General features: G+C 37.4%; 1 pseudogene; it reads left to right on the forward strand.

Moving 5' to 3' along the window:
- Positions 1 to 74,350: 74,350 nt before the first annotated feature.
- Positions 74,351 to 74,835, forward strand: LOC102186196 (annotated as a pseudogene).
- The last annotated feature ends 69,344 nt before the right edge of the window (positions 74,836 to 144,179 follow it).

Genomic DNA, 144,179 nt, shown 5'->3' on the forward strand with positions numbered 1-144,179 from the left:
AAATTCATATATATAGAACATAGTAAATTAATTAGTCTAATATGATAATATACTAACTGGAATATATGACTAACGAATACCCACTACTCCACATTGTGCCAGAAACAGTTATTTCTCTCAATGGAGAGATTGAGGTATTTGTGGATCTACCATAGGCAGCATTTTAGGCTGGATAGAAGAGTTCTGTGTGAACGTCTTAATGATATAATTTTCCTATATATGAAATAAACTCAAAATGGATGATGATTTTAAAAGTGAAAACATCAATACTGTCTTCTTTCTCAGTATCTCATTGTCTTCTTTTGAACCAAGGATGAAACCCTTGTGATTACTGAAAGCATGAAATCTAGATTTATCCCATGCATAGAAAGTAGGCAAAACATGAATTGACTACTTTTTACTGTAATGTTTTGTTAAGAATTTTCATTGCCTAATGTAGAAGTTACATAATGATATAAATTGCTTTGTGAAGATTTAGAAAAATTAATAGATATCTCTTACAGAATGATTGAAGGAAGTAGGAGTCTGTAAAACATAATCCAACTTTTTCAAATCAATGTCATAGAGGCAACTATGAGTCTCTCTTTCCTAGTATGACCATCCCTACAAATGTTTTAGCCACAGAAAAGCTATTAATGAGCTTTGTTATAGTAGCCCAAATATTTTCAAATTACAGTGACATTAATGAACTAATATTTTAGAAATCACAGTATAGTAGCCCAAATATTTTCAAATTACAGTGACATTAATGAACTAATATTTTAGAAATCACAGTATGTGAAAAGTTGCTTAGAATAAAATTCAAAATGTCTATGTAATAGTGATAATAATAATAAAAATAATAAATATTAAATAAGTAGCATAGCTCATATTCAGTCACAGCCACCATTTTAGTTATGGGCAGGGAGCAATTGTCCTGCATTTTACCATCACACTAAAAAAAAAATGAAGTGTTGCAGCTACAGTTAGCTAAGCTACATCATTAGATTAACTTTCAAGTGCTGATTACTGTAAAATGTTTTCAAGAACATTGAATGGGGATGTAGTTGTTAAACTAAAAATGAAAAATTGACAAAATTAAATCTTTTGATCTTTGAAGTTTCTAAAATCTCTCAAGATTCTTGTACATGTGAAAGAAAAAATGAAAAGCCTGAGCAACAGAATAGCCTTTATGCAAGAATTCTTTAAAAACTATCATGTTGATATACACACTACTACATATAAAGTAGATAACCAACAAGGACCTAACTATATGGCACAGGGAACTATACTCAATATTTTATAATAACCTATTATGGAAAAGAATCTGAAAAACAATATAACTGAGTCACTGTGCTGTACACTTGAAACTAACATGAAAATGTAAGTCAAATATATTTCAATAAATAAACAGAAATTCAATTCAGTTCAGTTCAGTTGCTCAGTCATGTCAGACTCTTTGCTACCCCATGGACTGCAGCATGCCAGGCTTCTCTGTCCATCACCAACTCCCAGAGCTTGCTCAAATTCATGTCCACTGAGTCAGTGATGCCATCCAACTATCTCATCCACTGTTGTTCCCTTCTCCTGCCTTCAATCTTTCCCAGCATCAGGGTCTTTTCCAATGAATCAGTTTTTTGCATCAGGTGGCCAAAATATTGGAGTTTCAGCTTCAACATTAGTCCTTCCAATGAATATTCAGAACTGATTTCTTTTACGATTAACTGGTTTGATCTCCTTACAGTCCAAGGGACTCTCAAGAGTATTCTCCAATACCACAGTTCAAAAGCATCAATTCTTCAGTGCTCAGCTTTCTTTATAGTCCAATTCTCATATCCATACATGACTACAGGAAAAACCACAGCTTTGATTGGACTGACCTTTGTCAGCAAAGTAATGTCTCTGCTTTTTAACATGCTGTCTAGTTTGGTCATAGCTTTTCTTCCAAGGAGCAAGCATCTTTTAATTTCATGGCTGTAGTCACCATCTGCAGTGATTTGGAGCCCAAGAAAATAAAGTCTGTCACTGTTTCCATTGTTTTCCCATCTATGTGCCATGAAGTTATGGGACTGTATGCCAAGATCTTAATTTTTTGAATGTTGAATTTTAAGCTAGCTTTTTTACTCTCCTCTTTTACTTTCAAATTACCTAGCCAAAAAAAAAATATGCTGAAATGTTTCTTATGTTAGTAAAATTTGATTTTTAAAAAAATATGCTTTAATATTTTATGCAATTTGAAAGTGGATACTGTTGGTCCTAGATCAAGCATATACTTAATAAAAGAATTGTACTGTTTAAATCAGAAGAGGCTTTTGTGCTTACTTTTGCTCTCTTGTTATCTATTTAGTTTAGGAACCAGGAAGCACAATTTTCTCTCTAGAGGCTATAATTTTTTGTAGAGATATTTCACCTACATAGTTCCTTTATGTTAACAGGATCCATGCATTGTTGAAGTTATAGATGTGCATAATGAGAGAGCATGACCTATGCAGTCTATTTCTTCTGCTAAATGTCTATGATATTGTATCTGCCATGAATATAATGGAAAAAATATACAACTCTGTGTGGGCTGAAGCAGATCTTTAAGTATGTACCATGGATTTAATTTACCTTCAGTTTCCAATTTGCAAAGATATAAAAGCAGCTCTTAGTGGCATAGATAGTATTTTAAAAAACCACATATTTGTTGTACTATCCAGATTGTTAAAATTACACTTGGTCAAACCTTAAATACAGTACAAAATTTTAACTCCAAATGGAGGAGAATAGCAAGCCTGTGTATCTTAGGAAATAATCTGCCTCTCTTTTGTTTCTTTAAAAGTCAGAGAAGTTTGAGGACTAGAGAATATTTAACTTAACTGTGGTTTTTAGCACATTTTCCTCAGACCTTTTCTCAGAAAAACAAATGATCTCAATATGTTAAAATTACAGAATTCCAGAATGATTTTCATATTTAATTCCCAATTTAAATTTATCTCATGATCTATAAATCTTTGTAAAGGCACACCTTTCTCTTTCAATATACTATTTAGGAAAGAATATGAAAGACGAAGTGCAAAATTTTCTCATCTGTTGTATATTTTTGTCAAACAGTAATTTACAAGAATAGCCAAACTAACTATAATGTATAGGAATAATAAACATATAATTCACATATAAATAAATAAGATTTTAACATCAGGCCTATTCATAGGATAGACTTTTAAAAATTTTATTTTTAATTGAAGGATAATTGCTTTACAATATTGCATTGATTTCTGCCATACATCAACATGAATAGAATTTTTAAGGAGGCTCTCTTCTGTCATAAAAATGCTATTCTAATTTTGAAACTTGAAACTCCACATGTCTTTGCATCATAGGTCTGTCTTCATCTTCCTATCTAGATTAATTATGTACATGTTTTCTATGCCTTTGTCACACTGGTCTTTTTTCAGACTCTTTATTGCTTGCTCTTGCCAGAGGGCATAGGGCATTATTCTGTCCCTTTTTCACTTGGTTAACTCCTATTCACTCTTCAGATCATAGCTCAATTATCCTTCTATCAATGAAGCCTTTCCTGAGCTTCCTGTCCAGATACAATTCTCTTGTCAACTAATTTCCATGGCACTTGTTCACAGTTGAAATTTTTCTATTTTTAAAATACTTCTCTTTGTGTCTATATCTTCCCCACTATTTTCATATATATCATCACACTGGAATTGCAAGGGATTATGTGAATCATTTAATCCCCAGTTCCAAGCATAGTGCATCACATATAGCAGGTGCTTAGTATGTATTGTTGAATTAGTGGATTGAACTTGAAAATGGATGTGTCAATACTAAGCTCACTTCCCTGCCAATTCTCATGGACATTTTTGTATTATCCAGCAGAGGCCAGAAATCTCTAAGAGCTAGAATTGTGTAGTATTTAGTTTTTTTAAACTCTCACAGTGCAAAACACAGTACATTGAACATAGATGCTATCTGGTAAATGTTTATTACCTGTCTAGATGGTGTAAATAAGTAAAAATTGTGTGGCTTAACATTTATTTAACTCACTTCATGACACTTAAAGATGAAGATCAAGAAAAATAAAAATCTTTATACAAATTCTTACCCTTTATTTTGATTTCAAGTGTCCCCTTGTTTAAAAAAAAATGATAACTATCATTGGAGTGCCTAGTAAGGGTAAGTGAAAATAAATTCTCATTGTTTCATACTTATTGGAGCGAGTAGTATATCAACATATCTGTGTATGTGTACCCATAGCTTACTCTTGAAGAAGGCAGACAGTCTGTAGCTATCTAGGAACATGTGTGCAAAGGGCCTCCAAAAATGCCTAAATACATTATTATGCTCCCTCTCTAGTATGGGCCCAGTATCAAAGATTGTCAAAGTGATTTCTCATTTTATTAGGTAGCCAAAGATTCCTGTTAACACGATGTCAATTTTGTTATGTAAAGTCACCACACTAAGCTGTAGTAGTCATTTACCCTTGATTTTGGTTAGTAGAGCAATAAGCCAATAATGGGATAAGTTTTGATGAAGGTGAAGAGGCTGGCTATAGTGTGACTAATAGCTCACTTCTCAGGATGTGACATGGTTTAGAGAATGAAAGATGGAATAGACAGAGGCAATATCTAGGAAACATGTGGCTGGAGAAGAAACAATGAAAGGAGGAAGTACAGCACAGAATTTGGAACAATAAGTGAAAGAATTAGAATTCTAGTTCTGTAATATCCTAGATCTATAACTTTAGGAGAGTTACTTAAATCTGAAAAGCAATTTATCTAATATTAAATGTTATACAAAAACACTTAAAAATTCTTTGTGTTATATAGCAAGCACAGTAAGTATTAGCTGAAGCAGAAAAATAATAAACAAGTTTATCTATTTTACAATTTATCAAATGCATTAGTTATTCCTGTAACATCAATTCAAGATAATGTTCAGTTCAGTTCAGTTCACTCAGTTGTGTCCAACACTTTGCGACCCCATGAATCACAGCATGCCAGGCCTACCTGTCCATCACCATCTCCTGGAGTTCACTCAAACTCATGTCCATCGAGTCGGTGATGCCTTCCAGCCATCTCATCCTCTGTCATCCCCTTCTCCTCCTGCCCCCAATCCCTCCCAGCATCAGAGTCTTTTCCAATGAGTCAACTCTTCACATGAAGTGGCCAAAGTACTGGAGTTTCACCTTTAGCGTCATTCCTTCCAAAGAAATCCCAGGGCTGATCTCCTTTAGAATGGGCATGTTGGATCTCCTTGCAGTCTAAGGGACTCTCAAGAGTCTTCTCCAACACCGCAGTTCAAAAGCATCAATTCTTCAGTGCTTACCTTTCTTTACAGTCCAGCTCTCACATCCATACATGACCACTGGAAAAACCAAAGCCTTGACTAGACGGATCTTTGTTGGCGAAGTAATGTCTCTGCTTTTGAATATGCTGTCTAGGTTGGTCATAACTTTCCTTCCAAGGAGTAAGCGTCTTTTAATTTCATGGCTGCAGTCACCATCTGCAGTGATTTTGGAGCCCAATAAAATAAAGTCTGACACTGTTTCCACTGTTTCCCCATCTATTTGCCATGAAGTGATGGGACCAGATGCCATGATCTTCGTTTTCTGAATGTTGAGCTTTAAACCAACTTTTTCACTCTCCTCTTTTACTTTCATCTAGAGGCTTTTTAGATCCTCTTCACTTTCTGCCATAAGGGTGGTGTCATCTGCATATCTGAGGTTATGGATATTTCTCCCAGCAATCTTGATTCCAGCTTGTGTTTCTTCCAGCCCAACTTTTCTCATGAAGTACTCTGCATATAAGTTAAATAAGCAGGGTGACAATATAGAACCTTGTCATACTCCTTTTCTTTTTTATTTATTTATTTTTATTTTATTTTTATTTTATTTTTTAAATTTTAAAATCTTTAATTCTTACATGCGTTCCCAAACATGAACCCCCCTCCCACCTCCCTCCCCACAACATCTCTCTGGGTCATCCCCATGCACCAGCCCCAAGCATGCTGCACCCTGCGTCAGACATAGACTGGCGATTCAATTCTTACATGATAGTATACATGTTAGAATGCCATTCTCCCAAATCATCCCACCCTCTCCCTCTCCCTCTGAGTCCAAAAGTCTGTTTTACACATCTGTGTCCTTTTTCCTGTCTTGCATACAGGGTCGTCATTGCCATCTTCCTAAATTCCATATATATGTGTTAGTATACTGTATTGGTGTTTTTCTTTCTGGCTTACTTCACTCTGTATAATTGGTATTTGGAACCAGTCTGTTGTTCCATGTCCAGTTCTAACTGTTGCTTCTTGACCTGCATACAGATTCCTCAAGAGGCAGGTCGGGTTGTCTGGTATTCCCATCTCTTTCAGAATTTTCCACAGTTTATTGTGGTCCACACAGTCAAAGGCTTTGGCATAGTCAATAAAGCAGAAATAGATGTTTCTCTGGAACTCTCTTGGTTTTCCCATGATCCAGCGGATGTTGGCAATTTGATCTCTGGTTCCTCTCCCTTTTCTAAAACCAGCTTGAACATCAGGAAGTTCACGGTTCACGTATTGCTGAAGCCTGGCTTGGAGAATTTTGAGCATTACTTTACTAGCATTTGAGATGAGTGCAATTGTGTGGTAGTTTGAGCATTCTTTGGCATTGCCTTTCCTTGGGATTGGAATGAAAACTGATCTTTTCCAGTCCTGTGGCCACTGCTGAGTTTTCCAGATTTGCTGGCATATTGAGTGCAGCACTTTCACAGCATCATCTTTCAAGATTTGAAACAGCTCAACTGGAATTCCATCACCTCCACTAACTTTGTTCGTAGTGATGCTTTCTAAGGCCCACTTGACTTCACATTCCAGGATGTCTGGCTCTAGGTGATTGATCATACCATCATGATTATCTTGGTCTTGAAGATCTTTTTTGTACAGTTCTTCCATGTATTCTTGCCAACTCTTCTTAATATCTTCTGCTTCTGTTAGGTCCATAATATTTCTGTCCTTTTGAGCCCATCTTTGCCTGAAATTTTCCCTTGGTATCTCTAATTCTCTTGAAGAGATCTCTAGTCTTTCCCATTCTGTTCTTTTCCTCTTTTGCTTTGCATTGATCACTGAAGAAGGCTTTGTTATCCCTCCTTGCTATTCTTTGGAACTCTGCATTCAGATGCTTATATCTTTCCTTTTCTCCTTTGCTTTTCACTTCTTTGCATTGATCGCTGAAGAAGGCTTTCTTATCTCTCCTTCCTATTCTTTGGAACTCTGCATTCAGATGCTTATATCTTTCCTTTTATCCTTTGCTTTTCACCTCTCTTCTTTTCACAGCTCTTCGTAAGGCCTCCCCAGACAGGCATTTTGCTTTCTTGCATTTCTTTTCCATGGGGACAGTCTTGACCCCTGTTTCCTGTACAATGTCCTGAACCTCCGTCCATAGTTTTTCAAGCACTCTATCAGATCTAGTCCCTTAAGTCTATTTCTCACTTCAACTGTATAATCATAAGGGATGATTTAGGTCATACCTGAATGGTCTAGTGGTTTTCCCTACTTTCTTCAATTTAAGTCTGAGTTTGGCAACAAGGAGCCCATGATCTGAGCCACAATCAGCTCCCAGTCTTGGTTTTGCTGACTGTATAGAGCCTCTCCATCTTTGGCTGCAAAGAATATAATCAATTTGATTTCGGTGCTGACCATCTGGTGATGTCCATGTGTAGAGACAGAATGATCTCTGTTCATTTCCAAGGCAAACTGTTCAATATCACAGTAATCCAAGTCTATGCCCCAACCAGTAATGCTGGAGAAGCTGAAGTTGAATGGTTCTATGAAGACCTACAAGAGATTTTAGAACTAACACCCCCAAAAGATGTCCTTTTCATTATAGGGGACTGGAATGGAAAATTAGGAAGTCAAGAAACACCTGGAGTAACAGGCAAATTTGGTCTTGGAATACGGAATTAAGCAGGGCAAAGGCTAATAGAATTTTGCCAAGAGAACACAATGGTCATAGCAAACACCCTGTCCCATCAACATAAGAGAAGATAATGTTAGACATGAACATTTCCTAGCTAATTTTAATCCTAACTAGGCTTGTTGGTCAGTATTTCAAGTATGCAAAAACCAATCAAGAATCTTTTCATGTTTAGTATTTACCTCATATAAGGTACTATGGAAAGAATAAGGTAAGATTCCTCCCTATGGAGAACTTAAAATGTGATCCAAGAGGTGGACTTGGTTGGCATGGAAGAATAATTCACGTTTATTCATTCAACAAGGATTTATATAGTTCTCATTATACCAAGCATAATTTGAGCTGTAGGGATATCAGTAGGAGAAAATCAGACACTATTGAAGAGTGAATGTTATGGAGAAGGCAGGCAATGAATTAAAAAATAAATATTTAACAGCCAAGTGGAGGTATGTAGTATGAATAAAAATGAGATAGGAAAAGGGGAATAGCGAGTGATGGGAGTGACTTTATATAAGATGGTCAAAGACTGTGCGTGTGTGCTCAGTCATGTTCGACTCTTTGCAACCCCATGGACTACAGCTCAACAAGCTCCTCTCTCCATTGGATTTCCCAGGCAAGAATACTGGAGTGGGTTGCCATTTTCTACTCCAGGGGATCTTCCTGACCTAGGGATCAAACTCACGTCTCCTGCATCTCCTGCATTGGCAGGCGGGTTCTTTACCACTGAGCCACCTGGGAAGCCATGTAGCCAGACTACCTCAATGTTAAGAAAGCATTTGAGCTGAGATCTGAAGAAGTGAGCAAGCAAGCCCCATGGATATCTATGGTGAAAAAAAGAAATCAGGCAGAGGAAATAACAATGCAGATGTCCTAAAGGCAGGTGCATACTTGATATGTTCAGGGAACAACAAAGATGTCTCTGTGGGTGAAATGAAGTAAAACAAGGGTGAGTGGTAGGAAATAAGGTCAGAATGGTAGCAAAGGGGCAAGATCAAATAGTGTCTTATACCAGTTATTTTATAGGCCTGGCGCCATCAGGTTTCATTAGGTACTGAATATATGATATGACATATATTTTACAAGCATCAAGTTGGCTGTCGTGTGGAGAATAAAGCTAACGGTTGAGCAAGAGTGGAAGCAGAGAAACCAGATGATAAGCTATTGACTACTACAGGCAAAAGAATGATGGTGGCCTGGATTGGGATACTTATGAAAGTAGTGAGCAGAGTAAGTTTATAAGTATATTAAAATATAGGGCAAATTTAATTTGTTACTGGACTTCCTGAGGGATGTGACAGAGCCAAAGATGATTTCAAGGTTCATGGGGATGAGAGACAGCATCACATATTTGGATTTACATATGCTGTTTTTGATGCTTATCAAGCACCTAAAAGACATGTGGATGGCAAGTAAGGACTTGAAAAATTCTCAGCATTATTATCAAGGGAAATGTAGACAAAAACCACAAGCTTTTACTACATAACCACTAGAATAGCTAAAATTAGAAATACTGATAAAAAATTTATAGCAAATATGTGCAACAATTAGGACACATATATTGTTTGTAGGAATGTAAAATAGTACTACTTTGGAAAGTAGTTTGCCAGTTTTCTCTAAACTTAAACACATATTTATCTTATGACCTACAGAATTACTGCAATTTACCAAAAAGAAATTGAAACATATGTTCACAAAAATATCTGTGTGTCAATTTGCATAACAGTATTTTTCACAACTAAAAATGAGATCCACCCAAACATCCGTCAATAGGTAAATGAATGAACAAATTGTGGTATACCCAGAGAATATACTATTCAGTATATTTTTAATGAATTGCTATTGCATGCAACCACAAGGATAAAACTTAAATTATTATGCTGAGATGTGAAAGCATACATATTGAATGATTCCATTTGTATGAAACTCTAAAACGGGCAATACTAATATATAATGTCAGAAAGCAGATGAGTGGTCCACCATCTTGCTTTATCTGCTACTGAGAAGTTTTCCCAGGATGCAGGAATTTTAGTGCAAATGCTAGGACAGTCCCTGGTCAACCAGAAGAGGTAATCAATGTTTAGGGGTGATTTGACTTAAATAATTGTCTGAGAAGGAGCACAAGGGAAAATTTTGGGGATGAAAAAATATTTTATGTTCATTGTGGTGGTGGTAACATGAGTGGATAGGTGACTGCAGCCATGAAATTAAAAGACATTTGCTCCTTGGAAGAAAAGCCATGACAAATCTAGAAAGCATATTAAAAAGAAGATACATCACGTTACCAACCAAGATCCATATAGTCAAAGCTATGGTTTTTCCAGTAGTCATGTACATATGTGAGAGTTGGACCATAAAGAAGGTTGAATGCCAAAGAGTTGATGTTTTTGTACTGTGGTGCTGGAGAAGAGACTCTCAAGAGTCGCGTGAACAGCAAGGAGATCAAACCAGTCAATCCAAAAGGAAATCAACTATGAATATTTCATTGGAAGGACTGATGCTGAAGCTGAAGCACCAATACTTTGGCCACCTGATAAGAAGAGCTAAAAAATTGGGAAAAAACCCTGATGCTGGTAAAGACTGAGGGTAGGAGGAGGAGGGGATGACAGAGGACACAGTGGTTGGATGGCATCACTGATTCAAGGGACATGAGTTTAAGCAAACTATGGGAGATACTGAAGGACAGGGAAGCCTGGTGTGCTGCAGTCCATGGAGTTGCAAGAGATGGACAAACCTTAGCGAATGAACAACAACAAAATGGGTGTATTCATTTCTCAAAATTCAACAAAATATGTACTTAACTGTGAGCATTTTATTAGACATAAGGCATATATCAATGAAGCTTATTAAAAATAAAAACATTTGGTCAAAGTTATATGAAGTGTAACTTTTAAAACACATGCACTAGTATTTTCACTGTTATTTGTCTCAAAAGAAGTGGTTAAATAGATAGTGTTGTAACAGAATGTTACTGAAGTGATGCTGATGCTTGGTACTTATAAAATCAGAGTACAGTTCAGTTCAGTCCCTCAGTAGTGTCCGACTCGTAGCGACCCCATGAATTGCAGCACACCAGGCCTCCCTGTCCATCACCAACTCCCAGAGTTCACTCAGATTCACGTCCATTGAGTCAGTGATTCCATCCAGCCATCTCATCCTCTGTCGTCCCCTTCTCCTCCTGCCCCCAATCCCTCCCAGCATCACAGTCTTTTCCAGTGAGTCAACTCTTTGCATGAGGTGGCCAAAGTACTGGAGTTTCAGCTTTAGCATCAGTCTTTCCAAAGAAATCCCAGGGCTGATCTCCTTCAGAATGGACTGGTTGGATCTCCTTGCAGTCCAAGGGAATCTCAAGAGTCTTCTCCAACACCACAGTTCAAACGCATCAATTCTTCGGTGCTCAACTTTCTTCACAGTCCAACTCTCACATCCATACATGACCACAGGAAAAACCATAGCCTTGACTAGATGGACGTTAGTCGGCAAAGTAATGTCTCTGCTTTTGAATATACTATCTAGATTGGTCATAACTTTTCTTCCAAAGAGTAAGCGTCTTTTAATTTCATGGCTGCAGTCACCATCTGCAGTGATTTTGGAGCTTAAAAACATAAACTCTGACATTGTTTCCACTGTTTCCCCATTTATTTCCCATGAAGTGATGGGACTGGATGCCATGACTTAATTTCCTGAATATAGAGCTTTAAGCCAACTTTTTCTCTCTCCTCTTTCACTTACATCAAAAGGCTTTTTAGTTCCTCTTGAATTTCTGCCATAAGGATGATGTCATCTGCATATCTGAGGTTATTGATATTTCTCCTGGAAATCTTGATTCCAGCTTGCGTTTCTTCCAGTCCAGCATTTCTCATGAAGTACTCTGCATGTAAGTTAAATAAGCAGGGTGACAATACACTGCCTTGACGTATTCCTTTTTCTATTTGGAACCAGTCTGTTGTTCCATGTCCAGTTCTAACTGTTGCTACCTGACTTGCATATAGATTTCTCAAGAGGCAGGTCAGGTGGTCTGGTATTCCCATCTCTCTCAGAATTTTCCACAGTTGATTGTGATCCACACAGTCAAAGGCTTGGCATAGTCAATAAAGCAGAAACAGATGTTTCTCTGGAACTCTCTTGCTTTTTCCATGATCCAGCGGATGTTGGCAATTTGGTCTCTATTTCCTCTCCCTTTTCTAAAACCAGCTTGAACATCAGGAAGTTCATGGTTCACGTATTGCTAAAGCCTGGCTTGGAGAATTTTGAGCATTCCTTTACTAGCATGTGAGATGAGTGCAATTGTGTGGTAGTTTGAGCATTCTTTGGCATTGCCTTTCTTTGGGATTGGAATGAAAACTGACCTTTTCCAGTCCTGTGGCCACTGCTGAGTTTTCCAGATTTGCTGGCATATTGAGTGCAGCACTTTCACAGCATCATCTTTCAGGATTTGAAATAGCTCAACTGGAATTCCATCACCTCCACTAGCTTTGTTCATAGTGATGCTTTCTAAGGCCCACATGACTTCACATTCCAGGATGTTTGGCTCTAGATGAGTGGTCACACCATCGTGTTTATCCAGTTCATGAAGATCATTTTTTGCACAGGAGACAGGGATCAAGACCATCCCTATAGAAAAGAAATGCAAAAAATCAAAATGGCTCTCTGGGGAGGCCTTACAAATAGCTGTGTAAAGAAGAGAGGCGAAAAGCAAAGGAGAAAAGCAAAGATATAAGCATCTGAATGCAGAGTTCCAAAGAACAGCAAGAAGAGATAAGAAAGCCTTCTTCAGTGATCAATGCAAAGAAATAGAGGAAAACAACAGAATGGGAAAGACTAGAGGTCTCTTCAAGAAAATTAGGGATACCAAGGAAACATTTCATGCAAAGATGGGCTCGATAAAGGACAGAAATGTTATAGACCTAACAGAAGCAGAATATTAAGAAGAGATGGCAGGAATACATGGAAGAACTATATAAAAAAGATCTTCATGACCCGGATAATCACAATGGTGTGATCACTCACCTAGAGCCAGACATCCTGGAATGTGAAGTCAAGTGGGCCTTAGAAAGCATGACTATGAACAAAGCTAGTAGAGGTGATGGAATTCCAGTTGAGCTATTTCAAATCCTGAAAAATGATGCTGTGAAAGTGCTGCACTCAATATGCCAGCAAATTTGGAAAACTCAGCAGTGGCCACAGGACTGGAAAAGGTCAGTTTTCATTCCAATCCCAAAGAAAGGCAATGCCAAAGAATGCTCAAACTACCGCACAATTGCACTCATCTCACGTGCTAGTAAAGTAATGCTCAAAATTCTCCAAGCCAGGCTTCAGCAATACGTGAACCGTGAACTTCCTGATGTTCAAGCTGGTTTTAGAAAAGGGAGAGGAAATAGAGACCAAATTGCCAACATCTGCTGGATCATGGAAAAAGCAAGAGAGTTCCAGAGAAACATCTGTTTCTGCTTTATTGACTGTGCCAAAGCCTTTGACTGTGTGGATCACGATCAACTGTGGAAAAATCTGAGAGAGATGGGAATACCAGACCACCTGACCTGCCTCTTGAGAAATCTATATGCAAGTCAGGTAGCAACAGGTAGAACTGGACATGGAACAACAGACTGGTTCCAAATAGGGAAAGGAGTACGTCAAGGCAGTATATTGTCACCCTGCTTATTTAACTTATATGGAGAGTACTTCATGAGAAATACTGGACTGGAAGAAACACAAGCTAGAATCAAGATTTCCAGGAGAAATATCAATAACCTCAGATATGCAGATGACATCACCCTTATGGCAGAAATTTAAGAGGAACTAAAAAGCCTCTTGATGACAGTGAAAAAGGAGAGTGAAAAAGTTGGCTTGAAGCTCAGCATTCAGGAAATGAAGATCATGGCAACCAGTCCCATCACTTCATGGGAAATAAATGGGGAAAGAGTGGAAACAATGTCAGACTTTATTTTGGGAGGCTCCAAAATCACTGCAGATGGTGACTGCAGCCATGAAATTAAAAGACGCTTACCCCTTGGAAGAAAAGTTATAACCAACCTAGATAGTATATTCAAAAGCAGAGGCATTACTTTGCCAACTAACGTCTGTCTAGTCAAGGCTATGGTTTTTCCAGTAGTCATGTATGGTGTGAGAGTTGGAATGTGAAGAAATCTGAGTTTGAAGAATTGATGCGTTTGAACTGTGGTGTTGGAGAAGACCCTTTAGATTCCCTTGGACTGCAAGGAGATCCAACCAGTCCATTCTGAAGGAGATCAGCCCTGGGATTTCTTTGGAAGGAATGATGCTAAAGCTGAAACTCCAGTACTTTGGCCACCTCATGCGAAGTGTTGACTCATTGGAAAAGACTCTGATGGTTGGAGGGATTGGGGGCAGGAGGAGAAGGGGACGACAGAGGATGAGATGGCTAGATGGCATCACTGACTCAATGGACATGAATCTGAGTGAACTCTGGGAGTTGGTCATGTACAGGGAGGCCTGGCATGCTGCAGTTTATGGGGTCGCAAATAGTCGGACACGACTGAGCCACTGAACTGAACTGAACTGAAGATATTTTTTTGTACAGTTCTTCTGTGGTTTTTTGCCACCACTTCTTAATATCTTCTGCTTTTGTTAGGTCCATACCATTTCTGTCCCTTATCAAGCCCATCTTTGCCTGAGATGTTCCCTTGGTATCTCTAATTTTCTTGAAGAGATCCCTAGTCTTTCCCATTCTGTTGTTTTCCTCTATTTCTTTGCATTGATCACTGAAGAAGTCTTTCTTATCTCTTCTTGCTATTCTTTGGAACTCTACATTCAGATGCTGATATCTTTCCTTTTCTCCTTTGCTTTTCACTTCTCTTGTTTTCACAGCTATTTGTAAGGCCTCCCCAGACAGCCATTTTGCTTTTTTGCATTTCTTTTCCATGGGGATGATCTTGATCCCTGTCTCCTGTACAATGTCACGAACCTCATTCCATAGTTCATCAGGCACTCTATCTATCAGATCTAGGCCCTTAAATCTATTTCTCACTTCCACTGTATAATCATAAGGAATTTGATTTAGGCCATACCTGCATGATCTAGCAGTTTTCCCTACTTTCTTCAATTTCAGTCTGAATTTGGTAATAAGGAGTTCATGATCTGAGCCACAGTCAGTTCACCGTCTTGTTTTTGTTGACTGTATAGAGCTTCTCCATCTTTGGCTGCAAAAAATGTAATCAATCTGATTTTGATGTTGACCATCTGATGATGTTCATGTGTAGAGTCTTCTCTTGTGTTGTTGGAAGAGGGTGTTTGCTATGACCAGTGCATTTTTTTGGCAGAACTCTATTAGTCTTTGCCCTGCTTCATTCTGCATTCCAGGGCCAAATTTGCCTGTTACTCCAGGTGTGTCTTGACTTCCTACTTTGGCATTCCAGTCCCCTATAATGAAAAGGACATCTTTTGGGGGTGTTAGTTCTAAAAGGTCTTGTAGGTCCTCATAGAATCGTTCAACCTCAGCTGCTTCAGCGTTACTGGTTGGGGCGTAGATTTGGATTATCGTGATATTGAATGTTTTGCCTTGGAAACAAACAGAGATCATTCTGCCATTTTTGAGAATGCATCCAAGTACTGCATTTTGGACTCTTTTCTTGACCATGATGGCTACTCCATTTCTTCTGAGGGATTCCTGCCCACAGTAGTAGATATAATGGTCACCTGAGTTAAATTCACCCATTCCAGTCCATTTTAGTTCGCTGATTCCTAGAATGTCAACATTCACTCTTGCCATCTCCTGTTTGACCACTTCCAATTTTCCTTGATTCATGGACCTGACATTCCAGGTTCCTATGCAATATTGCTTTTTATAGCATCGGACCTTGCTTCTATCACCTGTCACATCCACAGCTGAGTATTGTTTTTGCTTTGGCTTGATTCCTTCATTCTTTCTGGAGTTATTTCTCTACTGATCTCCCGTAGCATATTGGGCACCTACTGACCTGGGTATTCCTCTTTCAGTATCCTATCTTTTTGCTTTTTCATACTGTTCATGGGGTTCTCAAGGCAAGAATACTGAAGTGGTTTGCCATTCCCTTCTCCAGTGGACCACATTCCGTCATACCTCTCCACCATGACCCGCCCGTCTTGGGTTGCCCCGTGGGCATGGCTTAGTTTCACTGAGTTAGACAAGGCTGTGGTCCTAGTGTGATTAGATTGACTAGTTTTCTGTGAGTATGGTTTCAGTGTGTCTGCTCTCTGATGTCCTCTTGCATCATCTACCATCTTACTTGGGTTTCTCTTACCTTCGGCATGGTGTATCTCTTCACGGCTGCACCAGCAAAGCACAGCCGCTGCTCCTTACCTTGGATGAAGGGTATCTCTTCACAGCCGCCCTTCCTGACCTTCAAGTGAGATAGCTCCTCTAGGCCCTCCTGCGCCCGGGCAGCCAAGGCTCCTTGGACGTGGGGTGGCTCCTCCTGGCCACCGCTCCTGGCCTCTGGTACAGGGTTGCTCCTCTTGGCCATTCCTGTGCCTTCGCAGTCTGGCAATCTTGGCCGCTGCCCCTGACCTCGGATGTGGGGTAACTCCTCTTGGCCGCACTTAGTGAGCTGGTCGCAGCCGCCTGCACTTAGTGTGCACAAGATATATGTTAATTTAAATACCTGAATGATTGTTGGAAGTCCCATTGGAACTTAGACTGACTGGAGATCATTAATTTATTTTATCATGTTGATGATAAAATCATATTTAATCCATATTTTCCAATTTGGATATATTAAAATTGCCTATAGCGTATAGAAAAGACTAGTCTAGTGTGCATGTGCTCAGTTATGTCTGAGTCTTTGTGACCCCATGGACTGTAGCCCACCAAGTTCTTCCATCCATGGGATTTTCCAGGCAAGAATACTGGAGTGGGTTGCCTTTTCCTTCTTCAAGCGATCTTCCTGACTCAGGAATCAAACCCTGATCTCTTGCATTGCAGGCAGACTTTTTAACCATCTGAGGCACTAGGGAAAATCTTATAGTAACTCGTGTATTTTTCATTTTGTCTCACACAAAACATGTCAATGCTAGTGTTCTGAGAATAGAAACACTGGGATATAAGTGTGAACAAAATATCTCCCTAGTAGCCCCTCATTTCTTCATCAAGAGAGGTGCAATTTTGAGTTGTTAGATTCAGCCATTAAATATGTAACCTAATTATTTGCAGTTTCTTTAAATTTGAAGAAAGATGGACACTTAAAAGAATGAAAATAGATCCATGGACATTTGAGGGGAAAATCCCTTTCTTATCTTTTTTCCTCCCTTTTTTCCTTTCTCCTTTCCTTCCCTCTTTCCTCCCTCCCTTCTTCTCTTCTCTCACTTTTTCGTCTTTCTTTCCCTTTTACTTTAAAACTATACCCAACTATTGGGTTTTATCCTGAAGCAAGATATTTGGATATTTTAAAGGTCTTAACTTTAAAATTAATTTTTTAAAGCCAATATACTTTTATAATTTGCTACCATATCCTTATAAAATCTCATTAATTCAAAGATATAAGCCACTACCTTTAATTATCAAAGCATGGATAATACATAAGATCATTGTAAAGCAACAGATAAAGATGTGTATTCCTTTTTAGCAAGCTATTAATGAGTAGATGTTTAGTAATAAATTGCTCCTTAGAATCACATGGTATTATTATGATCTTGCTGATATGAAAATGGAAGCATCCCAAGAAGAAAGATTTTTCTGTATTTACTTACATCCATGGACTTATTTCTGCACATACCGTTATGGTGCAAGTTAAAAATAACAGAAGTACAAAGGGTGGAATGCTGAAGCTTCTTGTGTGGCCATGCCACACACTAGCTATTTGCCTACAGGCCCATCACACTCCCATTCTGGCCTAAATCCTAAGCAAGACAGCATAGCTACTAAATGATCTATAAAATCCTCTTCACAATCTGCTCCATGAGAGACTGGCTGATGCTTTAGGCACAGGTAACAATATGTCACAATTTGGATGTGTGCTGGAGAAGACTCTTGAGAGTCCCTTGGACTGCAAGGAGATCCAACCTGTCCATTCTAAAGGAGATCAGCCCTGAATGTTCTTTGGAAGGAATGATGCTAAAGCTGAAACTCCAGTACTTTGGCCACCTCACGTGAAGAGTTGACTCATTGGAAAAAAACTCTGATGCTGGGAGGGATTGGGGGCAGGAGGAGAAGGGACGACAGAGGATGAGATGGCTGGATGGCATCACCAACTCAATGGACGTGAGTTTGAGTGAACTCCGGGAGATACTGATGGACAGGGAGGCCTGGCGTGCTGTGATTCATGGGGTTGCAAAGAGTCGGACATGACTGAACGACTGAACTGAACTGAAACTTAACGTTATGCCCTTTTGGTCACATCATTTTGAAGTATATGTACTTACTCTGCATAAACTGTTGTCGTTTACTTTAGAGTTAGGGCTATAACCCTAAGATATAAGGGCGTCTTTTCATATCCTGCAAACAAATCTCTGCCCAAAGCCATTACTTGTTTGTCTTCTGTGTGGAAATGAGAATCATATAATCTAGCATTTAGTGTTGTCATGGGGACCGAACAAATATGCTAATTTGAAAGCACCTGCTGCATAATTTCCTGTGAGTTTCTTTATCATTCCTCCCTTTCTAGACATATGATATATCCCTCTGTCACAAAAAACTACATCTCAAAATTTATATGCCTTCACATTTATCTATATATTAATTATTTCTCTTTTTAAATTTAATTTTTAATATATTTTTATTTTTTTAATATAAATTTATTTTAATTGGAGGTTACTAACTTTATAATATTGTAGTGGTTTTGCCATACATTGACATGGATCTGCCACAGGTGTACATGTGTTCCTCATTGTGTACCCCCTTCCCACTTCCATCCCCATCCCATCCCTCTGGGGCATCCCAGTGCACCAGCCCTGAGCACCCTGTCTCATGCATCGAACCTGGACTGGGGATCTGTTTCACATATGATAATATACATGTTTCAATGCTATTCTCCCCAATCATCCCACCCTTGCCCTCTCCCACAGAGTCCAAAAGAATGTTCTATACATCTATGCCTCTTTTGCTATCTTGCATATAGGGTTATCGTTACCATTTTCTAGATTCCGTATATATGAGTTAGTATACTGTATTGGTGTTCTCCTTTCTGACTTACTTCACTCTGTATAATAGGCTCCAGTTTCATCCACCTCATTAGAATTGATTCAAATGTATTCTTTTTAATGGCTGAGTAATATTCCATTGTGTATATGTACACAACTTTCTTATCCATTTGTCTGCTGATGGGCTTCTAGATTATTTCCATGTCCTGGGTATTATAAACAGTGCTGTGATGAACATTGGGGTACATGTGTCTCTTTCAATTCTGGTTTCCTCAGTGTGTATGCCCAGAGGTGGGATTGCTAGGTCATATGGCAGTCCTATTTCCAGTTTTTTAAGGCTTCCCTGGTGGCTCAGATGGTAAAGTATCTGCCTGCAGTGCAGGAGACCTGAGTTCAATCCCTGGGTTGGGAAGATCCCCTGGAGAAGGAAATGGCAATCCACTCCAATACTCTTGCCTGGAAAATCCCATGGACTGAGGAGCCTGGTGGGTTACAGTCCATGGGGTCACAAAGAGTCGGACACGACTGAGCGACTTCACTTTCACTTTCAAGGAATCTCCACACTGTTCTCCATAGTGGCTGTACTAGTTTGCATTCCCACCAACAGTGTCAGAGGGTTCCCTTTTCTCCACACCCTCTCCAGCATTTATTGCTTGTAGACATTTGGATAGCAGCCATTCTGACTGGTGTGAAATGGTACCTCATTGTGGTTTTGATTTGCATTGCTCTGCTAAGGAGTGATGTTGAGCATCTTTTCATGTGTTTGTTAGCCATCTGTATGTCTTCTTTGGAGAAATGTCTGTTTAGTTCTTTGGCCCATTTTTTGATTGGTTCATTTATTTTTCCGGAATTGAGCTGCAGGACCTGCTTGTATTTATTGAGATTAATTCTTTGTCCATTGCTTTGTTTGCTATTATTTGCTCCCGTTCTAAAGGCTGTCTTTTCACCTTGCCCTTAGTTTCCTTTGTTGTGCAGAAGCTTTTAATTTTAATTAGGTCCCATTTGTTTATTTTTGCTTTTATTTCCAATACTCTGGGAGGTGGGTCATAGAGGATCCTGCTGTGATTTATGTCGGAGAATATTTTGCCTATGTTTTCCTCTAAGAGTTTAATAGTTTCTGGTCTTACGTTTAGATCTTTAATTCATTTTGAGTTTATTTTTGTGTATGGTGTTAGAAAGTGTTCTAGTTTCATTCTTTTACAAGTGGTTGATCAGTTTTTTCAGCACCACTTGTTAAAGAGATTGTCTTTTCTGCATTGTATATTCTTGCCTCCTTTGTGAAAGATAAGGTGTCCATAGGTGTGTGGATTTATCTCTGGGCTTTCTATTTTGTTCCATTGATCTATATTTCTGTTCTTGTGCCAGTATTATACTGTCTTGACTGTAGCTTTGTAGTAGAGCCTGAAGTCAGGCAGGTTGATTCCTCCAGTTACATTCTACTTTCTCAAGATTGCTTTGGCTATTCGAGGTTTTTTGTATCTCCATACAAATTGTGAAATTATTTGTTCTAGCTCTGTGAAAAATACCATTGGTAGCTTGATAGGGATTGCATTGAATCTATAAATTGCTTTGGGTAGTATACTCATTTTCATTATATTGATTCTTCCAATCCATGAACATGGTATATTTCTTCATCTATTTGTGTCTTCTTTGATTTCTTTCATCAGTGTTTTATAGTTTTCTATATATAGGTCTTTTGTTTGTTTAGGTAGATTTATTCCTTAGTATTTTAGTCTTTTCATTGCAGTGGTGAATGGGCTTGTTTCCTTAATTTCTCTTTCTGTTTTCTGATTGTTAGTGTATAGGAATGCAAGGGATTTCTGTGTGTTAATTTTATATTCTGCAACTTTATTATATTCATTGATTAGCTCTAGTAATTTTCTGGTGGAGTCTTTAGGGTTTTCTATGTAGAGGATCATGTCATCTGCAAACAGTGACAGTTTTACTTCTTCTTTTCCAATCTGAATTCATTTTATTTCTTTTTCTGCTGATTGCTTTGGCCAAAACTTCAAACACTATGTTGGAATAGTAGTGATGAAAGTGGACACACTTGTCTTGTTCCTGACTTTAGGGGAAAATCTTTCAATTTTTCACCATTGAGGATAATGTTTGTTATGGGTTTGTCATATATAGCTTTTATTATTTTGAGGTATATTCTTTCTATTCCTGCTTTTTGGAGTTTTTTTTTTTTTCTCATAAATGGATGTTGAACTTTGTCAAAGGCTTTCTCTGCATCTATTGAGATAATCATATGGTTTTTACCTTTCAATTTGCTAATGTGGTGTATTACTTTGATTGATTTGTGGATATTGAAAAACCCTTGCATCACTGGGATAAAGCCTACTTGGTCATGATGTATGATATTTTTTGTATGGTGTTGAATTCTGTTTGCTAGAATTTTGTTAAGGATTTTTGCATCAATGTTCATCAGTGATATTGGCCTGTAGTTTTCTTTATTTGTGGCATCTTTGTCAGGTTTTGGTATTAGTGTGATGGTGGCCTCATAGAATGAGTTTGGAGGTTTACCTTCTTTTGCAATTTTCTGGAAGAGTTTGAGTAGGATAGGTGTTAGCTCTTCTCTAAATTTTTGGTAGAATTCAGCTGTGAAGCCATCTGGACCTGGGCTTTTGTTTGCTGGAAGATTTCTGGTTACAGTTTCAATTTCTGTGGTTGTGATGGGCCTGTTAAGATTTTCTATTTCTTCCTGGTTCGGTTTTGGAAAGTTATACTCTTATAAGAATTTGTCCATTTCTTCCACATTGTCCATTTTATTGGCATATAATTGCTGATAGTAGTCTCTTATGATCCTTTGTATATCTGTGTTGTCTGTTGTGATCTCTCCATTTTAATTTCTAATTTTGTTGATTTGATTCTTCTGTCTTTGTTTCTTGATGAGTCTGGCTAATTGTTTGTCGATTTTATTTATCTTCTCAAAGAACCAGCTTTTTGCTTTGTTGAGTTTTGCTATGGTCTCTTTTCTTTGTTTGTTTTGCAGTTATTTTTTCCCTAATTTTTAAGATTTCTTTCTTTCTACTAACCCTGGGGTTCTTCATTTCTTCCTTTTCTAGTTGTTTTAGGTGTAGAGTTAGGTTATTTAGTTGACTTTTTTTTTATTTCTTGAGGTGAGCCTGTATTGCTGTCAACCTTCCCCTTAGCACCCCTTTTACAGTGTCCCATAGGTTTTGGGTTGTTGTGTTTTCATTTTCATTCATTTCTATGCATATTTTGATTTCTTTTTTGATTTCTTCTGTAATTTGTTATTCAGCAGCATGTTGTTCAGCCTCCATATGCTGGAATTTTTAATAGTTTGTCTCCTGTAATTGACATCTAATCTTACTGCATTGTGGTCGGAAAAGATGCTTGGAATGATTTCAGTTATGGCCCAGGATGTGATCTATCCTGGAGAAGGTTCCATGTGCACATGAGAAAAAGGTGAAATTCATTGTTTTGGGGGTGAAATGTCCTATAGATATCAATTGGGTCTAACTGATCCATAGAATCATTTAAAGTTTGTGTTTCCTTGTTAGTTTTCTGTTTAGTTCATCTATCCATTGGTGTGTGAGGTATTAAAGTCCCACTATTACTGTGTTACTGTTAATTTCCCCTTTCATACTTGTTAGCATTTGCCTTACATATTATGGTGCTCTTATGTTGGGTGCATATATATTTATGATTGTTATATCTTCTTCTTGGATTGATCCTTTGATCATTATGTAGTGTCCTTCTTTGTCTCTTTTCACTGCGTTTATTTTAAAGTCTGTTTTACCTGATATGAGTATTGCTCCTCCTGCTTTCTTTTGGTCTCTATTTGTGTGGAATATGTTTTTCCAGCCCTTCACTTTCAGTCTGTATGTGTCCCTTGTTTTGAGGTGGGTCTCTTGTAGATAACATATGTAAGGGTCGTGTTTTTATATCCATTCAGCCAGTCTTTGTCTTTTGGCTGGGGTGTTCAACCCATTTACATTTAAGTTAATTATTGATAAGTATGATCCCTTTGCCATTTACTTTGTTGTTTTGGGCTTGAGTTTATACACCCTTTCTGTGTTTCCTGTCTAGAGAAGATCCTTTAGCATTTGCTGGAGAGCTGGTTTATTGGTGCTAAATTCTCTCAGCTTTTGCTTGTCTGTAAAGCTTTTGATTTCTCCTTCATATTTGAATGAGATCCTTGCTGGGTACAGTAATCTGGGTTGTAGGTTTTTCTCTTTCATGACATTAAGTATGTCCTGCCATTCCCTTCTGGCCTGAAGAGTTTCTATTAAAAGATCAGCTGTTACTCTTATGGGAATCCCCTTGAGTGTTATTTGTTGTTTTTCCCTTTCTGGTTTTAACATTTGTTCTTTGTGTTTGATCTTTGTTAATTTGATTAATATGTGTCTTGCGATGTTTTACCTTGGGTTTATCCTGTTTGGGCCGCTCCAGGTTTCTTGGACTTGCATGACTATTTCCTTCCCTATTTTAGGGAAGTTTTCAACTATTATCTCCTCAAGTATTTTCTCGTGGTCTTTCTTTTTGTCTTCTTCTTCTGCGACTCCTATGATTCGAATGTTGGGGCATTTCACATTGTCCCAGAGGTCTCTGAGGCTGTCCTCATTTCTTTTCATTACCTGCTGAGTATTTCTCTGCCTTTTCATCTTGTTTAAATTGCTGTATTTAGGGTGGCCTTTCCGTATTCTGGCAGTTTGTGCTTCCTCTTTGTTGTAGAGGTTCCTCTCCATGGGTGGGGTTGGACAAGTGGCTTTTCAAGTTTTCCTGTTAGGGAAGCTTGTGCCAGTGTTCTGGTGGGTCGAGCTGAATTTCTTCTCTCTGGAGTGCAATCAAATATCCAGTAGTGAGTTTTGAAATGTCAGTGGGCTTGGCGTGACTTTGGGCAGCTTGTATATTGAAGCTCAGGGCTATGTTCCTGTGTTGCTGGAGAATTTGCGTGGTATGTCTTGCTCTGGAACTTGTTGGCTCTTGGGTGGTGCTTGGTTTCAGTGTAGGTATGGAGGCTTTAGATGAGCTCTCATCAATTAATGTTCCCTGGGTCAGGAGTCTCTGGTGTTCTCAGGTTTTGGACTTAAACCTCCTGCTTCTGGTTTTCAGTCTTATTCTTACAGTAGCCTTAAGACTTCACCATCTATACAGCACCGATGATAAAACATCTAGGTTAATGATGAAAAGTTTCTCCTCAGTGAGGGACTCTTGGAGAGGTTCACAGAGTTACATGGAGAAGAGAAGAGGGAGGAGGGAGATAGAGGTGACCAGGTGGAGAAGAGGGGTAATCAAAAGGGGAGAGAGCAAGCTAGCCAGTAATCACTTCCCCATGTGCTCTCCACAGTATGAACCCCTCAGAGATGTTCATGGAATTACACAGAGAAGAAAAGAAGGAGGAAGGAGACAGAAGTGGCCAGGAGGAGAAAAGGGGAAATCAGAAGGAGAGAGACAGATCCAGCCAGTATTCTGTTCCCTAAGTGTTCTCCACAGCCTGGAACACACAAAGAGATTCACAGAGTTGGGTAGAGAAGAGAAGAGGGAGGGAGGAAATAGAGGCAACCTGGTGGAGAATAAAGAGAGTCAAAAGTTGGAGAGAGTGATCAAGCCAGTAATCTCACTCCCAAGTAAAAATGGGTACTGAAGATTGGGTCTTAAAGGTACAAAGTTGATAAGAAATACCAAAAAGCAAAGATTAAAAATCTAGAGTAGAGGTTAGATTCTCAAAATTACAATACTAAAAGAACAAAACAAAGTCACAAAAATTATAAAATGTATATATGAAGTATGCTTTAAAAATAGGGCCTTTTTTGGCAAGGTAATAGTATGTTATAAAAATGAAAATTAAAGGAGTAATAGAGGACTTAAAAATAAAAAAATTAAAAATTAAGAAAAAATGATAATAGTAAAAATATATCCAGGAATTTCTTTGGAGCTGTTGTGGACAGTGTGGGGTCAGTTCATTTTCAGATTGTTCCTTGATCCAGCTTATACTTCTCAGGATCTATAGGCCCCTTCCTATGTAGTTGGTGCTAACTACAGGGTTTTAATCTATTGCACCTGTCACTTCCAAAGTGGTTCCCTCTGTTCATTTTAGCTTCTTCTGTTTGCTGGTCTCTTCAGTGTCTAATTTCCACCCCGACATGAGGGGGCGATGGTGGTCACTTTTTTACACTCACTTGTTCAGTCATGCTATGGGGAGGGAGGAACACTGCAAGCAAACATCTCTGGCATATGTGGGGAGTGCTCACAGTGTTTCAGCCACACTGGGTTTGCACCTGCTCACAGTGTTTGTGCTTTCATGGTCTACACTTCTCAGGCTCTAGATTGCTCTGCTGGGAACTGTCTGAGGTATGCCCTGGGTTGCATGCACTTAAGGTCTAAGCCACTCAGGTTCAGGTTCTCGGGTACTCCACAAAGGTGCAGACTCGGTGGGCCTGCGTTTTGTGCCCTTCCCAGGTCTGAGCAGCTCAGGTGACCAGGTGCTTGGCGAATGCAGTCACCCCCATGTGGGGGTTGCATCTTGTCACCTCCCCTGACCCAGCCATTCAGTTTTTGGGGGTGTACAATGGGCATGATTTCTCAGGTGTGCCCTGTGTCTCTTCTGTGGAGCTGATCTCTGGATGAGACGCTCCCGGTGGATGTCAACCATCCAGAATCCCAAGAAGTCTTGGTTAGCAATGAAGTCTGGCTCTGGCTGTCCCCGCCTGCCTGTCTCTAGCAGGGGATGGGCTGGTCTGCAGCTGGCTAGCCTTGCTCAGTCCGTTGTTCTGTGAGCGGGCTTGGCAGTGTCTTAGGTTAGGGCTTTTCATAGGATAGTTCTCTCTCTCTCTCTCTCTCTCCTCTCTCTCTCTCTCTCTCTCTCTCTCTCTCTCTCTCTCTCTCTCTCTCTTTTCTCTCTCTCTCTGGCTATCCCACAGTCTGGGTTGCTATCTCAAGTTAGTTCCCTCAGACTGCCCTCGGGGCATTCAGGCCTGGGCCTTACCCTAAGCAATGCAGCCTGCGCCTCCCTGTCCAGCCCCTGCTTGCTAGTGGCAGATGTGAGTGTCTGGGTTGCTTCTCAGCTGGGAGTTGCCATTAGGCACATAATTTGTGGGGTTTATTTATTTATTTATTTATTTTTCCTCCTGGTTATGTTGCCCTCTGATATTTCAAGATTTGCCACAGACCCACTGGTGAGAGTGTTTCCTGGTATTTGGAATCTTCTCTCTGTTTTAAGACTCCCTTCCTGGGAGGGATCTCCATCCCTACCTCTTTTGCCTCTCTCTTTATCTTTTATACCTTGTCCTACCTCCTTTTGAAGACAATGGGCTGCCTTTCTTTGTGCCTGATTTCCTCTGCCAGTATTCAGAAGTTGTTTTGTGGAATTTGCTCAGCATTCAAATGTTCTTTCAATGCATTTGTGGGGGAAAAAGTGGTCTCCCCATCCTATTCCTCCGTCATCTTAGGACCACCCCCGAATTATTTTTCTTTTGAATGAGACATAATATGATAGCTAAGAACACAGACTCCAGGACTGGACTCAGTTCAAATTTCACTATCATCTATTAGCAATATGGCCTTTGGTAAGTCTCTTACCTTTACTTTTTCTTAATTTCCTCATTTCAAAAATGAATATAGTAGTAACACCTATCACATAGGATTTTGTGCATATTATATGTTATTTTAAGTGAAGTACTTAGAATAATATGTAGCACATGCATGTATGCTGTCACTTCAGCTGTGTTTAGCTCTTGTGACACTATGGACCATAGCCTACAAGGCTCCTCTGTCCATGGGATTCTCCAAGCAAGAATACTGGAGTGGGTTGTCATCCCCTCCTCCAGGGGATCTTCCCAACCCAGGGATTGAACCTGGATCTCTTATATCTCTTGCATTGGCAGGCAGGTTCTTTACCACAAGCACCACCTCGGAAGCCCCAATATGTAGCACATAATGAGCTAAATTAAAGAAGCATTGGCTATTGTCACTAGAGTATAAGCTTTATGAGGGTTAGATTTTTGTCTCTTTTGTTCATTGCTCTATCATTCTGTTCCTCTTCTATGGATGGACTATATTTTTTTCCTGATTTCTGCCATGAAATTCTCTTCCAAAATTATCCCAAGTGCCTACTCAATATCTTTCATTCCACATCTGATAGGCATTTCATACTTATCATGGCCAAAACATCACTCTTGATTGTCCTCCAACCCATTCCTGCTTTGATGTTTCATGTTTTAGGAAATAGCACCACAGTTCACTGAGTTGCCAGAACTAGTGGTTATATTTGATTTCTTTCTTTCTTTTATATGTCATATTTATCAAGAAGTCATGTCAGCTGTAACTTTAAAATGTATCCCAAACCCAATTAATTATGAATCCAATTAATTGCCTTATCCTTGTCTAAGCCACCATTATCTCTCTTCCTTGGACTGTATGAATGATTCTTCATCCTTCCTTGTTCCCTAACAATCAGAGTAATATTTTCTTTAGAGTAAAATCAGACCACATCACACCTTTGCTCAATTTTTCCAATGATTTCTAACCACATTTGAAATAAAATCTACTCTCTCCTTTTTTATTTTATTTTTGATCATGCAGCATGTGGGATCTTAGTTACTTGACCAGGGATTGAATCTCAGCCTCCTGCATTGGAAGCATAGAGTCTTAACCACTGGACTACCAGAGAAATATGAAAATCTACTCTTGTTGTCACAGCCTTTAAAGGCTTAACCAGATCTCATTGGCCACAGTGCTCTTCTTGCTTTTCCTCAAACAACAGAGTTCATTTATATCTAATGACTTGCATTTGCTATTTCATACACCTGGAATACTGTTCCCCAAGATCATCATATAGTTCAGTTCATTCCTTCATTTAGGTCTCTCCTTAAAATGTAGAGAGGCCTCATAGAGACTTTCTTTTCATCCTATGTACAGTAACCCCCTCTAAACAGATATGGTATATGGTAGAAGTGAAAACATGGGTTTCAAATGTATTAGTAATTTTCTATTATTCAAACTTAGTGGTGCATATGCAAATATAAATTTTTATATATACAAGCATGCTTGTATATATTTATAATTATATATTTATAACTTTGCATGCAAGAAATATTTCATAATAAAAGTTAAAATAGCCCTATAACTATTTCCACTTGTCATATTTCAATTTTATTAAAAAACATGATTGCTGCTTAAAATGATAAATTTGTGTACTTTATCATGATCTGTCTCTCACACCAGAATGTGATCTTCATGAAGGCAGGGATGTTGTTTTGCTATTATTGCTATATCTTAGAGTCTATCATATTGCTTGACAAATGAGCAGGAGACCCAAAAATATTTGTTGACCTGATCAAAATATATAGCTTTTGAGAGGGATTTGATGAGAAATTCTGAGATTTAAAATATCCTCAATCATTTAAAATCTGTAAGTTACTTTTTTTTGTGGTCTCCCTAGAATTTATTACTCTCTTCTCCAATCTTAACAGCCCAGAATTTCCAACCATATGGTTTAGAACTTCATTTCATGCTCTAGGGTTAGGTTTTAATTGTTATAAGCCATATATACTATTCACAAAATAGTGTGATTTGTTCAAGAATAAGAACAAGATATTAGCCATGCCCATCAGGGCAAGTAAGTCTAAATTCTGAGATGTATATTCAAGCTATATGAGAAGCAGACTCTCTTTTCTACTAATTAAGAAAGAGGCAGCATGTGCCTGAACCTTCTGGCATGAAAGGAAATGCACATATTTACAGCATACAATTAAAGAAGTTTTGACATATGTATATACTTATGAAACCATCACAACAATAAAGAGATCTATATCCATATAAACTATTCATCACCGACAAAAGTTCTCTCATACATGTTGGTAATTCCATCCTCATGTCCTCAATCATCCTCAGATTTACTTTCTGTCACTGTAGAGTACTTTACATTTTTAGAATTTTGTATAAATGAACTCATATGGTATGGTCCCTTTCTATCTGGCTTTTTCCAATCAACATAATTATTTTGAGACTAATTAATGTAGCTGTGTGCATCAATAGCTCATCCCTTTCATTTCTGAGTAACATTCCTTTGTACAAATATATGACTGTTTCTTTATCTTCTTTCTTGTTAATTAATAATTTGGTTTGTTCCAAGTTTGAAGTTACTACAAATAAATCTGCTAGTAACACTGATGTACAAGTCTTTGTATGAATGTATGTTGTAATTTCTCTTGAGTAAATACCTAGGAGTGGAATGGATGGATCATATGGTAGACATATGTTTAACTTTAAGAAAAAAACTGTCAAACTGTTTTCCAGAGTTTCCATGATATTTTACATTCCTACCAGCAGTGTATGAGAATTCCAGTGCTCTCCTTCTAATGATGTTTAGCAAATTTTCATGTCCTTATGTACTATACAGATATCTTCTTTATTGAAGTATCTGTTCAAATATTTTTGCACTTTTTTTTCATTAGGTTGTTTTCTTAGTATTGAGCTCTGAGGGGTATTTATATATTCTAGACATAAGTCCTTTATCAGATATGTGCTTTGCAAATATTTTTTTCCAGTCTATGGCTTGTCATTACATTCTCTTAACATAATATCTAAAAGCACATTAAAGTTTTAAATTTTCATGAAGTCCACAATTTATAATTTTTCTTTTGTGAATGGTTTTAGGATTCATATCACAAAACATTTTCTAATCTGAGAATACAAAGATTTTGGTTGTTTTATTCTAGAAATTATATTTTGTGGTTGTACATTTGGTCTATGATACATTTTCAAGTAATTATTGTATATGGTATAATGTATGCATCAAAATTTAGTTTTGTCATGGTGGGTGTCCAGTTGTTGAAAGAACTATCCTTTCTCCATGAATTGACTTTGCACCGTTGTCAAAAATCATTAGTCCATGTATGTATGGATACTTTGCTGGATTATATTCTGTCACACTTATCTATTATGAAGCCAACACTGCTGCTGCTGCTGCTAAGTCACTTTAGTCGTGTCTGACTCTGTGCGACCCCATAGACGGCAGCCCACCAGGCTCCCCCGTCCCTGGGATTCTCCAGCCAAGAACACTGGAGTAGGTTTACCATTTCCTTCTCCAATGCATGAAAGTGAAAAGTGAAAGTGAAGTCACTCAGTCATGTCCGACTCTTAGCGACCACATGGACTGCAGCCTACCAGGCTCCTCCGTCCATGGGATTTTCCAGGCAAGAGTACTGGAGTGGGGTGCCATTGCCTTCTCTGGAAGCCAACACTACAACATTTTAATTGCAATAGACTTTGTAAGTTTTAAATTTAAAAAGTGTGAGCCCTCCAGCTTTGTTCTTTTTCAAAATTGTTTTGACTGTTTTAGATTATTTGCATTTCCATATAAATGCTTAGAATCAGCTTGTCAGTTCCTACAAATAATTCCTACTGGTATTTTGATAGATACTTGAACTTAAAGATTAATTTGATGAAATTTAAATTATAATATTGAACCTTCTGTCCCATGAGCAACGTGTATATATAATTTATTTAGATCTTTTAAAATTCCTTTCAGCAATATTTTGTAGTTTTTCACTTGAGGTATCCTGCATACCCCTTTATTCCCCAGAGATATTGCTAAGTATTTATTATTTTTTGACACTCTTGTAAGTAGTACTTTTTGAATTTTATGTTTGTTGCTAGTATATATAAATGCAATTGCTTTCTGCTTACTGGTAGTATATTCTGCTAAATTGGTAAACTCATATATTAGTTCTAGTAGCTTTTTGTAGAGTTCATAAAAATTTCTACACACATAGTCATGTTGACAGCAAATACAAACAGGTTTCTTTCTTTCCAAACTGATGTCTTCAATTTTTTTTCTCAACTGCCCTAACTAGAACTTCTAGTATAATTTTGAGAAGTAGTGAGAGTAGACATGTGTGTCTTGATCCTGATAGTATAGCGAAAATATTCCATCATTTCCAATTAAGGATCATATTAACTCAAAAGTTTTCATAGACATTCTTTATCAACCTGAAGAAATTCCCTTTTCTTGCTAATTTTCTGAGAATTTATAACAGAAATGGATAGTGAATTTTACCAAATCTTTTTACGGCACTTATTGTAATGATAATATGGCTAGGAGCCACCCCTTGCCCGAGGCCAGAGGCAGCGGCCAGGAGGAGCAACCCCACCTCCAAGGAGCAGTGGCTGCGTGGGCACAGGAGGGCCTAGAGGAGCCATCCCACGTTGAAAGTCAGGAAGGGCGGCGGTGAGGAGATACCCTTCATCCAAGGTAAGGAGCAGCGGCTGTGCTTTGCTGGAGCAGCCGTGAAGAGACACCCCACGCCCAAGGTAAGAGAAACCCAAGTAAGATGGTAGGTGTTGCAAGAGAGCATCAGAGGGCAGATACACTGAAACCATACTCACAGAAAACTAGTCAATCTAATCACACTAGGACCACAGCCTTGTTGAACTCAATGAAACTAAGCCATGCCCATGGGGCAACCTAAGACAGGCAGGTCATGGTGGAGAAGTCTGAAAGAATGTGGTCCACTGGAGAAGGGAATGGCAAACCACTTCAGTATTCTTGCCTTGAGAACCCCATGAACAGTATGAAAAGGCAAAAAGATAGGATACTGAAAGAGGAATACTCAGGTCAGTAGGTGCCCAATATGCTACAGGAGATCAGTGGAGAAATAACTCCAGAAAGAATGAAGGGATGGAGCCAAAGCAAAAGCAATACCCAGCTGTGGATGTGACAGGTGATAGAAGCAAGGTCCAATGCTGTAAAGAGCAATTGCATAGGAACCTGGAATGTCAGATCTATGAATCAAGGCAAATTGGAAGTGGTCAAACAAGAGATGGCAAGAGTGAACATTGACATTCTAGGAATCAGCGAACTAAAATGGACTGGAATGGGTGAATTTAACTCAGATGACCATTATATCTACTACTGTGGGCAGGAATCCCTCAGAAGAAATGGAGTAGCCATCATGGCTAACAAAAGAGTCTGAAATGCAGTACTTGGATGTAGTCTCAAAAACGACAGAATTTTCTCTGTTCGTCTCCAAGGCAAACCATTCAATATCATGATAATCCAAGTCCATGCCCCAACCAGTAACGCTGAAGAAGCTGAAGTTGAATGGTTTTATGAAGACGTACAAGACCTTTTAGAACTAACACTCAAAAAAAGATGCCTTTTTCATTATAGGGGACTGGAATGCAAAAGTAGGAAGTCAAGAAACACCTGGAGTAACAGGCAAATTTGGCCTTGGAATGCAGAATGAAGCAGGGCAAAGTCTAATAGAGTTTTGCCAAGAAAATGCACTGGTCATAGTAAACACCCTCTTCCAACAACACAAGAGAAGACTCTACACATGGACATCACCAAATAGTCAACACCGAAATAAGATTGATTATATTCTTTGTAGCCAAAGATGGAGAAGCTCTATACAGTCGGCAAAAACAAGACCAGGAGCTGACTGTGGCTCAGATCATGAACTCCTTATTACCAAATTCAGACTGAAATTGAAGAAAGTAGGGAAAACCACTAGACCATTCAGGTATGACCTAAATCAAATCCCTTATGATTATACAGTGGAAGTGAGAAATAGATTTAAGGGCCTAGATCTGATAGAAAGAGTGCCTGATGAACTATGGAATGAGGTTCGTGACATTGTACAGGAGACAAGGATCGAGACCATTCCCATGGAAAATAAATGCAAAAAAGCCTAATGGCTGTCTGAGGAGGCCTTACAAATAGCTGTGAAAAGAAGAGAGGCGAAAAGCAAAGGAGAAAAGCAAAGATATAAGCATCTGAATGCAGAGTTCCAAAGAATAGCAAGAAGAGATAAGAAAGCCTTCTTCAGCAATCAATGCAAAGAAACAGAGGAAAACAACAGAATGGGAAGTCTAGAGATCTCTTCAAGAAAATGAGAGATACCAAGGAAATATTTCATGAAAAGATGGGCTCGATAAGGACAGAAATGGTATGGACCTAACAAAAGCAGAAGGTATTAAGAAGCGATGGCAAGAATACACGGAAGAACTGTACAAAAAAGGTCTTCATGACCCAGATAATCACGATGGTGTGATTACTCATCTAGAGCCAGACGTCTTGGAATGTGAAGTCAAGTGGGCCTTAGAAAGCATCACTATGAACAAAGCTAGTGGAGATGATGGAATTCCAGTTGAGCTGTTTCAAATCCTGAAAGATGATGCTGTGAAAGTGCTGCACTCAATATGCCAGCAAATCTGGAAAACTCAGCAATGGCCACAAGACTGGAAAAGGTCAGTTTTCATTCCAATCCCAAAGAAAGGCAATGCAAAAGAATGCTCAAACTACCACACAGTTGCACTCATCTTACATGCTAGTAAAGGAATGCTCAAAATTCTCCAAGCCAGGCTTCAGCAATACGTGAACCGTGAACTTCCTGATGTTCAAGCTGGTTTTAGAAAAGGGAGAGGAACCAGAGATCAAATTGCCAACATCTGCTGGATCATGGAAATAGCAAGAGAGTTCCAGAGAAACATCTATTTCTGCTTTATTGACTATGCCAAAGCCTTTGACTGTGTGGATCACAATCAACTGTGGAAAATTCTGAGAGAGATGGGAATAGCAGACCACCTGACTTGCCTCTTGAGAAATCTGTATGCCTGCCAGGAAGTAACAGTTAGAACTGGACATGGAACAACAGACTGGTTCCAAGTAGGAAAAGGAGTATGTCAAAGCAGTATATTGTCACCCTGCTTATTTAACTTATATGCAGAGTACATCATGAGAAATGCTGGACTGGAAGAAACACAAGCTGGAATCAAGATTGCCGGGAGAAATATCAATAACCTCAGATATGCAGATGACACCACCCTTATGGCAGAAAGTGAAGAGGAGCTAAAAAGCCTCTTGATGAAAGTGAAATTGGAGAGTAAAAATTTGGCTTAAAGCTCAACATTCAGAAAACAAAGATTATGGCATCTGGTTCCATCACTTCATGGGAAATAGATGGGGAAATAGTGGAAACAGTGTCAGACTTTATTTTGGGGGGCTCCAAAATCACTGCCGATGGTGACTGCAGCCATGAAATTAAAAGAGGCTTACTCCTTGGAAGAAAAGTTATGACCAACCTAGATAGCATATTGAAAAGCAGAGACATTACCTTGCCAACTAAGATCTGTCTAGTCAAGGCTATGATTTTTCCAGCAGTCATGTATGGATGTGAGAGTTGGACTGTGAAGAAGGCTGAGCGCCAAAGAATTGATGCTTTTGAACTGTGGTGTTGGAAAAGACTCTTGAGAGTCCCTTGGACTGCAAGGAGATCCAACCAGTCCATTCTAGAGGAGATCAGTCCTGGGTGTTCTTTGGAAGGACTGATGTTAAAGCTGAAACTCCAGTACTTTGACCACCTCATGTGAAGAGTTGACTCATTGGAAAAGATTTTGATGCTGGGAGGGATTTGGGGCAGGATAACAAGGGGATGACAGAGGATGAGATGGCTGGATGGCATCACCGACTCAATGGACTTGAGTCTGAGTGAACTCCGGGAGTTGATGATGGACAGGGAGGCCTGGCGTTCTGTGATTCATGGGGTTGCAAAGAGTTGGACAAGACTGAGCGGCTGAACTGAACTGAATTGAACTGATATTATGTTAATTAATTTTTGAATGTTAAATTAGCCTAAGCCCCATTTTTTATAAACTATCATCATTTTTTAAATATTGTTGATTTGATTTGCTAAAATTTGTTTAAAATTTTTGCAACTATCTTCCTGAAGAATATTGGTTGGTAGTTTTCTTATAATCTATCTGGTTTGAATAGCAAGGTAACGTTGGCTAAATGGAATTATTGGGCAAGCATTTCCTACTTTTCAAATTTTTGGAAGAATTTTTATAAAATCAATTTTATTTCTTCCTTAAGTTTTTAATAGAACTCATCAGTAAAATGATCTAATCCTAGTGTTTTCTTCTCATTAAGGTTTTTAGTTATAAATTCAATTTTAAAAATTGATTAGACTACTTAGGTTATCTATTCTTGAGTGGGTTTTGGTGGTTTCCATTTTTCAATGAATTTGCACATCTAATTTAAATTTTCCAATTTTCTGGCATATTTTCCCTTACCATTCTTTTGTGCTGTGCTCAGTCACTCGGTCTTCTCTGACTTTTTGCAACCCCTTGGCTTTAGTCTGCTAGGCTCCTCTGTCCACGGAATTTTCCAGGCTAGAATTCTGGAGTAGGTTGCCATTTCCTACTCCAAGTACCCGTTTAATACAGCTAGAATTTTTACTGATGCTCCTTTTATTATTTCTGATCATAAAAGTTGCTGTCTTCTTCTTTTTTCTTCATGTAAATCTGGCTATAAGTTCGCGTGTCAATTTTATTTCTTATAAAACAAAACTTTTACTTTGCTTTTTTCATCTTTCATTATTTTTGATCTGTTCTTTATTTCCTTTCTTCTGTTTACTCTAACTAGCTCTTACTTTTCTTGTTTATTTTAGTGGAAGCTAAAATTAATTATTTTGAGACTTCCTTTCTTATATAGGTACTTAGTACTACAGATGTTTGCCTAAGTACTGCTTTGATACCATTCCAAAGTTTTTTATGTGTTTTCATGCTCATTCATTCATTTTATTCATGAATTATTTTAGCTTATCACTTTTAATAACTGCATTTCCTTAACCGGGAAAGTTGTTTTTGAGGATATTATTTCCTATAAAATTAATAACACTGGTTATTTGCCTCTAAACTTTTATTCTATTTTCCCAATTAATTTTAAAATTTGATGATTTCTTCATACATAGAATTGAGACTCTAAATAGAAATTTCAACTTAGCCTAAATGTGAACCCTGGATCAGCTGTTGAAGAATATAGGATTTGATTAAGATGTCTGTCTCAGGTGATTGAGAGAGATGACTTGAACATTTAGTTGTATGCAGTGTATCCATAGATTGTCTGAGTATAGATATTTCCTTTTCCTTCCTAGAGAAATCCCTTGCTTCACCGGGCCCATCATCCATCCTGGCAATCTCTTGAGTCAGAACTGTAATTTCACACTTTCTTAAACTGGGCTTTATCCTGAGGGAAAATCCTAGAATCAGGTATTCCTTTTGCTTTTTTTTCAGATTATGTCAGTCTCCATTCTGCATCTCCATGAGATTAATTACTCATATCAGAAGCTCTTTGTTTAAAATGTAGTTCTAAGATTTCTTTGTAAATATAACTATGAATATGTCTTTATCTTTTCTCCCCTTCTGAGGTCTAACTCAATAATAGTGAAGAAAAAATTTTTTAAATTTAAATTTATTTAAATTGGAGGCTAATTACTTTACAATATTGTATTGGTTTTGCCATACATCAACATGAATATGCCACGAGTATACACATGTTCCCCATCCTGAACCCCCCTCCCACTTCCCTCCCTGAATCATCCCTCTGGGTCATCCTGTATCCTGTATACAGCCCCAAGCATCCTGTATCCTGCATCGAACCCGGACTGGCAATTCATTCCTTATATGATATTATACATGTTTAAATGCCATTCTCCCAAATCATCCCATCCGCTCCCTCTCCCACAGAGTCCAAAAGACTGTTCTATACACCTGTGTCTCTTTTGCTGTCTCACATACAGGGTTATCGTTACCATCTTTCTAAATTCCATATACATGCATTAGTATACTGTATTGGTGTTTTTCTTTCTGGCTTACTTCACTGTGTATAATTGGCTCCAGTTTCATCCACCTCATTAGAACTGATTCAAATGCATTCTTTTTAATGGCTGAGTAATACTCCATTGTGTATATGTACCATAGGTTTCTTATCCATTCGTCTCCTGATGGACATCTGTGTCTCTTTTAGTTAAAGTCACGGGGACAAAAGGGGAAATGATGAAAGCAGACAAAATTGCCAAAATAGTTTTAGAAGGTGGAAAGTGGATTGAGAATTGGTAATTAACTTATGTTCCTATTTTCTCTACTCTGAGTGCCTGCAAAGTTGGGAGTGTTGGGGGTACACAACATGAAAGAATCAAATTACACTCTGTAACTTCAGGAAATCCAAGAATTGGAGGCATCAGATAACTTTGAAGGCAGGAGGAAAATGGGGCTAAAAACAGAAGTAGTTAAAATCTACAAAAGGAATGCTTAAACTCAAGATTCCCCTCCAATACTAGCACTTAAGGGTGAATATCAGACCATTACTTCTTGTAGAAAATGAGAATTTTAGTGTCAGGTAAAATTGAACAATTGAGACTTTGTCCTGGAAAACACCAGGCACAGCAGAGGACAGGAATGGCACCTTAGTCAAGAGAGACCAAGTGACTAGACTCTACATAATTAATTCTAACACCCCCTCCAACTTATTCCCTAAATATTGGAAGTCCAATGAATATAACTCACCCCTATCAGAGTAGCTTTCCTTTGGAAAGCAAGATCAAACCAGCCAGTCTTAAAGGAAATCAACTCTGAATATTCATTGGAAGGACAGATGTTGAAGCTGAAGAAGCTCCAATACTTTGGCCACCTGATGTGAAAAACTGACTCATTAGAAAATACCCTGATGCTGAAAAAGCTTGAAGGCAGGAGGAGAAGGGGATGACGGAGGACAAGATCATTGGATAGCATCACTGACTCAATGGACATGAGTTTGAGCAAGCTCTGGATTTGGTGACTGACAAGGAAGCCTGGTGTGATGCAGTTCATGGGGTCACAAAAAGTCAGACATGACTTGAGCGACTGAACAACAACAATCATAGTAGCTGGTTAGACTATTCCTTTGAGAAATCTGACTAGCCTTCAAGAAACTTTCAAATACTGAAACTTTAGAGTAAACGTAAGTCCCCACTCAATCACTCATTGGAAGATCCACCAATCACAAAGCCCACCCTCATATACTGAGTTTCCAATCAGATTTTTCATACCTATTTTGTTCTTACATATGACTGAGCACACATTAAATTTTGGAATAACGTTTTCATCTGTTAAAAAAAAAAACAAATTTAAACTGAGTAAACTTGAAAATCTAATTGGCTTTATTCACCAATTCTTGAGTTAGGCAGCATCCCATGTAGTAAGTAGAAAGCAGCTCTAAGGAGCTACACAAAATGGATGGTCTGTATGGGTAGAGGGGATGGAAAAAGGAGGTTCCTACAAAGAGTGGATTATTTCAGGCAAGGTCACATTTCTTTAAGGGAAAAGGAGGGGGTGGGGTGAGGGGTGGGTATATCTTGCAGATTACCTCATTAGTGCTGATCAGACAATCCCAGATTGATTAAAGATCACATTTCTGGGAGAGGCTGAAGCTGAAGTTATGTGAGATATAAAGTCTTAATTTGCTGTCAATAGGGCAAGTGATTCCATTTTGGGCCTATTGGTCCTTTTAAAAATGTGTCTTAAAAGTTCAGAGGGCAAAATAAATTACAATAGAGAAATTTCTACTTTGCTTATTGTATATATATTCTCTTTCTTCCTATGGTGCTATAGATAATTCTCTTTAAGTACTTTTCAGTAATTTTAATTGAATTTTTAAGGAGAATCAGGATTAGACATGCTCATGGTACTATTTTGATCAAGCTATCCATATATTAATTTTTGAAAATCTCATCATCTATTTCTTATGTTAAAATTTAAGGTTAAATATACTTTGTGATACTTTAATCAAATACATATTAGCAATTAATTCCATTAAACTTACCTTTGAGAGTTTTTAAAATATTACTATAGTTTCCCTGTAAATCATTTTATTTATTCCCTTTTCTTCTTTACTTTCTCTGTTCTTTTTCTTCTTAACACTGTAACTCTTTGATTTTATTTGATAACACTAAACAAAAGTTACCAGACAGAGCTTTTATTCTTTTTCTTTCTTTCTGATATTTTATTATTTTTTAAATATAAATTTATTTATTTTAATTGTAGGCTAGTTACTTTACAATATTGTATTGGTTTTGCCATACATCAACATGAATCCACCACGTGTTCTCCATCCTGAACCTCCCTCCCACCTTCCTCCCCATACCATCCCTCTGGGTCATCCCAGTGCCCCAGCCCCGAGCATCCTGTATCATGCATCAAACCTGGACTGGCGATTCATTTCACATATGATATTATACATGTTTCAATGCCATTCTTCCAAATCATCCCACCCTCGTCCTCTCCCACAGAGTCTGAAAGACTGTTTTATACATCTGTGTCTCTTTTGCTGTCTCACATACAGGGTTATCGTTACCATCTTTCTAAATTCCATATATATGCATTAGTATACTGTATTGGTGTTTTTCTTTCTGGCTTACTTCACTCTGTATAATAGGCTCCAGTTTCATTCACCTCATTAGAAATGATTCAAATGTATTCTTTTTAATGGCTGAGTAATACTCCATCATGTATATGTACCACAGCTTTCTTATTAAACACACTCTACCACTAATTGCTTTTTGAACTTGATTACATTTGGAGGATTCGTTTTGCAGTCTTACTAAATTATACTGACCCATTTTAACTATTCATATTCAAATTTCACAGCAGGCATTGTTTCAAGTTTCTTGTTAAGTTTTTCTTCTATTTTCAAAACAGAATTTTAAGGTCTGAGGTAAGAAAACCTAAACAGTGTGTTTTCTTAAAATGTGAATTCCGAGACTTCCTGTGGTATAACCCTTAAAAGTTTTTACTAATGGAAAGTAGAAGAAGGGGGGAAGAGGATAAATAAAAAACAGTAAATTTAAGCAATCAGAGATAAAATGGCTATTTATTCATCATGCACATAAAAGAGAATGAAAATGAAAAGATAAACAAGGTATATTTCCTGCCTTCATTTTGAAGGGAGGATATATTTTTACATATGTGAAAGTACTTTGGAAATGTATAAAAATGAATATGGTGAGTATGGCAGCATTTTACCTATGCCCTCAAAAAATTGAGTGGACTATGTTACAGTCAAAGGCAGAAGAGAAACCTAGGAGTAACTAGTCAATTGATTTCTAGGACAAAAAATTACTCAGGTGACACAGATTGCTTAAGTAAATAAAATTGGTATACCACCTTAGATTTTTTTACTACATGATTTTATGTTAGCTTCCTCTAAATAGCAGTAGCATATGTGATCCCAAAGCAAAATCTGTAATTATGAAGTTCAATAACAGTTTGGGTGCCTCATCATGGTGTTAGCTGAAGAGAGGGGTGATAATGCCTATGGATAGATCAACTAAACAGAAAATTAGCAAGAAAACACAAACTTTAAATGATACAATGGACCAGTTAGACCCAATTGATATCTATAGGACATTTCACCCCAAAACAATAAATTTCACCCTTTTTTCAATTGCACACAGAACCTTCTCCAGGATAGATCACATCCTGGGCCATAAATCTAGCCTTGGGTAAATTCAAAAAAAATGAAATCCAAACATCTTTTCTGATCACGATGTGGTAAGATTAGATGTCAACTACAGAAACAAAAAAAACTATTAAAAATACAAACATATGGAGGCTAAACACGCTTCTGAATAACTAACAAGTCACGGAAGAAATAAAAAAAGAAATTAAAATATGCATAGAAACAAATGAAAATGAAAACATGACAACCCAAAACCTATGGGATTCAGTAAAAGCAGTGCTAAGGGGAAGTTCATAGCAATACAAGCTTATCTCAAGAAACAAGAGAAAAATCAAACAAATAATCTAACTCTATACCTAAAGCAACTAGAAAAAGAAATGAAGATCTGCAGGGTTAGTAGAAGGAAATGAATCACAAAAATTAGGGCAAAAATAAATGAAAAAGAAACAAAGGAAACCATAGCCAGAATCAACAAAGCTAAAAGCTGGTTCTTTGAGGAGATAAATAAAATTGACAAACCATTAGCCAGACTCATCAAGAAACAAAGGGGGAAAATCAAATAAACAAAATTAGAAATGAAAATGGAGAAATCACAACAGACAACACATAAATAAAAAGGATCATAAGAGACCAATATCAGCAACTATATGCCAATAAAATGGACAACTTAGAAGAAACGGACAAATTCCTAGAAAAGTATAACTTTCCAAACTGAACCAGGAAGAAATAGAAAATCTTAACAGACCCATCACAAGCACGAAATTAAAACTGTAATCAGAAATTTTCCAACCAACAAACAAAAGCCCAAGACCAGACGGCTTCACACCTGAATTCTACCAAAAATTTAGAGAAGAGCTAACACGTATCCCACTCAAATTCTTCCAGGAAGTTGCAGAGGAAGGTAAACTTCCAAACTTATTCTATAAGGCCACCATCACACTAATACCAAAACAAGACAAAGATGCCACCAAAACAGAAAACTACAGGTAAACATCACTGATGAACATAGATGCAAAAATCCTTAACAAAATTCTAGCAAACAGAAACCAACAACATATTAAAAAGATCATACATCATGACCAAGTGGGCTTTATTCCAGGGAGGCAAGGATTCTTTAATCGCAAATCAATCAATGTGATACATCACATTAACAAATTGAAAGATAGAAGCCTAATGATTATCTCAATGGATGCAGAGAAAGCCTTTGACAAAATTCAACATCCATTTATGATTAAAACTATCCAGAAAGCAGGCATAGAGGGAACATACCTCAACATAATAAAAGCCATATGTGATAAACACACAGCAAACATTATCCTCAATGGTGAAAAATTGAAAAAATTTCCCCTAAAGTCAGGAACAAGACAAGGGTGCCCACTCTCACTACTACTATTCAACATAGTTTTGGAAGTTTTAACCACAGCAATCAGAAAAGAAAAAGAAATTAAAGGAATCCAGATTGGAAAGAAAAAGCCAAACTCTCGCTGTTTGCAGATGGCATGATCCTCTACATTGAAAACCCTAAAGACTCCACCAGAAAATTACTAAAGCTAATCAATGAATATAACAAAGTTGCAGAATATAAAATTAACACACAGAAATCCCCTGCATTCCTATACACTAACAATGAGAAAACAGAGAAATTAAGGAAACAATTCCATTCACCATTGCAATGAAAAGAATAAAATACTTAGGAATAAATCTACCTAAAGAAACAAAAGACCTATGTATAGAAAACTATAAAACAGTGATGAGAGAAATAAAAGAGAACACAGACAGATGAAAAATATGTTCATGGATTGGAAGAATCAATATAGTGAAAAAGAATATACTACTCAAAGCAATCTATAGATTCAATGAAATCCCTATCAAGCTACCAATGGTATTTTTCAGAGAACTAGAAGAAATAATTTCACAATTTGTATGGAAATATAAAATACCTTGAATAGCCAAAGCAATCTTGAGAAAGTAGAATGGAACTGGAGGAATAAACTTGCCTGACTTCAGGCTCTGCTACAAAGCTACAGTCATCAAGACAGTATGGTACTGGCACAAAGACAGAAATATAGATCAATGGAACAAAATAGAAAGCCCAGAGATAAATCTGCACACCTGTGGACACCTTATCTTTCACAAAGGAGGCAAGAATATACAATGGAGAAAAGTCCATCTCTTTAACTGGGTGGTGCTGGGAAACTGGTCAACCACTTGTAAAAGACTGAAATTAGAACACTTTCTAACATCATACACAAAAATAAACTCAAAATGGATTAAATATCTAAATGTAAGACCAGAAACTATAAAACTCCTAGAGGAAAACATAGGCAAAACTCTCTTTGACATAAATCACAGCAGGATCCTCTATGACCCACTTCCCAGAGTAATGGGAATAAAAGCAAAAATAAACAAATGGGACCTAATTAAAATTTTTTTTTTAATTTTTTTTATTTTTAAATTTTATTTATTTATTTATTTTTTAAATTTTAAAATCTTTAATTCTTACATGCGTTCCCAAACATGAACCCCCCTCCCACCTCCCTCCCCATAACATCTCTCTGGGTCATCCCCATGCAAATTAAAAGCTTTTGCACAACAAAGGAAACTAAGAGCAAGGTGAAAAGACAGCCTTCAGAATGGAAGAAAGTAATAGCAAACGAAGCAATGGACAAAGAATTAATCTCAAAAATATACAAGCAACTTATGCAGCTCAATTCCAGAAAAATAAACGACCCAATCAAAAAATGGGCCAAAGAACTAAATAGACATTTCTCCAAAGAAGACATACAGATGGCTAACAAACATATGAAAAGATGTTCAACATCACTCCTTAGCAGAGAAATGCAAATCTAAACCACAATGAGATATCATCCAATGCCAATCAGAATGGCTGCTTTCAAAAAGTCTACAAACAGTAAATGCTGGAGAGGGAGCGAAGAAAAGGGAAGCCTCTTACACTGTTGGTGGGAATGCAAACTAGCACAGCCACTATAGACAACAGTGTGGAGATTCCTTAAAAAACTGGAAATAGGACTGTCATATGACCCAGCAATCCCAGTGCTGGGCATACACACCAAAGAAACCAGAATTGAAAGAGATCCATGTACCCCAATAATCATCGCAGCACTATTTACAATTGCCAGGACATGGAAGCAGATGAATGGATAAGAAAGTCATGGTACACATACACAATGGAATATTACTCAACTATTAAAAATAATGCATTTGAATCAGTTCTAATGTGGTGGATGAAACTGGAGCCTATTATACAGAATGAAGTAAGTCAGAAAGAAAAACACCAATACAGTATATTAACGCATATATATGAAATTTAGAAAGATGGTAATGATGACCCTATATGCGAGATAGCAAAAGAGACACAGATGTAAAGAACAGACTTTTGGACTCTGTGGGAGAAGGTGAGGGTGGGATGATTTGAGAGAATAACATTGAAGCATGTATATTATCATATGTGAAACAGATCACCAGTCCAGGTTTAATGCATGAGACAGGGTGTTGAGGGCTGGCACACTGGGATGACCCTGAAAGATGGGATGGGGAGGGAAGTGGGAGCAGAGTTCAGGATGGGGAACACATGTACACGCATGGCTGATTCATGTCAATGTATGGCAAAATCCACTACAATATTATAAAGTAATTAGCCTCCAATTAGAATAAATTAATTCATAAAAAGAAAGTGGTGATAAAAGATGATATGGTATTTTAAAGTTTTCATTATATTAAAAGAATTATGAAGTCATTTAAATAGCTAATCACATATTTTACTCTTGGATATGGATACATTAACTAAAATTTACCCCTTTAAGTTCGTTAGAAACCTTCTATTGTAATTTTGCTCTTGTTTTCAAAAATGGGTCAAAAAACTGCCTAAACTATAAATCCCAGGTGACATGCTGTGTAAAACTGTTATATTTTTAAAGCTTTAACCATAGGTAATAGCCAAGGAATTTTTTTTTTAATCTCCCTCCAGTACATCTACCTATTCCATTTAGAATGGAAAGGATTTGAAGCAAAATCTTAATACCGATTAAATTTGCTCTTCTTATCTTTGGTTTTCCCAGCCTCTTCCCATTCCACTCCATTAATATATCATCTCATCTGTTCTACCAGAGAAGTACCTACATTTCATCTATATCTGACCAAAATACAAATTTAGCTTCTAGCTAAAAGTTTGTATTATCATTCTCTTCATATATTGATAACAGATTTCAAAGCAGGATATAAGTTGAATTCAACAGTGGAGGTCAATATTTCATACCATCTCTTAAGCATTTATGTCATACAATAAAAGTAACTAAGTGTTGCTGTATAATTTTGGGAGTATGAGCACAGAGAATAGCTTTTAGACAATATGTCAGCAAATAAAAGAAAAACTAATTTTAACAGGTTCATATTTTTCACTGTTACTGATAACATATGTAAAATATGTAAAAGGTAATTTTTCAAATAAATCCACACCATGAATTCTCTGTCATCAGTGGTTTCCCTTACACTGGATGACCAGTTTGTGATCTGGTACTGCATTGCTTTCTGTGGTCAATTTAAAATACGTGGCTATTTAAACTTAAGAAAAATCCAGGAGACATTGACACCAAAGTGTCAACTGAGAGTAGATCTTTACTTTTATTTTCATCTAATCAAAAAGTATTAGATAGTAACTCAGTTTTAGCCCCTCTCAGCTACAGTCTCAGACCAACCAGCAGACCCACCCAATGACCTGTCAAGAGGACTCTCAGGAATCCAGGGGAAACCGTACCCATCCGTGTACCTGATAAAAAAAAGGCCCACCATCTGTGGACCCTGAAGCAGACCCCTGTTCCAATGGCAGCCCTGTAGATTCTGAAGGGAATCTATATCTGTCCAGAAACCAAACAGAATCTACAAGTGATTGAGCCCTTAGTAACAGGCCTGCCACAGACCTACTCGAGACCCAGCAGTAGCCATTTGACCCAGCTCCAAAGCTACTAGACTGTATTTCCAGATACAAGGCTATTAGCCTGGGGACCTGACAGAATAAGGTCTTTACTTGCCTATAATTGTCTATGAAATCCCAAAGAGAAATTTGCTTCTTAAAATGCGTAGACATCAACAGAAGGCTACACAGATCATACAGGTACAAATAAATGTGACACTGCCAGAGAAAACTAATACAACTTTAGTAACTGATACCAAAGAAAAGGAGATTCAAGAGCCTGGCAAAGAATTCAAAACAATCTTCTTAAAGAGACTCACTGAGATGTGAGAGAACACAGATACACAATCAAGCAATCAACAAAATCAGTCAAGCAGTGCATGAACAAAATGAGAAATTTAATAAAGAAGTAGAAACTGTAAAAACCCAAACAAAAATCCTAGAGCTGAAGAATACAATGATAAAATTGAAAAATGCAATGGAAAACTTCAAAAGAAGACTCAACCATAAAGAAAACTCAAAACCTTTCACATTAGCTAGTTAGGGGAACAAAAAGCTAAAAGAATAAAAAAAGAGTGAAGAAACTTGGGACTTGTGGTACACCATCAAGAAAATGAATATATGCATTATGAAATCCCCAAAGGAGCAGAGAGAGAAAGGGGCAGAAAGCCTGTTAAAGAAATGATTCCTGAAAACTTCCTAAGTCTTAGGAGGGATATGGAACTCCAGATATATGAAGCAAAAGCACCCCTAAGCAAGATCAACACAAAGAAAGTTACCCTGAGGCACATTTAAATCAAATTATCAAAAGTCAAAGCCTGAATTTTGAAAGCAGTAAGAGAAAGGAAACTCATTACATACAAATAACCCTTCATCCTTGCTACATAAGGCTATTGGCAGATTTCTCGGGCAGGATCTTGAAAGCCAGAAGACAGTGGGATGGTGTATTAAAAGTGCTCAAAGGAAACAAACAAACAAACTGCCAACTAAGAGTTCTGTACTATTTGGTAAAGCTGACTTTCAAAAATGGAGAGACAAAGACATTCTCAAAGAAAAGGTGGAGTTCTTTCGACTGGACCTGTTTTATAAGAAGTGCTAAAGGGAGTCCTTCAGATTGAATTAAAAGGATACTAAGTAACAGCATAAAAATATATGGAAGTATAAAACTCATTGGAAAAGCTAAATATATAGTCAAATTCAGAATACTGTAATATTGTAATGGCAATGTATAAATCACTTTTATCTATATTAAATCATCACCATGTATACCTAAAAACAATCACAGTGTATACCTAAATATATATAATTTTTATTTGTCAATAATTCCTCAAAGCTGAAAAAAGACTACTAGATAAAACTAGTCTTACTGTCATGAGAAAAAAAAAAAAAAGCATTGGAGGTATTAAGTGTGCTTTTTACATGCATCCTACATCTTTAATGAATAGCATAATATTCATAGTTATATATAACTATTAAAAATAGCTACTCCAGATTTTATTTTTCTCTTATGCCTTATGGTAGCAGAATTATGTTATTTTGTATAATGTAGGGTTTTGGAATGAAAAAAGTTGGAGACAGACAACACTGGGTGATTATGTGAAGTTTTTTTTGGAGAGAGGCATAGAGTTGTGTGTGTGGTGTTTGAGTGATGGGTTGTATTTTAGTTTATACCTAAGAACTTATGGTAATGATAGTAAAATATTAAATGCTTTTACAGTTGCTCTCTGATGTTTTTAATTCTAACCTCACATGATGCTTTTTTTGGCCAAGTATTGGTTAATGTCAACATCATTGCCAAATACTTCAAGGGAAAATCTTATTTTTTTCGATGTAAAGACAAAGCATGGGAACAGAAACATCTGCTTTAGATAGTTTATATTCATATAAATGGGGGAGACGGAGATTACATGTACACATCCATACATTCATAGGTTACCATATGAACCTTTTGTCCTTCCAAAGTGATGAGTTGGGAGGAAAGTGTTTATTTGTTTGAGTAGGCATGTTGCATCGAAAAAATAAGATTTTCCCTTAAAGTATTTGGCAATGATGGGCTTCCCTGGTGGCTCAGAGGTTAAAGCATCTGCCTGCAATGTGGGAGACCAGGTTTGATCCCTCGGTTGGGAAGATCCCCTGGAGAAGGAAATAGAAACCCACTCCAGTATTCTTGCTTGGGAAATCCCATGGATGGAGGAGCCTGGTGGCCTACAGTCCACGGGGTTGCAAAGAGTTGGACATGATTGAGCAATTTCACTTCACTTGGCAATGTTACTCTAGAAAAAAGTGCTTATCTATTTTACTGACACATACCAACCCACAAAAAGCACTGAAAGGGGGAAGAAGGCCAAGGGAAGGGAGGTCTGGATATTCAGTTATTCTTGAATTTAAAAATAAGATTTCTACAGGCCAGATGTGAAGACAGAGACTCTAAGGCAGAAAAGAACTCAAGAAGGATAAGACATATATATATATATATATATATATATATATATATATATATATATATATATACATACATATATTTTGAATAGCAGAGGCATCTGAAGAAAATTATGTGGCTGCACTGGGAAATCTCTCATGGGTTCATATTTTTCCTCAGCTACATATACAAATTTAGAAGAAAATACATACAATCAAGGAAAAATACAACATCCTATAAGAATATGCTTAGAGAAGTTAAACATAAAATATGCTGAGACCTATAAAATTGTTGAGGACAGACATTAAAGCACTTTGATTACTGTGTTAGATGTAAGGATAAAAACCAGGACAAGAGAGGGCCATTGCTATAGACATGCAATTAACTGATAACAGAGAGAAATATAATGATTGGATGCTATTTTGTGCCAAAGCTTTATAAAAAAAGAAATACCTTCCTGTTGGAATCCATTGGATAAATGTGGATAGGAGTAAGATGATAGCCAGTAAATGGCAAAAAATAGTAAGAATGCATTAATGTTCTTTCAATATTTTAAACTTCTAGGCCATGTGAATTTATTCAAGGGAAATGGAACAAATTTCAGATGTAGTCATGGAAACTATATCACTAATTTGTGAGAAATCGTAAGTATAAGAGAGTTATCCAAAACACAAATATCCAAATATTTCTCTCATTCAAAACTATTCTAATTAAATTTCCCCTCAGAAATGTGAGAAATGTAAATCCAGTTGTAGGCTAAAGGCATCTTGGCATTGATCATCTCACAGTTTTATATAAATAAGCAGATAAGTTTATGAGCATTTATCAAAATATAAGTAAATACAAAGAGTAATCTTGGTTTAATAGAAATAAATTTTCTTAAGCTAATTCATTTATTTACCTTCGTTAAATATTGATGTGAGTTCAGTTCAGTTCAGTCGCTCAGTTGTGTCCGACTCTTTGCGACACCATGAGTCGCAGCACGTCAGGCCTCCCTGTCCATCACCAACTCCCGGAGTTCACTCAGACTCACGTCCATTGAGTCTGTGATGCCATCCAGCCATCTCATCCTGGGTCATCCCCTTCTCCTCCTGCCCCCAATCCCTCCCAGCATCAGAATCTTTTCCAATGAGTCAACTCTTCTCATGAGGTGGCCAAAGTACTGGAGCTTCAGCTTTAGCATCATTCCTTCCAAAGAAATCCCAGGGTTGATCTCCTTCAGAATGGACTGTTTGGATCTCCTTGCAGTCCAAGGGACTCTCAAGAGTTTTCTCCAACACCACAGTTCAAATGCATCAATTCTTCGGCGCTCAGCCTTCTTCACAATCCAACTCTCACATCCATACATGACCACAGGAAAAACCATAGCCTTGACTAGACGGGCCTTAGTCGGCAAAGTAATGTCTCGGCTTTTGAATATACTATCTAGGTTGGTCATAACTTTTCTTGCAAGGAGTAAGCGTCTTTTAATTTCATGGCTGCAGTCACCATCTGTAGCTATTTTGGAGCCCCCCAAAATAAAGTCTGACACTGTTTCCACTATTTCCCCATCTATTTCCCATGAAGTGATGGGACCAGATGCCATGATCTTCATTTTCTGAATGCTGAGTTTTAAGCCAACTTTTTCACTCTCCTCTTTCACTTTCATCAAGAGGCTTTTTAGTTCCTCTTCACTTTCTGCCATAAGGGTGGTGTCATCTGCATATCTGAGGTTATTGATATTTCTCCCAGCAATCTTGATTCCAGCTTGTGTTTCTTCCAGTCCAGCATTTCTCATGATGTACTCTGCATAGAAGTTAAATAAGCAGGGTAACAATATACAGCCTTGACATACTCCTTTTCCTATTTGGAACCAGTCTGTTGTTCCATGTCCAGTTCTAACTGTTGCTTCCTGACCTGCATACAGATTTCTCAAGAGGCAGGTCAGGTGGTCTGGTATTCCCATCTTTCTCAGAATTTTCCACAGTTTATTATGATCAACACAGTCAAAGGCTTTGGCATAGTCAATAAAGCAGAAAGAGATGTTTTTCTGGAACTCTCTTGCTTTTTCCATGATCCAGCAGATGTTGGCAATTTGATCTCTAGTTCCTCTGCCTTTTATAAAACCAGCTTGAACATCAGGAAGTCCACGATTCACGTATTGCTGAGGTCTGGCTTGGAGAATATTGAGCATTACTTTACTAGCATGTGAGATGAGTGCAATTGTGCGGTAGTTTGAGCATTCTTTTGCATTGCTTTTCTTTGGAATTGGAATGAAAACTGACCTTTTCCCATCCTGTGGCCACTGCTGAGTTTTCCAAATTTGCTGGCATATTGAGTGCAGCACTTTCACAGCATCATCTTTCAGGATTTGAAACAGCTCTACTGGAATTCCATCACCTCCACTAGCTTTGTTCGTATTAATGTTTTCTAAGGCCCACTTAACTTCACATTCCAAGATGTCTGGCTCTATATGAGTGATCACATCATCATGATTATCTGGATCATGAAGATCTTTTTTGTACAGTTCTTCTGTGTTTTCTTGCTACCTCTTCTTAATATCTTCTACTTCTGTTAGGTCCATATCATTTCTGTCCTTTATTGAGCCCATCTTTGCATGAAATGTTCCCTTGGTATCTCTCATTTTCTTGAAGAGATCTCTAGTCTTTCCCATTCTGTTGTCTTCCTCTATTTCTTTTCATTGATAGCTGAAGAAGTCTTTCTTATCTCTTCTTGCTATTCTTTGGAACTCTGCATTCAGATGCTTATATCTTTGCTTTTCTCCTTTGCTTTTTGCCTCTCTTCTTTTCACAGCTATTTGTAAGGCCTCCTCAGACAACCATTTTGCTTTTTTGCATTACTTTTCCATGGGGATGGTTTTGATCCCTGTCTCCTGTACAATGTCGCACACCTCATTCCATAGTTCATCAGGCACTCTATCTATCAGATCTAGGCCCTTAAATCTATTTCTCACTTCCACTGTATAATCATAAGGGATTTGATTTAGGTCATACCTGAATGGTCTAGCAGTTTTCCCTACTTTCTTCTATTTAAGTCTGAAATTGGCAATAAGGAGTTCATGATCCGAGCCACAGTCAGCTCTTGGTCTTGTTTTTGTTGACTGCATAGAGCTTCTCCATCTTTGGCTGCAAAGAGTATAATCAATCTGATTTCGGTGTTGACTATCTGGTGAGGAACTGACTTATTGGAAAAGACCCTGATGCTGGGCAATATTGAAAGTAGAAGGAGAAGGGGACGACAGAGGATGAGATGATTGGATGACATCACCGATTCAATGGACATGAGTTTGAGCAGGCTCCAGAAGTTGGTGATAGACAGGGAAGCCTGGTGTGCTGCAGTCCATGGGGTTGCAAAGAGTTGGACATGACTAAGCAACTGAATTGGACTGAACTGACCTTTGTTAAAAGGTTTACTAGGCTGGTAGACTGAGATAGTTAAAAGAAAGAAAGTGAAAGTGAAGTCACTCAGTCGTGTCCAACTCTTCATGATCCCACAGACTGTAGTCTACCAGGCTCCTCCGTCCATGGGATTTTCCAGGCATGAGTACTTGAGTGGGTTGCCATTGCCTTCTCCAGAGGATCTTCCTGACCGAGGGATCGAACCTGGGTCTCCCACATTATAGGCAGACGCTTTACCATCTGAGCCACCAGGGAAGCCTATGAGATAGTTAAGGGGAAACTAAAGGAATACCATATTTAGATTTCAGCTAGATGTTAACAGAATCTCCTATGTTATATATCAGGCAGGCTTCTCCTCTTTGCAAGGCCATTGCTCATTTGAAAAAAATATTCTGATGAAATATCCTTTTGTCTCCCCTCACTAGATTCTAAACTCCTTTAGGACAAACATGGGGTCTTATTTACTAGTTCTTAGGATAAAGAGATGCTCAAAAATCCTTTGTTAAGTGATAGTATGAACACACTAAAGCATTAGAATGATTAAATATGGAATGGGTAACACTAATTCAAATGGGTGTGTAGCTGGTTGAACAACTGTATTTTAAGTTTTGATTAGCAATGTTCCACTTCTGGTAAGATGGAGTAGATTGAATTTTTCATATTTTTCCTGATAAATGCAGCTGAAACCTATGCTGCTGTTAAGTCGCTTCAGTTGTGTCCAACTCTGTGCAACCCCATAGATGGCAGCCTCCCAGGCTCCCCCGTCCCTGGGATTCTCTAGGCAAGAACACTGGAGTAGGTTGCCATTTCCTTACCCAATGCATGAAAATGAAAAGTGAAAGTGAAGTCACTCAGTCGTGTCGACTCTTTGTGACCCCATGGTCTGCAGCCTACCACGCTCCTCCATCCATGGGATTTTCCAGGCAAGAGTACTGAAGTAGGGTGCCATCGCCTTCTCAGGCTGAAACCTATGAACATATATAAAACAAACTTAAGAAGACTCTGAAAGTGGAGAGTAAAAGGAAGCCAGGCTGAGAACCTCAGGACTAAAGGAACAACATGATAACAAATCTCCTGGGTTTTCTTTTTGCTTCATATATACCAAACTAAAACAGAAGACTGTAACCCCAAACCATGAATAAAAGCAAAAAAAAAAAAAAAAAAGCACTAAACACCAAATTTGTTCTTTATAGCTAAAGTATCATAAAGTGAATTTGCTCAATCGTGTCCAACTCTTTGCGACCCTATAGACTGTAGCCTACCAGGCTCCTCTGTCCATGGGATTTCCCAGGCAAGAGTACTGGAGTGGGTTGCCATTTCCTTCTCCAGAGGATCTTCCCGACCGAGGGATCAAACCTGAGTCTCCCGCATTGTAGGGAGACGCTTTACCGTCTGAGCCACCAGGGAAGCCTAAAGTATTATAAAAGGGGAATCAAAATAGAAAACTTTTAGACAGAAACTTTTCTATTCCAACCAAAATCAAACAAAAAGTGTGGCCCAATTCCTCCCCAAAACTGAAAATGTTTAGTGGAGAGCCTAGACTTCTACCTTTGTTAGGCTCTAATATGGTCTCCCAAACTTTCCATTGGGAAAGTTGGAGTAGGAATAACAATAAATTTAATGAAATGAATGCAAAATTTTTACTCTGAAAAGTCAAAAATCACTGTTGAAAATTTACAAAAATAACTGACAAGATATCTTACATTCAATAATTGGAAAACAATATTATTAAGATGGCAGTACTTCTAAAATTGGTTCACTAATTTAACACAATTCCTGTCAGAATGTCACCTGCATTTTGATGCTAAAATCCATGTGGAAAACTCAGCAAGATCAGAAGAACAACAAAAACAAAAATCTTTAAAAAATAACAGTAGTCTTGAAGGAACCACATTTCCTGATTTTTAACATTATTACGAAACTACAAAATTAAGACTGTGTGGTACTAACAAAAGGATAGACACACACAAATGCAATAGGATTGAGAGTCCAGAAATAAACTTACTGTTTTACATTCATTCAATCTTTATCTTTTTTGAATTTGTAAATATAGTATAATATAAATGACAAAAATTTTCAATTTTAACCATTAAAAGGTAAAATACAGTGATATTAAATACATTCACATTGTTGGGTAACCACAACACTGTCCTTCTCTCCAAACAGAACACTTTATTTTCTTAAACAGAAGCTCTATAACCATGAAACAAATACTACCCATTCGTTGCATTCCTGTCCTTTGTCAACCACCATTTTCTTTCTGTCTCTATGAATATGACTACCTTAGGTATCTCAAATAAGTGGAATCATACACTATTTGTCTTAACAAAATGTCCTTAAATTTATCAATGTTATAACACATGTCAGAACTTCACTTTTAAGACTGGATAATATTATAGATACACCACAGTTTGTTTATTCATTCATTCACTGATGCAATACACCACAGTTTGTTTATTAATTCATTCACTGATGCAAGTTTGGGTTGTTTCCAACTTTGGGGAATTATGAATAATGCAGGCATACAAATATCTCTTGAAGACTCTGCTCTTTATTCTTTTGGGAATATACCCAGAAGTGGAATTACTGGAAGATAAGGTAATGCTATTCATACTATTCATATTGTCCATAGGGTTCTCAAGGCAAGAATACTGAAGTGGATAGCCATTCCCTTCTCCATAAGACCATGTTTTGTCTCCACCATGACCCATCCATCTTGGGTGGCCCTACATGGCATGGTTCATAGATATAACACTGAAGGATGAACTCCCGAGGTCCGTAGGTGCCCAATATGTTACTGGAGATGAATAAAGAAAGAACTTCAGAAAGAATGAAGAGATGGGGCCAAAGTGAAAACAATGCCCAGGTGTGGATGGGATTGGTTATGAAGTAAGTCCAATGCTATAGAGAACAACATTGCATAGGAACTTGGAATGTTATGTCCATGAATCAATGTAAATTTAAATGGTCAAACAGGAGTAGGCAAGAATGAACATTGACATTTTAGGAATCAGTGAACTGAAATGGACCAGAATGGGTGAATTTTAATTCAGATGACCAATATATCTACTACTGTGGGCAACAGTCTCTTAGAAGAAATGGATTACCCTCATAGTCAACAAAAGAATCTAGATGCAGTACTAGGGTGCAATCTCAAAAACGACAGAATGATCTCTGTTTGTTTCCAAGGCAAACCATTCAATATCTCAGTAATCCAAATCTATGCCCCAACCACTAATGCTGAAGAAGCTGAAGTTGAATGGTTCTATGATGACCTACAAGACCTTCTAGAATTAACACCAAAAAAAAGATGTCCTTTTCATTATAAAGGACTGGAATGCAAAAGTATGAAGTCAAGAGATACCTGGAGTAACAGGCAAATTTGGCCTTGGAGTACAAAATGAAGGTTAACAGAGTTTTGCCAGAGAATGCACTGGTCATAGCAAACACCCTCTTCTAACAACACAAGAGAAGGCTCTACACATGAACATCACCAGATGGTCACTACCAAAATCAGATTGATTATATGCTTTGCAGCTGAAGATGAAGAAGCTCTATATAGTCAGAAAAAACAAGACCGGGAGCTGACTGTGGCTCAGATCATGAACTCCCTATTGAAAAATTCAGACTTAAGTTGAAGAAAGTAGGGAAAACCACTAGACCATTCAGGTATGACCTAATCAAGTCCCTTATGATTATACAGTGGAAGTAAAGATTGAGGGCAGGAGGAGAAGGGGAAGACAGAGGATGAGATGGTTTGATGGCATCACTGACTCAATGGACATGGGTTTGGGTGGATTTCAGGAGTTGGTGATGGACGAGGAGGCCTGGTATGCTGCGGTTCATGGGGTCACAAAGAGTTGGACATGACTGAGTGACTGAATTAAACTGAACAAATAGATTCAAGGGGTTAGATCTGACAGATCTAACTATCTGTTAGATAGTTAGAACCTCTGGATGGAGGTTCATATCATTGTGTAGGAAGCAGTGATTAAAACCATCCTCAAGAAAAAGAAATGCAAAAAGGCAAAATGGTTGTCTGAGGAGGCCTTACAAATAGCTGAGAAAAGAAGAGAAGCAAGGAAAGAAAAAGAAAGAAAAGAGAAAAGAGAAGGCAAAGGAGAAAAGGAAAGGTATATCCATCTCAATGCAGAGTTCCAAAGAATAACAACAGGAGATAAGAAAGCCTTCCTAGGTGATCAATACAAAGAAATAGAAGAAAAGAATAGAATGTCCAAACTAGACAGCATATTAAAAAGCAGAGACATTACTTTGCCCACGAAAGTCTGTTCAGTCAAGGCTATGGAATTTCCAGTAGTCATGTATGGATGTGAGAGCTGGATCATGAAGAAAGCTGAGAGCCAAAGAATTGATGCTTTTGAATTATGGTATGGAGAAGACTCTTGAGAGTCCCTTGGATCACAAGAAGATCAAGCCAGTCCATCCTAAAGGAAATCAGTCCTGAATATTTATTGAAAGGACTGATGCTGAAGTTGAAAGCTCCAATATTTTGGCCACTTGATGTGAAGCACTAACTCATTATAAAAGACCCTAATGCTGGGAAAGATGGAACGCAATAGGAGAAGAAGAAAACAGAGGATGAGATTGTTGGACGGCATCACTGACTCGATGGACATGAGTTTGAGCAAGTTCTAGGAGTTGGTGATGGATAGGGAAGCCTGGCGTTCAGGAGTCCATGGGGTCTGAAAGAGTCAGACATGACTGAGTGACTGAACTGACTGAATACCTGAAGGTAATTCTACTGTTAACTTTTTTAGGAAGTTCCATGTTGTCCATTGTTCATACACAATTTTATACTCTCGACAACAATGCACAGAGTTCCAATTTCCCCACATCTTCACTGACACTTGTTACTTTCTTCCTTTCTTCCTTCTTCTGTAGTAAACATCTTAATTGCTGTGAGGTTATATCATATTGCATATTTGATTTACGTTACCCTAACCATTAGACTAGTAAAGTAATGCTCAAAATTCTCCAAGCCAGGCTTCAGCAATACATGAACCATGAACTTCCTGATGTTCAAGCTCGTTTTAGAAAAGGCAGAGGAACTAGAGATCAAATTGCCAACATCCACTGGATCATGGGAAAAGCAAGAGAGTCCCAGAAGAACATCTATTTCTGCTTTATTGATTATGTCAAAGCCTTTGACTGTGTGGATCACAATCAACTGTGGAAAATTCTGAAAGAGATGGGAATACCAGATCACCTGACCTGCCTCTTGAGAAATCTGTATGCAGGCTAGGAAGCAACAGTTAGAACTGGACATGGAACAACAGACTGGTTCCAAATAGGAAAAAGAGTACATCAAGGCTGTATATTGTCACCCTGCTTATTTAACTTCGATGCAGAGTACATCATGAGAAACACTGGGCTGGAAGAAGCACAAGCTGGAATCAAGATTGCCAGGAGAAATATCAATAACCTCAGATATGCAGATGACACCACCCTTATGGTAGAAAGTGAAGAGGAGCTAAAAAGCCTTTTGATGAAAGTAAAAGAGGAGAGTCAAAAATTTGGCTTAAAGCTCAACATTCAGAAAACGAAGATCATGGCATCCGGTCCCATCACCTCACGGGAAATAGATGGAGAAACAGTGGAAACAGTGTCAGACTTTATTTTTTGGGGCTCCAAAATCGCTGCAGATGGTGAATGCAGCCATGAAATCAAAAGACTCTTACTCCATGAAATTAAAGTTATAACCAACCTAGATAGTATATTCAAAAGCAGAGACATTACTTTGCCGACTAAAGTCCATCTAGTCAAGGCTATGGTTTTTCCAGTAGTCATGTATGGGTGTGAGAGTTGGACTGTGAAGAAGGCTGAGCACCGAAGAATTGATGCTTTTGAACTGTGGTGTTGGAGAAGACTCTTGAGAGTCCCTTGGACTGCAAGGAGATCCAAACAGTCCATTCTGAAGGAGATCAACCCTGGCATTACTTTGGAAGGAATGATGCTAAAGCTGAAGCTCCAGTACTTTGGCCACCTCATGAGAAGAGTTGACTCATTGGAAAAGACTTTGATGCTGGGAGGGATTGGGGGCAGGAGAAGAAGGGGACGACCTAGGATGAGATGGCTGGATGGCATCACTGACTCGATGGATGCGAGTCTGGATGAACTCCGGGAGTTGGTGATCGACAGGGAGGCCTGGCGTACTGTGATTCATGGCATTGCAAAGAGTCAGACATGACTGAGAGACTGAACTGAACTGAACCATTAGACTGGAAAAGGTCAGTTATAATTCCAGTCCCAAGGAAAGGCAATGCCAAAGAATGCTCAAACTACCGCACAATTGCACTCATCTCACACACTAGTAAAGTAATGCTCAAAATTCTCTAAGCCAGGCTTCAGCAGTACATGAACCAGGAAGTTCCTAATGTTCAAGCTGGTTTTATAAAAGGCAGAGGAACCAGAGATCAAACTGCCAACATCTGCTGGATCATTGAAAAAGCAAGAGAGTTCATGAAAAAGATCTATTTCTGCTTTATTGACTATGCCAAAGCCTTTGACTGTGAGGATCACAATCAACTGTGGAAAATTCTGAAAGAGATGGGAATACTAGATCACTTGACCTGTCTCTTGAGAAACCTATATGCAGGTCAGGAAGCAACAGTTAGAACTTGACATGGAACAATAGACTGGTTCCAACTGGGAAAAAAAAGTACCTCAAGGCTGTATGTTGTCACCCTGCTTATTTAACTTCTATGCAGAGTACATCATGAGAAATGCTGGGCTGGAAGAAGCACAAGCTGGAATCAAGATTGCCGGGAGAAATATCAAAAACCTCAGATATACAGATGACACCATCCTTATGGCAGAAAGTGAATAGGAACTAAAAAGACTCTTCATTAAAGTGAAAGAGGAGAGTGAAAAATTTGGCTTAAAACTCAACATTCAGAGAACTAAGATCATGGCATCTGGTCCCATCACTTCATGGGAAATAGATGGGGAAACAGTGGAAAGAGTGTCAGACTTTATTTTGGGGGGCTCCAAAATCACTGCAGATGGTGATTGCAGCCATGAAATTAAAAGACACTTACTCCTTGGAAGGAAAGTTATGACCATCCTAGATAGCATATTGAAAAGTAGAGACATTACTTTGCCAACAAAGGTCCGTGTAGTCAAGGCTATGGTTTTTCCAGTGGTCATGTATGGATATGAGAGTTGGACTGTGAAGAAAGCTGAGCACTGAAGAATTGATGCTTTTGAACTTTGGTGTTGGAGAAGACTCTTGAGAATCCCCTGGGCTGCAAGGAGATCCAACCAGTCCATTCTAAAGGAGATCAGTCCTGGGTGTTCATTGGAAGGACTGATGCTGAAGCTGAAATTCCAATATGTTGGCCATCTCATGTGAAGATTTGACTCATTGGAAAAGACTCTGATGCTGGAAGGGATTGGAGGCAGGAGGAGAAGGGTATGAGAGAAGGTGAGATGGCTAGATGGCATCACCAACTCAATGGACATGAAGTGAAGTGAAGTGAAGTGAAGTCGCTCAGTCGTGTCTGACTCTTTGTGATCCCATGGACTGTAGCCCACTAGGCTCCTCCGTCCATGGGATTCCCCAGGCAAGAATACTGGAGTGGGTTGCCATTTCCTTCTCCAGGGGATCTTTCCAACTGAGGGATCGAACCCAGGTCTCCCATATGAGTTTGAGTGAACTCCCGGAGTTGGTGATGGACAGGGAAGCCTGGTGTGCTGCAGTTCATGGGGTTGCAAAAAGTCAGACATGACTGAGCAACTGATCTGAACTGAACTTATGGTAGTACCATGCTGTTTTGATTATTGTAGCTTTGTTATACGTTTTGAAATCAGGACGTGGGATACCTTCAACTTTGTTTTTAATTTTCAATATGTAACTATTTGGGGGTACCTTGAGAGTCCATGTCAATTTTAGGATCTATTTTTCTGTTTCTGCAAAAATTTTGGTAGGGATTCCATTGAATCTCTTAATTTATTTGACTAGTACTGACAATTTAACAATATTAAATCTTTCAATACATGAACATGTGGTTTTAAAAATTTGTCTTATTTCATTTATTTTAATAAATTTTTGTTGTGTTTCATGTACAATATTTTTCTCTTCTTGGTTAAGTTTTTCTTAAGTACTTCATTCTTTTTTATACTATTTAAAATGAATAATTCTTAATTCCTTTTTGGTTTTTTCATTTTAGTGTATACAAATACCATTTTTATGTATAGATTGAATTTTTGTTAGTTCTAACTGTGTGGATTCTGTAGGGTTTTTACTAATACAATCAGGTTGCCTTTGAAAAAAGATAATTCTAGTTCATTTTCAAAGTTAAAATGTTTTATATTTGTATATGTATTTACCTTCACTGAAGATTTTGACATTTTCATATGATTTTAAATTAAACGTATATAGTTTGTATCTAGTATCATTCTTTTGGATTTGAAGGGCTTTATTCTTATAGAGTAATATTAATGTACATTAACACATTAACACTAATGAACTCCCTTAGCTTTTGTTTTTTTGGGAATGTTTTAAGTTTTCCATCATTTTCATTTTTGAAGGACAGTTTTGCCATGTATAGTATTCTCAACAGTTCTTCTTTCCTTCAGCACTTTAAATACTATTATCCTACTGCATTATGGCCTACAATGTTTCTGTTGAGAAATCCAATGATAATCTTATTAGAGGTTCCTTCTGTGTGATGAGTACTTTTCTCCTGCTGCTTTCAAGATTGTCTTTTTAGTTAGACAGTTTGATTATACTGGGTCTCTTTGTGTTTATTGTACTTGGAGTTAATTGAGATTCTTGTATTTATATATCCATATCTTTCCTCATATTTGGGATATTTTTAGCCATTATTTCTTCAAAATCCTATCTACCTCCTCCCCCACCCCATCTTCTCCTTTTAGGGCTCCCCTAGTGGTGTTCTTGATGGTGACCATAAGGCTCTTAGTCTCTGAGGGAGGTGGTTGTAGCTGTGAAACAACATGAAAGATCCTCGTTGAGACGAAATGTTCTGTATCTTGACTTTGTCGATGTCAATATCCTGGTGGGGATATTGTATTATAGTTTTGCAAGGTATTATTATTAGGGAAAATAGTAAAGGGCAAATGGGATCTCTCTGTAGTCTTTATAACAACTGCATATGTATCTAAAATTATCTAAAAATTAAGTAAAAATCAATTATCCAATAAAAACAATAAGGGAGTTCCAATTCCAGAATAATAGTGAGGAATTTTGTGGACCTTCTCTCCAGTGAAATAAGCAAAGCTATTACAAACCATAGAAGATCCAAATTTTTTAAAGTCTGTGGATATTGTACTATGGTTATACAGAAAATGATGGAACATTTATTCAAGAAAAATCTACTAAAGCTAGGTAAGAATAGCAAGACTCTGTAGCATTTGAGCTATGATCTACTCCCTTCCTCTCTATGAAAATCAGACTGATGAATGTTCCACCAATGGTGTATGTGATCAATAAGACAGTATTCCCTATCCTGTCAGTTCCAAGTCATGGCTTACTTTATCTCATTGGGAAGAGAAAGTCACCAGCATTTCTCATTCTTTCCCCTTATGAGTTGAAGAAACTACAGTCTTGGTGAGTCACCCAGAATGTAGGGGATTTCTTCCTACCAAGATTTTACCTGTAGGATAGAGGCCCTACCGAAGGCACTGTAAGCTGAGAATGCTGAGCTTGAAAATCTATATCCCAGCTCAGTGGTAGGCAAAAAGTTCTAAATAAGAGAGGCAAGCTCATAAGTGCAGAGGCAATAACTCTATAAAAACATTGTTTCTTGTTGTAAAACAAATAAACAAAGCAAAACAAAGAAGCAAAAACACTTGGTCCAAAACAACATATATTTAATATCTCATAGTTCTGGAGGCCAGAAGTCAGAATTCAAGTTATCAGCAGGGACACAATCCTTCTGAAGGCTCTAGGGGAGAATCTTTTTCTTCCCCTTCAGCTTCTAGTACCTCTGGGTATTCCTTGGTTTGATGGTGCCTAAGTACAGGCTCTGCCTTGGTCTTCACATGAGCTTCTCCTCTTTGCCTTACTCCCCCCTCCCTTTTCTTCTTATAAGAACATTTGCTTTTGGATTTGGATCCACTCTTATAAGGCAAAATGATCTCATCTTGAGGTCATTATCTTAATTACATCTGCAAAGACTCTTTTTCTAAATCATTTCACATTTACAGGTTCTGGCTATGCATATCTTTTCTTTGTGGGGGAGGAAGGCATAATCAACTCATTATAGTTTTCCTTAGAGTCCTCCAAATTCATCTCTCTCCCATGTACAAAAATATATTCAACCCATCCTAATATCCCCAAACTCTCAACTCATTGGAGTATCAACTCTAAGTCTAAACTCTCATGTAAATATCATTAGCTTAGAAAGTTCCAAGTCTCATCATCTAAATTATCTAATTTATCTAAATCTGGTATGGGTGAGTTTCTGTCTCTGTGTCCAAGGTTCTGCTCATGGGAATCATTCTTCCTTTTTCTTGAAAGTTAGCACTTTTTATAGCTGAGTATATCAATTGGTCCATTTTCTAATCTGTATAAACTCAGATATCTAAGAGCCTTCCTTTATTTTGTCCTGTCTTTCCCCCTTCAGTGCAAGATGGCAGTATTTCTGCTGATATAATATTCTTAAATACCTGGTTGGTCTCTCACATATTTCAGCAGGGTCCATGACATTAGACAGAGAGTTCTTCATAAATCCTTTCTGGATAACCCTATTTCTGGCTACCTTTGAGATGGTCAATTGGATCCCTGAGTCACATGCCCAGTCTCTTCCTAAAAAGTTTGTCCGGGCAATCCTTGTCCTTCTCTCTAGATTAATCTTTTCTGACAGTGAATTTCACAATTTCAGTATCCTTTATAGTCTGGATAGGTAAGAAACTTCCAAATCATCAAGTGTTGAATTCTTCAATTTATCTATTTCCTCTTTCATTTTATTATAAGCAGCAAGGAGAAGCCATGCTGTAGCTTTCACACTTTGCTTGAAAACATCCTCAGTTAAACACCCAAGCTCATTGTTCATAAATTATACTTTCCAACCAACAGCAGAATGTAATTCATTCAAGTTTTCTGCTACTACATAACAAGGATTGCCATTCCTCCAGTTCAAAATAACATATTCTTTATCTCTTTTTGAGCTCTCACCAGAAAGACCTTTAACATTCATATTTTCACCCACATTCTATCCATAATGATATGTGTATTATCCAAGATGATAGATGTTTTCTGTAAAGTACTCCTTACTTCCCTAGGAGCTCTTGCAAAAATTGCATTTAAAGTCCAAATTTCCACCAAGTCTCTTCAAGGCAATCTAAGCTCTTGCTATCATTTGCCTTTGAATTCTTCCAGCCTCCACCTATTATTACCCAATTCTAAAACCACATATGTCATTGAGATTAGGGCACATATGGATAAACCAAGTTTATCTCATCTTGAAATCCTTAACCTAATTACCTTTTCAAATATCCCTTGTTAAAATAAGCTCACATTAATAAGTTCAAGTTGTAAATATCTTTGAGAGTGGCCAACATTCAACACATTACACCTTCAGGTGCCCAAATTAGTGACACAGAGCATTTGTCTTAGGGGTAAGGAAGTTTATATGAAAAGAGGTCCCTCAAAGGAACTGATTATATTTGAAACAGAGTGTCGGCAGTTCAAGCCTAAAGGCAGTCTCAAAAACAGTTTCTTCTTTTAATTAACAGTTATAAGTAAAACACTAGATAGTTTGCCAAAGAGAACCATAGAAGGACATAGGTACGAAGATCCCTCTTGGGGTCAGAACAACCCTCAAAACTGGCCTCAAAATATCCCTGTCTGAATTAATTGGATCAGACTATGAAACACTATGTGCCCCAGGACATTGTAAAAAATAGAACAGTCACTTACGAGGGCTTGTCAGGTGGCTCAGTGGTAAAGAATCAGCCTTCCAGTACAGGACACATGAGTCTGATCACTGGATTGAGAAGATCCCCTGGAGAAGGAAATAGCAACCCACTTCAGTAGTCTTGCCTGGGAAATCCCATGGACAGAGGAGGCTGACGGTCTGTAGTCCATGGGGTCAGATTAGGGTTGGACAAAACTGAATGATTAAACAATGATAATCACCCAGGAATTAGTGTGGTGGAAGGGCGAGTGATATACAGAAGGAAGCAGGCAGTTTAACAGAGAGATTAGGGGAATATACCGTCAAGTCAAGCCCTGTTAAAATCATGATAGTCCCAGAATGACTGTATAGATTTTGTAAGGTTGTAGCTGCTAAGGAGCAACATAATTGGATTAATATTGCAGGGCAAATAGACTCTAATAAAATAGCCTAGCCAACTCAAAAAGTAAAGAAATAAGCAAATAATATTACAAACAAGACTTGGAGAGCAATAAGGGGAATCAGCACCCTAAGCTGTTGTACTGAAATTGCCCAGTTTTGAACAAAAACTTATGACATGTGTGAAGAAAAAGGAATATATGACTGATGCACAGTAAAAAGAAGCAGGCAATGGAAATTGATTTTGAGAGAGCCAGATGCCTGATTTAACAAAGACTTCAAATTATCCATTATAAATATATTAAAAGAGCTAAAAAAAAACATTCTTAAGGAACTAAGAGGTTATATAAAGACAATGCTTTATCAAAGAATATCACTAAAGTGGCAGAAATTATTTTTTAAAAAAGAAACTCTGGAGTAGGAAATTACAGTAACCAAAATGAAAAAAAAATTATTAGAGAATCTCAACAGTGTACATGAACTGGCATAAGAAAGAATAAGCAAACTTGAAAATAGATATGTTGATAGAGATTATGCAATCTAATGAGACACTAGAATGAAGAAAAATCAACAGAACTTCAGAGATATGTAGGACATCTTTAAGTGCACCATCATATGTGTTATGGGTATTCTCTGATAGCTTTACTTTTGAATTATACCAAACACTGAAAAAAAAAAAATTAATACTAGCTTTTCACAAAGTTGTCCAAAAATGGAAGTGGAGGGAACACCTAAACTCATTCTGTGATACCAGGATTACTATGATAACAAAATCAGATAAAAATATCAAATAAAAAAAATGATACCAGAAACCAATGTGTCCTATGAATATAGACAGAAAACCCTTCAACAATGTACAAGCAAATAAAATCTAGCAATATATGAAAATGATTACAAACCATGACCAAGTGGGATTTGTATCAGAAAAACAGGGTTAATTTAACCACCAAAAAAATCAATAATTGTAACTCATTACAATGCCAAAGAATGTCCACACTACTGTACAATTGTGCTCATTTCACATGCTAGCAAGGTAATGCTCAAAATTCTTCAAGCTAGGCTTCAGCTGTACATGAAATATTAACACATATATATGGAATTTAGAAAGATGGTAACAATGATCCAAATGTGAGACAGCAAAAGAGACACAGATGTAAAGAACAGACTGTTGGACTCTGTGGGAGAAGGCGAGGGTGGGATGATTTGAGAGAATAGCACTGAAACATGTATATTATCATACGTGAAATAGATCACCCGTCCAGGTTCAATGCATGAGGCAGGGTGCTCAGGGCTGGTGCACTGGGATGACCCTAAGGGATGGGATAGAGAGGGAGGGTCAGGATGGGGAACACATGTACACCCATGGTTGATTCATGTGAATATATGGCAAAAACCATCACAATATTGTAAAGTAATTAGCAGGGATGGGATAGAGAGGGAGGGTCAGGATGGGGAACACATGTACACCCATGGTTGATTCATGTGAATATATGGCAAAAACCATCACAATATTGTAAAGTAATTAGCCTCCAATTAAAATTTAAAAAATAGAACTTCTATGTGTACAAACTGGATTTAGAAAAGGCAGAGGAATCAGAGATCAAATTGCCAACATCCATTGGATCATAGAGAAGCAAGGGAATTCCAGAAAAACATCTACTTCTGTTCCACTGACAATGCTAAAGCCTTTCACTGTGTGGATCACAACAAACTGGAAAATTAAAGGGATGGGAATACCAGGCCACCTTTACCTGTCTCTTGAGAAATCAGTATGCAGTTCAAGAAGCAACAGTTAGGACAAGACATGGAAGAATGGACTGGTTCAAAAATGGGAAAGGAGTATGTCAAGGTTGTATATTGTTACCTTGCATATTTAACTTCTTTGCAGAGTTCAGTTCAGTTCAGTTGCTCAGTCGTGTCTGACTCTTTGCAACCCCGTGGACTACAGCATGTTAGGCTTCCCTGTCCATCACCAACTCCCGGAACTTACTCAAACTCATGTCCACAGAGTTGGTGATGCCATCCAACCATCTCATCCTCTGTCATTCCCTTTTCCTGCTGCCTTCAATCTTTCCCAACATCAGGGTTTTTTCCAACGAGTCTGTTCTTCACATTGGGTGGCCAAACTATTGGAGTTTCAACATCAGTCCTTCCAATGAATATTCAGGACTGATTTCCTTTAGGATCAACTGGTTGGATCTCCTTGCTGTCCAAGGGACTCTCAAGAGTCTTCTCCAACACAACAGTTCAAAAGCATCAGTTCTTTGGTGCTCAACTTTCTTGATAGTGCAACTCTCACATACATCCATGACTACTGGAAAACTCATAGTTTGGCTAGACAGACCTTTGTCAGCAAAATAATGTTTGCTTTTTAATTATACTGTCTAGGTTGGTCATAGCTTTTCTTCCAAGGAGCAAGCATCTTTTAGTTTTGTGGATGCAGTCATCATCTGCAGTGATTTTGGAGCCCAAGAAAATAAAGTCTGTCACTGTTTCCATTGTTTCCCCATCTATTTGTCATGAAATGATGGGACTGAATGCCATGATCTTAGTTTTCTGAATGTTGAGTTTTAAGCCAACTTTTTCACTCTCCTCTTTCACTTTCATCAAGAAGCTCTTTAGTTCTTTGCTTTCTGCCATAACGGTGCTGTCATCTGCATATCTGAGGTTATTGATGTTTCTCCTGGCAATCTTGATTCCAGCTTGTGCTTCATCCAGCCTGGCATTTCGCATGATGTACTCTGCATATAAGTTAAATAAGGAGGGTGAAAATATGCAGAGTAAATCATGTAAAACGTTGGGCTGGATAAAGCACAAGCTGGAATCAAGATTGCTGAGAGAAATATCAACAACCTCAGATATGCAGATAACACCACTCTAACAGCAGAAAGCAAAGAGGAACTAAAGAGCCACTTAATGAGTGTGAGAGGAGAGTGAAAACACTGGCTTAAACTCCACATTCAAAATCTAAGATCAGAGGCGCTCCTAAGATGGTAGAGGAATAGGCCAGGCACTTTCTCCCCAACAAATTCATCGAAAGATCATTTGAATGCTGAACAAATTTCACAAAACAGTTTCTGAATGCTGGTAGAGGACACCAGGCACCCAGAAAGGCAGCTCATTCTCTTCCAAAGGAGGTAGGACAAAATATAAAAGATAAAACGAGAGACAAAAGAGTTAGGGACAGAGACCAGTACCAGGGAGGGAGTCATGAAGGAGGAGAAGCTTCCAAACACCAGGAATCCCTCTCACCAGTGGGTCAGTGGGGAGTTTTGGAATCTCAGAGAGCAACATAACCAGGAGGAAAACACACACACACACACACACACACACACACACACACATAGATTACATGCCTAACTGCAACTCCCAGCAGAGAAGTAGCCCAGACACTCATGTCCACCAGCAGTCAGTGGGAGCTGAACAATGAGGCACGGGCTGCATGCTTAGGGCAAGGACCAGGACTGAATGCCGTGAAGACAACCTGAGGGAGGTAATGTGAGATAGCCACCCAAAATGTGGGATAGCAAGAGAGAGAATAAAAAGAAAGAGAGAGAGAGAGAGAGAGAGAGAGAGAGAGAGAGAGAGAGAGAGAGAGAGAGAGAGAAGCTTCCTCATGAAAAGCTCTAAGGCACAGCCTGGCCCGCTCACAGAACAAAGGATTGAGCAAATATCAAAGGAGAGCTAGCTAGCTGTGGACTGACCCCTCTCCCCACCAGAGGCAGAGAGGCAGGCAGGTGACAGCCAGAGCCAGAAGGCGAGGGGCAATCTTGGTCCCAGAGATGGCATCCTCCACCAAACTGTAAGCAGGCACCCAGTTGCTAACCAAGTCTTCTTGGGATCCTGAACAGTTGACATCTGCCAGAAGGGTCTCAGTGAGAGATCAGCTCCCCAGAGGAGACACACGGCACACCTGAGATGGCGTTCTTGCTGCACACCCAGGAAACCAAGGGACTGGGACCAGAGAGGGGGTAAGATGCACTGCCCACATGGGAAAGTGCGCTCACCAAGCATCTGTCACCTGAGCAGCTTGGACCTGGGAAGGGCACAAGACGTAGGCCCAATTGAGTCTGTGCTTTTGTGGAGTACCTGAGAACCTGAACCTGAGCAGCTTAGACGGGGGAAATGCATGAAATCCAGGGGCCACTTTGGACAGTTCTTCCTGCAGAGAAACCTGGAGCCTGAGCAGTGCAGACTGAGAAAGCACACTTGTCATGAGCGGGGGCAAACCCAGTGTGGCACAGACACTGCGAGCACTCCCCACACATGCCAGTGATATTTGTTAGCAGCGTTCCTCCCTCCCCACAGCACGACTGAACAAGTGAGCCTAAATAAGTGACCACCTTCGCCCCCTTCTGTCAGGGTGGAATTTGACACTGAAGCGACTTGCAAACAGAGGAAGACAAAATAAACAAAGAAGAGGGAACTGCTTTGGAAGTGACAGGTGCAACAGATTAAAACCCTGTAGTTACCACTGACTACATTGGAAGGAGCATATAGACCTTGAGAAGTATAAGCTGGAACAAGGAACTATCTGAAACTGAACTGACCCCTCAGTGCCCTCAACAGCTCCAGACAAATTCCTAGATATATTTTACTATTATCATTTTTAACTAAAAAAATTTAAGTTCTTTATTACTCCTTTAATTTTCATTTTTATAACCTACTATTACCTTGCAAAAAGACCCTATTTTTAAAGCATACTTCATATTTTTTAATAAGTTTTGTGATGTTTTTTAATACTGTATTTTTGAGAGTCCAATGTCTACTATAGACTTTTAATCTTTGCTTTTTGGTATTTGTTATCAATTTTGTACCTTTAAGAATCCAATCTTCAGTATCCATTTTTACTTAGGAGTGTGATTACCGGCTTGGATGTTCTCTCCCATTTTGACACTCCTTTTTCTCCCCCAGGTCACCTCTATCTCCTCCCTCCCCCTTCTTTTATCTACCCAACTCTGAATCTCTTTGGGTGTTCTAGGCTGTGGAGAACACTTAGGGAACTGATTACTGGCTGGATCTGTCTCTCTCCTTTTGACTCCCCTTCTTCTCTTCCTGGTCACCTCTATCTCCCTGCTTATTCTTCTCTTCTTCATGTAACTCTGTGAACCTCTCTGGGTGTCCCTCACTGTGGAGAATCTTTTCACCATTAAGCTAGATATTTTATCATTGGGGCTGTATGGATAGAGTAGTCATGAGGCTACTATAACAGAAAATTTAAAAAAAAAATTAAAAAAAGAATAAGATTGAAAGCCAGAGGCAGGAGGCTTAAATCCAAAACTTGGGAACACCAGAAAACTCCTGACTCCAGGGAACATTAATTGACAAGAGCTCATCCAAAAGCCTCCATACCTACACTGAAACCAAGCTCCACTCAAGAGTCAACAAGTTTCAAAGCAAGACAAACCAAGCTAACTCTCCAACGACACAGGAACATAATCCTGAGCATTAAAATACAGGTGGCCAAAAGTCACACCAATCCCATAGACACCTCAAAACTCATTGCTGGACACTTGATTGCACTCCAGAGAGAAGAGATCCAGCTCCACCCACGAGAACACTGACACACAAGCTTCCCTAACCAGGAAACCTTGACAAGCCACTCATCCAACCACAATAAAGAGGAACCACAAACTTCCAACATATAGAAAGGCCACCCCAAATACAGCAGTCTAAACAAGATGAAAAGGCAGAGAAATATTCAGTAGGTAAAGGAACATCTAAATGCCCACCAAACCAAACAAAAGAGGAGGAGCTAGGGAGTCCACCTGAAAAAGAATTCAGAATAATGATAGTAAAAATGATCCAATCTAAAAACAAAATGGAGTTACAGATAAACAGTCTGGAGACAAGGACTGATAAAATGCAAGAATTGTTTAACAAGGACATAGAAGAAATAAAAGAGTCAATCAATTTTAAAAATGCAATAACTGAGATCAAAAACACTCTGGAGGGAACCAACAGTAAAATAATGAGGCAGAAGATAGGATAAGTGAAGTGGAAGATAGAATGGTGGAAATAAATGAAGCAGAGAGGAAAAAATTAAAAAAGAGAGAGAATTAAAAGAGGACAACATCAGAGACTTCTGGGAGAATGTCAAACACACCAGCATTCGAATCATAGGAGTCCCAGAAGAAGAAGAAGACAAAAAGAAAGGCCATGACAAAATAGTTAAGGAGATAATAGTTGAAAACGTCCCTAAAATGGGGAGGGAAATAGTCACTCAAGTCCAAGAAACCCAGAGAGTCCCAAACAGGATAAACCCAAGGCAAAACACCCCAAGACACATATTAATCAAATTAACAAAGATCAAACACAAAGAACAAATATTAAAAGCAGAAAGGGAAAAACAACAAATAACACACAGGGGGATTCCCATAAGGATAACAGCTGATCTTTCAATAGAAGCTCTTCAGGCCAGAAGGGAATGGCAGGACATACTTAAAGGGATAAAAGAGAAAACCCAACAACCCAGATTACTGTACCCAGCAAGGATCTCATTCAAATATAAGGAGAAATCAAAGGCTTTACAGACAAGCAAAAGCTGAGAGAATTCAGCACCACCAAACCAGCTCTCCAACAAATGCTAAAGGATTTTCTCTAGACAAGAAACACAGAAAAGGTGTATAAACTCAAACCCAAAACAACAAAGTAAATGGCGATGGGATCATACTTATAAATAATTACCTTAAATGTAAATGGATTGAATACCCCAACTAAAAGACAGAGACTGGCTGAATGGATACAAAAACAAGACCCCTATATATATGCTGTCTACAAGAGACCCATATCAAAACAAGGGACACATACAGACTGAAAGTAAAGGGCTGGAAAAAAAATATTTCAAACAAATGGAGACCAAAAGAAGCAGGAGTAGCAATAGTCGTATCAGGTAAAATAGACTTTGAAATAAAGGCTGTGAAAAGAGATAAAGAAGGACACTACATAATGATCAAAGGATCAATCCAAGAAGAAGATATAACAATTATGAATATATATGCACCCAACAAAGGAGCACAGCAATATTTAAGGCAAATACTAACAAGTATGAAAGGGTAAATTAACAATAACCCAATAATAGTGGGAGACTTTAATACCCCACTCATACCTATGGATAGAACAACTAAACTGAAAATTAGCAAGGAAACACTAGCTTTAAATGATACAATGGACCAGTTAGACCTAATTGATATCTATAGGACATTTCACCCCCAAACAATGAATTTCACCTTTTTCTCACATGCACATGGAATGTTCTCCAGGATAGATAACATCCTGGGCCATAAATCTAGCCTTGGTAAATTAAAAAAAATTTGAAATCATTCCATGCATCTTTTCTGATCATAATGTGGTAAGATTAGATGTCAATTATAGGGGAAAAAAACTATTAAAAATACCAACATACAGAGGCCTAAAAGATGCTTCTGAATAACCAACAAATCACAGAAGAAATTAAAAAAAAGAAATCAAAATATGCATAGAAACAAATGACAATGAAACAAAACAACCCAAAACATATGGGATTCAGTTAAAGCAGCACTAAGGGGAAGGTTCATAGCAATATAACCTTACCTCAAGAAACAAGAGAAAAATCAAATAAATAACATAACTCTATACCTAAAGCAACTAGAAAAAAAAAGAAATGAAGAACCTCAGGTTCGTAGAAGGAAAGAAATCATAAAAAATTAAGGCAGAAATAAATGAAAAAGAAACAAAGGAAACCATGGCAAAAATCAACAAAGCCAAAAGCTGGTTCTTTGAAAAGATAAATAAAATGGATAAACCATTAGCCAGACTCATCAAGAAAAAAAGGGAGAAGAATCAAATCAACAAAATTAGAAATGAAAATGGAGAGATCACAACAGACAACACAGATATACAAAGGATCATAAGCGACTACTATCAGCAACTATATGCCAATAAAATGGACAACTGGAAGAAATGGGACAATTTCCTAGAAAAGTATAACTTTCCAAAACTGAACCAGGAAGAAATAGAAAATCTTAACAGACCCATCACAAGCATGAAATTGAAACAGTAATCAGAAATCTTCCAACAAACAAAAGCTGAAGACCAGACGGCTTCACACCTGAATTCTACCAAAAATTTAGAGAAGAGCTAACACCTATCCTACTCCAACTCTTCCAGAAAATTGCAAAGGAAGGTAAACTTCCAAACTCATTCTATGAGGCCACCATCACACTAATACCAAAACAAGACAAAGATGCCACCAAAAAAGAAAATTACAGGCCAAAATCACTGATGAACATAGATGCAAAAATCCTTAACAAAATTCTAGCAAACAGAATCCAACAACATATTAAAATGATCATACATTATGACCAAGTGGGCTTTATCACAGGGATGCAAAGATTCTTTAATATTTACAAATCAATCAATGTGGTATACCACATTAACAAATTGAAAGGTAAAAACCTAATGCTTATCTCAATAGATGCAGAGAAAGCCTTTGACAAAATTCAACATCCATTTATGATTTTAAAAAAACCCTCCAGAAAGCAGCCATAGAAGGAACATACCTCAACATAATAAAAGCCATGTATGATAAACTCACAGCAAACATTATCCTGAATGGTGAAAAATGGAAAGAATTTCCCCTAAAGTCAGGAACGAGACAAGGGTGCCCATTCTCATCACTACTATTCAACATAGTTTTGGAAGTTTTAACCACAGCAATCAGAAAAGAAAAAGAAATTAAAGGAATCCAGCTTGAAAAAGAAGCAAAACTCTCACTGTTTGCAGATGGCATGATCCTCTACATAGAAAACCCTAAAGGCTCCACTAGAAAATTACTAGAGCTAATCAATAAATATATTAAGTTGCAGGATATAAAATTAACACAGAAAAATCCCCTGCATTCCTATACACTAAAAATGAGAAAACAGAGAAATTAAGGGAACAATTACATTCACCATTGCAATGAAAAGAATAAAATACTTAAGAATAAATTTACCTAAAGAAACGAAAGACCTATATATAGAAAACTATAAAACACTGGTGAAAGAAATCAAAGAGGACACTAATAGATGGGGAAATATATCATGTTTATGGATTGGAAAAATCAATATAATGAATATAAGTATACTACCCAAAGCAATCCATAGATTCAATGCAATCCCTATCAAGCTACCAACAGTATTTTTCAGAGAAGTAGAAGAAATAATTTCAAAATTTGTATGGAAATACAAAAAACCTCGAATAGCCAAAGCAATCTTGAGAAAGAAGAATGGAACTGGAGGAATCAACCTGCCTGACTTCAGGCTATACTACAAAGCTACAGTCATCAAGACAGTATGGTACTGGCACAAAGACAGACATATAGATCAATGGAACAAAACAGAAAGCCCAGAGATAAATCCACACACATATGGACACCTTATCTTTGACAAAGGAGGCAAGAATATACAATGGAGAAAAAACAATCTCTTTAACAAGTGGTGCTGGGAAAACTGGTCAACCACTTGTAAAAGAATGAAACTAGAACACTTTCTAACACCATACACAAAAATAAACTCAAAATGGATTAAAGATCTAAATGTAAGACCAGAAACTATAAAACTCCTAGAGGAAAATATAGGCAAAACACTCTCTGACATAAATCACAGCAGGGTCCTCTATGACCCACCTCCCAGAGTAACGGAAATAAAAGCAAAAATAAACAAATGAGGCCTAATTAAATGTAAAAGCTTTTGCACAATGAAGGAAACTATAAGCAAGGTTAAAAGACAGCCTTCAGAATGGGACAAAATAATAGCAACTGACAAAGAATTAATTTCCAAAATATACAAGCAGCTCCTGCAGCTCAATTCCAGAATAATAAATGACACAATCAAAACATGGGCCAAAGAACTACACAGACATTTCCCCAAAGAAGACATACAGATGGCTAACAAACCCATTGAAAGATGCTCAACATCACTCATCAAAGAAATTCAAATCAAAACCACAATGAGGTACCATCTCATGTCGGTCAGAATGGCTGCTATCCAAAAGTCTACAAACAATAAATGCTGGAGAGGTTGGGGAGAAAAGGGAACTCTCTTACACTGTTGGTGGGAATGCAAACTAGTACAGTCCCTATGCAGAACAGTGTGGAGATTCCTTAAAAATCTGGAAATAGAACTGCCATACAACCCAGCAATCCCACTGCTGGGCATACACACCAAAGAAACCAAAATTGAAAGAGACACATGTAACCCATTGTTAATTGCAGCACTGTTTACAATAGTCAGGACATGGAAACAACCTAGATGTCGATAGGCAGATGAATGGATAAGAAAGCAGTGGTACATATACACAATGGAAAATTACTCAGATATTAAAAAGAATGCATTTGAATCAGTTCTAATGAGGTAGATGAAACTGGGGCCTATTATACAGAGTGAAATAAGTCAGAAAGAAAAACACCAATACAGTATATTAATGCATATATATGGAATTTAGAAAGATGGTAACAATGGCCATATATGCGAGACAGCAAAAGAGATACAGATGTATAGAACAGTCTTTTGGACTCTGTGGGCGAATGTGAGGGTGGGATGATTTAAGAGAATAGCATTGAAACATGTATATTATCATATGTGAAATACATCACCAGTCCAGATTCAATGCATGAGGCAGGGTGCTCAGGGCTGGTGCACTGGGATGACCCTGAGGGATTGGATGGGGTCGGAGGTGGGAGAGGGGTTCAGGATGTGGAACACATGTACACCATGGCTGATTCATGTCAATGTATGGCAAAAACCAGTACAACATTGTAAAGTAATTAGCCTCCAATTGAAATAAATAAATTAATTGAATACAAAAGAAAGCAAAATCTAAGATCATGGCATCTGGTCCCATCACTTCATGGCAGATAATTGGGGAAAAATTGGAAAAAGAGACAGACTTTATTTTCTTGGGCTCCAAATGCACTGTGGACATTGACTGCAGCCACAAAATTAAAAGATGCTTGCTCCTTCGAAGAGAAGTTATGACAAGCTTTTGGCAGTGGAATTAAAAAGCAGAGCCTTTCCATGAAGATGGTGTGCCTTTTTATGAAGATGGCACTGAAGATGAAGAAGGAAACCCCAGCCCCTCGTAAAGCTGAAGCCAAAGTGAAGACTTTGAAGGCCAAGAAAGCAGTGTTGAAAGGTGTCCACAGTCACCAAAACAAAAAAATATATATATATCCATATGTCACCCACCTTCTGGTGGCCCAAAACACTGCAGCTCAGGAGGCAGCCCCAATATTCTCAAATGAACACCCCTAGGAGAAACAAACTTGACCACTATGCCATCATCAAATTCCCCCTCATCACCAAGTCAGCCATGGATAAAATAGGAGGTAACAACACATTGGTATTCATTGTGGCTGTGAAGGCCAACAACCACCAAATTAAACAGGCTGTGAAGAAGCTCTATGACATTGACATGGCTAAGGTCAATACCATGATCAAGCCTGATGGAAAGAAGAAGACATATGTTCAACTGGCTCCTGACTATGATGCTTTGGATGTTGCCAATAAAATTGGGATGATCTAAACTGAGTCCAGCTGACTAATTCCAAATATAAAAGTTTACACTATTAAAAAAAAAAAAGGCAGAGACATCAGTTTGCCACAAACGTCCATACAAGTCAAAGCTATGGTTTTTCCAGTAGTCATGTATAGATATGAGAGTTAGAGCATAAAGAAGGATGAACACTGAAGAACTGATGCTTTTGAATTGTGCTGGAGAAGACTCTTGAGAATCCTTTGGACAGCAAGGAGATCAAACCAGTTAATCCTAAAGGAAATCAACCCTAAATATTCATGGAAGGACTGATCCTGAAGCTCAAGCTCCAATACTTTGGCCACCTGAATGGAAAAGCTGACTCATTGGAAAAGACCCCAATGCTGGGAAAGATTAAGGGCATAGGGAGAATGGAGTGACAGAGGATGAGATAGTTGGATGGCATCACTGATTCAATGACCATGAGTTTGAGCAAACTCTAGGAGATAGTGAAGGACAGGGAAGCCTGGTGTGCTGTAGTACATGGGGTCACAAAGAATTGGACATGACTTAATGACTGTAGACAACAACATTAATAGAAGAAGGGACAAAAAATACATGATCATCTCAACAGATGCAGAAAATGCTTTTGGCAAAATTTAACACCGTTTCATCATGAAGACACTGGATAAACAAGGAATCATAGGAAACTTCCTTAATTTTTAATGAGTTCCTATGAAAAATCCACAGATAATATCAGATGTAATGGTGAAAGATTGAATGCTTACCCCCTAGTATCAAAAACAAGACAAGGATATACAATTTTACCACTTCTATTCAAAAGTGTTCTTGAGGTCCTAGTCATGGAAAACAGGGAAAGAGAATTTCATATTGGAAATAAATTTTTAAAAAATCTTTACATGAAAATGACCTGACTTTGTACATAGATAACCCTTAGGAATCATTTAAAAACAATTAGAACTAATACAGAATTTTAGCAAGGTTTCAAGATTCATGATTAATATAGAAAAATCAATTGTGTTCCTATAGAGTAAGAAACAAACCAAAATTAAAACTGACAAAACAGTTGCATTTGCAAGGTATATGAAGAATTAAAGTTAAAAAAAGAAGTGCAAGACATATACCTGGAAACTACGAAGCATTATTGAAGAAATTAAACATCTAAATAAATTGAAAGATATCCTATGTTCATGGATTGGAATACTTAACATTTTTAGGATGGCAGTACTCCCTAAATTGATCTACAGATTCAGTGCAATCCTTATCAGAATCACAATTGCCTCTGCTACAGAATCTGACAAGCTGACCCTCATATTCACGTGGAAACTCAAGGAATTCACAACAGCCAAATGATCTTGAAAACAGAAAACAAAGTTGATGGATTCACATTTACTGATTTCAAAAGTTACTACAAAGCTGCAATAATCAAGACAGTGTGGTACTGGCATAAGGACAAACATAGATATCAGCTGAGTAGAATAGACAGTATAGAAATAAACCCATTTATCTATGGTCAATGATTTTCACCAAGGATATCAAGACAGTTCAAAACAGAAAGAATAGTCTTTTCAACAAATGGCATTGGAGCAACTGGTAATCTGCATGCATAAAAATAAAACTGACAGAAAACAAAAAAATTCTGTAAAGGAATTACCCTTTAATTAAAAAATAAAAATAAAACTGAACCCCTAACTCATATAAAAATTAAAGATGTAAATATAAGAGCTAAAGGTATAAGATTCTTAGTAGAAGACATAGGTGTGAATCAGCATGCCCTTAAATTATGCAGTATTTTTATAAAGATATGAAAAGAGCTGGACACAACTGAGCAACTAAGGACACACACCAAAAGTACAATAGCAAAGGAAAAAATAGATTAATTGGACAACATCAAAATTTTAAAAAAGTGCATGTCATTGGACATCATCAAGAAAGTGCATGGCCAATCTGTAGAATGAGTGAAAATATTTGTCAATCAGATATCTGATAATGAACCTACTTATAATCCATATTATATAAAGAACTCTTACAACTTAATAAAAAGACAAAAAACTTCAAGAAATGGGCAAATTATCTGAATAAATATTTCTTCAAAGAAGATAGACAATACACTCATGAAACTAGACTCAACATCATTATATATGAGGGAAGTGGAAGTAAAAATCGCAATGAAATACCACTTATCCACTAGAATGGCTATAAGAAAAGAAACAGATAACAGCAAGTGTGGCTGACCATATGGAGAAATTAGAACCCTTATATACTGCTGGTGCTAATATAAAATCATGCAGCCACGTTTAAAAACAATCTGACAATTCATCAAATGATTAAAAATAGGGCTAAGATCTGACCTACAAATTCCACACCTGGATGTATACTCAAGGAAAGTGAAAACATGTCCATGCAAAAACTTGTACGGGAATGTCCATAGAAGCATTATTCATAAGAGTCAAAATTTAGAAACAATTTAAGTGTCCAGCAACTGATGAATAGATAAAGGGTAAATGGTATGAATTCATAACCAAAAACCAAATAAAAATACCAAATGCATGAAAAAAATTTATTCACAAATATAAGTGAAAAAAAATTAAAGCTTTAATTAATGGATTTAAATTAGCCTGGTGGGAGATCATTAGGGGCTTAATAACAGGATTATAAACATTGTCTTGAATTTCAATATTTGGGTTGGTGACTTGAATGAAGGCATAAGAAATACGATTTCTCAAAATTAACAGATTAGCAAAAGCTGGTTGAAATGGATATTACCAAATTATGTTTGATAAGCAAAAAATCAATATGCTTTAGTGATGTTTTACTGTTAATATAATCTATGTAAAGGAAATAAATTTAAGTCCTGGACTTAGATAAGAATGTCAATTGTATTCATGGAGTATGAAGCAGGACTGGCTTCATAGCCTTCTACATGACAAAGACCTAGAAGTTTTTGTTCATTATAACCACATTATTCTGCTTTAGTGACATGTAAATGTAAAAACAAACCACACATGGACACAGAAACTTGCACAAGTTTAGGGTATTTTATTAATATCTAGTGTTCTAAATATGTCACAGAAAAAATAATGTCACAATACTTTATACTGATGAATAGATAAAGGGTAAATAGTATGAATTCATAATCAAAAACCAAATAAAAATATAAAATGCATGAAAAAAACTTATTCACAAATATAAGTGAAAAAAATTAAAGTAAAATCACATTAAAAATTAAAATTAAATTTTAAATTAACTATTATTAAATATTAAATTAAAATTTAATTTTAAATTTTAAAATTTAATTAAAATTAAAGGTCAAATCACATCTATATTATGTTCAGCTCTAGGTATCATATTTTAAGACTAACACTGACAAACTGGAACGTATCTAAGGTTGGCAACAAGAGTGGTAAAGCATATGGAAATGGATCAGAGAAGGAATGGTTGTGGAGATCGAAGATATTTAGGACAGGATAGAAAACAGAGGGGATATAGTACTTGTCTCCAAATATTTGAACAATTGTCATGTTGAAAATGGATTACATTTATTTTGTGTGGTTGCAGAGGGAAGAGCTAAAACCAACAAGTAGAAGTTTCATGATCTATTTTGACTTAGTACAAGGAAAACTTTCTATTAAGGCTGTTTAATAATGAATGCTATGTGTGACCTCATAAGTTCCATTTCACTGGAATTTTAAAACAGAGGCTATAAACCTACCCTGCATTGGATAGTTGGTCTGAAATATGGAAAACAGTGGTTCTCAAACTTCAGAATGAAAAAAAAAAAACTTAATCAATTGATTATGGTGGGAGTCTCATGGATGGAGCCTGAATTCATATTCTTTTAATACCACAAGTGATTCTGGTATAAATGGTTCACAGGCCCACTTTCAAATAGTAATATGTGGAATTCTTTGTTTCTTCTGAAGTGAAAAGAAGAAACTGGCTAAATAAAGAGATTAACAGAATTTAAGCCATTTCTGAAATTTTCTGTTAACTAAAAATATTTTTAAATTACTAATCTGGTGGTATCAATCTAACTCATGAAAAATGATACAACTGTGGGAAGAAATTTCATTTGTGTTCATTAAAGACCAGAAAAGTATACAACACACTGTGTGCAACTTTTAAATGACATTCATTCTTGTTTTGTTTGTTTGTATGAGGGGCAGAAGTAGGATGACACTTTAATTGGCAACAGCGATCAACAGGAACTGAGTATGTTGTCTAATGTCCTGAAAGTCCTCAATCTATTTTAAACCTTTAACATATTCTAGAGATGTTCTTTTTTTTTTTCTTTTTTTAAAAGGCCTTTGGCATAACCCGCATTCTTTGAATTATTATAGAACAAATAACTACTGGCAGGTAAATTATTCAGGAGAAATTAAGTGTTACCAGAGAATTTTAAAAGACCTTTCGTTTTCCTTCCTCTAAATTTGCAAAAGAAAAGCAACTAAGGAAGTGGAAATGAAACTTGAATACTAATATATTACTTATTCTCATGCGATTTGGAAAAATTCATTCTTTGTATTTCCTCGCATGTTCTTTCTTACCATCATTAGATCTCAAATCAAGGGAAAAATAATTTCCCCCAGTGTATGCAGAAAACTACTTGATTAACATCAAGGAGAAAAAATTGTCAAAAATGAAGTTAGTTTTGTCTTTCTGTGCATGTAATTATTTGAGTACTTAGCATCACTATTTTTGTCTGTGTTTATTTTTTTACTAGTTATAAATAAGAAGCATTTATCAGGAGTCCTTTTCCATCTACTTTCAAAGGGACTCACCTGTCTAAACCATTGAAGCCAATTTTCTCAATGCCTATGTGGTGTCCCAATTTCTCAGATTTCTGGAAAGTGCTAGATGATTTCTAATACAGTAAATAAATGTTAGTTATTCCTGAAGGCATTATCCCCAGGGGAATGACACATGGGCAGAAATTTTGACTCTGTGATAAGTCAATGAAAGAGAAAAATTTGAGCAAGGAGACCCTAGTGTTTCTCCTCAAATTAGACCGTATACCAATTTGCCCCCACTGAGTTACTTCATTGATTGGTTAGATGAATCAGGCCTTTTAGTGTGAACACATTTTTTTAGGTACATGTCCTTTCCTTGCTCAGCTCCTTGGCACCTGGCTTTGGTGAGAGTAGTTTTGTGACTGTAAGAAAGTGGCATGTGTGCTCAGTCATGTCCAGCTCTTTGCGACCCCGTGGACTGTAGCCCACCAGGCACCTCTGTCCATGGGATTTCCCAGGCAATAATACTGCAGTGGGTTGCCATTTTCTACACCAAAGAAAGTGGCATAGATTGTCTCAAACCCTAAATACTTGCTATGACTCTTGTTTGCTTACTCACCGAAGAATGCCTTCCCCAAGTGCATAAAAGAGAATATTGGCCCAAAGCCCACAACTGCATGATCTTTTGTCAAACTGATTTTGGGTCACTGAATTAATGTAGCTTCTGAAGCTAAACACTTCCTCCAGAGCCATCAATAGTTCAAAAAAGGATAAGTCTATCCCCAAAGCAGAGCATTAAAGAGTTGCAAGAGAAAATCCCTACCCAAGAGAATGATATAGAATGTCTTTTTTTTTTTTTTGCATGATCTTTATAGGGTGATCAAAAGGCTTTCATTTTAGTGAATACATTTGCTCACTCAGTTTTGGAGAGTCGCCCTTCATTTATTCTTTCCCTTTGGAAGTATTTTCGAGTGCAAATTACTGCTATCAGAAGCCTTGAACTGAGAGGCTATTATTCTCCTTGCTCAGATTAAATTAATTTTGAACAGTTTAATGCAGCATGTCCGAGCTGCAAGTCCAAGTGGTGTCAAATCTATTTCTCTGCTTTTTTAAGCTGGACCTTCAAGGGCAGTATGATTCATGGTGAATGTGTTCTTCTAATGTCTTGCTAAGCGTTATTATTTTCTTTCATTTGCAAGTCATGAGGCTACAAATGTTAACCATTCTCCTCTTAACATTGTATAAAGAATGCATGATTTAAGCCAGGCTGATTTTCCAAAAGGGAGCTTATTACATTTACTTGCTTTACAAATGAAATAAAGAAAAAGTACTCTGGATCAAAGCAAGAAGTTTAAAAAGCTAATGAAACATTAGGAAGAGAACTGGTTTGAGAAACACTGCGACATCATCACTATTGTGTTAAAAAGGAGTTTCCTTGATCTAGGCCTATGTAATAAAATAAAGGAGTTTTAATGATTGGCTATATAATTCTGTTTGTGTTTTGCAGAGTTGCAAAAAAAAAAAAAAGATTGTAAATCTACTTATCTTCTCTCTTCTAGTTCAGGCAATCTACTGTCTCTCCAGTATTCATTCTCTCTAAAGTGTCATTGAAATGTGTAATGAAGTTTTCTCTGTTACTGTAGAGCAGTCAAAAGAATGCCAGTCAGTTAATGACAGAGTAGAAGATGTGCTTTAAGCAGCTAGCGGTTTCAAAAACCTATCCACCTTCTGTCTATGTAAACTACTTAAACTGTACAGTCCAGGATAGTCTTTTCTACAGCTCTAATTACTAGTTCTATGGGTTAAGCAAATTAATAACTTTAACATTCTGGAAGGAAGATTGATGAAAATTCTATATTGCAATCTTTCTTTGGGGCAGAGAAGAGGCAAAGATCAGAGTTTTATCCTTTCAAAAGCTGGATAAGCACATTGCTCTTGTCATACTACTTATTTTTAAAACAGATAAAATAGACTTACATAAACTTACTGACTTTAGAAATGAAAAATTTTTACTCACAGTCTAAAAGATAAACATGGTAATAATATAATTTTACGATAACATTGCTAAGAGCATTTGATACTTCTCTCTTTAGTCTATATAAAAACACAAGACTGTAACTTATAAAAACTTACTTGGGATTCAGGTACCACATTTGAAGAAAGAGGCTAAAGTGTCAAATAGCATGCAGAAAAGCATAAAAAAAACCTACAAGAGATGGAGAGAGGGCCAAACAAGGAGAACTAGAGGGGCTGTCACATGAGTACAGACTAAGATGACTAAAATTTCATCTTTAAACTCAGAGGCTGAAATCTAAGTCAGTAAGATAATAAGGGGACAAGTTGAATATATATGAATTTGTTAACCCTATATTAGAATGTCAGAGTTAATGGGCTTCATTGAAGTTAGAAGACAATAACACCTTACCTGCCTCCTGAGAAACCTGTATTCAGGTCAAGAAGCAACAGTTACAACTAGGCACGGAACAATGGACTGGTTCCAAATTGGGAAAGGAGTACATCAAGGCTGTATATTGTCACCTTGTTTATTTAAATTCTATGCAGAGTATATCAGGCAAAATGCTGGGTGGATAAACACAAGCTGGAATCAAGATTTCCAGGAGAAAGATAACCTCAGATATGCAGATGACACCACCCTTATGGCAGAAAGCAAAGAGGAACTAAAGAGCCTCTTTGATGAATATGAAAAGAGGAGAGTGAAAAAGCTGGCTTAAAACTCAACATTCAAAAACTGAGATCATGGAATCCAGTCCCATCACTTCATGACAAATAGATGGGGAAACAATGGAAACAGTGACAAATTTTATTTTCTTGGGCTCCATAATCACATGGATCAGATGGTGACTGTAGCCATGGAATTAAAAGATGCTTGGTCCTTGGAAGAAAAACTATGACAAAGCTGCTGCTGCCGCTGCTGCTAAGTTGCGTCAGTCATGTCTGACTCTGTGCGACCCCATAGATGGCAACCCACCAGGCTCCGCTGTCCCTGGGATTTTCCAGGCAAGAGTACTGGAATGGGTTGCCATTGCTGTCTCATGACAAAGCTAGATAGCATATTAAAAAGCAGAGACATTACTTTGCTGACAAAGGTCCATATAGTCAAAGCTATGGTTTTTCCAGTAGTCATGTATGGATGTGAGAGTTGGACCATGAAAAAGGCTGAGTGCCAAAGGGTTGATGCTTTTGAACTGTGATGTTGGAGAAGACTCTGGAGAGTCCCTTGGACTGCAAGGAAATAAAACCAGTCAATCCTAAAGGAAATCAACCCTGAATATTCATTGGAAGGACTGATGCTGAAGCTGAAGCTCCAGTACTTTGACTGCCTGATGTGAAGAACTGACTCATTAGAAACGACCCTGATGCTGGGAAAGACTTCAGGCAGGAGAAGAAGGGGACGACAGAGGACAAAGTAGTTGGATGACATCACCGACTCAATGGAAATGAGTTTGAGCAAGCTCCAGGAAATGAAGGACAAGGAAGCCTGGTGTGCTGCAGTCTATGAGGTTGCAAAGAGTCAGATAGGACTGAGCGACTGAACAGCAACAACAAATACTGGAAAGGAATAAGCTTGAATCCCTGTCTCATCACTTCTTAGCAGTATTACCTTAATCAAGTTATTTAAATAATCAGCATTTCTGTTTTCTTCTTTACAAAATCAGGGTAATAATAATACCTAACTCATAAATGTATTGTGAGTATTAAATGATTTAATATATGCAAGATATTTGGAAGAGTATTCAGAATATGGTAATTACTATGCAAATATTAGCTATTATTTTTAAAGAGAGTGTGACTAGATGAAAAATAGTAATCAACATATGGAATGCAATTAACTTACAAGGTAGTAGAGAACAAAAAAGTGAGGATGCCTCATAACGGTTTAAAGAATGAAACTCCCATAATGGCTTACTAAAACCAGGAATGCTTGGGAAATCTAACTTCTGATGTTGATGTCAAGGATAACCAAGTTTCTTGCTAGTCTGCATCAAGGTTCTCTAGAATTTTATATAGCTTGGTAGAAGATCCTTGTGGTATAGTGTAATTGAATTACACTAAGAATTAGCAGGTCTAGATTTTTTTAATACCAATTTTGACAGTTAAATGTTAAACCTTTGAGTAGTTTAAGTTTTCAGTTCCTCAAATTTAAAATGAGAATAACTATACCTTTTTCTCTCACAGTGTATTGTTATGAAGATTAAATCAAATAAATATATGTGTGAAGGGGCTGTGTAGATGATGAAGTACTCTACAAATGTAAGGTATTATTCTCATATTCTGCTGTCACAGCATCTCATAAAAGACAGGATGATGCTCTGACTGATCTAACTTCTACCTCATCTTTACAGAATCCACATGGGCACTTTTTAATCTTTATCTTCCTGTACTACCTTGCAGCATTTGACCCTGTTCACCATTCACTTCTGACAGGAGCTGTTAGCTCTTGTCAGCTCTTCTTGGACACTATTTTTGGCTACTTCATTTCCTGTATTTCTTAATACCCTTTCTCAGTCTATTTCCATCCCTCTTCTTGCTCCATTCAACCTCCAAATATTTTTAATTTTCTTGGTTATTTTATATTTTCTCCCTATATGATGGCAAACCGGTGTGTGTGTGTGTGTGTGTGTGTGTGTGTGTGTGTGTGTGTGTGTGTGTGTAATATGCATTAGTCAGGGTCCTCTAGAGAAATAGAACTAACAGGATGTATGTATATATATAAATGAAGAAATTTATTATAAGGAATTGGCTCACATGATTAAGGAGACTGACGAGTCCAAATCTGCAGGGTGGGCCAGCAGGTTGGAGCCCCAAGAAATCTGATGCTTCAGTTCCAGTCTGAAGGCCATCTGCCATACAACCAGTAAGAGCCAATGTTGCAGATGAGATCTAAAGACAATCTGCTGGAGACTGTCTCTTGCTCAGAGGAGGTCTTTTTGTTCCACTTAAGTCTTCTGTTGGTTGCATGTGATTGACCCACATTATGTAGGGCAATCTCCTTTACTCAAAGTCCACTGATTTGAATATTAATCTTGTCCCAAAGATTAACTCTCTGGGACTTCCCTGGTGGCTCAGACAGTAAAAAACTGGACTACAATGCAGGAGACCTGGGTTTGATCCCTGGGTCAGGAAGATCCCCCTGGAGAAGGGAATGGCAAGCTGCTCCAGTATTCTTGCCTGGAGAATCCCATGGACAGAGAAGCCTGGCAGGCTACGGTCTGTACAGTCCATGGGGTCACAAGAAGTCACATATGACTGAGTGACTAGCACTTTCACTTTCTTTCTTATCCCAAAACACCTTCACACATTCAGAATGACATTTGTTCAAATATCTAAGAATCCTATAGCCCAGCCAAATGCACACATGAAACTAACCATTACATTATATGATGAAATGATTTTGAAATATTACCTTCAGGGCAAACCTTTAATTTATTTATCAATTTACTTATTTGCTTATGTATAGTTTGAATCTCACATTTTAATTTCTATCTAGATATATCCATTGGGATGTCTTCTAGAACATGAATTATGCTCAACTTCTAACTAACTCAACTTCTCCATCCCCCTACCCATACACTCTCCTTCAAAAACCCTGCACCTTTGATCATATTCTCATTTTAGGAAATGGTTCAGAAATCTTAGAGTTTTCCATGACTTTCCTCTCTCCATGACTAATACACAGTTAGAAATCAAGTATTTCTACCTCTTGATCAAATCAAGTAGATTCTACCTCTCAAATCATTCTCAGATCTGTATCTTTTCATCTTTATGGTCAATGTGAGCCTCAAATTCTTAATTAATACAGCTATCTGCTAATTTGTTGTTGTATCTATTATTTATCCCCTCTCTCAGCTGGTAAAGAACCTGCTTGCAATGCGGGAGACCTCAGTTTGATTCCTGGGTTGGGAAGTTCTTCTGGAGAAGGGATAGGCTACCCACTCCAGTATTCTTGGCCTTCCCTGGTGGCTCAGATGGTAAAGACTCTGCCTGCAATGTGGGATACCTGGGTTTGATCCCTGGGTTGGGAAGATCCTCTGGAGGAGAGAATGCAACCCACTCCAGTATTCTTGCCTGGAGAATCCCCATGAACAGAGAATCCTGGCAGGTTACAGTCCATGGCATCACGAAGAGTCAGGCACGACTGAGCAACTAAGCACTCAGTTCAGTTCAGTTCAGTTGCTCAGTCGTGTCCGACTCTTTGCCACCCCATGAAGCGCAGCACGCCAGGCCTTCCTGTCCATCACCATCTCGCGGAGTTCACTCAGACTCACATCCATCGAGTCCATGATGCCATCCAGCCATCTCATCCTCTGTCATCCCCTTCTCCTCCTACCCCCAATCCCTCCCAGCATCAGAATCTTTTCCAATGAGTCAATTCTTTGCATGAGGTGGCCAAAGTACTGGAGCTTCAGCTTTAGCATCATTCCTTCCAAAGAAATCCCAGGGTTGATCTCCTTCAGAGTGGAGTGGTTGGATCTCCTTGCAGTCAAAGGGACTCTCAAGAATCTTCTCCAACACCACAGTTCAAAAGCATCAATTCTTCGGCGCTCAGCCTTCTTCACAGTCCAACTCTCACATCCATACATAACCACAGGAAAAACCATAGCCTTGACTAGACGGACCTTAGTCGGCAAAGTAATGTCTCTGCTTTTGAATATACTATCTAGATTGGTCATAAATTTTCTTCCAAGGAGTAAGGGTCTTTTAATTTCATGGCTGCAGTCACCATCTGCAGCGATTTTGGAGCCCCCCAAAATAAAGTCTGACACTGTTTCTACTGTTTCCCCATCTATATCCCATGAAGTGATGGGACCAGATGCGACGATCTTCGTTTTCTGAATGTTGAGCTTTAAGCCAACTTTTTCACTCTCCTCTTTCACTTTTATCAAGAGGCTTTTTAGCTCTTCTTCACTTTCTGCCATAAGGGTGGTGTCATCTGCATATCTGAGGTTATTGATATTTCTCCCCGCAATCTTGATTCCAGCTTGTGTTTCTTCCAGTCCAGCGTTTCTCATGATGTACTCTGCACAGAAGTTAAATAAGCAGGGTGACAATATACAGCCTTGACGTACTCCTTTTCCTATTTGGAACCAGTCTGTTGTTCCATGTCCAGTTCTAACTGTTGCTTCCTGACCTGCATACAGATTTATCAAGAGGCAGGTCAGGTGGTCTGGTATTCCCATCTCTTTCAGAATTTTCCACAGTTTATTGTGATCCACACAGTCAAAGGCTTTGACATAGTCAATAAAGCAGAAATAGATGTTTTTCTTGAACTCTCTTGCTTTTTTGATGATCCAGCGGATGTTGGCAATTTGATCTCTGGTTCCTCTGCCTTTTCTAAAACCAGCTTGAGCATCAGGGAATTCATGGTTCACGTATTGCTGAAGCCTGGCTTGAAGAATTTTGAGCATTACTTCACTAGCATGTGAGATGAGTGTAATTGTGTGGTAGTTTGAGCATTCTTTGGCATTGCCTTTCTTTGGAATTGGAATGAAAACTGACCTTTTCCCGTCCTGTGGCCATTGCTGAGTTTTCCAAATTTGCTAGCATATTGAGTGTAGCACTTTCACAGGCAAACCATTCAATATCACAGTTATCCAAGTCTATGCCCCAACCAGTAATGCTGAAGAAACTGAAGTTGAACGGTATTATGAAGACCTACAAGACCTTTTAGAACTAGCACCCAAAAAAGATGTCCTTTTCATTATAGGGGACTGGAATGCAAAAATAGGAAGTCAAGAAACACCTGGAGTAATAGGCAAATTTGGCTTTGGAATGCAGAATGAAGCAGGGCAAAGACTAATAGATTTCTGCCAAGAAAATGCACTGGTCATAGCAAACACCCTCTTCCAACAACACAAGAGAAGACTCTAAGCATGGACATCACCAGATGGTCAACACCGAAATCAGATTGATTGATTATATTCTTTGCAGCCAAAGATGGAGAAGCTCTATACAGTCAACAAAAACAAGACCAGGAGCTGACTGTGGCTCAATTCAGACTCAAATTGAATTCAGACTTAAATTGAAGAAAGCAGGGAAAACCGCTAGACCATTCAGGTATGACCTAAATCAAATCCCTTATGATTATACAGGGGAAGTGAGAAATAGATTTAAGGGCCTACATCTGATAGATAGAATGCCTGATGAAATATGAAATGAGGTTTGTGACATTGTACAGGAGACAAGGATCAAGACCAACCCCATGGAAAAGAAATGCAAAAAAGCAAAATGGCTGTCTGGGGAGGCCTTACAAATAGCTGTGAAAAGAAGAGAGGCGAAAAACAAAGGAGAAAAGCAAAGATATAATCATCTGAATGCAGAGTTCCAAAGAATAGCAAGAAGAGATAAGAAAGCCTTCTTCAGTAATCAATGCAAAGAAATAGAGGAAAACAACAGAATGGGAAAGACTAGAGATCTCTTCAAGAAAATTAGAGATACCAAGGGAACATTTCATGCAAATATGTGCTTGGTAAAGGACAGAAATGGTATGGACCTAACAGAAGCAGAAGATATTAAGAAGAGGTGGCAAGAATACATGGAAGAATTGTACAAAAAAGATCTTCACGACCAAGATAATCATGATGATGTGATCACTCATCTAGACCCAGATGTCTTAGAATGTGAAGTCAAGTGGGCCTTAGAAAGCATCTCTACGAACAAAGCTAGTGGAGGTGACGGAATTCCAGTGGAGCTGTTTCAAATCCTGAAAGATGATGCTGTGAAAGTGCTGCACTCAATATGCCAGCAAATTTGGAAAACAGCAGTGGCCACAGGACTGGAAAATGTCAGTTTTCATTCCAATTCCAGAGAAAGGCAATGCAAAAGAATTCTCAAACTAAGCACTGTCTTTCTTAAATGAAAATCTGGACATACCATTCTTTACTTAAATTCTCAATTACTCTTTATTTTAAATATAAAATGTACAGGTTTTAACATCTATACAAAACTTACATGTTCTAAATAAACCAGTGTGAGTGACTGCTATTTCTTAAGCAATTGCAGCTGTATTCTTAGTCTAGTATACCCTCATAGATAAAATTTATTAAGATGCTCAGTCATAGATTTATCCCAACTTCGTAACCGTACTCCACACAAGGCAAAGCCTTGGTTCCTTTGACCCTCCACAATATCACCCAACCAAAGCCCAAATTGTATCATAAATTCTTCCTAACTCTTTCTTTTAGATTGGAATGAAAAGGTCAGTTTTCATTCCAATCCCAAAGAAGGACACTGTCAAAGGATGTTCAAACTACTGTACAGTTCCACGCATTCACATGCTAGCAAAGTAATGCTCAAGATCCTTCAAGCTAGTCTTCAGCAGTATGTGAACCGAGAATTTCCTGATGTACAAGCTGGAATTTAGAAAAGGCAGAAAATTTGGAAAAGGCAGAGGAACCAGAGGTCAAATTGCCTTCATCCTTTGGATCATAGAAAAAACAAGGGAATTCCAGAAAATGATTTGCTTCATCATTGACTATGCTATAGTCTTTGACTGTGTGGATCATAACAAACTGCAGAAAATTCTTAAAGAGATGGAAATACCAGACAGCATTACCTGCCTCCTGGGAAATCTGTATGCAAGTCAAGAAGCAACAGAACTGGACATGGAACAACAGATTGGTTCAAAATTGGGAAAGGAGTACGTCAAGGTTGTATATTGTCACCCTGCTCCTTTAACTTCTTCGCGGAATATCTTATGCAATATGCTGGGCTGGATGAATCACAGGCTGGAATCAAGATTGCCAGGAGAAATAGCAATAGCCTCAGGTATGCAAATGATATGGCAGAAAGCAAAGAGGAATTAAAGAGCCTCTTGAAAATGAAAGAGAGTGAAAAAGCTGGCTTAAACTTCAACATTCAAAAAAACAGATTATGGCATCCGGTTCCATCATTTCATGGCAAATAGATGAGGAAAAAGTGAAAACAGTGACAGATTTTATTTTCTTGTGCTCCAAAATCACTGTGGACAGTGACTGTAGACATGAAATTAAAAAAAAAAAACACTTGCTCCTTGGAAGAGAAACTATGACAAACCTAGACAGTGTATTGAAAAACAGAGACATCACTTTGCTGACAGAAGTCCATATATTCAAAGCTATGATTTTTCTAGAAGTCATGTAAGGATGTGAGAATTAGACCATAAAGCAGACTGAGCACTGAAAAACTGATGCTTTCAAATTGTGCTGGAGAAGACTCTTGAGAGTCCCTTGGAGTTCAAAGCAGTCAATTCTGTAGAAAATAAACCATGAATATTCATTGGAGGGACTGATGCTGAAGCTGAAGCCCCAGTACTTTTGCCACTTGAATGGAAGAGTCTACTCACTGGAAAAGATTCCGATGCTGGGAAAGATTGAGGCCAGGAAGGAAAGGGGTGACAGAGGATGAGATGGTTCATGTGGCATTACTGATGCTATGGACATAAGTTTGAGCAAACTCTGGGAGATAGTGAAGGACAAGGAAACCTGGCGTGCTGCAGTCCATGGGGTCTCAAAGTGTCAGACACGACTTAGTGACTGAACAGTAACAATACCACTTTCTTACTGAAGACACTTAAATGAGTAATAAAACCAACTTGTTCACTTACAAGTATGTTCTTGGTGGGCTTTGGCTCAATGGTGTTAGCAACATAGTCAACCTGTTACTGAGAATTTACAGTAAACAAATCTTAATTCCACTTAAGCTTTTCTAAGGAAGTATATAATTTCAGAAGAATCCTTTTGTAAAGTGAGAAGTCACTGATTTACTGATCTGTCATATAAACCTATATTTCTGTTTATTAAATTTGTTTAAAATGAGACAATACTTATATTTGGATTTCATTTCAATAGATGACTGGCAAAGGCTAACTTGAAATCTTGCTCAGTTTCTGACATACTCGTTGCAAAGATATTACTCATACGGGGAGAATAGGAAGATTCAATGAAAGGATCATATGTGTCTCTTTCCTATAACACAACAAATCAAATATAATATAAAATACAAATGAAACACTGGATCTGTCAAAATGAAATGAATATAGTGATTCTCAATGCAACTGATGTTATTCTTCCAAAAGAAGAAAATTCACTTAAAAAATGCATTTGAAGTACTGAAGGCTTTATTTATAGCATACAGTGCTGTGTTTTTATTTTAAAATCAGTCTATAACTTTTCTGGTTTACTGTCATAAACTATACTAGAATACCATATTTGTGACATATTTTCAGCTAGTATGTGCTGCAAGTTTCTACTTACTAAATTACTGATAAGATTAGTGTACCCTACATAAGTTAACTCTTATCCCAATAGTAGTATCCATATATTTGTCCTATTTATTAATGCTTATATGTATTCTTATATTAATATAGTAGACATATTTTAAGAAAAGCATTTCATCCTCAGTTCCAGTCAACAGATATTTATTCTTTTTTTTTCAGAACTCGTGTTAGCCAAACAAGCTAATTCTGGCCAAGAATTGTAATAGTACACCTAACTTGTTCTTTTTTTCCTGATCCCAGTAACCCCTTTGGGTAGAAGTCATCCTGATTTACTATAAAATATGACAACTCATCACAATTGGATATATCTATATCATCTATATATTTTATACTTTTAAAATTTTCAAAGTTGTGGCAAAAACACAAAACATAAAATTTACCATCTTAACCATTTTTAAAATGCATAGTTCAGTACTCCTGGTGGTGGTGGTGGTTTAGTCTTTAAGTTCTGTCCAATTTTTGCGACCCCATGCACTGTAGCCCTCCAGGCTTCTCTCTCCATGGGATTTCCCAGGAAAGAATACTGGGGTGAGTTGCCATTTTCTTCTGCAGGGTCACACTCTTAAAGTGTATTCATTTTATTGTGCAATAGATCTCCAGAACTTTTCTATCTTGCAAACTTGAAGTTTTATTATACCTACTGAAAACTTCCCACTTTCACCTCTTCACGGCTCCAGGTAGCCACCATTATATTTTCTGTTTCCATTAATTTGACTACTTTAGATACTTCATATGGGTGGAATCATATAGTAATTGACTTTTTGTGACTAGGTTATCTCACTTAACATCATATCTTGAAGGTACATCCACATAGTAGCATGAAACAAGATTTCCTTCTTTTTAAAGACTGTGATATTCCGTAGTTAGTGTGTCACTATTTCAATTAGTTGATGGACTTTGGGTTGCTTCCATCTCTTCACAATTGTGAATACTATGAATTTAAGGTATGAAAATCTTTCTTTGATACTCTGCTTTCAATTTCTGTGGCCATAGAAGTGGGATTTCTGAGTCATGCTAGTCCTATTTTTATTTTTATTTTTTGAGTAATGAATATAATTTAGTGAAAGAAAGTGAAAGTCACTCAGTCGTGTCCAACTCTGTGACCCCATGGACTATACAGTTCATGCAGTTCTCCAGGCCAGAATACTGAAGTGGGTAGCTTATCCCTTCTCCAGGAATCAAACCGGGGTCTCCTGCATTGCAGGTGGATTCTTTACCAGCTGAGCTACCATAGTTTCAATTGTCAAAAAGTCAATTATTAAATGCAGTTTTCAGAATATTCTTGAGGAAATGAGCTATGAAATTTTCTTATAGTTAGGAATATGCAGCTTCAAAGGCTGATATATGGAAATGTAAATGGAAACTAGAGACATAGCCAAGTCTGTTACCTACTTGGAAAGACAAATATACAAATTTCTTTACAACTTTTGCTTTCTAAATATGAAACTGTATTTCTTCTGCATTCATTATAATAATCCTTTTAGGGATTTCCTTTTCTTTTCAAATTTTTTTCCTTCCAGAAAAATAACAATGCCTTTTGGGCTTCCCTCATGGCTCATACGGTAAAGAATCCACCCACAATGCAGGAGATACAGGTTTGATCCATGGGTGGGGAAGATCCCCTGGAGGAGAAAATGGTAACTCATTCCAGTATTCTTCCCTGGGAAATCCTGTGGACAGAGAAGCCTGGTGGGTTATAGTCCATGGGGTCACAAAAGAGTTGGACCCAACTGAGCATGTGTGCATACATGCATATTTAAAAATTAGTAAGAGAGTAAATCTTGAAAGTTCTCACCACACACACAAAACAGTAACTATGTAAAACGAAGAATGTGTCAAACCAATCCTAATGTGGTAATGATTTTACCGTATATCAAATCATCATACATACACTTTAAATTTACACAATGTTATATGTCAAAGTACCAATAAAGATGGGAAGAATTAAAAAATAAAAGTTTTTATTATCAGATAGTGCATCTTTATATTTATTGGTAACCTTTTAAAATATATATATCTTGTTATTTTGGCCTACTCAGTTTTACACATAAATTAAAAATAATTTTATATTGATACACAATGAAGTCCCCTGGGATATTGATTAAAATTGCATTAAATGCATAAATTCATTTGGGGAGAGTTCACATTATTATATAGTATTGAAATTTTTTATATAAGAATGTAATTTATCTTTTCATGTATTTACATCCTTTTATATCCTTTGATTAAGCTTATAGTTTTCTTGAAGATATCTTGCCAAGTTCATTCATAACTGCTTTGTATTTGTTGATACTTTTATTGATGAATTCATGTTTTCCATTGTATAGCCTCAGTATTATCGCCATAAGGTAGTGGTTCTCAACCAGAGGTGATTTTCTGTCATAAGGAATATTGGCACTGACTGAGACATTCATTGTCCCAAATTTGAGAGTTAGGGTGTTGCTAATGCTAATTGGTAGAAACCAGGAATGCTGCCAAACATCCTACAGCATACAGGACAGCCCTCAATAGCAAAGAATTATCTGACCCAAAATGCCAGTTGCATTGAGACTGAGAAAGTCTGCTTTAAGATAAAGCTATTATTTCTTGAATATATTAAATTTTTAACTGCAAGCTTACTGAACTTTCTTCTTTTTTAAAATTTTATTTACAATACTGTATTCGTTTTGCCATACATCAACATGAATCCGCCACGGGTGTACATGAGTTCCCAATCCTGAACCCCCCTCCCACCTCTCTCCCCATACCATCCCTCTGGGTCATCCCAGTGCACCAGCCCCAAGCATCCGGTATCCTGCATCGAACCTAGACTGGCGATTCATTTCTTACATGGTATTATACAAGTTTCAATGCCATTCTCCCAAATCATCCCACTCTCTCAATCTCCCACAGAGTCCAAAGGTCTGTTCTATATGTCTGTGTCTCTTTTGCTGTCTTGCACACAGGGTTATCATTACCATCTTTCTAAATTCCATATATATGTGTTAGTATGCTGTATTGGTGTTTTTCTTTCTGGCTTACTTCACTCTGTATAATCGGCTCCAGTTTCATCCATCTCATTAGAACTGATTCAAATGTATTCTTTTTAATGGCTGAGTAATACTCCATTGTGTATATGTACCACAGGTTTCTTATCCATTCATCTGCTGATGGACATCTAGTTGCTTCCATGTCCTGGCTATTATAAACAATGCTGTGATGAACATTGGGGTACACGTGTCTCTTTCCATTCTGGTTTCCTCAGTGTGTATGCCCAGAAGTGGGATTGCTGGGTCATAAGGCAGTTCTATTTCCAGTTTTTTAAGGAATCTCCACACTGTTCTCCATAGTGGTTGGACTAGTTTGCATTCCCACCAACAGTGTAAGAGGGTTCCTTTTTCTCCACACCCTCTCCAGCATTTATTGCTTGTAGACTTTTGGATCACAGCCATTCTGACTGGCATGAAATGGTGCCTCATTGTGGTCTTGATTTGTATTTCTCTGATAATGAGTGATGTTGAGCATCTTTTCATGTGTTTGTTAGCCATCTGTATGTCTTCTTTGGAGAAATGTCTATTTAGTTCTTTGGCCCATTTTTTGATTGGGTCGTTTATTTTTCTGGAATTGAGCTGCAGGAGTTGCTTGTATATTTTTGAGATTAGTTGTTTGTCAGTTGCTTCATTTGCTAGTATTTTCTCCCATTCCAAAGGCTGTCTTTTCACCTTGCTTATAGTTTCCTTTTTTGTGCAGAAGCTTTTAAGTTTAATTAGATCCTATTTGCTTATTTTTGCTTTTATTTCCAATATTCTTGGAGGTGGTCATAGAGGATCCTGCTGTGATTTATGTCGGAGAGTGTTTTGCCTATGTTCTCCTCTAGGAGTTTTATAGTTTCTGCTCTTACGTTTAGATCTTTAATCCATTTTGAGTTTATTTTTGTGTATGGTGTTAGAAAGTGTTCTAGTTTCATTCTTTTACAAGCGGTTGACCAGTTTTCCCAACACCACTTGTTAAAGAGATTGTCTTTTCTGCATTGTATATTCTTGCCTCCTTTGTCGAAGATAAGATGTCCATAGGTGTGTGGATTTATCTCTGGTCTTTCTGTTTTGTTCCATTGATCTATATTTCTGTCTTTGTGCCAGTACCATACTGTCCTGATGACTGTAGCTTTGTAGTATAGCCTGAAGTCAGGCAGGTTGATTTCTCCAGGTCCATTCTTCTTTCTCAAGATTGCCTTGGCTATTTGAGGTTTTTTTGTGTTTCCATACAAATTGTGAAATTATTTGTTCTAGCTCTGTGAAAAATACCGTTGGTAGCTTGATAGGGATTGCATTGAATCTGTAGATTGCTTTGGGTAGTATACTCATTTTCACTATATTGATTCTTCCAATCCATGTACATGGTATATTTCTCCATGTATTAGTGTCCTCTTTGATTTCTTTCACCAGTGTTTTATAGTTTTCTATATATAGGTCTTTAGTTTCTTTAGGTAGATATATTCCTAAGTATTTTATTCTTTTTGTTGTAATGGTGAATGGAATTGTTTCCTTAATTTCTTTGTCTACTTTCCCATTATTAGTGTATAGGAATGGAAGGGATTTCTGTGTGTTGATTTTATATCCTGCAACTTTACTATGTTCATTGATTAGCTCTAGTAATTTTCTGGTGGAGTCTTTAGGGTTTTCTATGTAGAGGATCATGTCATCTGCAAAAAGTGTGAGTTTTACTTCTTCTTTTCCAATTTGGATTCCTTTTATTTCTTTTTCTGCTCTGATAACTGTGGCCAAAACTTTCAGAACTATGTTGAATAGTAGTGGTGAAAGTGGGCACCCTTGTCTTGTTCCTGACTTTAGGGGGAATGCTTTCAATTTTTCACCATTGAAGATAATGTTTGCTGTGGGTTTGTCATATATACCTTTTATTATGTTGAAGTATGTTCCTTCTATTCCTGCTTTCTGGAGAGTTTTTATCATAAATGGATGTTGAATTTTGTCAAAGGCTTTCTCTGCATCTATTCAGATAATAATATGGCTTTTATTTTTCAATTTGTTAGTGTGGTGAATTACATTGATTGATTTGCAGATATTGAAGTTAATTCTCTTTTTTTTCTCTCAGATTATCTTGAATTTCCTCATGAATAATAAAATATTGTAATTGTAATATATCCCCTTCCTCCAATATTTGAATCTCATATCATCTCTTATCTCATTGTAGTTGCCAGTGTGTCCAGAATGTTAAATAATGATCCTGAAAACACCTTCATCTAATTCCTGTTTTGAATGACTTTACCTCTGGTTCAGCATTTCCCAAATTATATTGTAGAACAGTGGTCCAACCAGATGCTTCACATTAAATAGTTTCTGTGGAAGTGCTACATATCATATCCTTCTCCAGCAGAGTTACAATTCATATTAGTATATTAAAGAAGCACTTTGAAAAATGATGCTAGAGTACAGTGTTTCTCAATATTGGCTGCACATAAAATCACTCATGGTACTTAAAAAATACTCAAGTCTGGAGCCTACCTCCAAAGATTCTGAGTTAACTGATCTTTAGTGAGGCTCAGGAATCCAAAACATTTCTTTTTAAATCTCTCTGTGTGCTTCTAATGTACAACCAATTTTGAAGACCACTGCTTTTGCTTCTCACCATTATACATAAAGTTGGTTGTTGGTTTGAAATAAAGAATTGTATCATGTAATGCATGAAATATTTTGCTTCTATTTTAAAAATATTTTAAAATCAGAAATTCCAGTTTATTCTCTATTGCTTTTATTTAGCAATATTCTCTATGCTGTGTTTCCTGATCTCAGATTACTCTCTTCACAACTACTTGCTTTGGTTTCATAAATGAAGGATTCTTTCTAATCTCTAAAAAACAAAAAACAAACAAAAAAAAAAAACAAAAAAACAAGTTAGACATATTCTTATGTTTCTCACCATAAAGCTAAAAGAAATAATTTTTCTTTGATTTTTAAAGTGGCCCCTTTCTTCTGATCTACAGTATCTCTTAATAAATCCAATCACATTGAGAATTTTCTCACACTGGAAAAATACACAAGTGTACCTGTTTTCATTTGTTGTGCCTATTTATCCTCATTTCCTCACTACATTCTCATCTTGAAGGAGATATGACTTGTCAGGAAGGATAATGTCCACATTAACTTTCTTCATCTTGTCTTCACTTGACCTAAGTGAATTAGAGGCTTTTGAAGGGCTTTATCAGTGTTTCCTTCAATTACTTGCCAAACATGTTTTTTTTCATAGAGCAAAAAACTCTGATTATCTTCTTATATTTGCTGAGATACTTTTTCTATATTTCAGTGCCATTATCCAGTCCCTTCAGTTCAGTTCAGTCACTCAGTTGACTCTGACTCTTTGTGACCCCATGAATCACAGCACGCCAGGCTACCTTGTCCATCACCAACTCCCGGAGTTCACTCAAACTCATGTCCATTGAGTTGGTGATACCATCCAGCCATCTCATCCTCTGTCATCCCCTTCTCCTCCTGCCACCAATCCCTCCCAGCATCAGGGTCTGTTGGGAGCCGCGTTAGGCATTACTGACAAAATGGAGGCATGGCCCCAACCCCCTCTGCTCATCCCGCAGGCATGGTCCCAGGATAAAGGAGTTAGGTCTTGTGACTGTGACTTGTTCTTTCCTTTCTTAGGTTGAGTTGGCTGGGAAGAATGTTAAGGTGCTTATTGTTCTTGAGAGAAGAATGAGAAAGCACAAAGCTTTCTGCAGTTGTGCCCAGAAAATAATCCATAAAGTAACCACTGACATTTGTTCAAGGATCTTTTCAAAGAACGTTCCAGGATGAGCATGTAGGCCACAGCTTGAGGCCATGGGAAGGATTGTTATCTGAGACTTGTTTGTGAGGGAAATATTTATGGCAAAAGAAGTTTGCTGAGTTTAGGGTTGAGGAGTAATTAAGAATAGTTAGAAGCTAAAAGTTTAAGGAATGTTGTAATGTTCATAGAGATTAGGAATTTTAGAGATATTAATAACTAGAAGCCTTTTTAGGAGATAATGATCTTAAGATGCTAGGGGCAAACAGGATTTAGAAAGATAAGAAATAAACTGAGGAATGTAGCATAAGTTACAATGCAATCACAAGATAAGTATAGGACACATAAGAGGAAGTAGATAATAGATACTAAAGCTTATTCTGAGAGAATCTCTGAAGCAGGAACTCTGTTTGTAGAGCAACAATGATTTCTGGAGATGATAAATCTGGGTGGGGGAAACTAAAATTGTCAAACCTCTGACCTAATGCATTTGTCAAAGTATAAAAGAAAACCTGAAGCTTGAAATAAACATATAGCCCCACACCTTGAGTAAGAGGCTACATCATTGTCTGCCAACACCACTCACCACTTCAGGCTGATTCCCTGGCTGCTGGAGCTGGACTCTGGCAAGGGTCTTTTCCAATGAGTCAACACTTCCCATGAGGTGGCCAAAGAACTGGAGTTTCAGCTTCAGCATCAGTCCTTCCATTGAACACCCAGGACTGATCTCCATCAGGATGGACTGGCTGGATCTCCTTGCAGTCCAAGGGAATCTCAAGAGTCTTCTCCAACACCACAGTTCAAAAGCATCAATTCGTCAGCACTCAGCTTTCTTTACAGTCCAAATCTCACATCCATACATGACCACTGGAAAAAGCATAGCCTTGACTAGACGGACCTTTGTTGGCAAAGTAATATCTCTGCTTTTCCATATGCTATTTAGGTTGGTCATACCTTTCCTCCCAAGGAGTAAGCGTCTTTTAAATTCATGGCTGCAATCACCATCTGCAGTGATTTTGGAGACCCCCCAAAATAAAGTCTGACACTGTTTCCACTGTTTTCCATCTGTCAGCCATGAAGTGATGGGACCAGATGCCATGATCTTCGTTTTCTGGATGGTGAGCTTTAAGCCAACTTTTTCACTCTCCAATTTCACTTTCATCAAGAGGCTTTTTAGTTCCTCTTCATTTCTGCCATAAGGGTGATGTCATCTGCATATCGGAGGTTATTGATATTTCTCCTGGCAATCTTGATTCCAGCTTGTGCTTCTTCCAGGCCAGCATTTCTCATGATGTACTCTGCATATAAGTTAAATAAGCAGGGTGACAATACACAGCCGTGACATACTCCTTTTCCTATTGGGAACCAGTGTGTTGTTCCATGTCCAGTTCTAACTGTTGATTCCTGACCTGCATAAAGGTTTCTCAAGAGGAAGGTTAGGTGGTCTAGTATTCCCATATCTTTCAGAATTTTCCACAGTTGATTGTGGTCCACACAATCAAAGGCTTTGGCATACTCAATGAAGTAGAAATAGATGTTTTTCTGGAACTCTCTCGCTTTTTTGATGATCCAGCAGATGTTGGCAATTTGATCTCTGGTTCCTCTGCCTTTTCTAAAGCCAGCTTGAGCATCTGGAAGTTCGCGCTTCACATATTATTGAAGCCTGGCTTGGAGAATTTTGAGCATTACTTTACTAGCATGTGAGATGAGTGCAATTGTGTGGTAGTTTGAGCATTCTTTGGCATTGCTTTTCTTTGGGACTGGAATGAAAACTGACATTTTCCAGTCCTGTGACCTCTACTGAGTTTTCCAAATTTGCTGGCATATTGAGTGCAGCACTTTCACAGCATCATCTTTCAGGATTTGAAACAGCTCAACTGGAATTCCATCACCTCCACTAGCTTTGTTCCTAGTGATGCTTTCTAAGGCCCACTTGACTTCACATTCCAGGATCTGGCTCTAGGTGAGTGATCACACCATCGTGATTATCTGGGTCTTGAAGGTCTTTTTTGTGTATTCTTGCCACCTCTTAATATCTTCTGCTTCTGTTAGGTCCATACCATTTCTGTCCTTTATTGAGCCCATTTTTACATGAAATATTCCCTTGCTATCTCTAATTTTCTTGAAGAGATCTCTAGTCTTTCCCATTCTTGTTTTCCTCTATATCTTTGCATGGCTTGCTGAGGAAGGCTTTCTTCTCTCTCCTTGCTATTCTTCGGAACTCTGCATTCAGATGCTTATATCTTTCCTTTTCTCCTTTGGTTTTTGCTGCTGTTCTTTTCACAGCTATCCAGTCCCATCACTTCATTGCAAATAGGTGGGGAAACAATGGAAACATTAAGAAACTTTATTTTTTGGGTCTCCAAAATCACTGCACATGGTGGCTGCAGCCATGAGATTAAAGGACACTTGCTACTTGAAAGAAAAGCTGTGACCAGCCTAGACAGGATATTAAAAAGCAGGGACATACCTTTGCAAACAAAGGTCTGTCTAGTCAAAGTTATGGTTTTTCCAGTAGTCATGTATGGATGTGAGATTGGACTATAAAGAAAGATGAGCACCAAAGAATTGATGCTTTTGAACTGTGGTGTTAGAGAAGACTCTTGAGAGTCCCTTGGACAGCAAGGAGATCCAGCCAGTCATTCCTAAAGGAAATCAGTCTTGTATATTCATTGGAAGGACTGATGCTGAAGCTGAAACTCCAATATTTTGGCCACCTAATGTCAAGAACTGACTCCCTGGAAAAGACCCTGATACTAGGAAAGATTGAAGGGAGTAGGAGAATGGGATGACAGAGGATAAGATGGTTGGGTGTCATTATCAATTAGATGGACATGAGCAAGTTCTGGGAATTGGTGGTGGACAGGGAAGCCCTGCATGCGGCAGTCCATGGGGTTGCAAAGAGTTGGACGTGACTGAGCGACTGAATTGATACTGATAGGTTTTTACCTTTTATAAAAAAATATTTTGCAAATTCGTTTGAAGGAGAGTATGGGATGGAGAGAAATTAACACTTCTGATTACATAACCACTTTACCTGGAATCTGTCATCTTAATTCTCTTATAACACATCAAGTGATTACATAATCAATTTACCTGGAATCTGTCATCTTAATTCTCTTATAACACATAAAGTCCATATAATGGCCTTAATAAATTAATAGGTTTCTATTTTCTTTACTCTTTTAAAAAATTTTATTGAAGTATAATTGACTTATAATATTGTATGATTCAAGTGTACACTGTAGTGATTCAGCATTTTTATACATTATGAAATGATCACCATAATAACTCTATTTACCATCTGTCCCCATACACATTTATTATAATATATTTAATGCATTATTTATGAATTATTATTCCTAACACTTTATATCTCTTTGTTTAGTACATTCATTTGATCTCTATATCATTCATCTAATTCATTATTGATGATTATTCATCAATATAAAGGATTATTCCTTTATTATCCTATAAAGGATATTATAGGATTATTCATCAATCCTATAAGAATAATGGATTATTCTTGTAGGTTAGTTCTGTCTCTGCTTCTTTCTAATGATGTGTACACCAATATTAACCATTTATAAAAAAATTTAAAAAGTACTTTGTGAAAAGCAAATTGAAATTTTCTATGGGTAATGGGTGGATTTGCTAACAAAATAATTTTCAGTGTTTATTATCAAGTCTAATAAGTACCATGTCAGTCAGATTAGTTGCTCAGTCATGTCCGACTCTTTGCGACCCCATGCATCGCAGCACTCCAGGCCTTCCTGTCCATCACCATCTCCTGGAGTTCACTCAGACTCACGTCCATCGAGTCTGTGATGCCATCCAGCCATCTCATCCTCGGTCGTCCCCTTCTCCTCCTGCCCCCAATCCCTCCCAGCATCAGAGCCTTTTCGAATGAGTCAACTCTTTGCATGAGGTGGCCAAGTACTGGAGATTCAGCTTTAGCATCAGTCCTTCCAAAGAACACCCAGGGCTGATCTCCTTCAGAATGGACTCGTTGTATCTCCTTGCAGTCCAAGGGACTCTCAAGAGTCTTCTCCAACACCACAGTTCAAAAGCATCAATTCTTCGGCTCTCAGCCTTCTAAACAGTTCAAATCTCACATCCAAACATAACCACAGGAAAAACCATAGCCTTCACTAGACGGACCTTAGTTGGCAAAGTAATGTCTCTGCTTTTGAACATACAATCTAGGTTGGTCATAACTTTTCTTGCAAGGAGTAAGTGTCTTTTAATTTCATGGCTGCAGTCACCATCTGCAGTGATTTTGGAGCGTCAAAAAATAAAGTATGACACTGCTTCTACTGTTTCCCCATCAATTTCCCATGAAGTGATGTGACCGGATGCCATGATCTTCGTTTTCTGAATGTTGAGCTTTAAGCCAACTTTTTCACTCTCCTCTTTCACTTTCATCAAGAGGCTTTTTAGCTCCTCTTCACTTTCTGCCATAAGGGTGGTGTCATTTGCATATCTGAGGTTATTGATATTTCTCCTGGCAATCTTGATTCCAGCTTGTGCTTCCGCCAGCCCAGCATTTCTCCTGATGTACTCTGCATATAAGTTAAATAAGCAGGGTGACAATATACAGCCTTGACGTACTCCTTTTCCTATTTGGAACCAGTCTGTTGTTCCATGTCCAGTTCTAACTGTTGCTTCCTGGCCTGCATACAGATTTCTGAAGAGACAGGTCAGGTGGTCTGGTATTCCCATCTCTTTCAGAATTTTCCACAGTTTATTGTGATCCACACAGTCAAAGGCTTTGGCATAGTCAATAAAGCAGACATAGATGTTTTTCTGGAAATCTCTTGCTTTTTCGATGATCCAGCGGATGTTGGTTATTTGATCTCTGGTTCCTCTGCCTTTTCTAAAACCAGCTTGAGCATCAGAGAATTCACAGTTAACGTATTGCTTAAGCCTGGCTTGGAGAATTTTGAGCATTACTTTACTAGCATGTGAGATGAGTGCAATTTTGCGGGAGTTTGAGCATTCTTTGGCATTGCCTTTCTTTGGGACTGGAATGAAAACTGACCTTTTCCAGTCCTGTGGCCACTGCTGAGTTTTCCAAATTTGCTGGCATACTGAGTGCAGCACTTTCACAGCATCATCTTTCAGGATTTGAAACAGCTCAACTGGAATTCCATCACCCACACTAGCTTTGTTCGTAGTGATGCTTTCTAAGGCCCACTTGACTTCACATTCCAAGATGTCTGGCTCTAGGTTAGTGATCACATCATCATGATTATCTGGGTCGTGAAGATCTTTTTTGTACAGTTCTTCCATGTATTCTTGCCACCTCTTCTTAATATCTTCTGCTTCTGTTAGGTCCATACCTTTTCTGTCCTCTACCGAGCCCATCTTTCATGAAATGTTCCCTTGGTATCTCTAATTTTCTTGACGAGATCTCTAGTCTTTCCCGTTATGTTGTTTTCCTCTATTTCTTTGCATTGATTGCTAAAGAAGTCTTTCTTATCTCTTCTTGCTATTCTTTGGAACTCTGCATTCAGATGCTTATATCTTTCCTTTTCTCCTTTGCTTTTCACCTCTCTTCTTTCCACAGCCTTGTCTAACTCAATGAAACCAAGCCATGCCTGTGGGGCAACCCAAGAGGGGCTGCTCATGGAGAGGCCTGACAGAATGTGGTTCACTGGAGAAGGGAATGGCAAGCCACTTCAGTATTCTTGCCTTGAGAACCCCATGAACAGTATGAAAAGGCAAAATGATAGGATACTGAAAGAGGAACTCCCCAGGACAGTAGGTGCCCAATATGCTACTGGAGATCTGGAGAAATAACTCCAGAAAGAATGAAGGGATGGAGCCAAAGCAAAAACAATACCCAGCTGTGGATGTGACTGGTGATAGAAGCAAGATCCGATGCTGTAAAGAGCAATTTTGCATAGGAACCTGGAATGTCAGGTCCATGAATCAAGGCAAATCGGAAGTGGTCAAACAGGAGATGGCAAGAGTGAACGTTGACATTCTAGAAATCAGCGAACTAAAATGGACTGGAATCAGTGAATTTAACTCAGATGACCATTACATCTACTTCTGTGGGCAGGAATCCCTTAGAAGAAATGGAGTAGCCATCATGGTCAACAAAAGAGTCCAAAATGCAGTACTTGGATGCAATCTCAAAAGTGATAGAATGATTTCTGTTCGTCTCCAAGGAAAACCATTCAATATCACAGTTATCCAAGTCTATGCCCCAACCAGTAATGCTGAAGAAGCTGAAGTTGAACAGTTTTATGAAGACCTACAAGACCTTTTTGAACTAACACCCCCAAAAGATGCCTTTTTCGTTATACGGGACTGGAATGCAAAAGTAGGAAATCAAGAAACACCTGGAGTAGCAGGCAAATTTGGCTTTGGAATACAGAATGAAGCAGGGCAAAGACTAATAGAGTTTTGCCAAGAAAATGCACTGGTCATAGCAAACACCCTCTTCCAACAACACAAGAGAAGACTCGACACATGGACATCACCAGATGGTCAACACCGAAATCAGATTGATTATATTCTTTGCAGCCAAAGATGGAGAAGCTCTATACAGTCAACAAAAACAAGACCAGGAGCTGACTGTGGCTCAGATCATGAACTCCTTATTACCAAATCCAGACTGAAATTGAAGAAAGCAGGGAAAACCGCTAGACCATTCAGGTATGACCTAAATCAAATTCCTTATGATTATACAGTGGAAATGAGAAATAGATTTAAGGGCCTAGATCTGATAGATAGAGTGCCTGATGAACTATGGATGGAGGTTTGTGACATTGTACAGGAGACAGGGATCAAGACCATCCCCACGGAAAAGTAATGCAAGTACCATGTTCTCCACTAGAAATGATTGCTTTCTATGGAAAACATATTAGAGGGGCTATATGTAAATACCAGCACAGTTTATTTCAGTGCACAGAAATAATTTGGATAATGCATATTATTTTTATTCACTATCAACAGACTCATTGTTCTAAAACAAATAGAATAGTGATATAAGTAATTAACAGATGTGTTTAAAGAACTGTATTGTATATATATTTATATGAAAAAATTAATATTCCAACAGAGGACAGATTCATAGCTTGGCAAAAGTAGCATTGTACCATATTCTGGCTAATAATTTGTCTCCTAATTCAGTGCAGCAGCTTCATCATTCCATGTTGTATGATTATAAAGTGAACAAAATATTTTTTGAACTTTATTCAAAATATTTGATTATTTTTAAAGTAATGTTGTAGCCCTTTATACCATATAAGGATACAGTACTTGAGTCATTTAGTATGTTCTAATAGTCTACATCTGACTCACTCAAGTGTTTAATATACATTTAAGGGCGCACATTACCTGTTGATTTGGGTTTTTTGCTTAAATACATAGTTTTTTTGATTATCAATGCTGCCATTTTCTATATCAGTGTTTGAGGAAAATTGATGCCTTTAAAAGCAGAGTTAACAATTTGACTGTCTCACTGTATTGAAGAGATATTGCACAAGTTAAATATAAGAAAATCGCTATATTGAAACCATTTCTATGCCAACATACATTGCAAAATATGAGATATGGTCACATAAAAAAGACCTCCAGATGTAATAACAAACATATTTAAGAATGCAGGAAATCATTGAAAACTTGAAAAAGTGTTATAGAGAATTTGAGCATTTTAATGGATTAATGTCATTATTGCTATCAGAACAATTAAATTAAAAACAACAAATAGTAAGGAATATAAGTACTGTATATTGCATTCTGTTTTAACAAAAATGTCAAGCATTCAGTTCAGTTCAGTCACTCAGTCGATTCCGACTCTTTGTGACCCCATGAATTGCAGCATGCCAGGACTCCCTGTCCATCACCAACTCCCGGAGTTCACTCAAACTCATGTCCATCGAGTTGATGACGCCATCCAGCCATCTCATCCTCTGTCGTCCCCTCCTCTTCCTGCCCTCAATCTTTCCCAGCATCAGGATCTTTTCAAATGAGTCAGCTCTTCACATGAGGTGGCCAAAGTACTGGAGTTTCCGCTTCACTATCTGTCCTTCCAATGAATATCCAGGACTGATCTCTTTTAGGATGGATTGCTTGGAACTTCCTGCAGTCCAACAGACTCTCAAGAGTCTTCTCCAACACCACAGTTCAAAAGCATCAGTTCTTCGGCATGCAGCTTTCTTCACAGTGCAACTCTCACATCCATACATGACCACTGGAAAAACCATAGCCTTGACTAGACGGACCTTTGTTGGCAAAGTAATATCTCTGCTTTTCAATACGCTATCTAGGTTGATCAAAACTTTCCTTCCAAGGAGGAAGTGTTTTTTAAATTCGTGCCTGCAATCAACATCTGCAGTGATTTTGGAGCCCCAAAAAATAAAGTCTGACACTGCTTCCCCTATTTCCCCATCTATTTCCCATGAAGTGAAGGGACCATATGCCATGATCTTCATTTTCTGAATGTTGAGCTCTAAGCCAACTTTTTCACTCTCCTCTTTCACTTTCATCAAGAGGCTTTTTAGTTCCTCTTCACTTTCTGCCATAAGGGTTGTGTCATCTACATATATGAGGTTATTGATATTTCTCCCAGCAATCTTGATTCCATTTTGTGCTTCTTCCAGGCCAGCATTTCTCATAATGTACTCTGAATAGAAGTTAAATAAGCAGGGTGACAATATATAGCCTTGACGTACTCCTTTTCCTATTTGGAACCAGTCTGTTGTTCCATGTCCAGTTCTATTGCTTCCTAACCTGCATATAGGTTTCTCAAGAGGAAGGTCAGGTGGCCTGGTATTCCCATCTCTTTCAGAATTTTCTACAGTTGATAGTGGTCCACACAGTCAAAGGCTTTGGCGTACTCAATGAAGTAGAAATAGATGTTTTTCTGGAACTGTCTTGCTTTTTTGATGATCCAGCAGATGTTGGCAATTTGATCTCTGGCTCCTCTGCCTTTTCTAAAACCAGCTTGAAAATATGGAAGTTCACAGTTCACATATTGCTGAAGCCTGGCTTGGAGAATTTTGAGCATTACTTTACTAGCGTATGAGATGAGTGCACTTGTGTGGTAGTTTGAGCATTCTTTGGCATTGCCTTTCTTTGGGATTGGAATGAAAACTGACCTTTTCCAGTCCTGTGGCCACTGTTGAGCTTTCCAAATTTGCTGGCATATTGAGTGCAGCACTTTCACAGCATCATCTTTCAGGATTTGAAACAGCTCCACTGGAATGCCATCATCTCCACTAGCTTTGTTCATAGTGATGCTTTCCAAAGCCCGCTTGACTTCACATTCCAGGATGTCTGGCTCTAGGTGAGTGATCACACCATCGTGATTATCTGGGTCATGAAGATCTTTTTTTGTACAGTTCTTCTGTGTATTCTTGCTACCTCTTCTTAATGTCTTCTGCTTCTGTTAGGTCCAGACCATTTCTGTCCTTTATCAAGCCCATCTTTGCATGAAATGTTCCCTTGGTATCTCTGATTTTCTTGAAGAGATCTCTAGTCTTTCCCATTCTGTTGTTTTCCTCTATTTCTTTGCATTGATCCCTGAGGAAGGCTTTCTTATCTCTCCTTCCTGTTCTTTGGAACTCTGCATTCAGATGCTTATATCTTTCCTTTTCTCCTTTGCTTTTCACTTCTCTTCTTTTCACAGCTACTTGTAAGGCCTCCTCAGACAGCCATTTTGCTTTTTTGCATTTTTTCCCCATGGGGATGATCTTGATCCCTGTCTCCTGTACAATGTCACAAACCTCCGTCCATAGTTCATCAGGCACTCTTTCTATCAGATCTAGGCCCTTCAATTTATTTCTCACTCCTACTGTATAATCATAAGGGACTTGATTTAGGTCATACCTGAATGGTCTAGCGGTTTTCCCTGCTTTCTTCAATTTCAGTCTGGATTTGGTAATAAGGAGTTCATGATCTGAGCCACAGTCAGCTCCTGGTCTTGTTTTTGTTGACTGTATAGAGCTTCTCCATCTTTGGCTGCAAAGAATATAATCAATCTGATTTCGGTGTTGACCATCTGGCGATGTCCATGTGTCAAGTCTTCTCTTGTGTTGTTGGAAGAGGGTGTTTGCTATGACCAGTGCATTTTCTTGGCAAAACTCTATTAGTCTTTGCCCTGCTTCATTCTGTATTCCAAGGCCCAATTTGCCTGTTACTCCAGGTGTTTCTTGACTTCTTACTTTTGCCTCTAGTCCCCTATAATGAAAAATATATCTTTTTTGGGTTTTAGTTCAAAAAGGTCTTGTAGGTCTTCATAAAACTGTTCAACTTCAGCTTCTTCAGCATTACTGGTTGGGGCATAGACTTGGATAACTGTGATATTGAATGGTTTTCCTTGGAGACGAACAGAAATCATTCTATCACTTTTGAGATTGCATCCAAGTACTGCATTTTGGACTCTTTTGTTGACCATGATGGCTACTCCATTTCTTCTAAGGGATTCCTGCCCACAGTAGTAGATGTAATGGTCATCTGAGTTAAATTCACTGATTCCAGTCCATTTTAGTTCGCTGATTCCTAGAATGTCGACGTTCACTCTTGCCATCTCCTGTTTGACCACTTCCGATTTGCCTTGATTCATGGACCTGACATTCCAGGTTCCTATGCAAAATTGCTCTTTACAGCATCAGACCTTGCTTCTATCACCAGTCACATCCACAGCTGGGTATTGATTTTGCTTTGGATCCATCCCTTTGTTCTTTCTGGAGTTTGGGAGTTGCAGATGGGGAAATTAAAGAAAAAATACATGATTACTAAAGGTAATGTGATATCTTGGATGAGATCTGAGAATCGCTCAACCATGTCCATGGATTTCTCTAGGGAAGAATACTAGAGTGGGTTGCCATTCCCTTCTCCAGGAGATCTTCCTCACCTAGGGATCAAACCAGGGTCTCCTGCATTGCAGGCAGATTCATTACTGTCTCAACTAACAGGAAAGCCCATAAAAAGGACATTAGGTAAAAAATATGGAATTCTTAATAAAATATATACTTTAGTTGGTAATAATGCGTTAATATTTGTTCTTACTATGACAAATATACTTATATACATGTTACTTAATACAGGAGATTGGCTGGGGAGGTATGAAAAATCTATATTATCTTTCTATTTTTCTGTAAATGTAAAACCACTTTAAAATAAGAATTTATTTTTTTAAATGAAAAAAATAAAGCTACTGCATCGAAGATACAAAAAAATACCAGATTGAATTTATAGCAATAAAAACTACAATATGTGAGATGAAAAATATACTGAATGGAATTAATGGCAGGTTAAATTTATCAGGAGATTAGTGAACCTGAGGAAATAGAAAATTCCAAAAGTAACTCAGAAAAAAAATAATTTTTACAGTTATGTAAAGTGTTGATGAACTGTGGGACAACTTCAACTTGCCTAGTGTATATGTATTTAGAGTCTTCAAAAATGGAAGAAGAAACTGGAAAAAAGTAAATAAAAGTGGCTGAAAAATGTCCAAATACCCAAGAAGTTCAATGACAGTCAAGTGCAAGGAACATGAAGGTAAACATACGAAGATATATCAAAATTAATTAATCAAAATCAACAATAAAGAGAAAACTCCTAAAAACCACCAGATGAGGGAAAGATATACACTATGTGCAAAGGAACAGATATAAGGATGATATTAGATTTCTCATCAGAAACAATGCAAGTGAAAGTCAGTAGAGCAACAACTTCAAAATAATGAAAGGGGAGAAAAACCTCCTATGCAATCTATAATAATTTATCATTGGCAATCTGAACTACAAGAATTAATTGTGTAGGGAAAAGAAAATATATTTCAGATAGAAATGGGTAAGGACAGAAGGGCGAGATTACAAAAGAGTATAAAAAATCTTTTGAGGATGATGGATATGTTCATTGTTTTGATAGTGGTGATGATTACCTTGTTTTTGTTTAGTCACTAAGTCACGTTTGACTCTTTGCAACCCCATGGACTGCACCCCATCAGGCTTCCATGTCCTTCACTATCTCCTGGTTACGTAGGAGGAGATATATGTCAAAACTTATCAAATTGCACACTTGACATATGTGCTGTTTACAGTTAAAAAAAATACAACTATCATATATCCAGATATTCCTAGTCTAAATATTTATAAAATAGAAATAAAAGTATATATCCATACAATGGCTTGTACACTGTACCCATACAATGTTGACAGAAGCTTTACTCATAATATCCCTAAACTGGAAACAACCCAAATTTCCATCAACAATTGAACAGTTCAATGGGTAAGTAGTATATTCATATATTGGGATACTACTCAGCAAAATAAAAAAGGCATAAGCTATTGATATTCTTAATAAAATGGATGAATCACAAAATAAACTACTGATTAAAAAGTCAGACACAAAAAGATTGCATACTTTATGATTCCATTTATGTAAAGCTCTAGAGAATGCAAATTAATGTGATAGGGTAATGGTAGCATAGAAAGAGGAAGCTTGGAGAGAAACTTCTGCATTCCTACCCCCAACCAAATAAATCACAGTTTTTGAAAATGACAGGTAAAGTGATGATAATTAATAAAGTTAACATAGCTATAAGTATTTAATGACCTGGACAACAAAGTCAGGTTTTTTTCAAGATGATAGTACAGGAGGACAAGGAGAAGAGAAGTATGAATGAAATGTTCTGACATGGAATAATTTAAAAAATAAGTTCCATAAATATAGAAAGGAGCAGAGGAAATATTCAAAGAAAAAAATTGTAAAAATCTATATGCATGCACACATGTACACAATTACTTGACATTTTTGAGTAAAATGTACACATATTCAGTTCTGAAAGCCCTGACACTCAAGAAGACATTCAGCATTTCTTTTCTGTGAAATGTTTATGTACCTAGTTAATAGAACCGTTTCAGACCACAAAATTTTTCTCCCCTTCTGCTAAGTTAGGCTTTTCACAATTTGTTATTAAATGACAGTCTTAAAATATTTTAGTATTTTTCCATGTAGAATCTTAAATTTTCAACTAAATCATTGAAAGACATCTATAACAACAGGATTCAAAAGCTTAGATTTATAAAAAATTTAAAAATGTATAATTAAACCTCTGACATCCGCTATTTCTCTTTTTTTTTTTATGCAAAGACCAAGATTCCACTGAAATGAGGAAACTGGGTGTTCTTTTGACTAATACTTGTAATGTCTTTGAAAAGAAATTGCATTAGAAAGAATATGAAAAATATGTAAATAATAGGCACTTAAATCTAATTCAATTATTTCAAGACATAATGTAACCTACCATTTCTCTCCTCTTGAATGACAAAAACAAAACATTAAACAAAGGAAACTGAAAAAGTAAAGGATTATTCTAATTTTGCAAGACTGATTTTTTTCTCTAACTGGTACCTGAAAAGTTATCAGATGTTACATTTTAAAAGTTTAGATATATACCTGTATTAATGTGGTAAGAAGAGCACAGGACTAAGAGTCAGAAGAATCAAATTCTTGGCTCTAATCTAATCATATACTAGCAGTGCAATCTTGGCTGTACTATTAATGAGTTCCAGATCTAACTCCTCACCCATAAAATAGGATAATAATATGTACTCTTACATCTCTGATGGGGTTGCTGAGAGAAATGAATGAGACAGTAGATATGGGAAAGCACTGAAAAGTATTGGGCATTAATTTAAATCTAATTTAACTAAATTGTATTAATTTTTTATATAGAATTACATATACAGTGGTCAATAACAACACAAAGTCCTCATACCACTGGTGCCTCAGTTGTTAAGAATCCAACTACTGAGCCCACGTGTCCCAGGTACTGAAGCCCACCTACCCTAGAGCCTGTGCTCCACAACAAGAGAAGCCACTGGAATAAGAAGTCCACATACCTCAACTAGAGAGTGGCTCCCTCTCATCACAACTAGAGAAAGCTGTATAGCAACGAAGATCCAGCACAGCTGAAAGTAAATAAATTAAAAAAAAAGGTTTTTAAAAATCCTCATAAATCTGTCTTCTACTTGAGCATATATTGTAGTATAAGGAAACATATAAAGGTTTTAAATGGTTATACATGAAATGATATTAAGGGCCACAGAGGAAAGTAAGTTGGAATATAATAGAAGCTGTTGAGAAGTAAGGAAATTGTAAGTTTTAGTAAGAGAATCAGAGACGATCTCATTGAAAGTGAAAGTGAAGTTGCTCAGTTGTGTCCAACTCTTTGCGATCCCATGGACTGTAGCCTAATGGGCTCCTCCGTCCATGGGATTTTTCAGGCCAGAATACTGGAGTAGGTTGCCATTTCCTTCTCTAGGAGATCTTCCCAACCCAGGGATTGAACCTGGGTCTCCCTCATTGTAGGCAGAAACTTTACCATCTGAGCCACCAGGGTAGCCCAGACTACAAAGATAAGAAGGGAACAAATGAATGAGCTATATGGATATCTGACAGAACTCTGCTTCAATCTAAGTAAACAATAAATGTAATAGCCCTGAAGCATATCTATGCTTGGAGGAGAAACAAGAATGCCATTTTGGCAAGAATGGAAGTCATTTGGAAAAGAGTAGTATAAGACAAGCTCAGAAAGATAAAGGGATCCATATTACATAGAGCCCTGTAAGCCATTTTAAGGACTGTGCCTTTTATTTCTAAGACTTCAAGAAATGATATGAACTGAATTGCATTTAGCAGAACACATGAGAAGAGGACAAAGGTAGAAGCAGAAGTTTACCACTAATCGAGAAGAGAGAGAATGCTAGTAATAGGTCATTATCATTGGGATGGAGACAAATGGACTGATTCTGGCTGTTTTAAAATATTTACTATGTGAGTGACTCCAAATAGTGAGACATTTCCTGCTCTTAGTCTTCTGTGGCTTCATTGAAGAAAAGCCTAAAATAAGCACAGAAAATTGCATAATTAATAAGGATATACTGGTACATTTCTAAAGTGATTACACCTTATAGTCATAATCCAGATTTTAAAAATCCTAGAATATTGACAACATATCAGAAAACCCTTTCATGTTCACTTCTAGTTGTTGCCACCTTCACCTCAGCAATCATTATAATGACTGATAATATGAATTTTACATAATTTTGAACTTTACTGAAATGAAACAATATGTCATGGACTCCTGTGTATGGCTTCTTTCACTCAACATTATGAGAGCCATCCATGTTGTTACAAAAGGTTTGTATATTTTTATTGTTGTGTAATATTCCATTGCATGAATATTTCACAATTTGTTTCCCAATTTTACTCTTTTGGACATTTGAGTCTTTTTCAGCTCTGGGTTAGGTTGAAGAGTAGTGCTGTGAACATCCTTGCATAACTTTTGTATAACATGCTGTTGCATTTCTGTTGAGTATATCTATAAGAATGGAATTGTGTCATAGAGTGTGACTGGGTCCAATTGGCTTTTCAAAGTGACTGTACACGTCTGCACTTTCCCAGGTGGCTCAGTGGTAAAGAATTTGGCTGCCAACCAGGAGATGTGAATTTGATCCTTGGGTCGGAAAGATTCCCTGGAAAAAGAAATGTCAACCCACTCCAGTTTTCTTGCCTGGGAACTCCCATGGGCAGAGGAGCCTGGCAGGCTTCAGTCCATGGGATTACAAAAGTCACAGTCAGACATGACTTAGCGACTAAACAGCAACAGCAATCCATGTATACATGGCTCTGTTTCTGGACTTGGTATGTTGTTACACACTTCTAAATTACTAATAGCATATTGTCTTAATTATTATAGCCTTATAATAATTTTTATGTCTAAATAAGTCTTCCAGCTTTGTTTTTTTTTTTTTCAGGATTGTGTTAGCTATTATTGTCCTGATGCATTTCCATGAAGATTTATAACCAGATTGTCAGCTTTTACAAAAACCTAAAATCTCTAGGATTATTATTTGGATTCATTGAACTGATCAATTTGTGGGAAAGTGATTACAATATTATGTCTTTCTATTTGTGCACATGATAAATTCCTCTACTTATTTGGGTCTTTAATTTCTCTCAAAAATATTTTTATTTTAAAGGCCTTGCATGTATTTTATTTACCTTAAGAATTTGATACTTCTTATATTATTAAAAATTATTTATATTAAACTTCATTTTCTATTTGTAGTTGTTATATAAATACAGTTTTTAAAGTGCTGACCTCATAACAAGATACATGGCTCAATTGATTTATTAATAGTAATTGAAATTATTTTGGATTGTCTACAAACACAACCATGTAAAATTAATCATACAATTAAGGAAAGTTTTATTTCTCTGCTTCCAATTCTGGTGACTTTTAGTTTTTCTTCTTGCCTAGTAACACAAACTAGGATCTTCAGTATAATGTTTAATAGAAGTGGTAAGAGTTAGCATGCATGCAATATTCCTCTTTATAGGGAAATTGAGTTACTAAATTTAATGTTTCCTGCAGCTAATTTTATAGAATTTTTAGGTTTAAGAAAGTTTTCTTCAACTATCTGAGTAATTTTTATTATGAATAAAGGCTGAATTTTATCAAATATTTGTTCTGCTTCAGTTGAGTTGGTTATAGTGTTGTTTTTCTTTTTCTTGTTAATGTAAGAGATTGTAATTATTGATTGTTTTACTGAAAAATTGCTGAATTTTAAATGTTAAACCTATCTTATATTCCTAGGACAGACCTCACTTGGTTATGATGTGTCATCAGTCAGTCAGTTCAGTCGCTCAGTCATGTCTGACTTATTTTTGCATATATCAGGATTCAATTGCTAGAATTTTATTTAGAATTTTTGTTACTAGATAAAACAATGATCCAAATATTTGTTGTCTATAGGAGATACATTTTAGATTTAAAGGCACAAATTGTTTTAATCTAAAAGGATGTAGAGAAGTATATCATGCAAGAAATATCGAGAAGAGAGTAGAGTGGGCATACTAATGGAGATAAAATAGACTTGAAGGCAAAAATGTTTCTAAAGACAAAAAGGCAATTTTGTAGTGATAAGAGGGGCAATTCTAACAGACATAACAATTATAAATGCCACTTTACCTAATCACATAAATCCACAATAGAAGAAGTTGAAACTAAAATAATTTAAGGGATAAATAGACAATTCAATAATAATAGTAAGGCCTATAAATCACCCACTTTGATCAATGGATAAAACAGCTAGGCACAAGGTAATAGGAGACTTGAGCAACACAGTAAACCAGCTAGACCTAAAATACATCTGTAAAACACTTGATCGAGTAACAGCAGAATAAATATTCTTTTCAAGTGAAGATAGAATATTCTCTAGGATAGAAGATATATTAAGACATAAGTCAAATTTTAAATGTTTTAAATCGTATAAAATATATTCTCCAGCTACAATGGAATGCTGACTTTATGAAAATAAAAAGAATTATAAGAGAATGCTAGGAACAGTTGTATGTCAATAACCCAGTTAAGTAGATGAAAGACAAATTTCTAGAAGGACACACACTACTGAAACAAGCTCAAGAAGAAAATAAGTGAAAATATTAAGAGGATCAGAGTATAAGTTCACATGACCCAATATCTACTGGGAGTCCAAAAACAGAGAATATATAATGTAGAAAAGAGGAAACTATAAAAGTCATAACAAAATTTTCTGAAGCTAAAGAACATGAATTAAGGGCGCATTGTGTACCCAGCATAATAAATGAAAGAAATGAGTAACTGCAAAACAAATATAAACAAACAAAAGATCTATACCTGAGCACAGCTCAGAAAATTTGGAGCTGCAAAGATTTAAAAAGTTTCCAAACAGTATATTAGACAAAAGAGAAAACACAGAAGCACACATCACATGGATTAATCTCATCTAGTCTAAATTGATTTTTGCTTATTTCATGGTATTGATCAATGGCTAATACTATGATATGTATTAAGTAAAGATAAATGATACTCTGTAACAATGGGCCCCTTGGAAGGAAAGTTATGACCGACCTAGACGGCATATTAAAAAGCAGAGACATTACTCTGTCAACAAAGTCCGTCTAGTCAAGGCTATGGTTTTTCCAATGGTCATGTATGGATGTGAGAGTTGGACTATAAAGAAAGCTGAGTACTGAAGAATTGATGCTTTTGAACCGTGGTGTTGGAGAAGACTCTTGAGAGTCCCTTGGACTGCAAGGAGATCCAACCAGTCCATCCTAAAGGAGATCAGTCCCGGGTGTTCTTTGGAAGGACTGACGTTGAGCTGAAACTCCAGTACTTTGGCCACCTGATGCAGAGTTGACTCATTTGAAAAGACCCTGATGCTGGGAAAGATTGAGGGCAGGAGAAGAAGGGGATGACAGAGGATGAGATGGTTGGATGGCATCACCGACTCAATGGACATGGGTTTGTGTGGGCTCCGGGAGTTGGTGATGGACAGGGAGGTCTGGTGTGCTGTGGTTCATGGGGTCACAAAGAGTTGGACACAACTGAGCAACTGAACTGAACTGAACCATGGGCCCATGAGTTCTTTCATGGGCAGAGATTAACATTTTGTCAGCACTGTATAACAATAATTGAATTGATGATTTGCAATGGGTTTTTTTGTGAGGCTTGTGAAATTTCAATGATTAAGGCAGTATATGCTTATGTGATCAGTTTATTATAAAATACCTTCACAATGAATAGACTTTGAGCTTCCTGTTACCCAAACACTGCATCCACACTGGTAATCATTTGAGATCTGAAGCCAAAGTGCATCATTGCATGATCTAAGAGATGGAAAGAAAGAAGCTAGCACCTGATACATTTGGACATTTGTCAATGCACATCCTTCTTTTTCTGATGCTCTATCATATCCTTTTCTTGTTATGAATTCTTTGATGAATATAAACAGTGTAAATTCTATTAGTTCTTTCAACAATTGAAAACTTAAGGTGACTTATGCATAACTAAGACCCTGATGGTGGGTAAGATTGAGGGCAGGAAAGCAAGGGTCAACAGAGGATGAGATGGTTGGGTGGCATCACCAATTCAAAGGATATGAGTTTGAGGAAACTCCAGGAGATAGTGAATGGTGGAGAAGCCTGGTGTGCTGCAGACTATGGGGTTGCAAAGAGTCAGACTCGACTTACTGACTTAACAGTAACAGCAAATATATAACTGATAAAACATAAGATTTACTAAAATTGATTATAATCTTACCTCTACTTTTTCAGGTGATGTATGTGTGGATGTGTGGCAGACTTAGAGTGCAACTAGTAAAGCCTGGAGCAACTGGATAGAGATCTGTGGAAGGCAAAGAGAGAAATGATATGTTGTTAAGTTCATTGTTTTCTAATGCTGCTTTGTCAAATTAACACAAATACAATAGTTTAAGTGACACAAATCTAGTATATTTCAGTTCTGTAGTTCAGAAGTCTGATGTGGTTACCACTGGGCTGAAATCATTGTGTCAATCAATACAGGGCCACATTCCTTTTTAGAAGCTTTAAGGAAGAATCAATTTTGTTTTCCTTTTCTAGCTGGTAGGGGCTGCCCATATTCCTTGGATCATAGTCCATTCCTCCATTTTCAAAGCTAGGAATAACTGGTTAAGTCTTCACATTGTAACAATCTGACACTGACTCCTCTGCTTTATACTTTCACTTTTAAGGATCCTTTTGATCACATTGAGTTCAACAGATAATTCAGGATAATACCACTATTTCAAAGTCTTCAGATTAGTAAACTTAATTCTTTTTGCAAACTCGAATCCCCTTTTCTCTGGAACCTATCACATTAACAGATTATTAGGACGAGGACATCTTTGAGGGACCACCTTTGAGGGACCATTAATTTAAAATCTAAATTTAAAAAGGCAATTAAAAATCTCAGGCAGTGTTCACTAGTGTAGGAGTATAGTAGAATCTCTCTCTTTCAAGAAACAAGCATTTAAGTGAAGAAAATACGTACATATATAATGCATGCAAATTATGGGTGTATATATGTGCTGTGCTGTGTGCACAAGCTCAGTTGTGCCTGACTCTTTGTGACCACATGGACTGTAGTTTACTAAGCTCCTCTGTCCATGGGATTTTCCAGGCAAGAATACTGGAGCGGATTGCCATTTCCTACTGCAGTGGATCTTTCTGACTGAGGAACTGAACCTGTGTCTCTTATATATCTATAAACATCATTTAACATCTCTGTAAATTGTCCTCAAGGCATACAACAAATGGTGAAACAGTCAATAAAATCCACTAAATCATAAGAAAGAGAGTCTGTAATATTGTGTGCAAAAACAATGAAAAAAAATGGTCTCAAAGAAATGTGGGACATATGAATAGAGAAAGGACTGATGCTGAAGCTGAAGCTCCAATACTTGGGCCACCTGATATGAAGAGATGACTCCTTGAAAAAGACCCAGATACTGGGAAAGATTCAGGGCAAGAGGAGAAGGGCAACAGAGGATGAGATGGTTGGATGAAATCACCAATTCAATAGACATGAGTTTGAGCAAATTCTGGGAGATGGTGAGGGACAGGGAAGCCTGGCATGCTCCAGTCTATGAGGTCACAAAGAGTTGGACACGACTGAGTGACTGAACAACAACGAATGCATAGTGGGAATACAAGAAGGAGAGGAGAGAATTTAGAGAAAGAACCAGAAGAATATTTGAAGAAATGATGACTAAAACTTGCCAAGTTTGAAATGAAAAATACTTATATACACTTCCAAGAAGTACAGAAAACTCCAACTAGAATAAACAAAGATATAGCCACATCTAGATACATCACAGAATACAACAATAGACATAATTTTTAGAGGTTGTTGTTCAGTCATTCAGTCATGTCTGACTCTTTGCCATCCCATGGACTGCAGCATGCCATGCTTCCCTGTCCTTCCTCATCTCCCAGAGTTTGCTCAAACTCATATCAATTGAGTCAATGATGCCACCCAACCATCTCATCCTCTATTGCTCCCTTCTCTTCCTGCCCTCTGTCTTTCCGGGCATTAGGGTCTTATCCAATGAGTCTGCTTTTCGCATCAGGTGGCCAAAATATTGGAGCTTCAGCATCAGTCCTTCCAATGAATATTCAATGTTGATTTCCTTTAGGATTGAATGGCTTGATTTCCTTGCTGTACAAGGGACTCTCAACAGTCTTCTACAGCACCAGGGTTTGAAAGCATCAATTCTTCGGTGCTCAACCTACTTTATGGTCCATTTTCACATCTGTACATGACTACTGGAAAAACCATAGCTTTTACTAGACAGACCTTTGTCAGCAAAGTAATGTCTCTGCTTTTAGATATGCTGTCTAGGTTTGTCATAGCTTTTCTTCCAAGGAGCAAGTGTCTTAATTTCATGGCTACAGTCACCATCTGCAGTGATTTGGGAGCCCAAGAAAATAAAGTTTGTCACTGTTTCCATTTTCTCCCCATCTATTTGCCATGAGCTGATGGGACTGGATGCCATGATCTTAGTTTTTGGAATGTTGAGTTTTGAGCCAGCTTTTTCACTCTCCTCTTTCACCTTCATCAAGAGGCTCTTTAGTTCTTCTTCGCTTTCTGCCATAAGGGTGGTGTCATCTGCATATCTGAGGTTATTGATATTTCTCCTGGCAATCTTAATTCCATCTTGAGATTCACCAGCCCAGCATTTCACTTGATGTACTCTGCATAAAAAGTTAAATAAGCAGGTTGACAATATAGAGCCTTGACATAGTCCTTTACCAATTTTAGACCAGTCTTTTGTTCCATGTCTTGTTCTAACTGTTGCTTCTTGACCTGCATACGGGTTTCACAGGAAGCAGGTCAGGTGGTCTGGTATTCCCATCTCTTTAAGAATTTTCCAGAGTTTGTTGTGATCCACACTGTCAAAGGCTTGGCATAGTCAATAAAGCAGAAGTAGATGTTTCTCGATTCTCTTGCTTTTTGTATGATCCAACCGATGTTGGCAATTTGATCTCTGGTTCCTCTGCCTTTTCTAAATCCAGCTCATACATCTGGAAGTTCTCAGTTCATATATTGTTGCAGCCTAACTTGAAGGATTTTGAGCATTACCTTGCTAGCATGTGAAAGGAGTACAATTGTGTGGTAGTTTGAATATTCTTTGGCATTGCCCTTCTTTGTGTTTGGAATGAAAACTGACGTTTTCCAGTCTTGTGGGTACTGCTGAGTTTTCCAAATTTGCTGCCATATTGAGTATAGCACGTTAACAGCACCATCTTTTAGGATTTAAAATAGCTTACCTGGAATTCCATCACCTCCACTAGCTTTGTTCATAGTCATGCTTCCCAAGGCCCACTTGATTTCACAATCCAGGATGTCTGGCTTTAGGTAAGTAATCACACCATCGTGGTTATCTGGGTCATTAAGAACTTTTTTTGTATAGTTCTTCTGTGCATTTTTTTTTTTGGACTTCCCTGGTGGCTCAGACGATAAAGTGTCTGTCTACAATGTGGGAGACCTGGGTTCAAGCCGTGGGTTGGGAAGATCCCCTGGAGAAGGAAATGGCAATCCAGTCTGGTACTGTTGCCTGGAAAATCCCATAGACAGAGGAGCCTGGTATGCTACAGTCTATGGGGTCGCAAAGAGTCGGACAAGACTGAGTGACTTAACTTCACTAACTTCACTTCACTTCTGTGCATTTTTGCCACGAATCTTGCAGATTGTACTGCATCACAATTAAAAACTTTTCTGTTGCAAATGATTTGATCAAAAAGTGTGAAGAAAGCCTTCACAATGGGAGAAAATAGTTGCATATCATAAATCTGGTAACAAACCTGTACACAGACTACCTCAGAAACTCTTACAACTCTACAAATGATGACAAATAACCTATTTATGTATGGGCAAATGATGTACTTTGACAGTTCTCTTAAAAAGATACAGAAATGGAAAATAAGTATTTGAAATGATGCTTAACTTGACTGATCAACCAGGAAATGGACGTCAGCACCTTCATGAGCTTTAACTTCACATTTACTAAAGTGACTGTAAAATAATAGGTAATAACAAGAGTTTTTTGGGCTTCCCTCATAGCTCAGTTGGTAAAGAATCTGCCTGCAGTGCAGGTTTTGATTTCGATTCCTGGGTCAGGAAGATCCCCTGGAGAAGAAAATGGCACTCACTCCAGTATTCTTGCCTAGAGAATCCCATGGACTGTAGTCTGCCAAGCTCCTCTGTCCATGGGGTCATAAGAGTTGGACACGACTTAGCGACTAAACTACTACTACTAACAAGAGTTTGGGTGACTATAAAAAATAGATAATAATTCATGTTGAAGAGAATGTGGAGAAATTGGATCTCTCCTATACTATTGATGAAAATGTGAATAGGGTATGCTCTTTGGAAAACAATCTGGCAATTCTTCAAAAAAAAGGTGTTTTTTTTTTTTTTTTCCTGCTAAGTATGGTTGATTTACATGATTACATTAGTTTCAGGTCTGCAACATAGTGACTCAACATTTTTAAAAATTTTATCACATTTCAAGTTATTATTAAATACTGGCTGTATTCCCTGTGCTATATACGATATATCCTTATAGCTTATTTTATACATAATAGCCAGTGCCCCTTAATTCTCTTGGAGAAAGGAATGGCAATTCACTCCAATATTCTTGTCTGGGGAATCCCATGGGCAGAGGAGCCTGGTGGGCTACAATCCATTGGGTTGCCAAGACTAAGACATGACTTAGCTATTCAGCAACAACAATAACAATAATCTTTTACCTCTATCTTGTCCTTCCCACTCTTCCTCTCATGACTGGTAGCCACTAGCTTGTTCTCTTTAATCTGTGAGTTTATTTCTCTTTCTTATATTCATTACTTTGTCTTATTTTTCAGATTCCACATATAAGTGGTAACATAATTTTTTTTTTTTGTCTTTGACTTTTGACTGAGTGTAATACCCTCCAGGCCCATTCATGTTGTTGCAAATGACAAAATTTCATTCTTTTTATGGCTGATATATGCACATATATACACATATATACACCTCTTCTTTATCTATACACTTGTTGATGGATACTTAGGTTGCTTCCCTATCTTGGCTATTGTAAATAATGCTGTGAGCATTGGGGAGCATGTATCTTTTTGCATTAGTTTTTTCATTTTCTTTAGATATATATCCAAGAACAGAATTGCTGGATCATATGGTAGTTCTATTTTCGATTTTTTGAGAAATGTCCATATTGTTTTTCATAGTAGCTGCACCAGTAACATACCCGACAACAATGTTCTAAGGTTCCCTTTTCTCCACAACTTTGCCAACATTTGTTATTTGTGATCTTTCTAATGCTAGCCATTCTGACAGGTGTGAGATGATACCTCATTGTTGTTTTAATTTGTATTTCTCTGATGATTAGTCATATTGAGTATCTTTTCATGTTTCTGTTGACAATTTGTATATCTTCACTGGAAAAATGTCTATTCAGGTCTTCAAATTTTCAAATTTGATTGTTTGATATTGAGTTGTGTTAGCTGTTTATATATTTTGGATATTAACTGCTTATTGATTATGTCATTTGCAAAATTTTTCCCATTCAGTGGTTTGTCTTTTTGTTTTGTCAGTGGTTTACCTTCGCTGTGCAAAAGTTTCTAAGCTCAATTAGTATTCATTTCTTTATTTTTGCTTTTATTTCCTTTGGCTTAGGAGGCAGATCCAAAAAAAAAAAAAATAGGGCCATATTTTATTTCAAAGAGTGTTCTGCCTATATTTTACTCTAGGAGTTCTAGGATTTCTAGCCTTACATTTAGGTCCTTAATCCATATTGAGTTTATTTTTGCTTATATAAGTTGTTTCTCTATTTTGACTCTTATGAATAGCATTGCAACAAAAATTTGTGTATACATTTTTGTGTAGACATTTGCTTCAATTTTTCTTGGATATGACTAGCAGTAAAATTAAGCATAGAGTTACCATATGACCCAGCAGTTTGACAACTATTTATATAACCAAGATTAGTGAATACAAATGCCCACATAGAAATATGTACACAAATATTTGTTGTAATGTTATTCACAATAGCCAAAATATATAAACGATTTATATACCCATCAGTTGATGAATGGTTAACTAAAATGTGATACATCCATATAGAGTAATATTATTCTTTGACCATAGACAGGAATGAAGTACTGAAGCTTCATAAAATGTTGATTGACTTTGAAAACATTATGCTAAGTGAAAGAAGCCAGTCAAAAAGGTCACAAACTATGATTACTTTTTTTTAGATACAATTGATATTAACATGTTGTAAGTATAAGGTATACAGCTTGTTGATTTGATACACTTATATATTTCAGTATTATTATCACCGTAGTGTTATCTAACAATTTCATCATGTCACATAATTATCCTTTCATTTTGTAGTGAGGACATCTATGATCTAATCTCTTAGCAACTTTGAAATATATAATATAGTATTATTAACTATAATCATAGTGCTCTGCATTAGATCTCCAGAGTTTATTCATTTTTTAACTGCAAGTTTATACCCTTTGACCAACATGAAATGCCCAAGACAGACAGTTACAAAGAGATAGGAAGTAGATTTTTCATTACTTAGAACTTGGAGTCAAGTGTTGGGAGCAAGTGTTGATGAATACAAGGCTTCTTTTTGAAGTTATAAAAGTTTCCTAATCTTAGATTGTGGTGATGGCAGCAAAAACTATGTGAACATACTAAAATCCTGAATTGTATACTTTAAAAGGGTGAGTTTTATGGTGTATGATTTGTACCTCAATAAATACTATTTAAGAAGAAACCCCAGCACAAGCAAAAAGGTTGTAACAAAATAAGAAATGCAATCGTAGTACACAACTTTGTTCATGTTCTTTATATTCTCATACTAACATAAACACGAGTTCTCTTACTTTAAACTTTTCAAGTAATCTGTAGGCAAAGTTTGGACTACTTAAATTCTGTTACTAAAAATTATATAAATGCCTTCAGTTGCCATGATAAAGTATAGGTATAGACAGCAAATGTAAGGGAAGAGGCAGGATAATTGAAGTGAAAATACAAGTGGTAATAAATTTTCTTACAAAGTGCAAATTGAGAGACTTTGTTTATATTTGATGGAACTAGATACTAGGGTATAAGTGCATTATTTACATAGAGGTAAGGATTACCTTGGTATTAATTTTACAGGATATAAGTAATATTAACCCTAACCTATATCAGGAAGCCAAAAGATAATGTGTGAAATTGATTGGTCGAGATTTAACAGTGTAAGTATATTGTTTTGAGCCATGAAAGTGACAAGAATAAGAAGTTAAAATATTTAAGAATGGTTCCCTCCATGGAAGAATAGAGCCTAAGATTGCTTTAATAATAAATCTTTCTCTATTATTTGATTAAAACATACTGTATGGTTGAAAATTTTACTTTTAATGTATAAGTTTGAAAAAGTCTTTTTTTTTTTAATTTTATTTTTACTTTGTTTTACTTTACAATACTGTATTGGTTTTGCCATATATTGACATGAATCCTCAATGGGTGTACATGAGTTCCCAATCCTGAATCCCCCTCCCACCTCCCACCCCATATCATCTCTCTGGATCATCCCCGTGCACCAGCCCCAAGCATCCTGTATCCTGTATTGAACATAGACTGGCACTTTGTTTCTTACATGATAGTATACATGTTTCAATGCCATTCTCCCAAATCATCCCACCCTCTCCCTCTCCCTCTGAGTCCAAAAGTCCGTTCTATACATCTGTGTCTCTTTTGCTGTCTCGCATACAGGGTCATCATTACCATCTTTCTAAATTCCATATATATGTGTCAGTATACTGTATTGCTGTTTTTCTTTCTGGCTTACTTCACTCTGTATAATTGGCTCCAGTTTCATCCATCTCATTAGAACGGATTCAAATGTATTCTTTTTAATGGCTGAGTAATACTCCATTGTGTATATGTACCAGAGCTTTCTTATCCATTCATCTGCTGATGGACATCTAGGTTGTTTCCATGTCCTGGCTATTATAAACAGTGCTGCAATGAACATTGGGGTACATGTGTCTCTTTCAATTCTGGTTTCCTCGATGTGTACGCCCAGTAGTGGGATTGCTTAAAAAAGAAACCAATTAAAAATTTACAATGACAAATAAAATTAGATGCTGAAAATACTCTGTACATAAAAAGGTTCCAAAATGTACATACTGTACTGCAACACTAGCTCCTTGGCTGAGTCTTAAAAAGAGCATGAAAATTATTTTAAGACTTAAAAAAAAAAGACCTTGATCAAAACTCCCTAAATAATTATGGACATAGTGAATGTCGGCTTCCACCACTCCTCAGCGGCTTGAACATATCCCTGAAAATCAGGAGACAGTTGATGGAACTAAAAGGCAGTTAATTTGAAATGAATAAAAGGAACTGACTCTTTGCAACAGATATAGTTCACCTGTGAAATCTCTGCATAGCATGTTCCTGAGAAGAGTCATTTGCAGCTGGATTAAAACTGAATTTTGAATTTTTACAGCCATACAAACTAAAGAAAGAGTAGGAAAAAGTAAGCCTTGAAATAAAATTCACCACCATATAAGCTTTTCTGCAAAAATACCTATTAGAAAATGGATATTAAATGCTTTACATATTGGATATAGAAATGTTTAAATTTTGTTCCAAAAATTAGTATATTGTGAGTATTCTGTTATCCCTCCCTCAGACTTAACCACATATGTAGAAAGAGATCCAATGGAAAAATTTTTTTTAATATTTTCTATTCACTAACAGCTATGCCTGACAAATACAGCAAACACTAATAAACATGGAGGTTATGCATCTTATTAGACTATCATTTACTCCTCAGAGAGCACACTTTAAAAATTCTTTTTATTTTTTACTTTTCCTCTTTTGGCTGCACTGCATGACATGTGGGATACTACTTCCCCAACCAGAGACTGAACTCATGCCTGCTGCTGTAGAAATGCAGAGTACTAACCACTAGACCTCCAAGGAGGTCCTAACCAAAATTTTTTTAAAAGAAACTTCAATCACTCAGTTGTGTTCCATTTTTTGCAACCCAATGGGCTGTAGCACGCCAGGTTTGCCTGTCAATCACCAACTCCTGGAGATTGCTCAAACTCATGTCCATTGAGTCGGTGACGCCATCCAACCATCTCATCTCTGTCATCCCCTTCTCCTCCTATCCTTAATCTTTCCCAGCTTCAGGGTCTTTTCCAATGAATCAGCTCTGCTCATCAGGTGGTCAAAGTATTGGAGCTTCAGCTTCAGCATCAGTCCTTCCAATGAACATGCAGGACTGATTTCCTTTAAGATTGAGTGGTTTGATCTTGCAGTCCAAAGGACGCTCAAAAGTCTTCTCCAACATCACAGTTCAAAAACATCAGTTCTTAGCCCCTCAGCTTTCTTTATAATCCTTTTTGCAAAATTCAGACATACATTGAAGAAAGTAGGGAAAATGACTAGACCATTCAAGTATGACCTAAATCATACCCCTTATAATAATACAGTGGAAGTGACAAATAGATTCAAGGGATTAGATTTGATAGACAGAATGCCTGAAGAACTATGGATGGAGGTTCATGACATTGTACAGGAGGCAGTGATCAAGACCATCTTCAAGGAAAAGAAATGCAAAAAGGCAAAATGGCTGTCTGAGGAGGCCTTACATATAGCTGAGAAAAGAAAAGAAGTGAAAGGCAAAGGAGAAAAGGAAAGATATACCCATTTGAATGCATAGTTCCAAAGAATGGCAAGGAAAGAAAGCCTTCCTCAGCGATCAATGCAAAGAAAGAGAGAACAACAATACAATGGGAAAGACTAGAGATCTCTTCAAGAAAATTAGAGATACCAAGGGAATATTTCATGCAAAGATGGGCACAACAAAGGATAGAAAAGGTATGGACCTAACAGAAGCAGAAGATATTAAGAAGAGGTGGCAAGAATACAGAGAAGAACTATACAAAAAAGATCTTCATGACCAAGATAACAACAATGGTGTGATCACTCACCTAGAGCCAGACATCCTGGAATGCGAAATCAAGTGGGCCTTAAGAAGCATCACTATGAACAAAGCTAGTTGAGGTGATAGAATTCAAGTTGAACTATTTCAAATCCTAAAAGATGATGCTGTTAAAGTGCTGCACCCAATAGGCCAGGAAATTTGGAATACTCAGCTGTAGTCACAGAACTGGAAATGGTCAGTTTGCATTCCAATCCCAAAGAAAGGTAATGCCAAAGAATGTTCAAACAACTGCATAAATATACTCATCTGACACACTAGCAAAGTAATGCTCAAAATTCTCCAAGCTAGACTTTAACAGTGAGTGAACCAATAATTTCCAGATGTTCAAGCTGGATTTAGAAAAGGAAAAGGAATGAGAGATCAAATTGCCAACATCTGTTGGATAATAGAAAAAGCATGAGAGTTCCAGAAAAATAAATACTTTTGTTTTGACTATGCCAAAGCCTTTGACTGTATGGATCACAACAAACTGTGGAAAATTCTTAAACATGGGAATACCAGACCACTTGATTTGCCTGCTGAGAAATCTGTATGCAGATCAAGAAGCAACAATTAGAACCAGATGTGGAACAATGGACTGCTTCCAAATAGGGAAAGGAGTATATCAAGGCTGTATATTATCACCATGTTTATTTAACTCATATGCAGAGTACATCATGTGAAATGCTGGGCTGGATGAAGCACGAGCTAGAATCAAGATTGCCTGGAAAAATATCAATAACCTCAGATAAGCAGATGACACCACCCTTAGGGCAAAAAGCTAAGAGGAACTAAAGAGCCTCTTGATGAAAGTGAAAGAGGAGAGTGAAAAAGTTGGCTTAAAACTCAACATTCCAAAAACTAAGATAATAGCATCCAGTCCCATCAGTTCATGGCAGATAGATGGGGAAACAATGGAAATAGTGACAGACTTTATTTTCTTGGGCTCCCAAATCACTGCAGATGGTGACTGCAGCCATGAAATTAAAAGACAGTTGCTCCTTGAAAGAAAAGCTATGATCAACCTAGATAGCATATTGAAAAGCAGAGACATTACTTTGCCAACAAAGGTCCGTCTAGTCAAAGTTATGGTTTTTCCAGTAGTCATGTATGGATGTGAGATTTGGACCATAAAGAAACCTGAGCACCAAAGATTTGATGCTTTAAAGAAAAGGCAGATTTTTTTTTTCCTATCACAACTACCAATAAAAACATTGTAAATATAGACATAAAGATGTATCATCACATCCATCTCTAGTATCAAATTACGATTATTAAGCTTAGCAAAATATTTACTAAAATTAATTATGAATAAATGATAAGTCAGGGATGTCTGCTCTCATCACTTCTACTCAGCATTATACTGGATGTTCTTGCCAAGGAAGTTGGGCAAGAAAAGGAAATAAATCAATTTAGATTTGAAAAAAAAGTAAATATATCTGTATTTACTGATAAGGTGATCTTATATGTAGAAAATCCAAAGGGATTCATGGAAGAACTATTAGAACTGATAAACAGGCACAACAAGGTTGCAGTACACAGATCAATATCTTAAAATAATAATTTGTATTTATGTGTCCTAGTAGTCAGAGCAGTGGCTGCGTGGGCACAGGAGGGCCTAGAGGAGCTATTCTGCGTTCAAGGTCAGGAGGGGCGGTGGTGAGGAGATATCCCTCGTCCAAGGTAAGGAGCAGCGTCTGTGCTTTCCTGGAGCAGCCATGAAGAGATAACCTGCATCCAAGGTAAGAGAAAACGAAGTAAGACGGTAAGTGTTGCAAGAGGGCATCAGAGGGCAGACACAATGAAACCATAATCACAGAAAACTAGTCAATCTAATCACACTAGGACCACAGCCTTGTCTAACTCGATGAAACTAAGCCATGTCCATGGGGCCACACGAGACAGGAGGGTCATGGTGGAGAAGTCTGACAGAATGTGGTCCACTGGAGAAGGGAATGGCAAACCACTTCAGTATTCTTGCCTTGAGAACCCCATGAACAGTATGAAAAGGCAAAAAGACAGGATACTGAAAGAGGAACTCCCCAGGACAGTAGGTGCCCAATATGCTACTGGAGACCAGTGGAGAAATAACTCCAGAAAGAATGAAGGGATGGAGCCAAAGCAAAAACAATACCCAGTTGTGGACGTAACTGGTGATAGGAGCAAGGTCCGATGCTCTAAAGGGCAATATTGCATAGGAACCTGGAAACTCAGGTCCATGAATCAAGGCAAATTGGAAGTGGTCAAACGGGAGATAGCAAGACTGAATGTCGACATTCTAGGAATCAGCGAACTAAAATGGACTGGAATGGGTGAATTTAACTCAGATTACCATTATATCTACTACTGCTGGCAGGAATCCCTTAGAAGAAATGGAGTAGCCAGCATGGTCAAGAAGAGTCCAAAATGCAGTACTTGGAGGCAATCTCAAAAACAACAGAAGGATCTCTGTTAGTTTCCAAGGCAAATCATTCAATATCACAGTAATTCAAGTCTATGCCCCAATCAGTAACACTGAAGAACCTGAAATTGAACGGTTCTATGAAGACCTACAATAGCTTTTAGAATTAACACCCCAAAAATATATCCTTTTCATTATAGGGGACTGGAATACAAAAGTAGGAAGTCAAGAAACACCTGGAGTAACAGGCAAATTTGGCCTTGGATTATGGAATAAAGCAGGGCAAAGACTAATAGAGTTTTGCCAAGAAAATGCACTGGTCATAGCAAACACCCTCTTCCAACAACACAAGAGAAGACTCGACACATGGACATCACCGGATGGTCAACACCGAAATCAGATTGATTATATTCTTTGCAGCCAAAGATGGAGAAGCTCTATACAGTCAACAAAAATAAGACCAGGAGCTGACTGTGGGTCAGATCATGAACTCCTTATTGCCAAGTTCAGACTTAAATTGAAGAAAGTAGGGAAAACCAGTAGACCATTCAGGTATGACCTCAATCAAATCCCTTATGATTATACAGAAGAAGTGAGAAATAGATTTAGGAGACCAGATCTGATAGAAAGAGTGCCTGATGAACTATGGACGGAGGTTTGTGACACTGTACAGGAGACAGGGATCAAGATCATCCCCATGGAAAAGAAATGTGAAAAAGCAAAATGGCTGTCTGGGGAAGCCTTAAAAATAGCTGTGAAAAGAAGAGAGGTGAAAAGCAAAGGAGAAAAGGAAAGATATAAGCATCTGAATGCAGAGTTCCAAAGAATAGTAAGAAAAGATAAGAAAGTCTTCCTCAGGGATCAATGCAAAGAAATAGAGGAAAACAACAGAATGGGAAAGACTAGAGATCTCTTCAAGAAAATTAGAGATACCAAGGGAACATTTCATGCAAAGATGGGCTTGATAAAGGACAGAAATGGCCTGGACCTAACAGAAGCAGAAGATATTAAGAAGCGATGGCAAGAATACACAGAAGAACTGTACAAAAAGGATCTTCACGATGCAGATAATCGCTCACCTAAAGCCAGACATCTTGGAATGTGAAGTCAAGTGGGCCTTAGAAAGCATCACTACAAATAAAGTTAGTGGAGTTGATGGAATTGCAGTTCAGCTGTTTCAAATCCTGAAAGATGATGCTGTGAAAGTGCTGCACTCAATATGCCAGCAAATTTGGAAAACTCAGCAGTGGCCACAGGACTGGAAAAGGTCAGTTTTCATTCCAGTCCCAAAGAAAGGCAATGCCAACGAATGCCTAAACTCCTGCACAATTGCACTCATCTCACATGCTAGTAAAGTAATGCTCAAAATTCTCCAAGCCAGGCTTCAGCAATACGTGAACCATGAACTTCCTGATGTTCAAGCTGGTTTTAGAAAAGGCAGAGGAACCAGAGATCGAATTGCCAGCATCCACTGGATCTTAAAAAGCAAGAGAGTTCCAGAGAAACATCTATTTCTGCTTTATTGACTATGCCAAAGCCTTTGACAGTGTGGATCACAATAAACTGTGGAAAATTCTGAGAGAGATGGGAATACCAGACCACCTGACCTGCCTCTTGAGAAACCTATATGCAGGTCAGGAAGTGACAGTTAGAACTGAACATGGAACAACAAACTGGCTCCAAATAGGAAAAGGAGTATGTCAAGGCTGTATATTGTCACCCTGCTTATTTAGCTTCTATGCAGAGTACATCATGAGAAACACTAGGCTGGAAGAAGCACAAGCTGGAATCAAGATAGCCGGGAGAAATATTAATAACCTCATATATGCAGATGACACCACACTTATGGCAGAAAGTGAAGAGGAACTAAAAAGCCTCTTGATGAAAGTGAAACTGGAGAGTGAAAATGTTGGCTTAAAGCTCAACATTCAGAAAACGAAGATCATGGCATCTGGTCCCATCACTTCATGGCAAATAGATGGGAAAACAGTGGGAACAGTGTCAGACTTTATTTTTTGGGGCTCCAAAATCACTGCCGATGGTGACTGCAGCCATGAAATTAAGACGTTTACTCCTTGGAAGAAAAGCTATGACCAACCTAGACAGCATATAGAAAAGCAGAGACATTACCTTGCCGACTAAGGTCTGTCTAGTCAAGGCTATGGTTTTTCCAGTGGTCATGTATGGATGTGAGAGTTGTACTGAAGAAAGCTGAGCACCGAAGAATTGATGGTGTTGGAGAAGACTCTTGAGAGTCCCTTGGACTTCAAGGAGATCCAACCAGTTCATTCTAAAGGAGATCACCCCTCGGTGTTCTTTGAAAGGAATGATGCTAAAGCTGAAGCTCCAGTACTTTGGCCACCTCATGCGAAGAGTTGACTCATTGGAAAAGACTCTGATGCCGGGAGGGATTGGGGCAGGAGGAGAAGGGGACAACGGAGGATGAGATGGCTGGATGGCATCCCTGACTCGATGGATGTGAGTCTGAGTGAACTCCGGGAGTTGGTCATGGACAGGGAGGCCTGGTGTGCTGTGTTTCATGGGGTCAGAAAGAGTCAAACACGACTGAGCAACTGAACTGAACTGAACTCTCGTAATAGTGATCAAAAATGAAGTTAAAAAATGAATTGTACTTTACCAAAGGATCAAAAAGAACAAAATATTCAGGGATGAACTTATTATTTAAATAAATTAAGCAAGTGGAAATACTTCTTATTCATGTACCAGAAAACATAATGTATTGTTATGATGGAAGGAGTTCCCTTATTGAATCATAATTTCAATGCAACCTTATCAAAGTTCTAGCTTTTTCCCCAGAAAACTGATAACTGCCCCAAAAATTAATACAGAAAAACAAAGGCCTCTGAACAGCAAAATATTTTGAATATGAAGAACAAAGTTGAAAGACTTCCCACTGAGTACAAAATTACAGTAATTATTACAATGTGGAACTGGCATAAGGATAAATATATAGGTAAGTGAAATAGAGTTGAGTATACAGAAATAAATACATTTACCATTAACTGATTTTTGACAAGGTTACCAAAACAATTCAATGGAGAAGAATATAGATCTTTCAACAACTGACGCTGTGACAACTGATATACATATGCAAAAGAATGAAGTTGGACCTCTACCTCACACTATGTAATAAAATTAGTTTGAAGTGGATGATAGGTCTAAATTTAAGAATAAAAGCTTGTAATCTATTAGAAGGGAACACAGGGGTACATCTTTGTGGCCTTGGGTAAGACAATGAATTTTTCCATACAGTATCATAAACAAATGCAGCCAAAGAAAAAATAGATAAATTGTACTGAACCAACATTAAAATCATACTTCAAAGAGCAACATTTATAAATTAAAAGATACAGAATGAGAGACAAGAATGCTAATTCTATATCTGATGAGGAACTTGTATTAGTATATGTAATGTACTCATATCTGTATGATAACAGGATGAATAGACCCTTTAAACATGTGGAAAGAGATGTGAGAGTTGGACCATAAAGAAGACTGAGTGCCAAGGAATTGATGCTTTCAAACTGTGGTGCTGTAGAAGACTCTTGAGAGTTCCCTGGACAGTGAGGAAATCAAACCTGTCATTCCTAAAGCAAATCAACCCTAAATACTCATTGGAAGGTCTGATGCTGAAGCTCCAATACTTTGGCCACCTGATGCAAAGACCTGACTCATTGTAAAAGACCCTGATGCTGGGAAATATTAAGGGTAGGAGAAGGGGCAAACAGAGGATGAGATAGTGGGATGGCATGATTGACTCAGTGGACATGAGTTTGAGCAAACTCCGAGAGATAGTGAAGGACAGGGAAGCTTGGTGTGCTGTAGTACATGGGGGTCACAGGGTCAGACACGACTGAGTAACTGAACAACAATTAATGGCAATGAAACATGCAGAGATCTGAACAGATATTTCTTCAAAAATTTACATATGGCCAAGAAGCACATGAAAAGATGCTCAACATCATTAATTATTAAATAATGTAAATCATATCCACAGTGAGTTAGCACTGCATATCCATTAGAATGATTATAATTGAAAAAATATAGTAACAAGTGTTGTTGATGATAATAAATTAAAACCCTCATGCATTACTGGTGAGATTATAAAATAATGCAACCAGTTTGGAAAACTGACGGTTTCTCATGTCAAAATCAGAAGGTATTATACCCAGGAGAATTGAAAACATATACTAACAAATCTTTGTACGTGGATATTCATAGTAGCCCCAAAGTGGAATCTACTCAAATGTCTATCAGTTGACAAATGGATAAATATAGTGTGATATATCTGCACAATGAAATATTGTTCAGTCATAAAAAGAAATCAAGCAAAAATGGTATAGCCTCAATGGGCAAGCCTTGAGAACTTATGGTAAGTGGAAGAAGCTGGTCAAAAAAGATGCCTATTGTATAATTCCTTTTATATAAAATGTCCAGAATAAGACTATACTCAGAGACAGAAAGCAAATTAGTACATGCCTGGGGCTGGAGACAGAGGGAATGAGGAGTGATTATAATTGGTGTGGGATTTCTTTATGAGTGATGAAAAAGTTCTAAATTTAGAGAATGGTGAGGTTACACAAGTTTGTGAATATACTAAAAGCCATTGGATTGTACTCTTTAAAAATGTTGAATGTTTTGTAAACTATATATCAAGAAAAACATTATAAAATAATGAAGTGAATAGTCAATGTGTTTTATTAACATGAATTACATAAAAGCAGGCATTAGTAAAAGTAAGGCAAGGGTTATGTATAATTCTCTTTTAAGGTTAATGTTTAAACAAATTAATAATGCAGTTTCAACCAGATCAATCCCTCACGGCTGAGATCATTTTATGAATTACTAGTGTGGTACTGCTGCTGCTGCTGCTAAGTTGCTTCAGTCGTGTCCGACTCTGTGCGACCCCATAGACAGAGGCCCACCAGGCTCCCCTGTCCCTGGGATTCTCCAGGCAAGAACACTGGAGTGGGTTGCCATTTCCTGCTCCAATGCATGAAAGCGAAAAGTGAAAGTGAAGTCGCTCAGTTGTGTCCAACTCTTCGCAACGCCATGGACTGCAGCCTACCAGGCTCCTTCTCACATGGGATTTTCCAGGCAAGAGTACTGGAGTAGGGTGCCATTGCCTTCTCTAAATTACACTAAAAAGAACTTTGTTCATGCACAAAATATATTCACTGGCAAATAAATACTATAAAGTAGCACCAGTTTTCAGAAAAACAAGTTGAAGCATTATCTATTTAAAATACATATTTTTACATATATGCATGTACATACTACTCTGCAATTAGAAATCAACAGATTTTATAATACATCCATTATACCATTCAGGGGATAATTGAGGGATGTAATGCATAACATATGATTACTCAGAACCATTCAAAACATTAATTAAAGCATTAGTAATATGTTCCTGAGTTACCAACTTTAAATAAACAGTTACTGCAAAGATGATGTGGAAATATAGATCTCAGATCAAAAGTACTATTAAATGAATGCCTTGGTGGATCAGATAATCACTGTGCTGGAGTTATGAGACACATTAAGAACATAATGAAAGTTGATTCACAATAAAATATCACTAGGGGGAAAAAAAACCCCATATAGTACAGAAGTGAAACATTACATTTTGCCTCTATTTTAATTTGGTGCCACAACTCTGAAATCTGTATTTTGTTATCAAATTGCAACTCAATTTAAAATCGCCAGTTCTTGTTTTTTGTAAATTATTGATCCTCCTCCTTGCATTCTGCTCTAACATGATGTCCATGGTAATCTTTACTTCTCTATTCTAGCCCTGGAATAAACCATTTCAACAAGAAGTGATGGTCCTTTTTGATTGGCAATAGTTATTTAGAAACCAAGATCTAGGGGCTAGGTATTGTCATTGTTACTGATGTCATTGCCTCTACACCTTCAGTGGAGCGAGCTAGGACATATATTTGTGAGAATAATAAATAAATAAATTCTTAAATATATCAGTTCAGTTTAGTTGCTCAGTCGTGTCCGACTCTTTGTGACCCCATGAACCGCAGCACGCCAGGCCTCCCTGTCCATCACCAACTCCCGGAGTTTACCCAAACCCGTGTCCAGCGAGCTGGTGATGCCATCTAACCATCTCATCCTCTGTCGTCCCCTTCTCCTCCTGCCTTAAATCTTTCCCAACATCAGAGTCTTTTCAAATGAGTCAGCTCTTTGCATCAGGTGGCCAAAATATTGGAGTTTCAGCTTCAATATCAGTCCTTCCAATAAACACCCAGGACTGATTTCCTTTAGGATGGATTGATTGGATCTCCTTGCAGTCCAAGGGACTCTCAAGAGTCTTCTCCAACACCACGGTTCAAAAGCATCAATTCTTCAGTGTTCAGCTTTCTTTATAGTTTAACTCTCACACCCATACATGACTACTGGAAAAACCATAGCCTTAACTAGACAGACCTTTGTTGACAAAGTAATGTCTCTGCTTTTTAATATGCTTTCTAGGTTGGTCCTAACTTTCCTTCCAAGGAGTAAGTTCAACTAAAATTAAACATAAATCGATTTAATTTTTAAAATTTTACATCTGTGCCTTTTCTTTTTGATTCTTGAGAAAGGTTGATTTATCCCACAATATACACAATAGTTTCAAAATTGCAATGCCAATATTGCTACTAAGAATGAGGTTACTAAGTGGATTTTTAATTTTCTCTGCCCTTTTCTTTTTCCTTAAAATGTATCTTACTAAATATATATAGGCTCAACACTATATTCAAAATTCCCTGGAAACAATTATTTTTATGTGGTTATTTTACCAATTTCTTATGCAATTAGATTTATTTTGGCTTATTTTAGAGTATACTGCTTTATTTAATTATTTTTTTGAATATATACAATATTTATATGGTTTTAGTAAATAATATATGAAAAATATGTATTTTTATAGTCTCACCTGTTTATCTTTCTCATAAACTCCATTTCCCCAGCTAAGGTGTATGAGGGATCATCTATGGCAGATTAAAAAATGTCCAGGTATAATGTCTAGGTAAACTAAAGTGCCATAGGCAGATGAATAGGGAGCCTAATTGAATCAGTTAATGCAGAAATAGTGGGAAGAATTATATATGTCAATATGCTGGAAGATATAAGGAGATCAACATAATCAAGAGATCAAGTATATCAACATGATTTACTTTCATCCGATAATGTCCAAGTGACATCACAGAGATTACAGTGGATTTTATGTTGTGTTGTGTACCAGTTGTTCTAAGTGCTTTGTTTCTTAATATTTCATAGGTGGAAATGCATAAGCAAGCACACATCTGACCTCATGAGAGTAAAACAAAGGCTATTCATCTTCTGCCTACTTGTAATTTTAAATAGTTTTGGGTCCACACATGTTGTTTGTTACTAGAGAAATCTGAGATCTATGTGAAAATTTTTCTGAATGAGATGAGAGATTGCCTATAGTTATTAAATAGCAATTTTCTTTATAATAAGTTGAGAGTGAATATTAACAAATATTGACTATGAAATGAAAAAAAAAAGAAAATGTCTCGTGATGTTGGAAAAACATAATGATCTAAAGTACAAGCCAATGGTAACATAAGAGGTGGGAGAGGAAAGAAGGACCTTCTACAGTTGAGAAGCAGTAACAGTACTAATTTATATCATACTCCCATAAGTGAAGGATACATTTTGGTATCTTTGGGGTAAATACCAAAAGAAAAGTAAAGGAATATCTAAATACTAACCTAGTAACAATCCAGTAGATAGTTAAAAATTGAGTAAATATTACAATTATCATCCATGTTATCACAGATAATGAATAAAAATATCATTATTTTTATGTCTGAGTATTTTTCCATTATTCCAGTTTATACATACATACATATATATATATATAAAACATATATCACATTTTCTTTATCTGCTCATCTGTTGCTAGACATCTAAGTTGAGTCCATATCTAACCCATTGCAAATCATGCTATTGTGAACATTAGGGTGTATATATATTTTTTCAAATTAGCGTTTTTGTTTTCTTCAGATGTATACCCAGGAGTGAAAGTTCTAGATCATAAGGTTGTTCTATTTTTAATTTTTTGAGGCATCTCCATTGTTTTCCACAGTGGCTGTACTAATTTAATTCTCAGAAACAATGTACTATAATTTCATCTTCTCCACATCCTTGCCAGTACTTGTTATTTCCTTCCTTTCCATGATAGCCTTTCTGACAGGTGTAAGGTGATTTTTCATGTGGTTTTGATTTGTATTTCCCTTATAATTAGTGATGTTGAACATTTTTTATGTGCCTGTAGGCCATCTGTACATCTTCTTTGGAAAAATGTCTAATCAGGTCCACTGCTCATTTTTAAATCGGTTTTTTTTGTTGTTGTTGTTTTCGTGATGTTGAGTTGTACGTGTTTTTCATATATTTTGGATGTAAACTGCTTAACAGACATATCTTTTCCCAGTTAGTAGGTTGCTTTTTTGTTTTGTCTATGGCTTCCTTCACTGTGTAAAAGCTTTTAAATTTAAAATTTTTAAACATATATAAACATTTATGGGAGTTGGTGATGGACAGGGAGGCCTGGCGTGCTGCGGTTCATGGGGTCACAAAGAGTTGGACACGACTGAGTGACTGAACTGAACTGAACTGAACTGAAACATATACTTGTTTGTGTTTTTGTTTCCCTTGCCTGAAGACATAGATAAAAAAATGCTGATAAGACCTATGTCAAAGAGTGTTCTTGTCTATATTTTCTTCTAGGAGTTTAATGAGTTTAGGTCTTAGACTTAGGTCTTTAATTTATTTTGAATTTCTTTTTCTATATGGTGTGAGAAAGTGTTCTAATTTCATTCTTTTACATGTAGCAGGACAGATTTTCCAACAGCACTTGTTGAAGAAGCTTTTGGTCATATTATATTCTTGCCATCTTTGTCATAGATGAATTGACTATATGTGTGTAGGTTTACTTCTGAGCTCTTTATTCTGTTCCATTGACCTACACATCTGTTTTTGTTCCAGTGCCAAACTGTTTTAATTATTATAGTTTTGCATTATATTTTGAAACTAGGGCTCATGATATTTCCAGCTTTGTTCTTTCTCAAGAGTGATTTGGATCCTCAAGGTATTTTGCAGTTCCATATGAATTTTAAGATTATTTGTTCTAGTTCTATGAAAAATGTCATGGGTTACATTAATCAGTATATTACTTTGAATAATATGAAATTTTAACAATATTAATTTCTCCAATCCATGAACATGGGATTGCTTTGCATTTATTTGTATATTTTCAATTTATTTCATCAATATCTCACAGTTTTCAGAGTATAAGTCTTTGATCTCCCTGTTTAAATTTATTCCTAGGTATTTTATTCGTTCTCATCTGATCATAAGCGAGATTGTTTTAATTTCTTTTTCTGGTATTTCATTATTAGTGTATAGAAAAACAACAGATTTCTGTATATTAATCTCCCACCCTGCATCTTTACTTATGTTATTTATTAGCTGTAATAGGTTTGGAATGGAGTATTTATGATTTTCTATGTATAGTTTCATGTCATCTGTTAATAGTGACAGTTTTACTTATTTTCCGATTTGGATACATTTTATTTCTTGTCTTATTGTGACATCTTGGACTTCCAATGTTATGTTAAATGGAAAGAGCTAGGTGGTTATCCTTTTCTTATTCTTGATATTAGAGTAGAAGCTTTTTCACCATTGAATATGATGTTAACTGTGGGTTTGTTGTAAATGGCCTTCATTATGTTGAGATGTATCCCCTCTATACCAACTTTGCTGAGAGATTTTATCTTGGATGGATATTCAATGTTGCCAATTGCTTTTTCTATGCCTACTGAGATGATCATATGATTTTTGCCCTACATTTTGTTAACATGGTATATTAAATTGATTGGTTTGCAGATATTGAACTATTCCTGCATTCCTGGGATAAATTCTACTTGATCATGGTCTGTGGTACATTTTATGTATTGTTGACTCTGGTTTGCTAATATTTTGTTGAGGATTTTTGCATCTATGTTCATTAGGAATATTACTGGCTTGTAATTTTCCTTTTTGTAGTGTCTTTGCATCGTTTTAGTGTTAAGATAATGCCTTGTAGAATGAGTTTGGGAGTGCTCCTTCCTCTTTTTTTTTTTTTTTTTTTTGTGGATAGATTGCAAAGGATATATATTAATTCTTTTTTAACTGTGTTTTGTAAAATTCCCCTTGGAAGGCATCTGGTCCTGGACTTTTGTTTGTTTGGAGTTTTACCATTACTGATTCAATTTCAATACTGCTGCTGCTGCTGCTGCTAAGTCTCTTCAATCGTGTCCGACTCTGTGCGACCCCATAGACAGCAGCCCACCAGGCTCCCCTGTCCCTGGGATTCTCCAGGCAAGAACACTGGAGTGGGTTGCCGTTTCCTTCTCCAATGCAGAAAAGTGAAAAGTGAAAGTCAAGTTGCTCAGTTGTGTCCTACTCTTCGCGACCCCATGGACTGCAGCCTAACTTCTCCGTCCATGGGATTTTCCAGGCAAGAGTACTGGAGTGGGGTGCCATTGCCTTCTCCAAATAGCAAGTATATTCAAATTATGTGTTTCTTCCTGATTCAGTCTTGGGAGATTATATTTCTAGACATTCATTCATTTCTTTTAGATTGTCCAGCTTATCAACATTCATAATATTCTCTTTTGGTTGTATTCCTTGTTATCAGTTGTAACTTTTCTTCTTTCATTTCCAATTTTATTTGTGTCTTATCTCTTTTTAAATGAACTTTTCTGAAAGCTTATCAATTTTATTTATCTTTTTAAAAAAACCAGCTGTTGATTTTATTGATCTTTTCCATTACTTTCCCCCCTTTATTTTCTTTATTCCTTTCTGATATTTATTATTTCCTTACTCTGCTAACTTTGGACTTTGTTTTTGTTTACCTTATTCATTTAGATGGTAAGCTAGGGTGTTAATGAGATTTTTCTTGTTTCTTTTTTTTTAATGTAACATTATGCTTTTTATTTTATTTTTTGAAGTAGACTTGTGTCTCTATAACTTCTCTCTTTAAACTACTTTAGCTCTACCATGTAGATTTTTGAAAGTTGTGGTTTTATTTTCATTTGCCTCAAGGTATTTTCTGATTTCTCTTTGATTTTTTTATTTGCTCTTTAACTCACTGGTTTTTTACTAGCAAGTTATTTAGTCTCCATTTTTTTTTCTATTTGTTTTCCTATAATTGATTTCTTGTTTCATTCCTTTATGGTCAGAAAAGATACTTTATATGGCTTCAATCATCTTAAAATTTTTACGACTTATTTTATGGTGTAACATGTGATCTATCCTTTCATCTATCTAAAAATATTTATTTTTAGATTGATTTAGTGGCTGTGAACTGTTTGTTTGTTTCTTTTCTTTTTTCTTTGCTTGTCTGAGAAACTCTCTTTTAATTGAATTATAACCTCATTGAGTAGAACATCCTAGGTTGTAATCTTTTTCTTTTCAGCACTTTAAGTATTTCATGCCACACCCAACTGGCTTGCAAAGTTTCTGCTAAGAAATCAGCTGATAGCCTTATGAGAATTCCCCCGTACATGATTAAAAAAAAAATATTGGGGTATAGTTCATTTACAATGTTGTGTTAGTTTTAGGTGTAAAGCAAACTGAATCTGCTATATGTATACATATAGCCACTCTTTTTTAGATTTTTTTTTCCAATATAGGTCATTACAGAGTATTGAGTAGAGTCCCTTGTGCTATACAGTAGGTCCTTATTTAGTTCAGTTCAGTTCAGTTGCTCAGTCGTATCCGACTCTGCAACCCCATGAATTGCTGCATGCCAGGCCTCCCTGTTCATCACTATCTCCCGGAGTTCACTCAGACTCATGTCCATCGAGTCCGTGATGCCATCCAGCCATCTCATCCTCGGTCGTTAGTTATCTATTTTATTTATTGTACTGTGCATATGTCAATCTCAATCTTCAGTTTTACCCCTTCTTCCCTTACCCCCCAGTAACCATGAGTTTGTTTTCTACATCTGTAAATCTATTTTTATTTTACAGATAAGTTCATTTATAGCCTTTTTTAAGATTTCACATATAATCAATAACATATGATATTTATCTTTGTATGCCTTACTTCACTTAATATGACAATGTTTAAGTCCATCCATGTTGCTACAAATGGCATTATTTCATTCTTTTTGTGACTGAGTAATATTCCATTGTATATATGTAATATATATGTACCATATTTTCTTTATCTGGAGAAAACCATGCTTCAAAAAGATACATGCATCCCAGCATTCATCACAGCGCTTTTTACCATAGCCAAGACATGGAAGCAAACAACGTCCCTCAGTAGAAGAATGGATAAAGAAGATGTACATGATTCTTTGTTTTTCTCTTGCTTCCTTAAAACTCTCTTTATCTTTGGCTTTTGCCCTTCTAATTATGATATGCCTTGGTGTGGATCTCTTTTGGTTCATCTCATATGGGGTTTTCTATGCTTCTTATTGGAGAAGGCAGTGGCACCCCACTCCAGTACTCTTGCCTGGAAAATCCCATGGATGGAGGAGCCTGGTAGTTTACCTTGCTATCTATTTCCTTATTTAGTTTAGGTGTGTTTTCATCTGTAATTTCATTAAATACATTTTCTAGTACTTTCTCTCTCTCTTCCCCTTCTGGGACCCCTATAATGCAATTATTAGTATGCTTGATATTTTCCCAGAATTCCCTTAAATTATCATTATCTAAAGTTTTATCTATTTTTTTCTTTTCTTTTTGCAGTTCTGTTTGGGTGAGTTCCACTATTCTTTCAGATCACTTATGCATTCTTATGTATCCCTTAATATGCTGCTAATTCCTTCTAGTGTATTTTTCATTTCAGTTATTGTATTCTTCAGCTTTGGGGCTTCCCAGGTGGTGCAGTGGTAAAAAATCTGCTTGCAATGAGGATACATGGGAGACATAGGTTTGATCCCTGGGTCAGAAACATCCCCTGGAGGAGGAAATGGGAACCCACTCCAGTATTCTTGCCTGAAAAAAATCCCATGGACAGAGGAACCTGGTGGGCTACAATCCATGGGGTTGCAAAGACCCCCATGTCTGCAAAGAGTCAGATATGACTGAGCACACACACACATATATTCTTCAGCTATCACTGATTCTTTTAAATATTTTCTAGTTTAGTTTAAGTTCCAGTTGTGTTCATCTATTCTTTTTCTGAATTCTGTTAGCAATTTTATTACTATTGTCTTAAAATATTTAACAGTAAATATTTTATTAACAGGTAATATAAAATATTTAACAGGTAAATTATTTATCTGTGCTTCATTAGAGTTTTATTCCCTGTGGTTTTATCTTATTCTTTCCTTTGAAATATATTCCTCTGTCTTTTCATTTTGTTTAACTTTCTATGTTCATATCAATGTAATTAGGTGAAGCAGTTATCTGTATGGATCTTGAAGATGTGTCCTATGAAGTCTGCATGTGCCTAGGGGATTTGATGGGAGAGCTGGATCTGAAGTGAGCACAGATTGCATCTTCTAGTGGAATGTGCTGGCAGCTGCAGCCTTCCTGGGAGGTAGGTATGGAGTTGGAGGAGTTTGAACTAGAACCAGATATTAGTTGGGGCTTCTCTTAGGCTCAATGGCAGTTGCTGCCTGTCAGGGAGTGGGCCAGGGTCCAAGGAGCTGGAGCAGGAGTTCTGAGGGAGTTGAGCTTCTCCACATTATGTTTAAGTCTCTGCCTTGTTTGGGGGTATGACTGAGGCTTGGGGTCTGAGGCTGCACTTCTAAGCTCTTTCTGCTTTTTCCCCAGTGTGTGCACCTTGATTAGAAACTGGATTGGGTCCAGAGAGGTTGGAGCTGCACTGTTGAGTTGGGTCTGTTTCTTTCCTGGTGTGTGCCCATGTACCCACACATTGGCAATGGTGACCTCTGCTTTAGCAAGGAGTAGTGTTAGAACAGGATGTGCTTGAGCAGTGGTCTGGTGTGGGCTGTGGCACACGGGCTTTCCTAGTAAGCCAGCCAGCAAAGCAGAAAGTTTTCAATCTGCTTGACTAGGAGCAAGCAAGTCTATGCACACGCTCTTTAAGAGCAGAGTCTCAGTCTTATAGTCCTCCAGTAAAACTTACTGCCTTTCAAACCAGCTTAGAGGGCTCGTTGCTAGTGTTGGACCTCAGGGTTGGGGTACCTAATATGGGGTTCAAATCCCTCACTCCCTGGGAGGCTTTCAAATCCTGTGGTATCCCTCTTCTCTTCTGAGTCACACACTAGGGGTACATGAATTGATTAAATCACTTCTTCTCCCCTCCTATCAGGTTCCTTGTGGTTTTTCTTTACAGATTTGGTGGTAGAAGATCCCTCCTGACAGTCTTCAAGAGTTAGCAAGAGATGCTGTCTATGTATTTGTAGTTTTGATGTGTTCATGGGAAGAGATGAGCTCAGTCTATTCCTATTCCACCATTTTGATCCCTCCTCCACATCATGATATGCCATTCTTATAATTTCTTTCACAGTCCCATTTCATTGGAAGATGGGTAACATTCAGTTGATTTAAATTTAATTAGTACTCTTTATGCTGGTTTTCTTTTTATGAGAATCTCTTTATGATTCTTTTTCTGAGAGTCCCATGGACAGAGGAGCCTGATGGGCTATAGTCCAAGGGGTCACAAAGAGTTTGACATGACTGAGCAACTAACACTTTCATGCTGGTTGTGATTGTCCTGTTATATTTCCTGAATTTTACAAAAGGGTTGTACATATTTGTGCATGTTAAAACAAGTATCCTACAGCTACATGTAGGGCCCTAGATGCATTAAAGCAGTCAGGTAATTATATCCTTTATATTTCATTTAAATTGCAATACATGAAAGTTAAATCAATAATGAGAGACCTCATCTTAAGAAAGTAGAAAATAATAGAGAAAAACACATATCAAGCAGAATTAAGGATCCATGGGAAATTAATTAAATTGAAGACAGAAACAGCACAGAGAAGATCAAAATCAATGAAACTAAAAGCTATTTGTTTGTAATGATCAATAAAATAAAAACCCTCTAGCATGATTTGCAGAGAAAAAGAGATAAAACAAAAATGACCAATAGCATAAAAGAAAGAGGAGAATATAATAATAGACCAATAGTTATTATAAGGATGTTAAGAGAATTTTAAAAATAATTCTACACATAGAAATTCAGGGCTTCTCAGGTGTCACTAGTGGTAAAGTACCTGCCTACCAACACAGGAGACATAAGAGATGCGGGTTTGATCCCTGTGTCAGGAAGATCCCCTGGAGGAGGAAATGGCAACCCACTCCAGTATTCTTGCCTGGGGAA

This window comes from Capra hircus (genome assembly GCF_001704415.2).
Source record: "Capra hircus breed San Clemente chromosome X unlocalized genomic scaffold, ASM170441v1, whole genome shotgun sequence".
Classification (NCBI taxonomy): Eukaryota; Metazoa; Chordata; class Mammalia; order Artiodactyla; family Bovidae; genus Capra; species Capra hircus.